A 144,179-nucleotide genomic window follows, 5' to 3' on the forward strand; every position below is an offset into this window, starting at 1 on the left:
ATCCATTTCTGCCCGATTTTCTTCCTTTAGAGAGTATAGCTTTTGAAAGTAGTCTGTTAGAATTGTTTGGATATCTTGGGTACGTGTGGTGATGTTTCCCGTGGCATCCCTAATCCTATTAATATGGGTTTCCTCTCTTCTTTTTTTAATTAATCTAGACAATGGGCAATCAATTTAGTAAATTTTTTAAAGAATCACCTTTTTGTGTGGTTTATTTTGGTTATGGTTTTCTGATTTTCTAATTGGTTAATCTCTGCTTTTAATTTGGTTATCTGGCTTCGTCTAGTAGCTTTAGGTCCCATTTTTTCTTGTTTTTCTAGCTGTTTTAATTGCAACATGAGATTATTTACTTGGTCTGTCTCCATTCTCTTGATGTGGGCACTGAGGGCAATAAATTTGCCCCTCAGGACTGCTTTTGCTGTGTCCCTCAAGTTTCTTTGTGAGGTGTTTTCATTTTCATTGAGTTGTAGGAAATACTTTATTTCTTCTCTGATCTCTTCTGTTATCCAGGCATTGTTAAGGAGTGTGCTGTTCAATTTCCATGTATTAGAGAAATTTCTGTGGTATGCTTTGTTATTGAGACCTAGCTTGATTCCATTGTGGTCAAATAGGATACAGGGGATTATGTCGATCCCTTTGTATTTACTTAAGTTCCTTGCATGAACTATGATATGGTCTATTTTGGAGAAAGTTCCGTGAGCTGCTGAGAAGAATGTGTACTGTGTTGTTTTAGGGTGAAATACTCGGTAGATGTCAGTTAATTCCGCTTGAAGTATGGCCTCTCTTAATTCGGTAGGTTCTTTGCCAATCCTCTGGTTGGTAGACCTGTCCTTTGGTGAGAGTGGTGTGTTAAAGTCTCCTAGTATTATCGTATTGGGATCTATTTTATTCTGTAAGTTTGAGAGCATTTGTTTAACATCTCTGGGTGCACCAATATTTGTGGCATATAAGTTGATGATGGTTATATCCTCCTCTTGGATTGTTCCCTTTATTAATATGTAGTGTCCGTCCTTGTCTTTCTGTACTGATTTTAATGAAAAGTTTATTTTGTCAGATATCAGGATAGCTACACCTGCTTTCTTACTGGGGGCGTTTGATTGGTAGATCCTTTTCCACCCCTTCACTCTGTGTTTGTTTGTATGTTTGGCTGAGAGGTGGGTCTCCTGAAGGCAACAGATGGATGGTTCTTGTTTTCTGATCCAGTCCTCAGTTCGTTTTCTTTTAATTGGCGAATTCAGCCCATTTATATTAAGAGAAAGTATAGAGAGATGCATTGTTGTCCCTGCCATTCCGTTTTCCTAAGTTTTTCTTCTTTCCTTTCCTCCTGTGCTTGCTCAGTTAGACTTTGAGTAACGCCTGTTTGGGGCAGGCCCCAGTTCCTGGCTGCTTTCTTCAGGTTGTGTCCCCCCTCTTAGAATTCTTTGTAATGCTGGCTTAATGTTTATGTATTCATTTAGTTTTTCTTTGCTATTAAAAGTTTTCAGTTCTCCATCGAATGTGAATGCTAGCTTTGCCGGGTATATTAGTCTGGGTTGGCAGTTATTGGCTCTCAGGGCTCGTATGGTGCTTTCCCAGGTTTTTCTTGCATTCATTGTTTGTGTGGAGAGATCTGCAGTGATTCTACTTTTTTTTCCCATTGTAGTACAGGTCCTTCTTCATTTCTGCTGCATGAAGGATTGTTTCCTTATTATTCAGATCTATCATTTTTACTAGAATGTGTCTAGAAGTGTTTCTCCTGGTGTCTTGCTTGTTGGGTGTTCGATAAGCTTTTTTGATGTAGTTAAGATGGTCGTTTTTGAGGTGGGGAAAATTTTCATTGATTATATTGTTAAATAGGTGTTGCATTCCCTTGTTCTGGAATTCCTCACCTTCGTCCACTCCGATTATGCGAAGGTTAAATTTTTTAGCATTATCTGCTGGCTCTTGAATTTCCCTTTGGTTTAATTTGAGTGATTTTTCCATATCTGTCACTTTTTGGTCCAGTTGGTGTATTCTGTCTTCTGTATCTGACACTCTACCTTCCCTTTCATTCACTCTGTTGATCGTGGCTTATATTGTGGTTTGCATGGAGGAAATGGATCCCTTTATGGATTCAATGTTGGTTCTCAGAGTACTGATCTCCCCTCTCAATGAGGTATGCATTACCTCTAATTTGGGGTTTATCTCACTTCTTACTGAGGTTTGTGCAGCTTCTTTTTTTGCATGCATCTCTTGTTTGATACCCTGTATCTCTTTTGATAGATCATCCTTGTGCTCTTTCAATTTCTGATCAATTTCTCGCTTTATTTTTTAAGTCATTGCCTCCAGCAACCCTTGGATGTAGCTTTTGTCTTCCATTCCTGCTTTGCTCCCACTGGGGCTCTCCCCTCCGTGGCTGCTGGCTTTTGAGGTGAGCTTGCTGTCCTACATGGTGGTAAACCTTGTGATTTTTCTCTGTGATTTTCGCATGGGGGTTCAGGAGACTGCTCTTCAATTTTGTTTTGGTGTGTCTGTCTTTGCTTGGTTGCTGATTCTATATTGGTAGAGAGAGTCTGTGCCTGATCTGGGTTCTGTTGGGAGCCTATTTCCAGCTGCTATTCTGACCTACTTAGGATTCTCAGCTCTCTGCTGTAGATTGCTGGCAGTTCCCGCCTTTGGAAGGGTTGAGCAGTCTAGACCGCTTGTGTTTGCTCCTACGGGTGCTCTTTTGAAGAACAGATGCTCTGGATGCACTCTCCCAAATACTGGAGTCTGCTATGGACTCCTGATGCGTTTTTGTTTGTTTGTTTTGGGCTGGTTGTGGGCTTGAACTCTAGGTTTGGGTGCTGTCCCTCAGCTCTTCAGCTCAAGGCTGGCACCCTACCATTTGAGCCACAGCACCACTTCTGACCCTTTTTGCTTTTGTGATGCTGAGGAATCAGATCCAGAGCCTCATACTCCAAGACTATCACTCTATTTCTGAGCCACCTTAACAGTCTGAGCTCCTGCTTACTATCAGGTGCTGGCAGCCTGTGTTGCCCAATTCCCAGTCTAGTGTATATGGGTGGAGTTTTGGTGGTGTTTGTGCTTCTCTTGTCCTGGGCCTCCAGGTCTTTTGTTGTCACAGGCGTGCTTCCCGGGGAGTGTTGTTTCCTGGTTTTCTCCCCTCTGTTGAGGCGTATGCTCAGCTTTTTACTTCAGTTGGGAGGAGTTGGTCGTGTTGTTCAGGCGCTGGATCCCCGGGCCTGGTTCCGGCCCCAGCCTGGAGCGCGGCCAGTAAAGGTTGGGGGAGGGGTCTTCGCTTTTTTCTGTTCTGAAATTCTTCTTTTCCTCTCTTTCTTTTTTGTTATTTTCCACCTCTGGTTTTTCTCTGAGTGTTCATCTTTTTGTTGTTTTCTGTCTCTTGGGGAGATTAAGCGTTGGAACTCGAACTCTCTTTTTGGTTGGAGAGAGCTGTGGCGTTTCCCTACTGCCCGTCGCCATCTTGGTCCCCCCTTATACATAAGCTTTAAAATGTTGCTTCCCCCCTGTTTTTCCTTTTTTGTTTTTCTTTTTCATGGTCATGGGCCTGGGCACTGTCCCTAAGCTCTTAAGATCAAGGCTAGCACTTTACCACTTGAGCCACAGGGCCACTTCAGTTTTTCTGGCTGTTAATTGGAGGTAAGAGTGTCACAGATTTCCTGCTAAGGCTAGCTTTGAACTACCATACTCAGATCTTAGCTCCTGAGTAGCTAGGATTACAGACATCAGCTACTGGCTCCCAGCTAAAATGTTACTTATTTTAAGTTCTGTGATTTAGTTGAGGGAGTAGCATGAGTGTGTAGAAAGGTAACTTACAAATAATCTCCAAATAATTTCAGAGTTTCATTTTCATAATACTTATTGCAATGATTAATAACAGAAGCTCACAAAGTAACAGAATGATCCTTCATTTTCCCCTTCCTATAGGTATTATTGGAAGAAAATGAGTGAGATCCAAGTCTAAGACAATATGTACTTGAAATTATAAAAAATTATTTTGATGACACATAAACAACCAGATTACACAACATCATTTTCATTTTTTAAAGAAAGGAATGTCATACAGGTATATTTATTGGCAGGTTTTTTCATCTGAAAAACAAAGAAAAAAGTATCATAAAAAAGCTGATGGGAATCAGCAGCTATGTAAGTGTAATTGGAGAGTTTAAGACATGAATTTATTCAGGTAAAATAATTATTTGGGAAAGGTATCTGTTCACTGAGTTTATTCATCATTAATTTTATTCATGTATCACTTAATATATAAACACATACATGTGTGTGTGTGTGTGTGTGTGTGTGTGTGTGTGTGTGTGTGTGTGTGTATCAGCAGTATCCGTCCAGTGAACTGTTTGGTTAGGTAATTTCATGTTAAGTTCATCAAAAAGATGGACTTCCATAAACTTTAACAACCCTGCAACACCACTGCACTTGCAAACTTAAGGGTTCACCATTGTAAGCCAGACCTGTGTTTTACCAAAGCATATACAAAGCGTATATAGTGTGTTATTTTTTCATTTAGGCTTGACACAAAATGTGTTTGTCCCTAGAAATAAATGATGGTATTATAACTACAATAATTTATTGTAAATCTTTACATTGAACACATGTTCAACATGAGTTGTTCGTTCTTTCTTTTTCATATTTTAATTTTAGGAAGTTGTTTTGAGTTTTGATGTTGTGTTTGCCAGACAGGTACTCCACCACTGGAGTCACTACACCAATCCTTTTTGTTTAAGTTACTTTACTCATAGATTAGCAATTTTTGCACCTAGCCTAAAAAGCAGGGATCATAATTGCATTCCAATATCCCTACCTAGTAGGTGGATATGGGTGATACTTTCCTTCCTAGAATGTCTCAGAAGTGTGATCTTCTCAAATTCTACCACTTTAGTTAATAGTGTGTGATCCAGTTCTGCCTATCTGTAGAAGACAGAAATAAATGATTACCGGTAATTTGAGTTAATCATTGGCTAATATAGGTGATTTGATATTAAAATGTAGGGTAAGTTTAAAAGTATAATCACAGTAGTCATATTTTGCTAAGTAAATTTTGTTTCACATTAAAAACACATCTTAACCAGAATTAATGACTTATTTTGCTGTCTGTCAACTGGTATGTCATTTGGGAAACCTCATGTCTTCCATGCATGATAAAGGACTTTGAATGATCTGATGTACTGGCTCACATCTATAATCATGGTTAGCAATCAGAAATAAATAGATCACAATTTGAACATAGCCTAACCAAAAATTTAGGAAGTCCCAGCCTCAACAAACTAGTGAATCATGTTGAATCATGCCATTAATCTCAGTATCACAAGAGGCTAGGTTTCTGCCCAGTACCTGAGTCACTTAGGTAACTGGTTCACTTCGAGGCAGTCACCTCTTCTGATGCAGAAACTGGGCTAAGATTTAGCCAAAAGGAGGGAGGAGTCTGCCCCACCTTCCCAGAGTGGACCTCACAGAATGCAGTGAAAACATGCTTGCTTTCCTCCTCCAAATAGCTTGAGATGGCATGCTGCTGAGTGTACATTATTTGATTCCAGTGATCTGTGGTAGAGATGTAAGGAAACATTAAACTAAATTTCATATTTGCCCATTGAGCTACTCTTCCCAGCTTGTGAGTTCAATTCAGCAAGTGTTCATTATTTGAGAGTTGAGAATACTGGGGTAGGGGAGAGAGGGAGGTTTAGTGAAGGAGAGGAGAGATTGGTAGAGAGAGGGAGAGAGGAGAGATGGGGAGAGAAAAGAAAGGAAGGAAGGAATGAACAAACGAACAAAGGAACAAAGAAGGAAGGAAAGAAAGAAAGAAGGAAGGAAGGAAGGAAGGAAGGAAGGAAGAAAGGAAGGAAGGAAGGAAGAAATGATTGAGAATGAATGGTTTGGAGTCAGGAATTACATGGCAGAGGTACTACTTGTATTTGGTATTAGGTCTGCCCCAGGCCATGCAGACCCTATGCAGACACCTCCCCACTTCTTTGCTAAGTTTCCACCCTTTATGTGTTACCTAGTTATCTGGGACTCCTGAAGGCAGCCACCTCACCCCTCCCCCCCATTAAGTCACAACCTGGTCAGCTACTGGTCACACTTTCCATCTGACCAGAGGAGAGTCCCAGGCCCCGAGGTCACATCCAGATCCAATGTGGTCAGACTTTTCCCCAACCTGGGCATACCTCATCTGGTCTTTGGCTTAGATACGACTTGGCCCTAGGTTGGGTCACCAACACCCCCCCCCCCTTTTCTACATGCCTCTCCACCATGTATGGCATGGGCAGCAGTTCAGTAAATAAACTACTTTAGGGGCTGGGAAAGTGGCTCAGTGGTAGAGCACTTGCCTTGCATGCATGGGGCCCTGGGTTCGATTCCTCAGCACCAAATAAGCAAAAAGAAAAAAGCTGGAAGTGGCACTGTGGCTCAAGTGGTAGAGCTAACCTTGAGCTGAAGAGCTGAGGGACAGCGCCCAGGCCCAGAGTTCAGGCCCCACAACTGGACCAAAAATAAATCAATACATAAAAATAAACTAATTTACCTGACTGAATACCATGTGTTGTTTTCTTCATTGGCTACCTAATGAAACTTACCTAATTAATATACCTTACACTTCACAGTTTCTAGTTATGAATCCAAGGATATTTTTCTGACACATTTGAGTTCAGTATCTACAAAACATATGTACTAACTCATCATTTACCAGTATAAATCTGCCTGAAATCTTTTTTTTTTCAATTTTTTAAATTGTGAAAATAACGTACAGAGAAGTTACAATTACATGAGCAAGATAATGAGTACATTTCTTATGAAACATTGTTGCCTCCTCCTTTGTTTCCCCTTCCCATCCCTTCCCATCTCCCACCTCCCACGCCAAAATTGTAAAGTTCGTTTTTTGACATAATGTGTTGTACATCTCATTGTTGCAATGAGTCCACCTGTATCCTTATATGAAGAATTTGTATTTTCCCTTTCCCTCTACAAAGTGTACCAACATCTGAATCTTTAATAGCAGCATAATTAACCTTAAAGTTTATTTTGTTTGGTTTGCTTTCTTTTCTTTTTTTGCTTAAAGTAATCAAAGATTTGCTGGGCCAATCTGAAAAGATCTCTGCCTTCATACTTTCTAATCACCCTGGGCTATGTGATACCTGCTCAGATGATGGGATTTGAAATTCTGGAAAGCAGATGCACATCATAAGGCCCTATGGCTTTGGAATTTCCCACATTCTTTTTTAAATGTAATTGTTACTCAGGTGTGTACAGTGAGTTTACCATTTCACAAAACATGTAATGTGTACATTTTTCTTGTAGGCAATGCTATCCTTTCCTTAGCTTTCTCCCAGTTTCTGTTTTTTTGTTGTTGTTGTTTTTGATTGTTTTTGTTTTTGTGCCTGACTTGCAGCTTGAACTCAGAATTGGGTGCTGCCCTTGAGGTTTTGTAATCAAGGCTACTCTACCTCTGGAGCCCCGGTTCCCTTTATGGATTTTTGATTGTTAATTGGAGAGAAGGGTCTTACAGATTTTCTCACTGGAGCTGGCTTTGAACTGTGATCATCAGCCTCCTGAGTAGCTCGGATTATAGGCCTGAATTCCCAGTGTCCAGCTACTGAAGTGTTGGTTGCATGCTTCCCTGGTTGTGTTACAATTTTCCTCGACTCTTGCACTAATACTGAATATTGCCTGGCTCAAATCTGAACTGGTGGAAATGCTTGTATTTTGAGGAAGGCAGGAATAGGAAACTATAGGCTATAGGGACATATACGCTAATCAAATAATTTGGAACATGGCATAAAGACAAGTAAGTTTACTGCCAGTTGACTTTGTCCTGTCTTTACTGTTAATTCTGCATGGCCTGTGAATGAAGTCAGACATACCCAAATGGCCACTGGCAGAAAGAAGTTCACTCGTCCTGTTCTAAAAACAAAACAAAAAACAACCAAAAAGTACTACGTATGAGTGTAGCAATGTCCTCCAATTAGAGACCAGTCTGCCCTAGTTTATGAAAAAAATGTCTTTTGTTCAAGTGCTGCTACTTTTTCTAACTACAAATATAATTAAATCTGCAGTAGTCTGTAGAATTGTATACCACAGCTTTCATTTTAGTTCACAAGAAATTCAGACATTAGATGCTGGCAAAATTGATTAACTACTTGTAGAAAACTAAAGCTAGATCCTTATATATCACCCTGCACCAGAATCAATTCCAAATGGATCAAAGACGTCAGAGTCAAAGCAAACACTCTGAAAACATTACAGGATGGAATAGGAGAAACTCTAGGTCTCCTTGGCACAGGCCAAAATTTTCTTAATAGAGACCTGGAAACACAACAAATCAAAGAAAGGTTGGACAATTGGGATTGCATGAAATTGGAGAGCTTCTGCATGGCAAAGGATTTAGCTAGTAAGATCAATAGAAAGCCCACGGGTTGGGAGATCTTCACTAGCCATACAACAAACAAGGGTCTCATATCTAAAATATACCTGGAACTCAAAAAATTAAATCCCCCAACAACAGATCCTCAAAGAAACAACTGCCTCATAAATAAGTGGGCTAAAGACTTAAAGAGAAACTTCTCTGAAGAGGAAAGAAGCATGGCCAATAGACACATGAAGAAATGCTCAACCTCCCTAGCCAAAAAAGAAATGCAAATTCAAACAACATTGAGACACCACCTCACCCCAGTTAGAATGGCAAAAATCAAGAACTCTAAATAACAACAGATGCTGGAGGGAATGTGGAGAGAAGGGAACCTTACTGCATTGTTGGTGGGAGTGTAAACTTGTTCAACCACTTTGGAAAGTAGTATGGAGGTTCCTCAAAAGACTCCACATAGAGCTCCCCTATGACCCAGCAATCCCACTTTTGGGCATTTACCCAAATGTTTACAAACAAGATCACACTAAAGCTACCAGTACGACAATTTATTGCAGCATTATTTACCATGGTTAAGATATGGAACCAACCCAGATGCCCCTCAATAGATGAATGGATCAAGAAAGTGTGGTATATATACACAATGGAATTCTTTGCCTCCATCAGAAAGAATGACATTGCCCCATTTGTTAGGAAATGGAAAGACTTAGAAAAAAATTATATTAAGTGAAGTAAGCCAGGCCCAAAGAAATATAGGTCCCATGTTTTCCCTTTTTTGCAGTAACTAGTATATGTTTGAGTCAAGCAGAAAAGGTCAGATAATTTGATGTTAGGGAAATGAACCCTAAGATATGTATTCAAATGTTTTTTTTCTTTCATGCGATTTTTTCTAACACATTTATTTATAAGATTATTTCTTTGTTGCTTTGCATGTCCCTCCCCCACGGCTTTACCCCTGCTTTCACTGTATTTGATGTTGGTAAAATTTGTATAGGGGAAGGGCAAAAACAAATCGTTTAAATAGGGATACAGGTGGACCCATTGCAACAATGATATATACAAGTTGTTATGTCGAAAATGAACTTTATAACTTTGGTTGGGGGGAGGATTAGGTGGGAGGATTGAGGGAGGATGGGAAGGGATGGTAAGGGGAAACAGAGGAGGCTACAATGCTTGATACGAAATGTTCTCATTATCTTGCCCATGTAGTTGTAACCCCTCTGTACTGTATTTTCACAATAAAAAAATTCAGACATTAAAATGCTTTTTTTTGTCAGTTGTGGGGCTTGAACTCAGGACCTGGACACTGTCTCTGAGATTCTGAGCTCAAGTTAGTTAGCACTCTATCAATTGAGCCACAAAGCCACATTTGCTTTTTCAGTAATTAATTGGAGATTAGAGTCTTATGGGGACTTTTCTTCCTGGGCTGTCTTTAAACTGTGATCCTCATATCTCAGAATCATGAGTAGCTGGGATTACAGGCATGAGACACTGGCTCCTGGCTTCAAATAGTCATTTTTAAAATGATGAACTGCTTGGTGCCTCTGGCTCACATATATAATCCTAGCTATAGGTAGGATTACAGGTATAAGAAACAAGAACTACGTGTGTTGTTTATGATGGTTTGTATTAGCATGTTTTAATACTGTTTGTTTCTTATACTACATTGCTCTTATTTTTATTTTCACCTAGGTGGGGGTTATAGGTGCTGCCAGTGTTGAACCTTCTTTGGTTGAGATGGAGCCATATGGAAGTTCTTGCCTAGTATGGCATGAAATTGAAGTCCTCCTGCTCTCAGCTCCCCATGGACATGAGATGATAGATGTATTCCATTACGCATAGCTAGGTTTTGGGAGCATTGAAGGTAAAACTACACTGGTCTGAAACTGATGTCCCAAATAGCTAGCTTTACAGGCAAAACCTTGTATTCCGTTTCACTTTGAAGAATTGTAGGTACATACTTAGAGAGTACAATGATAGCACACTACATGTTTAATATATTAAATAGTCAATATAATTAGCAGGTTTATCTCCTAAAACATTGAAGCTAATGAATTTGGTAACCTGACTCTGCTAGTTATTTTGGAATATACCATAAACATGAATAAACTGATAATGTGCAGTAGAAGATTGGAAGTTGATAGAGATCGAGACAAATTAGACTATATTTAGTAAATATATATTTATCTATTGCTGCTCTGAAGAACATTATCATATATTCACGATGACAATACCACCACATATCCATCATGACAATAATTTTCCTGCAGTGTAGAATGTTCCATTTCATAATCTGCCATCGTTTATCTTTTTTACATTCTCCTAATAAGTATGAATGTTTTCCAGTTTATTATAATGTTTTGAAATTATTATATGATGGATTAAAAAATTTGGAGAGTCTACTGAAATTATCTCATTTTGTCTGGTTTTGTGATGCTAAATCATTAAGAACACAGATTCCTGAAAGTTATGCTAGCAGACTATATCACTAAATTGTATTCTAAGTATATCTTATTATTGTATTTTGATATAGGTTTTTACTGTTGCTGTTTTATGATATAGAATGTTATGAAGCTGGACTGAAACTTGCAACCCCACTGCCGCCAGTAACAGTTTTATCACCAGGTTCTGGAGGCTCATAATTAGAACTCTAGCTAATCAGGAGGTTGAGACCTGAGATTTAGTTCAGACAGCCTGAGCAGGAAATTTTATGAGTCTCTCCTCTCCAGTTCACTACAGAAAACTTGCAGTGGAACTGTGGCACAATTGTTAGAGCACTACACTCAAGGGAATGATGCTCAGGAATGTCATATAGCCCTTGAGTTCAAGTCCTAAAACACACATATGCACAAACACACATTCACATACATTCACACACCCTCCAACACACATGTACACACACAGATTCGCAGGCAATGTTATATCTTAAATTCTTATCCGGAGATTAGACAACAGCCCACTTATTTGTGAAAGTTTTTCCTGATTATTTTGAATGAGGAGGATAGTTCGTGGGACACAGATGACAAGACTTTAGTGAGGAATACTTTATAAACGACTAGCTTATAAAAAGGACAGGAAAATAGCTTTTATCTTTAAATCTTACATTCCTTCAACTATTGTATTTTGAATTATGAGAAGACAATGCAGCACCTCTTCCCTTCTCCCCCTCACCTCTGTCATAAGATATGAGAAAATTATCAAGAATAGTCTTTTATCTTACAAGAATGAACACCCATAAAAATGTCTGACTATAGGTGTAAGGTTTGTTTTTCAATACTTGTACGATTTTCCACATGACAGCACACACGGGCTTCAAGAGCAAACAGAAGATTAGGAAATAAAAACCTAACAATGTCCTAAGAAGTAGATGTCAAAAATACATCCAAGAATCAAATGGCAGGCTGAGAAGGCCCTGAGAGGCAAAATGATTTGTGAAGGATGAAAGGAATAGTGACAAATAAGGCATGGGTCTGACCTAGGAAGGGTTCCTTGTGGCTGAGATCATGCTGGCTTGTAGGCCTAGCTGAGGATGTTTGGATTTGATCATGTCCACATGTGTACAGAGTGATGTTGGAGGGGAGATTTCAGCCTCCAGGTTGTCTTTGGAATGTTCTTATGTGAGCAAGCAACTCTGATCATTGGGCTCTGAGAGATGACACTGCCTCCCTTACAATGGAATAGAATATGGAACTCTGAGAGACAGGCAACTGTAACCGACAGTCAGCTCAAGCCAGCTCACGTGGCCTGTAGCTCGGGAACAAGAAAGATGTTCCTGTGTTGTTTTCAAAGTTCAAGAGACTCAGGTCTCAGGCATGAGTGGTATGAGTGCTGCACTCGATGATACAGACATTGGATCAGTGCCAAACCATGAATCCAATGTCTCAGGCCTTTTTATAAAATAAACCAAGGGAATCACAAGGCAACTCAGGCCAGGTGTAAGTATGACAGGAAACCTATTTAATCTCATCCTAGCCTACAGTACAACCTTCTTCTTGTGTGCTTTTATATGTGTATACTGAGAAAAATTTACTATGCACTTTTCAATCCACTCTGTTACTCACTTTGAAGTGTACTCCATTTTCCATGTTTCAAAGATCCACTCTTTTTACCACCTCAGTGTGACAATGAGTCAGCCCAAAACCTGAATGTGCCTTATAATATATGCAGCTTGGATTCAGGCTTGTTGTAAATGTTGGCAATGGACCTGTTCCCTGCCTACCAGAAAGGTGATTTCTTCTGTGTTGGAAACTTCCTCCACCACTATAGAGAATTGGGAACAATGGAGCAGTTGCTGGATATTCTGTTTAAAAAATGAGTGTTCTTCTTTCAAACCCAGGGCTGATGATACCCCCCCCCCCCGGCAGATTATTGGAATACTTGATACTTCTCTGAAACTGTTTCACTGAGGTCTTATCACAGGAAATTGGCTTGAGACAAAGAAGTGCACTCCAAGTTAATTCTTTAGGACTGGGCTGCCAGAATATTTCATTTGCCTCAGGAGCTAGTGGAGCCTTAGCAGTTTGCTTGCTGAGAGACTAGGATTAAAGAAATGAGTCAGCCCCACCCAAAGTCCACCCTCACCTAGGAAATCACTATCTTGTAGGCCTTTGAGGGAATATAGAAAGAAGCAAGGATGCAACTTGAATTTGGGGCCTGAGTGCTGTCCCATTCCTAGCACTCTACCATTTGAGCCCCAGTTCCAGGTCTGGCCTTGGACTGGTTACTTGAAGATAAGTGTCTTTAGAATTTTACAAACTAGACTGGGTTCAAACTGTGATCCTCAGATCTCACCCTCCTGATTAGTAGGATTAGAGGCATGAGCCATTGTGCACTTATTTGGACAGATGCATATAAACATCCTCACAGAATTTCCTTGAAATTGTATAGACATACCTCCACTTTTTGTCTGTCATGTTTACATTGCCATTTGGGACTTAGCCAGTCCCATGTGTGTCCTGTTAGTTCAGAAAAGGAGAAGCATAGAGTTAGCATCCTCCTCCCCTTCCATTGGTATAGATCCTTCTACTGTAACTGGGAGGAAGATGAAAAAGATGAAGAAGTAAGTGGATGTTGGCACAAAGATAAGTTCAGTCCTTGAAAATTGGGTATCTTTGAGGTTTCTGAATCAAAGTCAACTTTCTTCTTTGCACACCAGTTGTGATTTTTTTTTCTTTTTTTTAGTTTTTTTTTTTTTTTTAATTTTTTTTATTGTAGAGATACTATACAGAGGGTTACAGTTACATGAGTGAGGTAATGAGTACACTTCCACTTCCTCTTGAACATTGTTACCCCCCTCCATTGTTTTCCCCCTACCATCCCCTCCCTCCCTCCCTTCCCCAAGGTTCTTTTTTTTTTTTTTTTTGATCGTGATTAAGTGATTACTTAATTTCCGGAAATTCACAGTATTGTGGAATAATGATGCTCATTTAAAGTCACAAGTTCATTCTAACTTTCCTGGAGCAAATTGTCTATCACAGTCTGTAATATATAACGGTGCTCATATGTTATATACCATATATGTGATCAGCAGCATGGGGATATTTAGTAGTGGTTCAACCAGATGAGTGGGAGTTCTTTGTTTCTTAAGTCCTGTTAGTTTTGTCATATCACCTAACATTTTGGATTCATCATCCACTTATCAGGGAGACCATGTACTGTTTGTCTCTTCGTTCTTGGCTTACCTCGCTCAACATGATTCCTTCTAGCTCCATCCATTTCCCTGCAAATGCCATTATTTTGTCATTTCTAATGGCTGCATAATATTCCATTGTGTATAGATACCACAATTTTTGGATCCATTCATCTGTGGTGGGGCATCTAGGTTGTTTCCATATCCTAGCTATTGCGAACAGTGCTGCAATAAACATGGAGGTGCACGTGTCCTTGTATATTGGTTCCTGTTGTTCAGGGTAGATGCCTAGAAGTGGTATGACTGGGTCGTAAGGGAGGTCAATCTTTAGCTTTCTAAGGACCCTCCAGACTGCTTTCCAAAGTGGTTGTATGAGTGTACATTCCCACCAGCAGTGTAATAGCGTTCCTCGTTCTCCACATCCCCTCCAGCATTTGTCGTTGGCTGATTTGTGGATGTGGGACATTCTGACTGGGGTAAGGTGGTATCTCAGGGTTGTCTTTATTTGCATTTCCTTCACCACCAGGGATGATGAACATTTCCTCATGTGTTTCTTTGCCATTTTTATTTCTTCATTTGAGAAGTCCCTCTTTAGTTCCCTTGCCCATTTAGTAATTGGTGTGTTGGGTTTGGGAGGGATTAGTTTCTTGAGTTCCCTGTATATACAGGATGTTAACCCCTTGTCTGATATATTGCTGGTAAATATTTTTTCCCAATTAGTTGGTTGTCTTTCTAGCTTGGTTGCGATAGCTTTATCTGTGCAGAAGCTTTTTATTTTAAGGTAGTCCCATTTGTCGAGTCTCTCGCCAATTTGTTGTGACCCTGGGACTCTGTTCAGGAAGTTCCTTCCTGTGCCTATTAGTTCAAGTGTCTCTCCTACTCTGTCCTGCAGTAGTTTCAGAGATTCAGGTTTAATGTTAAGGTATTTAATCCATTTTGAGTTGATGTTGGTGCATGGTGATAGGCTGGGGTCCACTTTTAGTTTTCTGCATGTGGCTGCCCAGTTTTCCCAGCACCAGCGGTTGAAGAGGCTGTGTTTCTTCCATTGTATGTCTTTGGCTCCTTTGTCGAATATCAGCTGGCTGTAGGCCTGTGGATTTATTTCTGGATCTTCTATTCTGTTCCATTGGTCTTCGGGTCTGTTTTTGTGCCAGTACCATGCTGTCTTTGTTATTATAGCTCTGTAGTAGAGTTTGAAGTTCGGCATGGATAGCCCTCCCATATTGTCTTTATCCCCTAGAATTGTTTTGGCTATTCTAGGTCTTTTGTTGTTCCATATGAATTTTTGGACTGTTTTCTGTATTTCAGTGATGTACGTCATTGGGATTTTAATAGGAATTGCGTTGAATTTGTATATTAGTTTTGGAAGTATTACCATCTTTACTATATTAAGTCGGCCTATCCAGGAGCATGGGAGGTCTTTCCATTTCCTAGTGTCTTCTGCAATTTCTTTCTTTAACTTTTTATAGTTCTCATTAAATAGTTCTTTTACATCTTTGGTTAGGTTAATTCCTAAATATTTTATTTTTCGGGAGGTTATTGTGAATGGGGTTGCTCCCTTTATTTCCCTCTCTTCCTGTACATTATCAGTGTATAGGAAGGCAACTGATTTTTGTGGGTTTATTTTGTATCCTGCTATTTTGCCAAAGTGATTTATGATTTCTAAGAGTTTGGGGATGGAGTTTTTGGGATCGTGGAGGTATAGTATCATGTCGTCTGCAAAAAGGGATAGTTTAACTTCTTCTTTTCCTATGAGGATCCCTTTAATATCTTTTTCTTGCCTTATTGCCCTGGCTAAGGGTTCTAGGACTATATTGAAGAGGAGTGGAGACAGTGGGCATCCTTGCCTTGTTCCTGATTTTAGGAGAATTGGTTGTAGCTTTTCCCCATTAAGTATAATATTGGCTATTGGTCTGTCATAAATGGCTTTTATTGTTTTTAGAAATGTTCCTTCTATTCCTATTTTCTCCAGAGCTTTTAGCATGAATGAATGTTGAATTTTGTCAAAGGCCTTTTCTGCATCTGTAGCGATAATCATGTGATTCTTGACCTTGGCTCTGTTGATATGTTGGATTACATTTATTGACTTACGTATGTTAAACCATCCCTGTGTCTCTGGGATGAAGCCTACCTGGTCATAGTGAATTATTTTTTTTATGTGTTTCTGGATTCTGTTAGCTAGAATCTTGTTAAGGATCTTTGCATCTGTGTTCATCAAGGAGATTGGCCTGTAATTCTCCTTTTTGGTTGGGTCTTTGCCTGGTTTGGGGATGAGTGTGATATTGGCTTCGTAGAATGAGTTTGGGATAGCTCCTTCCTTCTCTGTTTCTCTGAAGAGCTTGAGGAGTATGGGTATTAGTTCTTGTTTAAAGGTCTTATAGAATTCTGCTGTGAATCCATCTGGTCCTGGGCTTTTTTTTGTTGGAAGACTTTTGATAGCTTCCTGTATCTCATTATAGGATATTGGCTTATTTAATTGGTTAACTTCTTCTTTGCTCAGTTTGGGCAACTTGTATTTCTCTAAAAATGCATCCATTTCTGCCCGATTTTCTTCCTTTAGAGAGTATAGCTTTTGAAAGTAGTCTGTTAGAATTGTTTGGATATCTTGGGTACGTGTGGTGATGTTTCCTGTGGCATCCCTAATCCTATTAATATGGGTTTCCTCTCTTCTTTTTTTAATTAATCTAGCCAATGGGCCATCAATTTTGTTTATTTTTTCAAAGAACCAGCTTTTTGTTTGGTTTATTTTGGTTATGGTTTTCTGATTTTCTAATTGGTTAATCTCTGCTTTTAATTTGGTTATCTGGCTTCTTCTAGTAGCTTTAGGTTCCATTTTTTCCTGTTTTTCTAGCTGTTTTAATTGCAACATGAGGTTATTTACTTGGTCTGTCTCCATTCTCTTGATGTGGGCACTGAGGGCAATAAATTTGCCCCTCAGGACTGCTTTTGCTGTGTCCCACAAGTTTCTTTGTGAGGTGTTTTCATTTTCATTGAGTTGTAGGAAGTGCTTTATTTCTTCTCTGATCTCTTCTGTTATCCAGGCATTGTTAAGGAGTGTGCTGTTCAATTTCCATGTATTGGAGAAATTTCTGCGGTATGCTTTGTTATTGAGAGCTAGCTTGATTCCACTGTGGTCAGATAGGATACAGGGGATTATGTCGATCCCTTTGTATTTGCTTAAGTTCCTTGCATGAACTATGATATGGTCTATTTTGGAGAAAGTTCCGTGAGCTGCTGAGAAGAATGTGTACTGTGTTGTTTTAGGGTGAAATACTCGGTAGATGTCAGTTAATTCCGCTTGAAGTATGGCCTCTCTTAATTCGGTAGCTTCTTTGCCAATCCTCTGGTTGGTAGACTTGTCCTTTGGTGAGAGTGGTGTGTTAAAGTCTCCTAGTATTATCGTATTGGGATCTATTTTATTCTGTAAGTTTGAGAGCATTTGTTTGACATATCTGGGTGCACCAATATTTGGGGCATATAAGTTGATGATGGTTATATCCTCCTCTTGGATTGTTCCCTTTATTAATATGTAGTGTCCGTCCTTGTCTTTCTGTATTGATTTTAATGAAAAGTTTATTTTGTCAGATATCAGGATAGCTACACCTGCTTTCTTACTGGGGGCGTTTGATTGGTAGATCCTTTTCCACCCCTTCACTCTGAGTTTGTTTGTATGTTTGGCTGAGAGGTGGGTCTCCTGAAGGCAACAGATGGATGGGTCTTGTTTTCTTATCCAGTCCTCAGTTCGTTTTCTTTGAATTGGCGAATTCAGCCCATTTATATTAAGAGAAAGTATAGAGAGATGCATTGTTGTCCCTGCCATTCCGTTTTCCTAAGTTTTTCTTTTTTCCTTTCCTCCTGTGCTTGCTCAGTTAGACTTTGAGTAATGCCTGTTTGGGGCAGGCCCCAGTTCCTGGCTGCTTTCTTCAGGTTGTGTCCCCCCTCTTAGAATTCTTTGTAATGCTGGCTTAATGTTTATGTATTCATTTAGTTTTTCTTTGCTATTAAAAGTTTTCAGTTCTCCATCAAATGTGAATGCTAGCTTTGCCGGGTAGATCAGTCTGGGTTGGCAGTTATTGGCTCTCAGGGCTCGTATGGTGCTTTCCCAGGCTTTTCTTGCATTCATTGTTTGTGTGGAGAGATCTGCAGTAATTCTTATTTTTTTCCCATTGTAGTATAGCTCCTTCTTCATTTTTGCTGCATGCAGGATTGTTTCCTTATTATTCAGATCTATCATTTTTACTAGAATGTGTCTAGAAGTGTTTCTCCTGGGGTCTTGCTTGTTGGGTGTTCGATAAGCTTTTGTGATGTAGTTAAGATGGTCGTTTTTGAGGTGGGGAAAATTTTCATTGATTATCTTGTTAAATAGGTGTTGCATTCCCTTGCTCTGGAATTCCTCACCTTCGTCCACTCCAATTATGCGAAGGTTAAATTTTTTAGCATTATCTGCTTGCTCTTGAATATCCCTTTGGTTTAATTTGAGTAATTTTTCCATATCTGTCACTTTTTGGTCCAGTTGGTGTATTCTGTCTTCTGTATCTGACACTCGACCTTCCATTTCATTCACTCTGTTGACAGTGGCTTCTATTGTGGTTTGCATGGAGGAAATGGATCCCTTTATGGATTCAATGTTGGTTCTCAGAGTACTGATCTCACCTCTCAATGAGGTATGCATTACCTCTAATTTGGCGTTTATCTCACTTCTTATTGAGGTTTGTGCAGCTTCTATTTTTGCATGCATCTCTTGTTTGATACCCTGTATCTCTTTGGATAGTTCATCCTTGTGCTCTTTCAATTTCTGATAAATTTCTCGCTTTATTTCTTGAGTCATTGCCTCCAGCAACCCTTGGAAGTAGCCTTTGTCTTCCATTCCTGCTTTGCTCCCACTGGGGCTCTCCCCTGTGTGGCTGCTGGCTTTTGGGGTGAGCTTGCTGTCCTGGGTGGTAGTAAACCTTGTGATTTTTCTCTGTGATTTTCGCATGGAGGTTCAGGAGACTGCTCTTCAATTTTGTTTTGGTGTGTCTGTCTTTGCTTGGTTGCTGATTCTGTATTGGTAGAGAGAGTCTGTGCTTGATCTGGGTTCTGTTGGGAGCCTATTTCCAGCTGCTATTCTGACTTACTTAGGATTCTCAGCTCTCTGCTGTAGATTGCTGACAGTTCCCGCCTTTGGAAGGGTTGAGCAGCCTAGACTGCTTGTGTTTGCTCCTACGGGTGCTCTTGTGAAGAACAGATGCTCTGGATGCACTCTCCCAAATGCTGGAGTCTGCTATGGGCTCCTGATGTGTTTTTGTTTATTTGTTTTGGGCTGGTTGTGGGCTTGAACTCTAGGTTTGGGTGCTGTCCCTCAGCTTTTCAGCTCAAGGCTGGCACCCTACCGTTTGAGCCACAGCACCACTTCTGACCCTTTTTGCTTTTGTGATGCTGAGGAATCAGATGCAGGGCCTCATACATCCAAGACTATCACTCTATTGCTGAGCCGCCTTAACAGTCTGAGCTCCTGCTTACTATCAGGTGCTGGCAGCCTGTGTTGCCCAATTCCCAGTCTAGGGTATATGGGTGGAGTTTTGGTGGGGTTTGGGCTTCTCTTGTCCTGGGCCTCCAGGTCTTTTGTTGTCACAGGCGTGCTTCCCGGGGGAGTGTTGTTTCCTGGTTTTCTCCCCTCTGTTGAGGCGTATGCTCAGCTTTTTACTTCAATTGGGAGGAGTTGGTTGTGTTGTTCAGGTGCCGGATCCCCGGGCCTGGAGCGCGCTTGTTAGGCCTGTGCTGATGTGTATACCCCCTAGGTTATACAGCCTGGGGGACACAGTTCAAATTTCTTCTACTGTTGGTAGTCTTGACCCAGGGGCGCTGTTCCTGGCTTGGGCATTTAAGCTCCCTTCCAGGGGTGCTCTTGCTCTAGCCTGGCCAGCTGAGTGTGCTCCACGGGCTGGTGGAGCTCTCAAACAGTTCCCAGTTTTAGTGGGTCCTGTGGTCCGGGTGCTGGGGTAGGGAGTCTAGGTCAGGGTCTGGGGATTCCCTCCAGCTCTGGTCTCCCTTGAGGGATACACTTCCCCTGTGGGGTACTCACCCTGGAGCTGGTTGTTTCTGTGTGGTGTAGGTCGTCAGTTGTTGTTGCAATCCGGGCTGGGTTGGGCGGTGGTGGCTCTGTGTGATTCTTTTCTGTCTCTGCCTCTGTCGAAGCTGTTGGGTCAAGAGTGTCCACGCTCAGGCAGCTTCTTCTCGGTACCTCTGGGGCCCAAGTGACCCCGCCGGGTTGTTGCGATCGTGATCGGGCGGGCGGGTGGTCTGCAGACAGGACCCTTTGTCGCGCCGAGCCGCTTTGGCGGGATGGAACCTCTCTGCTCGGGTGGAGAGTGCTGGATCGTTGCGATCGCGATCCGGCGGGCCGGGTGGTCTGCCGCAGGTCCTTCCAGTTGTGATTTTTACCAGGGGGTTGAGGCTTGCCACTTCAGTGGATAGCAGATTACACAGTTGTGGATGTGTTTGTGGCTTTGGACTCTCATGGATGACAAGGAGGACTGTGTATAACAAGTCAGATTCAGTGGGGAAACAACTTTCTCTTCCTAGCACATGCAGAATTATAGAGGATTGTATTTGAGAAATTCCTAGAAGTGGGTTGTGAGGAACATCCTGCTTGCAGGAGTCTCTTCCCACTTCCCAAAATGCACGTCCTGCCAGAAAAATGCTTTAGTACAAGGCTCAGGATGGGGAGGGCGGGCTCTCATTTTCCTTATCACCAATATGCCCACAGCATGATTTGTTCCATCTTCCCTATGAGGATGCTCTTCTGCCCTGATGATTTCTATGACCACAAGAACCAAGAAACCCTGAAAGAACTTACACAGTATGTCAAGCTAAACATGCCCTCTTCAGACTTGCTCTTCTGCTTATATATTCTTCTGGAGCTTACAAATTCAGATGGAGGAATGCATGACCCATGAGACCAAGAAAAAGAGGGAGAAGTCCTTGTTTACATGCCTTAGAGCTGGTGAGTAGGAATGGAACCTGTGTCTCTAGAGATGTGCATGATTGGTCAAGAGCCTTTAGTACACCCTAGCTTGGCAAAATATCCTTTTATGGATATTCTTTAGATAATATCTGTTCTCCTTTTGAAAGAACTTGGAAGCAGCCACTCATTAGAAACACCCTAACTTGGGGGGGGGTGTTCCAGGAAGATGGCGGAGGAGAAGCTGGAATCTAAGCAAGCTCTCCCATAGAAAGCAGTTTTAGAGTTCCAGTGAACAGTCTTAAGCCAGAGAATTACACCAAGTGTGCCATCACAGGACAGAGAGTTAGGCCAGAGAGGGGAAACCCAGGCAAGGAGACACTTCTGAGCTCTTGCCAGCAGCTGCCGCGGCAGCGGCAGCTGTGGAGGTGGCGGCGGGTGAGCACAGGAGCCATACCTGAGCCACAGAGAGTCTGGGATGAAGAAGCCAGAAGCAGCAGGCGAGCGGATTCTACTCAACACCAGCAAGAACTGACAAGGAGTGGACATCTTCATCCTGCAGTTTGCAGACCAGAGACAACCCAGGAACCAAGACTCGGCATGAGTAGAAGCCTGACATCTTCACTCCTTCTCAGGGAGCAGAGGAGGGAAGGCCACCCCTACCCCCAGCACCAGAGATCTCCATCTTGGATACCGACAAAGCTCAGTGGAGCTGCTAGCTCCAACTCAGGCATTGGAAGAAATCTAGAGTCATTTAGCAGGTCACAAGAACCTAACTTGAACTGCCAGACTCAGCTCCACCCAGGGAAAAGTCACACAGCTCGGGCACCAGCCCTAGGAGTGACTTTCTTCACTGGGTAATCAGAGCCAGAGGCTGCCCCTTCCTCTAGCAGCCTCAACAATCAATTGAAATTCAGTAAACAGAAACCCTGAGAATGGCTCCAGGCTGGGCTCTGTGAGTTTTTCAAAAACTAGCCCCCGGGAAAAGCTACTGTCTGTTGAAAGGCCTCAACTCTACCCAGAACCTAGCCTCATCACTGCATCCCCCTCTTTTGTGATACTCGAAGTAGATCTGCCTCCAAATGAACTAACCTGGGAGGAGGATCGCCAAATCCTGGGTAAAGCAGAGCATTTGTCTGCCTGTTCGAACAAACTGACTTAAGAAAGCAACCAAGCCACAGGACCACAAGCAGACCAGAGACTCCAACAAAAGGCTGGCTACAGACACAAGGGAGATACAGGATTTTCCCCACCCCTCCCAAAAAAAATCAAAGAACTTTTCTTCTTCTTCTTCTTCTTCTTCTTCTTCTTCTTCTTCTTCTTCTTCTTCTTCTTCTTCTTCTTCTTCTTCTTCTTCTTCTTCTTCTTCTTCTTCTTCTTCTTCTTCTTTTTCTTCTTCTTCTTTAAAAAAATTTTTTTTGGTACCTTATATAAAATTTTTTTTTCTTTTCCAAAACTTTTTTTAATCCTTAATTTTTGCCTTTTTTGAAAAAAAATTGTTTTCCAGAAATTTTTTTTCCTCTTATAATTTTTATTTTAGGGATACGTGAGTGTGCGTTTTTCTTTCTTTTTTTGTTTTCTTTCTCTCTTTTTTCTATTTTAATTATCTCTTTCTTTTTTGTTTACCTCCACTGAACTTCTCATCTTTTTTCTTCTTTTCTTATCCTTTTCACGTTCTCTTCTCTTTCGTTCTTCTTTATGTGACTTAATTCTTGTCCTGCACATCCTCAGATAAACCCTTAGTTGACTATTAGACCCTATCCCCCATTGTGTACACACTTAATCCAGAAATTTATCACTCAATTCAAAACCTCTAAGACTTAAATTCCTTAATAGCAGTACTACCTCTTTATACCTATATAATATTTTAAGCATTTTTATTTTTAGGTTTTTCACATCTCCTTTATGTCCCTCCCCTTCTCTCAATATATTCACCTTCTTCTCTAAATAGATAGTTATCGGGTCTACATAATTTTATTAATTTTTACTTTTCTATTTCTTCTGGTCTCTTTTCTTTTCTCTTTCCCTTTCTTCTTTTTTTCTCCCTCTCTATTTTCATCCTACCCTACCTATTTCCTGCTTTGAGATTAGGACTTAGTAAACTCTCTCTGAGCCTCCCCACATCAATCTATTCCTAATTTTTATCCATATCTCTCCCTAACCCTAATAATTTCTGGTCTTCCAAATTCTTCTTTGCAGTTCGTAGCCCATTAATGTATAGTTGTTTGATGTTGAATAGATGTATCTGTTGAACTAGATTGTATCTGTAGACTATTGAGTGTACAAATTCAGACTTTGGTTGATGCTTGCCTTAAGATAGTGTTCTAGCACAAAACTGGTGCTATTTTCATCTCAAATGGGCAGAGTAAGCCGGAAAAACACAAAAAAATGGCAAATCCGGGTATCTCAATTCCCAATCTTGATAATCAGGGGACAGAACAGATAATGAATAATCCAGAGGACAATTTCTAAATAGCTCTACAAACACTGCTGGCAAACATGATAAAGGAAAAGATTGAAAACATAATAAAGGAAAAGATTGAAAACATAAAAAGGACTCTGTATGAGCGTGATAGGGAGACAGAGGAGGCAATCCAAAAGTTTATACAGGAATATCACAAGCATGAGGAAGCTACTCAAAAATTGATAAAGGATTTGCGTGAGCAGCTTGAGAATACTCAAAGAGAAAGGCAGGAATGGTGTGAGCAGGCTGAGAACACTCAAAGAGAACTACAGGACTCCCACGAACGGGAGGAAGCTAATCAAAGTGTAATGCAGGAATTGAGAGAGCAGGAAGAGAATACACAAAGATCACTAAAGGCATTCATGGAATCCATTAACAAAGAGCTGAAGGAAGTCAGGGAGACCACAAAGGGAATGCTGAATGGAGCCCAACAGAAGGAATGGGAGTACAAGGAAATCATAAGCAATCAACTAAGTGATTTGAGAATAAACACTGAACACCAAATTAAGGAAGTAAAGAACTTCATACAAGATCTAAAACAAAGCTTCAACAAAGAATTTGAAGCCATCAAAGCTGACCAATTAGAAGGAAAAGAGATAAAAAACAAAGTAGAAAGCTTTGACAGCAGGTTAGACCATGCAGAAGATCGAATCTCGGGGATTGAAAACAGCCTAGATATTATAGAGAAAGAACATACAACCATCCAAGACAAGTCCAATAAATATGACAGATCTATCCAACACTTGGAAGACACCATCAGAAGGCCTAATCTAAGGATAATGGGTGTAGAGGAGCACCTAGAAACAGAAGTTAATGGTCTAGGAAATTTGTTTAACAGGATCCTAGCAGAGAACTTCCCAAACATGCAAAAAGATAGGCCTATTCAGATACAAGAAGCTTTTTGAACTCCAAATAGAATAGGACATCCCACCGTCACATTATAATCCACACAGGAACAACTCAGACCATGGAAAAGATCCTTAAAGCTGTCAAGGAGAAAACATTAATCACCTATAAAGGGAAACCAATTAGAATCACCTCAGATTTCTCAGCAGAGACAATCAAAGCAAGAAGAGCCTGGAATGATGTATGCCATGCCCTAAAAACAAACAACTATCAACCAAGAATACTGTACCCAGCTAAACTCTCCTTCATAACTGAAGGCCAAATAAAAACCTTCCATAGCAAAGAAAAATGGAAACAATACATCTCCACCAAACCAGCCCTACAAAAGATTCTTAAAGATGTCCTATACATAGAAAACCAACAAGACCACAATAAAGGCCAAGAAACTGCACCCAAACTGAGAATCCAAGAACGATAGGAAGAACCTAGTTTTTGCAGGCGCCAAGAAGGTGGATAACATGGCAGGAACCCCCAAATACCTCTCAGTCCTTTCTATCATCATTAACGGACTGAACTCTCCAATTAAACGACATAGACCAACTAATTGGATTAAAAAACAAGACCCTTCTATCTGCTACCTTCCGGAGTCACATCTTGCCCATAAAAACAAACACATTTTCAATGTTAAAGGCTGGAATAAAATCTACCAAGCAAATGGACCCCATAAACAGGCCGGAGTTGCAATCCTAATATCAGATAAAATAGACTTCAAATTAAAATTCGTGAGAAGAGATAAAGAAGGTCGCTACATACAAATTAAAGGATCTCTCCTTCAGGAGGATATTACAATTCTAATATCTATTCGACAAACAATGGAGCACCCAAATTTACCAAAGAAACACTACTTTCCCTCAAATGCCATATAGATCCAAAGACATTAATTGTTGGGGATTTTAACACACCACTCTCCCCACTAGACAGATCAACTGGGCAAAAACTCAACAGAGAAACCGCAGATCTAAACAGCTGCATAGATCAACTAGACTTAACAGACATTTACCGAACATTTCACCCAGCAGCATCAGAATACACGTTTTTCTCAGCAGCACATGGAATATTTTCCAAAATAGACCACATTTTAGGCCACAAAGCAAACCTGTCTAAATTCAGAAACATTGAAGTTATACCTTGCATTCTCTCTGACCACAAGGGAATAAAATTAGAACTCAACACCAAAAGCCACCAAAGAAAGTCCGGTATCACATGGAGGCTGAACAACACAATGCTGAACCACGAGTGGGTCATGGAAGAGATTAGAAAGGAAATTCAAATGTTCATGCTATTCAACAAAAATGAACAAACAAACTACCAGCTCCTCTGGTTCACAGCAAAGGCAGTACTCATAGGCAAGTTTATAGCTCTGAGCTCCTACATCAAAAATTGGAGAGATCTGAAACCAACAATTTAATGACACATCTAAACCTCCTTGAAAAAGAGCAGCAAGGTAAACTCAAATCCAGTAGACAGAAAGAAATAATTAAAATTAAATCAGAATTAAATGAATTAGAATCCACAAAAACTATAGAAAGTATCAACAAAACAAAGAGTTGGTTCTTCGAAAAACTTAACAAAATTGACAGACCCTTAGCAAATCTTATAAGAAAAAGACGAGCACACACCCAAATAAATAAACTCAGAGATGAGTATGGAAACATCACCATGAGAACAACCAAGATTCAGAACATTATAAGGGAATACTTCTCAAAACTTTATGCTAATAAATTTGAGAACTTGACAGAAATGGACCTTTTCTCTAGCAAATATTGACATGCCAAAACTAAACCAACATGAGTTAAACCAGCTTAACAGGCCCATATGAAGCATTGAAATAGAAACAGCAATAAGAGACCTTCCAGCTAAGAAAAGTCCAGGACCAGATGGTTTTACAACGGAATTCAACAAGGCTTTCAAAGCAGAGCTCACACGAATACTCCTTCAACTCGTCAATGAAATTGAAAAAGATTTCAAAAGATCCCCAAACCAGGCAGGGACTCATCAAAGAAAGAGAACTATAGACCCATTTCTTTGATGAACATTGATGCAAAATTTCTCAACAAATTTTGTCCAATCAACTTCAATAATTCATCCAAAAAATCATACACCACGAGCAAACAGGATTCATTTCAGGGATGGAAAGCTGGTTCAATATACGCAAATCAATTAATAATATTCATCACATCAACAGCAGCAAGAACAAAAAAAAAGCATGCGACAAGATTCAACATCCTTTTGTGATGAAGATTTTGGAAAAATTAGGAATCCAGGGAACATTCCTCAATACAATAAAGGCTGTATATGACAAACCTACAGCCAGCATTATACTCAATTGTGAAAAACTAAAGCCATTTCCTCTTAACTCAGGAACAAGACAAGGATGCCCACTCTCTCCACTTCTCTTCAATCTAGTATTAGAATGCCTAGCTACAGCAATAAGACAAGATGCAGACATGAAGGGGATTCAAATAGGGAAAGAAGAAATAAAACTCTCCCTCTTTGCAGATGACATGATCTGGTATTTAAAGAATCCCATAGACTCCACTCCCTAATTATTCAAGCTGATTCAAAACTTTGGCAAAATAGCAGGGTATAAAATTAACCCCCCAAAATCAATGGCTTTTCTGTATGCCAACAATCAGAACAGGGTGGCTGAAATTAGGAAAACAACTCCATTTGTAATAGCCCCTCAAAAAATAAAATACCTAGGAATTAACTGAACCCAAGAAGTGAAGGACCTTTATGATGAAAACTTAAAAATCTTGAAAAAGGAAATCAAAACAGAAAATAGCAAATGTCAAAACCTTCCATGCTCCTGGATTGGAATGATCAACTTTGTGAAAATGGCAATACTTCCCATGGCTATCTACAAATTCAACGTGATACCTATCAAAATTCCAATCCAAAAATTCATATGGAACAATAAAAGACCCCGAATAGCAAAAACGCTCCTCAACGGAAAGAACACTGCTGGAGGAATATCAATACCAAATTTCAAACTCTAGTATAAAGCCATAGGAATAAAAACAGCTTGGTACTGACATAAGAACAGACTTCAGGACCAATGGAATAGAATTGAAAACCCAGAAATGAACCTACAGACCTATAGCCAACTAATCTTTGATAAGGGAGTTAAAATAATAGAATGGAATAAAGACAGCCTCTTCAGTAAACGTTGCTGGCAAAATTGATTAACTACTTGTAGAAAACCAAATCTAGATCTTTATATATCACCCTGCACCAGAATGAACCCCAAATGGATCAAAGACGTCAGAGTCAAAACAGACACTCTGAAAACATTACAGGATGGAATTGGAGAAACCCTAGGTTTCTTGCCTCAAGCCAATATTTTCTTAATAGAGACTCGGAAATACAAGAAATTAAGAAAGGTTGGACAAATGGGATGGCATGAAGTTGCAGAGCTTCTGCATGGCAAAGGACATAGCTTGCAAGATGAATAGAAAACCCACGGATTGGGAGAAGATCTTCACTAGCCATACAACGCACAAGGGTCTCATATCTAAAATATACTTGGAACTCAAAAAATTAAATCCCCCAACAACAAATCCTCAAAGAAATAACTGCCCAATAAATAAGTGGGCTAAAGACTTAAAGAGAAACTTCTCTGAAGAGGAAAGAAGGATGGCCAATAGACACATGAAGAAATGTTCAACCTCCCTAGCCATAAAATAAATGCAAATCAAAACAACATTAAGGTACCACCCCACTCCAGTTAGAATGGCAAAAATCAAGAACTCTAACAACAACAGATGCTGGAGGGAACGTGGACAGAAGGGAACCTTGCTTCATTGTTGGTAGGAGTGTTGAACTTGTTCAACCACTTTGGAAAGCAGTATGGAGGTTCCTCAAAAGACTTCACACAGATCTTCCGTATGACCCAGCAATCCCACTTTTGGGCATTTACCCAAATGTTTACAAACAAGACCACACTAAAGCTACCAGCACTACTATGTTTATTGCAGCACTATTTACCATAGCTAAGATATGGAAACGACCCAGATGCCCCTCAGTAGATGAATGGATCAAGGAAATGTGGTATATATACACAATGGAATTCTATGCCTCCATCAGAAAGGGTGAGTTTGCCCAATTTGTTAGGAAATGGAAAGGCTTGGACAAAATTATATTAAGTGAAGTAAGCCAGGCCCAAAGAAACATTGGTCCCATGGTTTTCCTTATTTGCAATATCTAGTATATGTATAAGTCAAGCGGAAAAGGTCAGATAACATGATGTTAGGAAAATGAGCCCTTCATTATGTATTTTTTTTGTTTATTTTATTTTATTTTATTTGAGAACATACTGTACAGAGGGGTTACAATTACATGGGCAGGATAATGCATATATTTCTTACCAAGCATTGCAGCCTCCTCCTTTGTTTACCTTTCACCTCCCTTCCCAGCCTCCCTCCTCCCCCCCCCACCCAATCATACCCCTCTCCTCCCCCACACCGACATTGTAAAGCTGGTTTTGACATGACATTTTTTTTAATTTAATTTAATTTTATTTGGGAACATACTGTACAGAGGGGCTACAATTACATGGGCAGGATAATGCATACATTTCTTACCAAGCATTGCAGCCTCCTCCTTTGTTTATCCTTCACCTCCCTTCCCAGCCTCCCCCCTCCCCCCACCCAATTATACCCCCCACCCCCCCACACCGACATTGTAAAGCTGGTTTTGACATGACATTTTGTACTTGTCATTGTTGCAACAGGTCCACCTGAATCCTTAAATGACTTGTGTTTTTAAATGTGTTTTTTCTTTCATGCATTTGTTTCTAACGCATTTATAAGATTATTTTTTTGTTGCTTTATTTGTCCCTCTCCCACAGTATAACCCCTGCTTTCACTATATTTGATGTCGGTATAATTTGTGGAGGAGATGGGGAAAAACAAGTCGTTTAAGGATACAGGTGGACCCGTTGCAACAATGAGAAGTACATGTTGTCATGTCGAAAACGAACTTTACAACTTTGGTGCGAGGGGGAGGGGAGGATTGAGTTGGGGAGCCGGGGGAGGCTTGGACGAGATGTGAAGGGTAAACAAAGGAGGAGGCTGCAATTCTTGATAAGTAATGTACTCATTATCTTGCCCATATAATTGTAACCCCTCTGTATGTTCACAAAAAATAAAAATTAAAATTAAAATTAAAAGAAAGAATTAAATTTTTAGGGGCTGGAAAGGTGAGTCAGTGTTAGTTCGCTTGCCTTGCATGCATGAGGCCCTGGGTTGGGTTCCTCAGCACCACATAAGAAGAAATAAAAGACGGAAGTTGCACTGTGGCTCAAGTCGTAGGGTACTAGCCTTGAGCTGAATAGCTGAGCGACAGCACCCAGGCCCACAGTTCAGGCCCCATGACCAACCAAAAAAAAAAAAAGAATGAAATGTTTAATTCCTTATTATATTAAGTCAGAACTATTGCTTACACATGAAACACATATTCCTGGATCAGAAAGGAATAAAGAAAGATCCCTACTCAATCATGCTTTGCTCACAATACCTAGAAACTTCCACTCTTTGCTCATTGTATAAAAAAGAAAAAGAAAAAAAAGAAATGTACTCATTACCTTGCTCATGTAATTGTAACCCCTCTGTATGTTATTTTCACAATAACAAAAAGAAAAAGAAAAATATATGCATGAAAAAAGAAGGATACAAACAGGAAATATGAAGACTTACCAATAGTTCATCTTTAATATTATAACTATTATTTAAATAACATTAAATGACCATACTCTTTGTCTCATGAGTTATTCTTCATAACTAAACTGAGGCAGTTTGCACAGCTTTCCATGTGCACTAGTGTTGTTTTTTTTTAATTTAATTTAATTTAATTTGTGAACATACTGTACAGAGGAGTTACAATTACCTGAGGAGGATAATGCGTACATTTCTTACCAAGCATTGCAGCCTCCTCCTTTGTTTACCCTTCACATCCCTTCCCAGTCTCCCCCCTCCCCCCAATCCTAATCCTTCTCCTTCCCTCCCTTCCCTCCCCCCCCCCCCCGCACCGCCGTTGTAAAGCTCGTTTTGGACATGACAACTTGTACTTCTCATTGTTGCAACAGGTCCACCTGTATCCTTAAACAACTGGTTTTTCCCCATCTCCTCCACAAGTTATACTGACATCAAATATAGTGAAAGCAGGGGTTATACTGTGGGGGAGGGACATACAAAGCAACAAAGAGATAATCTTATAAATGCGTTAGAAACACATGCATGAAAGAAAAAAAAATTACACATCTAAGGGTTCATTTTCCTGACATGACATTATCTTACCTTTTCTGCTTGACTCATACATATACTAGATATTACAAATAAGGGAAACCATGGGACCTATGTTTCTTTGGGCCTGGCTTACTTCACTTCATATAATTTTTTCCAAGTCTTTCCATTTCCTAACAAATGGGGCAATGTCATTCTTTCTGATGGAGGCCTAGAATTCCATTGTGTATATATACCACATTTTCTTGATCCATTCATCTACTGAGGGACATTTGCATTGGTTCCATATCTTAGCTATGGTAGGGACTTACTGTGTAGCTTAGGCTGCTCTAAAGCTTACAATCCTCCTTGGTGCTGGGATTACAGGCATGTCTACCATTATTGGCTTTACTCAGTAACTCTATTTATAACATTTTCTGCAAGAAATTCATTCATGCTCATGAAGATATGTGGCTTAAAGCTGTTCACATTAGTATTCTACTGTACAAAATATAAATAATATAGCTGGACATGGTACTATGCTACCACATGGTAATGCCAGCCAATACTCAGGAACCTGACACAGGAGAATTACGAGTTGAAGAAAGCCTGGTCTACACTGCAGAACCTTGTTTCCAAAGTTAAGAAATTCTATAAATATAAATCTACTATGAAACATACAATATGTTAAATTTATATAATGGAACAAATAGATCTTTGTTAATGGAAATAAAATCTTGGCAGAAATTTTAAATACATACATATGTATATATATTTTAATTTGGAGAAATAAAATTTCAAGTGGTATTATCTGCATCTTTCAGTCTGTCACCTATCTATTTACTGACACATTGATTTCTGTTTAGTCTTCACAAAACACTGTTTTCTCACATAAGTACCAAAAAATGAAAAAGAAAAAGTACAAAAAATGCATTGTCATAAATACAAATGTAGTTTAATCCCTACCATAATAATTTGGAAAACGTGCATTAAGTTATTGACATTGAATACTGCTCAAGAAAGGGAGTCTAGGGGAATGTACATTGTGTGTATGTGTGTGTGTGTGTGTGTGTGTGTGTGTGTGTGTGTGTGTGTGTGTGTGTGTTTTCCATGAGTGAGTCCAAAGTAGACTAATTATACTTGGTTAGTCTTTTTGCTCAAAGCTGACACTCTACCACTTGAGCCACATCTCCACTTCTGGATTTTGGGCTGCTTTAACCCAAGATGCTCAGTTTTTGACCTCTAAAGTAGCTAGGTTTTCAAACATGAGCCACTGGCGGACAGTAACTACGTTAACATTTTTTGCATGTTTGGATAAATTTTAAAGTAAGACATATATGTTACATTTGAGAATGCTGGGAAATAGTAATGAATGTTTAACAGAATTTAAAGCATACAAAGCTGAGAATGGCAAGTAGCTGAGAATAGGCTGGAATAAATCAAACTTACCTATGACAGTTTTCAGTCTGTGCCCAGAAATGATTGCATTGTTGAAGTTCAAGGCCATCAGATAGCTGAGCTCCAGCTGGCTGCTATGCTCATGAGGCCAGCTAGTGCTATCCACAAGAATGTGGTGGTGTTGGATGGCAGGAGCAGCTTCAAGTTCAGAACCTGAAATATTTCAATTAATCTAGAAGGGGAAACATAACAGGACAAGGAATGTGATTAACAGTGCAGAATGCAAAAAACATCCAGTCCAAGGAAGACAGAATAACTCTTTCTATATCTGAAAAGAGTATTCTCTCACAAAGAATCTTGTGCCGACTATGGTGGTCAATGTTTGTAATCTCTGAACTTGGGAGGCTGATTTAGAAGTTAGCTTGAGACCAGCCCAAGTTTTAGGCCAACAGAAGGACACATAGTAAAATGCTATTTTAAAACAACAACAACAACAACAAAAGACCCAATGACTGGGAATGTGATTAGTGGTAGAGTGCTGGCCTCGCATGCATGACGCACTTGATTTGATTCCTCAGTATGACATAAGCAGAAAAATTGGAAGTGGTGCTGTGGCTCAATTGGTAATGTGCTAACCTTGAGCAAAAGAAACTCAGGGAGAGTGCCCAGGCCTTGATTTCAAACCCCAGGGCTGACAAAATTAAAAAAAAAACCAAGTGCAAAATGCTGTTTGTTGAAATAAATATGTTGAAGAATTCTTTTTACTCACTAGAAAATTGTGGTGCTGAGAATTCATCATGAACTTGGTTAGGAAAAAGTAAATTAATGATATATTGTCTGGCATTGGACAGGACATAGTGAGATCTAAAAATGATTGCTGCCTATGGTTACTTGATACAACTAATGTTACAGATACACTTGCCAGATTGTAAATTTTTAAAGATAGAATAATGGGTTTTTCTTTTTCAAAATAATTTTACTGCTGGCTGCCAGTGGCTCACACCTGTAATTCTTGCTACTAAGGAGGCTGAAAACTGAGGGTCTCTGTTCAAAGCCAGCACAAGCAGGAAAGTCTGTGAGACCCTTATCTCCAACTAAAGGTTCAGAAAATGTGAAGTGGCACTGTTGCTCAAGTGGTAGATTGCTAGCCTTGAGCTGAAGAGCTGAAGGACAATGCCTAGACCCAGAATTCAAGCCCCACAACAGACAAAAAATAATAATAGTAATAATATTAATTTTATTATTACAATTAAGGTGTTATATATAAAGGCTACCATTACAAAAGTTTGTGTATCTGCTCAAAGAAACATATATCCATATTCATTGCTAACAGCCAGGATTTGGCCATCTGCTTTCCAGCTGATCTCTGGGTGTAGAGGCAATGTGTAATACAAAGTAATACAAACCAGTTCTGACTTTAAATTATTTTTCTCTGCACATCTTAAAAATCAATGCTGACACATGAAATAAAAAATCCTTAAGTTTAAAACATTCTTCTAGACAAGTTAAAGAAATCGTGAGAACAAGTATTTTAATAATTATTTCAGAGAACTTGAACTCTGGACTTGGGTTCTGTATCTGAAATTTATTACTCGAGGCTAGTGCTGCCACTTTGAGCCACAGTGCCACTTCCAGTTTTTTTTGTGGTTAATTGAACAGAAAAGTCTCACCAACTTTCCTCTCCAACCTGGCTTTGAACTAGGCTCTAGACATCTCAGCCCTCAGAGTAGCTAGGATTATAGGCATGAATCCCTAGCACCTGGCTAGAATAATTGCTCACCTTTGACAGACGCCAGTTAGTATTCAATGCCAGTCATGTTTAACTTTGTAAAATAAAGTTAACTGAAATGCCTTACAGTAGAAATAAGGAATAAATTGTGTCTGTGGGTTACAAAGAACTTACAAAAAGCTACATATTTTCCTTGTTTTTTTATCTTCCAAAATTGTGTGGTTTCCAGAATCATACCTTATCTTTCCTTGCTGATTTCTTTATTTTATTTCATACAGGGCCACAGGTTCTTCAACTATCATTTATTTATATGAAGAGCTTGCACATATCTATTTCAGTCCAAATTCCTTGTAAGCATCTCTCATCCATATGTTCAACTGCCATAAAAAATTGTGAAGCACTAATTGTCTCTTTCCATTACTGGATATTAATGTGTAAATAAAATTTAGGAAAATAAAGAATAGCATCAATAAATATAACATGATTTTCATAGTAATGCTAAACATAAATTCAATGTTTATTATTTTCTGAGCAATTTAATAAAAACTTCAAGGAAAAGAAATCAACTTTTTTGAGTGCTAATATTTTGGTTTAAACTCAGGACCTTACCTTCTCACTTAAGCTTTTTCCCTAAAGGATGGTGTTCTATACTTGAACCACAGCTCCCCTTCCAACTTTATTTGGGGGATTATATAGAGATAAGAATCTCATGGAATAAAAACTCATTTGTGTCCATATCTTAGGGTTCATTTTACTTAACATCATCTTATATGGTCATATGATACCATGTACTAGTTACTGCAAGTAAGGGAAACTACAGACGGGACCTATGGTTTTGATCCTAACTTCAATGAGAAGGCAGGGATCTGGACATCTCACTTCAGTGTCAGCTCAGATAGGAAAGTCTGTGAGATTCTCATCTCCAATTTACTGCCAAAGAAAGCTGGAAGTGTATTCGTGGCTCGTAGCCTACAGCAAAAAGCTCAGGAACAGAACCCAAGCCTTGAGTTCAAGCCTTAGAATAGTGCATATACATACACAAGGGAAGTAAGTCACTCAAGTTCTCAACCTTCAATTTCCCTAATCCTAACTGTAATCCTGGTCAGAACCCTAAGAGTAATCTTCATGATAATAGTAACCCAATCCTAAAATTAATGGAAAATACTCGAGTTTAGATACATCCTTACAGATACGCACTGTCTTTGAAATGATTTGCAGTTTGCTCCAAAGACTACAGATTCCTAGACTTGGACTCTGATATCTATCTTGTTCCCTATTACGAATCATTAACCTCAAATCCTCATATCATGAAAAATACCATAGTTTCCACTAATCTTAACTTGTACAGAACTCCTATATCTCCAAAAAGAAGTCGCAGGTTTGCATAAAATCTACTCTAGTTCCTAACCCTTACTATATATCTAAACCTTACTAGAAACCTAACTCTAAATTTAACCCCATTGAACCCTGCATAGGAAACTTAGAGAAACTCTGTAGTTTTTGTTAAATTTCAAACATATTTTACTTGAAAATGTTAACAAAAAATTCAATTTTATTTAAAGCTTACCCTTCCCTAACCCTAAGCCTAACCTGAATTAGAAAAGTAACCCTAACACTGGAACTAATGTGCTTTGGATTTTAAAAGCCACACAAATACATTAGTTTTTATTCATCCTAACTTTGATTCAACTTATCTTTCTTAAAATAGTTTGTAGTTTTGCTCATTATCTTTCCATTATTGTAACCCTAACTCTAACTGGAATATTCAGGTTAACCCTCACACTAATCATACCCTAATCTTAATATTATTAGCCGTTTCCTATTTCACATTCATCCTAATTATAACTCGACTTATTCGAAGATTTACTTACAGTTGTACCCTAACTTTCCATTTCCCTAATGCTTACACTAAGCCAGCTGGAACTGAAACCTAACTTTCACCCTAATGATAGTCGAATTCTAATGTTTAAGAAAAAGACTAGTTTTTAATCATACTAATGAATACTCCAGTTTGCACTCTGGAAATTAGTTTCAGTATGCCCTAATTCCTACAAATTTTCTGACTCTACCTCTGAAGTTATCTTGTTCTCTATCATGAACGATTATATTACTTGTCCTCAAATTCTCTTATCAGGAAAAATTTTTTTATGTTAGAATATTTAATATTTATTGCCCTGTTCATAAAGTTTTGCTTCAGAAACAAAAACTATATAAATATCTTTAAAGAAAACATAAGATCTTATTTTTCACATTACTATAAAGTATGATATCAAAATTATAAACATTTTGGTAAAAATCAGCGTTTTGTGTCTTCTTCATAGATGATGGTAATTCAGAGATTATTGAGTCAAAATCCAAATGTGAAGTTTAGGGTTAAACCTATTCTTAAACTTTTTTATTTCATTGCAAAACCAGTTGAAAATTTTCCTGTCAGATTTGAGCCACTGTACCTAGTTTAAATCTTGATACTCTTAACTTAGATTGTTCCACAATAACTATTTCACGTTGGACAGTTAAGTCCCAGGCTTTTTTTTAAAATTTTATTTTATTTTATTTGAGAACATACTGTACAGAGGGGCTACAATTACATGGGCAGGATAATGCATACATTTCTTACCAAGCATTGCAGCCTCCTCCTTTGTTTACCCTTCACCTCCCTTCCCAGCCTCCCCCCTCCCCCCACCCAATTATACCCCCCACCCCCCCCCACACCGACATTGTAAAGCTGGTTTTGACATGACATTTTGTACTTCTCATTGTTGCAACAGGTCTTATCAGGAAAAATTTTGTAGTTTCCATTCATCCTACCTTTTCCACAAACCCTGTACCCTAAAACAGTTTCAGATTTACTTACCCTCTAGTCCATTACTTAATGCTAACTCTCAACCTAAACCTGGCTGGAAAACTCTCATTAATCATTACAAGAATGATCACTGAGAAATAAATATAATGATAATGCTCTAGTTACTATTCAGTCTCATATTTTTGCTTCTACTTGTTAGTGAGGACTGAATTTTATACTAAAAACTTTCTTATTCATAACAGTCATCATAATCAGACCAAAATACTGACCTTAATCTTAATCCTAATTGTATGACAATACTAACACTAACACAAGTACACTAGTTTTCACTCATCCTAACTTGATTCAAATAAGCCTTCCAAAAATGGATTTCATTTTTTCGAATATCTTAGTCATTTTCTAACCCTAACTTAATCTTAACTGGAACATTGACAATAACCATAAGCCTAATTGTAAGTAGATTCTAATATTAATAGCAATACTCTAGTTCACATTCATTCTAATTACCAGGCTTATTCTAAAATTTACCTTCAGTTTGAGCCTCATTTTCTTCTCCTTCACTCTAACGCTAACCATGGCTCGAATCCTAACCATAACCTTGATACTAATAGTATCCCAATTCTAAAATTTATGAAAAATGCTCGTTTTCTGCAATCCTAACTGAAATTCCACTTATAATTCTTGAAATAAATTTCAGGTTTTCTGTAAACCCTACAGATTTTCTCACTCTTAATTCGGAATATATCTTGTTCCATAACAGGAATCATTATACCCATTGATCTCAATTCCTGATATTATGAAATAAATTGTACTTCCATTATCCCAGTATTTCCTGAATTCCTAGAACCTAAAATAAGTTCAGCTTTACTCATCATTTAACACATTTCTTTTTTTTTTTTTTTGTCGGTCGTAGGGCTTGAACTCTGGGCCGGGGCACAATCCCTGAGTTGTTTAGCTCAAGGTGTGTGCTTTACCACTTGAGCCACAGCACCACTTTTGGGTTTTCTGGTGGTTAATTGGAGATAAGTACACGTACTTTCCTGCCCGGGCTAGCTTTGAACTGTGATCCTCAGAAATCAGCTTCCTGAGTAGCTAGGATAATAGGTGCAAGCCACTAATTTACCCCATTTCTTTACTCTATCCTCAACCCCGGTTAACCAGAAACCTAATCTTAATCACCGTCTGATTTAACACCAAATGGTTAATGTAAGGAAAATTGTCTAGATTCTATTTAATCACACATTTTTTGCTTCTACTTCTTAGTGTAAAAGTAAAATTGACAGTAAAGCTTATCCTTCCCTATCCCTAGCTAGAACAAACAAAGTATCTCACACTTTAAACCAAATTATATCTGAATGTTTAAAGTAACACTGGTTTTCATTCATTCTAACTTTGATGCCCTTCATTCTTCTTAAAATATGTGGCAGTTTTACACAATATCTTATATCTTTTTTCTCATCCTAACCCAACTCTAACTGGAACACCTTGCCTAATTCTAAGCCTACATATATCTGAATCATCATGTTAAGAAGAAGCCTTTTCACATTTATTCTAACTCTTGCTCAGCATGTAGGTCTAAATTTTAATTGCATTTTGAACCTAAAATTTTTAAGTGTTTTCCTATGTACTGGCAGGTTTTATTTTTCATTATTCTTTTAAAAAATTTATTTTGTTGTAAAGATGCTTTAAAGAGGGATTAAGTACACTTGTAACATAAGGAGTACATTTCTTGTTGAGCATTGTTACCCCCTTCTGTCTTGTTCTCCCACTATCCCATCCCTCCCCACTTCCCTTACTCCTCCCTCCCCAGGGTGTAAAGTTCATTTTCAACATAGTGTCTTGTGCATATCATTGTTGCAATGGGTCATCCTGTGTTGAACCTAAATTTTCTATTTCTCTAATTCTAATTCTAATTCTGTCTGGGATCCTAACCCTAACCATAATAATATTGATAACTCAAGTCAGAAGTTAACAAAAAATATTGAAGTTTTTATTCATCCTATTAATCCACTGTAGATCTTGAATTAAGTTGCAGTTTAGCTTAAATATTCCAAATTAGTTTATATGCACGTATATGAAGATGTAATTTTATGTGAAAAGCAGAAGATCTTTGGAGAAAGGAGCAATGAAAAGGAAACAGAAGGAGTATAATCAAATGCTTTAAATATATTATAGAATTGCCACTTCTGACAATTAATAACTATTAAGAAAATAACTAAAAATTAATAAAGAGCACACTGCTTTCTCGTGTTCCTTAAGAGAGCCATGATATGTCTTGTGAAAGAAATACTTGTGTTAGATAAACTTTGTTCATGCATAATTTATATTGTTATTGGCCAATTATTTAACTTAATGAATAAAAATATATCAAATAATATCCCATGACAAAAAATATAAAACAATTACTTAGCAATTGTTTGAGAAAAAGTTATAGTCATGAGTTTTAGGAAATTGAATTTCTATTTCCCAGAAAGTAATGAATTAGGTTTACTAATCTAGTATTTATAGTAAATTTAGAGAACATAATTGGCATGAAAAACAACTAACTGTACATCTTCTTTCTTGAATGAGTGATATTTTAAACATTGTCTTTTATTCAAATGAATACTTAGGTTTACATTTCAAAATAAATGCAATTTTATCTCTTTTCAGAACAAGTACTTACCCTGCAATTAAATGTACTAGCATATTCAAGTATTTAAAAGCTAAATTTTCTATGTTTGATATGTAACTCTACATATTCAGAACTACATGACTTTTTATTCATAAATGGCTAAACTCAGATTTTTGCTTCATCAATATAAATTGTTTCATGAGGTTGTAGTGAAGGCTCCAGTAACCAGAGTGGTCAAAACCATTTCCTGAATTCTAAATTTTAAATCTAATCATTTTAAGCCTTTGATTATATCATTTATTGTCTCTTCAGAGCAATTAAGCTAAAATAAATACTACTTTTCAAACATTTCACTCACATTGTAAATAATATTAACATAGGTAAAAATACACTAATTATTTCAGACTCATCATATTTGGTGATCTTAGTGTGAAAAATGAAGAGAGTAGAAGGACTTTATACTCAATAAATATTTTTGGTTAAATTAAATCATATATCTGGATTTCTAATTTGAAGTTTAAACACATGGAAACAGGAAAACAGTAAAAAAATAATTACTTTGGGATCATTTTTCTTCTTAAAATTATGAAGCAAAAATATCTCTAAGAAATATATTTTTCAATAAAATGTTTCAACCCTTAGTAAAGTGCATTATACTTTAATATGAAGTTTTTCTCAAAATAGAAATTTTGCACTAATCTAATGTATGTATTTATGCACAAAATGCTGTGACTTCTAGTCTTGTTATGTGATTTTATGTATATTTTTAGTTGTGACATGATTCCTACTTACATTTATTACAAACATCTGTAATTATACAAATCATGCCTATACACACTATTTTACATAAGATAATATTCAAACAAAATTATCTTTTTGCCTGTTTCCAACAGGGAAGGATGATGTGCTGAAGTATATTAAATGAAAGCACTCTAATGAAGAGTCTTTATGGAACGGAAATTTGCAACATGAGAATGGAATCATGAGCATTTTCTACTTGGCTGAAAAGGAATTCTTGCTTCTACTTTCTTACCTTTTAATCACATAAGGAAAGCCACAAAATTTGAAGTTCATATGAAGGAATTGCATTCCTAAATGATGTGGCAACCCTGCTCAAAAGTTTGATCTTTTCACTAGTTCTTTGTGCTTGCTGGCTGATCTATTTCTGTATCATATCTTTCATATTATTAAGCATATTAGTAATTCAGCTGTGAGTACATTGAAAGAGAGTCCTGAAAATCACAACTATTGCTGTGTAATAATCAGAAGAGAGGAAAAAGATTATAATAATCTCCAATACCTCCCTTTGGCCTTCAATATACCAATTAATTACCAAAACAATCCTGTAAGATGTTAGTTTATTTTTTTCTTTTTAATTAGAGATTAAGCAAGTGCTTTTAGCAGTTAAAAGTGATGACAGTGGTATCAGAGCCTGATATGAGCACCTTCTCCATAGCAAGTAATGCTCTATGGACTGTAAATATGGAAGATACACTAAAATTCTCTCTCTCTCTACACACACACACACACACAAACACACACACACACACAGAGCTGCCACCAGACACATCAGAGATCAGTTCCATTCATTTGTAATAATAGTTGATTGATGTTTGCTCCATTGCTTTATCTTGGCTTCAAAATCTTGCCTGGACCTTTATCTTTCTCTGAGATCAAGTACCTAGATCTTAGTATACTCTGTCTGTATATTCATAATATGTTCCTGGCTGCTTCAGGCCAAATCACAATACCCTGAATACAGGATCCTCAAACTTGACATCAAAGCAAACTCCATGAATTTATACTACTATTCCAAAATACTAAAATTTATTGGATCTAGAAATGAAAAAAAGACATAACTTGTTACTTTAGTAGCAATTGACATCATGCAAGTAGAAGAATATTGATCAGGACCTGAGGTAAGAGAAATTGGACTATGTCTAAAATGTAGAATACAGGATCTGTATTACAGATACAAAATCTTGTTCAATAGGCTCATGAATTGAAAACTTGTAATCTTATATTGGAAGCAAAATTTACATATACAATTTTCCAGTTATTTTGCTTACATATCACTTCTGATCACATATCCTCTTATGAATGTTTATCATATCTTTGAATAAATCACACAATTTGCGTGTACTTATCATCTTAAGGAAAGACAGTCTGATTTTATATCTTTCCTTATTTTTTGCTTCCCTGTTTGCTGAAAAAAATGTATCCCTGGAAACAGGATACTGACAGCAAATCTGGGTGTAATTTTCATTTTTTAAATTTCAAATATAATATAAACTTTGTTATGACTAGCCATTTTCTAACAATGAGTGATATTCATGAGCACTAATATTTTGGTGCCTTTAAATAAATTGAGACGATGTTCTGGTACCTCTTGGTTCTAATTGACTTAATCATTGGATCATTCATGTGCAAACATTTGCATTGTACTTTTTAATTTTTATATATATAATAGTCCCCAAAGTTTTACTTTAAAGTGATAATGGGAGGGTGTCTTCATGTTCAAAACTTTATATTTATTTCAATTAAAGTACTGAAAACACATGATGTTCACTGGAGCAATATGATGAGAAACATGAGAAAGATGAGAGACATATTTCTAGAAAAATATGAGAACATATTTCTAAAGAGAAGGGATATATTGATTAAAACATAGAAAAGAGTAAAATAGGCGGAGTTCCGGGAAGATGGCGGAGGAGAAGCTGGAATCTGAACAAGCTCTCGCATAGAAAGCAGTTTTAGACTTCCAGTGAACAGTCCTAAGCCAGAGAATCACACCAAGTGTGCCATCACAGGACAGAGAGTTAGACAAGAGAGGGGAAGCCAAGGAAACGCACCAGCTGCCGCTGCGGCGGCAGGGTCGCGGTGGCGACCACCGCCGCGGGGTCATACCTGAGACACAGAGAGTCGGGGACGAAGGAGCCAGACGCAGCGGACGAGCAGATTCTACTCAACACCAACAAGAACCGACAAGGAGCAGACATCTTCATCCTGCAGTTTGCAGACCAGACGACCCAGGATCCAAGACTCGGCGTGAGTACAAGCCCGATGTCCTCACTCCTCAGGGAGCAGAGGAGGGAAGGCCACCCCTCCCCCCCAGCACAGGTGATCTCCATCTTGGATACCGACAAAGCTCGGAGGAGCTGCGAGCTCCAGCTCAGGCCTTGGAATAATACGAGTCATTTAGCAGGTCACAAGAACTTAACAGCGAAGTGACCTGCCAGAATCAGCTCCATCCAGGGAAAAGTCACCCAGCTCAGGCGCCAGCCATTGGAGTGCCTTGCCTCACTGGGTAACCAGAGCCAGAGGCTGCCCCTCCCTCTAGCAGCCACCACAATCAATTGAAAAACAGAAACCCTGAGAATGGCTCCAGGCTGGGCTCTGTGAGCTTTATCACAAAACAGACCCAGGGAAAAGCTACTGTTTGTTGAAAGGCCTCAACTCTACCCAGAACCTAGCCTCACCACCACATCCCCCTCTTTTGTGATTCTCAAAGCAGATCACCCTCCCAGAAAACTAACCTGGGAGGGGGATCTCAAAATCTTGGGTAAAGCAGAGCATTTTTCTGCCTCTTCCAACCAACCCACTTAAGAAACCAATCAAGCCACAGGACCACAAGCTGACCAGAGACTCCAACAAGAGACTGGTTACAGACAAAAGGGAGATACAGGATTCTTCCCACTCCTCCCCCCCCCAAAAAAAATCAAAAGACTTTTTTTTCTTTTTTCTTTCTTCTTCTTTTCTTTTTTTTGCTTGTTTTTTGTTTTTTGTTACCATATATATATATATATATATATATATATATGTAAATTTTTCCCTTCTAAAACTTTTATTAATCTTTAATTTTTTCCTCTTCTGAAAAAATAATCGTTTTCCAGTAACTTTTTTTTTTCCTCATCTTATAATTTTTATTTTAGGAATAAGTGAAGGAGCGTTTTCCTTTCTTTTCTTGTCTTCTTTCTCTTTTTCTTTCTTTCTTAATTATCTTTTTGTTTTTTATCTAGCTCTACTGAACTTCTGATTTTTTCTTCTCCCTTTCCCATCCTTAAAGTTTTTCACATCTCCTCTATGTCCCTCCCCTTCTCTGAACATATTCACATTCTTCTCTAAATAGACGGTCTTTTAACCTCTATAATAACATTAATTTTTACGTTTCTATTTTTTTCTGGTCTCTCTTTTTTTTTTTTTTTTTAATTTTTTTATTGTAAAGATTCTATACAGAGGGTTACAGTTACATGAGTGGGGTAATGAGTACACTTCCTCTTGAACATTGTTACCCCCTCCATTGTTTTCTCCCTACCATCCCCTCCCTCCCTCCCTTCCCCAAGGTTCTTTTTTTTTTTTTTTTTTTTTGATTGTGATTAAGTGATTACTTAATTTCCGGAAATTCACAGTATTGTGGAATAATGATGCTCATTTAAAGTCACACGTTCATTCTAACTTTCCTGGAGCAAATTGTCTATCACAGTCTGTAATATATAACGGTGTTCATATGTTATATACCATACACGTGATCAGCAGCATGGGGATATTTAGTAGTGGTTCAACCAGATGAGTGGGAGTTCTTTGTTTCTTAAGTCCTGTTAGTTTTGTCATATCACCTAACATTTTGGATTTATCATCCGCTTATCAGGGAGACCATGTACTGTTTGTCTCTTCGTTCTTGGCTTACCTCGCTCAACATGATTCCTTCTAGCTCCATCCATTTCCCTGCAAATGCCATTATTTTGTCATTTCTAATGGCTGCATAATATTCCATTGTGTATAGATACCACAATTTTTGGATCCATTCATCTGTGGTGGGGCATCTAGGTTGTTTCCATATCCTAGCTATTGTGAACAGTGCTGCAATAAACATGGAGGTGCACGTGTCCTTGTATATTGGTTCCTGTTGTTCAGGGTAGATGCCTAGAAGTGGTATGACTGGGTCGTAAGGGAGGTCAATCTTTAGCTTTCTAAGGACCCTCCAGACTGCTTTCCAAAGTGGTTGTATGAGTGTACATTCCCACCAGCAGTGTAATAGCGTTCCTCGTTCTCCACATCCCCTCCAGCATTTGTCGTTGGCTGATTTGTGGATGTGGGACATTCTGACTGGGGTAAGGTGGTATCTCAGGGTTGTCTTTATTTGCATTTCCTTCACCACCAGGGATGATGAACATTTCCTCATGTGTTTCTTTGCCATTTTTATTTCTTCATTTGAGAAGTCCCTTTTTAGTTCCCTTGCCCATTTAGTAATTGGTTTGTTAGGTTTGGGAGGGATTAGTTTCTTGAGTTCCCTGTATATACAGGATGTTAACCCCTTGTCTGATATATTGCTGGTAAATATTTTTTCCCAATTAGTTGGTTGTCTTTCTAGCTTGGTTGCGATAGCTTTATCTGTGCAGAAGCTTTTTATTTTAAGGTAGTCCCATTTGTCGAGTCTCTCTCCAATTTGTTGTGACCCTGGGACTCTGTTCAGGAAGTTCCTTCCTGTGCCTATTAGTTCAAGTGTCTCTCCTACTCTGTCCTGCAGTAGTTTCAGAGATTCAGGTTTAATGTTAAGGTCTTTAATCCATTTTGAGTTGATGTTGGTGCATGGTGATAGGCTGGGGTCCACTTTTAGTTTTCTGCATGTGGCTGCCCAGTTTTCCCAGCACCAGCGGTTGAAGAGGCTGTGTTTCTTCCATTGTATGTCTTTGGCTCCTTTGTCGAATATCAGCTGGCTGTAGGCCTGTGGATTTATTTCTGGATCTTCTATTCTGTTCCATTGGTCTTCGGGTCTGTTTTTGTGCCAGTACCATGCTGTCTTTGTTATTATAGCTCTGTAGTAGAGTTTGAAGTTCGGCATGGATAGCCCTCCCATATTGTCTTTATCCCCTAGAATTGTTTTGGCTATTCTAGGTCTTTTGTTGTTCCATATGAATTTTTGGACTGTTTTCTGTATTTCAGTGATGTACGTCATTGGGATTTTAATAGGAATTGCGTTGAATTTGTATATTAGTTTTGGAAGTATTACCATCTTTACTATATTAAGTCGGCCTATCCAGGAGCATGGGAGGTCTTTCCATTTCCTAGTGTCTTCTGCAATTTCTTTCTTTAACTTTTTATAGTTCTCATTAAATAGTTCTTTTACATCTTTGGTTAGGTTAATTCCTAAATATTTTATTTTTCGGGAGGTTATTGTGAATGGGGTTGCTCCCTTTATTTCCCTCTCTTCCTGTACATTATCAGTGTATAGGAAGGCAACTGATTTTTGTGGGTTTATTTTGTATCCTGCTATTTTGCCAAAGTGATTTATGATTTCTAAGAGTTTGGGGATGGAGTTTTTGGGATCGTGGAGGTATAGTATCATGTCGTCTGCAAAAAGGGATAGTTTAACTTCTTCTTTTCCTATGAGGATCCCTTTAATATCTTTTTCTTGCCTTATTGCCCTGGCTAAGGGTTCTAGGACTATATTGAAGAGGAGTGGAGACAGTGGGCATCCTTGCCTTGTTCCTGATTTTAGGAGAATTGGTTGTAGCTTTTCCCCATTAAGTATAATATTGGCTATTGGTCTGTCATAAATGGCTTTTATTGTTTTTAGAAATGTTCCTTCTATTCCTATTTTCTCCAGAGCTTTTAGCATGAATGAATGTTGAATTTTGTCAAAGGCCTTTTCTGCATCTGTAGCGATAATCATGTGATTCTTGACCTTGGCTCTGTTGATATGTTGGATTACATTTATTGACTTACGTATGTTAAACCATCCCTGTGTCTCTGGGATGAAGCCTACCTGGTCATAGTGAATTATTTTTTTTATGTGTTTCTGGATTCTGTTAGCTAGAATCTTGTTAAGGATCTTTGCATCTGTGTTCATCAAGGAGATTGGCCTGTAATTCTCCTTTTTGGTTGGGTCTTTGCCTGGTTTGGGGATGAGTGTGATATTGGCTTCGTAGAATGAGTTTGGGATAGCTCCTTCCTTCTCTGTTTCTCTGAAGAGCTTGAGGAGTATGGGTATTAGTTCTTGTTTAAAGGTCTTATAGAATTCTGCTGTGAATCCATCTGGTCCTGGGCTTTTTTTTGTTGGAAGACTTTTGATAGCTTCCTGTATCTCATTATAGGATATTGGCTTATTTAATTGGTTAACTTCTTCTTTGCTCAGTTTGGGCAACTTGTATTTCTCTAAAAATGCATCCATTTCTGCCCGATTTTCTTCCTTTAGAGAGTATAGCTTTTGAAAGTAGTCTGTTAGAATTGTTTGGATATCTTGGGTACGTGTGGTGATGTTTCCCGTGGCATCCCTAATCCTATTAATATGGGTTTCCTCTCTTCTTTTTTTAATTAATCTAGCCAATGGGCCATCAATTTTGTTTATTTTTTCAAAGAACCAGCTTTTTGTTTGGTTTATTTTGGTTATGGTTTTCTGATTTTCTAATTGGTTAATCTCTGCTTTTAATTTGGTTATCTGGCTTCTTCTAGTAGCTTTAGGTCCCATTTTTTCCTGTTTTTCTAGCTGTTTTAATTGCAACATGAGGTTATTTACTTGGTCTGTCTCCATTCTCTTGATGTGGGCACTGAGGGCAATAAATTTGCCCCTCAGGACTGCTTTTGCTGTGTCCCACAAGTTTCTTTGTGAGGTGTTTTCATTTTCATTGAGTTGTAGGAAGTGCTTTATTTCTTCTCTGATCTCTTCTGTTATCCAGGCATTGTTAAGGAGTGTGCTGTTCAATTTCCATGTATTGGAGAAATTTCTGCGGTATGCTTTGTTATTGAGAGCTAGCTTGATTCCACTGTGGTCAGATAGGATACAGGGGATTATGTCGATCCCTTTGTATTTGCTTAAGTTCCTTGCATGAACTATGATATGGTCTATTTTGGAGAAAGTTCCGTGAGCTGCTGAGAAGAATGTGTACTGTGTTGTTTTAGGGTGAAATACTCGGTAGATGTCAGTTAATTCCGCTTGAAGTATGGCCTCTCTTAATTCGGTAGCTTCTTTGCCAATCCTCTGGTTGGTAGACCTGTCCTTTGGTGAGAGTGGTGTGTTAAAGTCTCCTAGTATTATCGTATTGGGATCTATTTTATTCTGTAAGTTTGAGAGCATTTGTTTGACATATCTGGGTGCACCAATATTTGGGGCATATAAGTTGATGATGGTTATATCCTCCTCTTGGATTGTTCCCTTTATTAATATGTAGTGTCCGTCCTTGTCTTTCTGTACTGATTTTAATGAAAAGTTTATTTTGTCAGATATCAGGATAGCTACACCTGCTTTCTTACTGGGGGCGTTTGATTGGTAGATCCTTTTCCACCCCTTCACTCTGAGTTTGTTTGTATGTTTGGCTGAGAGGTGGGTCTCCTGAAGGCAACAGATGGATGGGTCTTGTTTTCTTATCCAGTCCTCAGTTCGTTTTCTTTTAATTGGCGAATTCAGCCCATTTATATTAAGAGAAAGTATAGAGAGATGCATTGTTGTCCCTGCCATTCCGTTTTCCTAAGTTTTTCTTTTTTCCTTTCCTCCTGTGCTTGCTCAGTTAGACTTTGAGTAATGCCTGTTTGGGGCAGGCCCCAGTTCCTGGCTGCTTTCTTCAGGTTGTGTCCCCCCTCTTAGAATTCTTTGTAATGCTGGCTTAATGTTTATGTATTCATTTAGTTTTTCTTTGCTATTAAAAGTTTTCAGTTCTCCATCAAATGTGAATGCTAGCTTTGCCGGGTAGATCAGTCTGGGTTGGCAGTTATTGGCTCTCAGGGTTCGTATGGTGCTTTCCCAGGCTTTTCTTGCATTCATTGTTTGTGTGGAGAGATCTGCAGTAATTCTTATTTTTTTCCCATTGTAGTATAGCTCCTTCTTCATTTTTGCTGCATGCAGGATTGTTTCCTTATTATTCAGATCTATCATTTTTACTATAATGTGTCTAGAAGTGTTTCTCCTGGGGTCTTGCTTGTTGGGTGTTCGATAAGCTTTTGTGATGTAGTTAAGATGGTCGTTTTTGAGGTGGGGAAAATTTTCATTGATTATCTTGTTAAATAGGTGTTGCATTCCCTTGCTCTGGAATTCCTCACCTTCGTCCACTCCAATTATGCGAAGGTTAAATTTTTTAGCATTATCTGCTTGCTCTTGAATATCCCTTTGGTTTAATTTGAGTAATTTTTCCATATCTGTCACTTTTTGGTCCAGTTGGTGTATTCTGTCTTCTGTATCTGACACTCGACCTTCCATTTCATTCACTCTGTTGACAGTGGCTTCTATTGTGGTTTGCATGGAGGAAATGGATCCCTTTATGGATTCAATGTTGGTTCTCAGAGTACTGATCTCACCTCTCAATGAGGTATGCATTACCTCTAATTTGGCGTTTATCTCACTTCTTATTGAGGTTTGTGCAGCTTCTATTTTTGCATGCATCTCTTGTTTGATACCCTGTATCTCTTTGGATAGTTCATCCTTGTGCTCTTTCAATTTCTGATAAATTTCTCGCTTTATTTCTTGAGTCATTGCCTCCAGCAACCCTTGGAAGTAGCCTTTGTCTTCCATTCCTGCTTTGCTCCCACTGGGGCTCTCCCCTGTGTGGCTGCTGGCTTTTGAGGTGAGCTTGCTGTCCTGGGTGGTAGTAAACCTTGTGATTTTTCTCTGTGATTTTCGCATGGAGGTTCAGGAGACTGCTCTTCAATTTTGTTTTGGTGTGTCTGTCTTTGCTTGGTTGCTGATTCTGTATTGGTAGAGAGAGTCTGTGCCTGATCTGGGTTCTGTTGGGAGCCTATTTCCAGCTGCTATTCTGACTTACTTAGGATTCTCAGCTCTCTGCTGTAGATTGCTGACAGTTCCCGCCTTTGGAAGGGTTGAGCAGCCTAGACTGCTTGTGTTTGCTCCTACGGGTGCTCTTGTGAAGAACAGATGCTCTGGATGCACTCTCCCAAATGCTGGAGTCTGCTATGGGCTCCTGATGTGTTTTTGTTTATTTGTTTTGGGCTGGTTGTGGGCTTGAACTCTAGGTTTGGGTGCTGTCCCTCAGCTTTTCAGCTCAAGGCTGGCACCCTACCGTTTGAGCCACAGCACCACTTCTGACCCTTTTTGCTTTTGTGATGCTGAGGAATCAGATCCAGGGCCTCATACATCCAAGACTATCACTCTATTGCTGAGCCGCCTTAACAGTCTGAGCTCCTGCTTACTATCAGGTGCTGGCAGCCTGTGTTGCCCAATTCCCAGTCTAGGGTATATGGGTGGAGTTTTGGTGGGGTTTGGGCTTCTCTTGTCCTGGGCCTCCAGGTCTTTTGTTGTCACAGGCGTGCTTCCCGGGGGAGTGTTGTTTCCTGGTTTTCTCCCCTCTGTTGAGGCGTATGCTCAGCTTTTTACTTCAATTGGGAGGAGTTGGTTGTGTTGTTCAGGTGCCGGATCCCCGGGCCTGGAGCGCGCTTGTTAGGCCTGTGCTGATGTGTATACCCCCTAGGTTATACAGCCTGGGGGACACAGTTCAAATTTCTTCTACTGTTGGTAGTCTTGACCCAGGGGCGCTGTTCCTGGCTTGGGCATTTAAGCTCCCTTCCAGGGGTGCTCTTGCTCTAGCCTGGCCAGCTGAGTGTGCTCCACGGGCTGGTGGAGCTCTCAAACAGTTCCCAGTTTTAGTGGGTCCTGTGGTCCGGGTGTTGGGGTATGGAGTCTAGGTCAGGGTCTGGGGATTCCCTCCAGCTCTGGTCTCCCTTGAGGGATACACTTCCCCTGTGGGGTACTCACCCTGGAGCTGGTTGTTTCTGTGTGGTGTAGGTCGTCAGTTGTTGTTGCAATCCGCGCTGGGTTGGGCGGTGGTGGCTCTGTGTGATTCTTTTCTGTTTCTGCCTCTGTCGAAGCTGTCGGGTCAAGAGTGTCCCCGCTCAGACAGCTTCTTCGCGGTACCTCTGGGGCCCGAGTGGCCCCGCCGGGTCGTTGCGATCGTGATCGGGCGGGCGGGTGGGTGGTCTGCAGACAGTTCCCTCTGCGCGCTGCTGGCGGTTTTGGCGGGATGGAACCTCTCTGCTCGGGTGGAGAGTGCCGGGTCGTTGCGATCGCGATCGGGCGGGCGCGCTGCTGGTGCCGAGCGGCTTTTGGCGGGATGGAGCCTCTCTGCTCAGGTGGAGAGTGAGGGGTGGGGGTGGGATCCTCGTGGAGACTCCCGGCTGGTAGGCTTCTCTGATCCTGGCGATCCGCTGTTCTGTAAACCAGTACCTGGTGATCTGAAAGCGGCCCCCTGTGTCTCTGCTGTGTCTCTTGGGGCTCCCGCAGCCCCCGCCGGGCCGGCTGGCCGGCGGCTTGGCGCACTGCCGCGCGGCCAGTAAAGGTTGGGGGAGGGGTCTTCGCTTTTCTTCTGAAATTCTTCTTTTCCTCTGTTTCTTTTTTGTTATTCTCCGCCTCTGGTTTTTCTCTGAGTGTTCGTCTTTTTGTTGTTGTCGGTCTCTTGGGGAGATTAAGCGTTGGAGCTCGAACTCTCTTTTTGGTTGGAGAGAGCTGTGGCGTTTCCCTACTGCCCCGTCGCCATCTTGGTCCCCCCTCCTGGTCTCTCTTTATTCCCCTTTCCGTCTCTTTTTTTTCTCTCTCTCTCTACTTGCATCCTACCCAACCCATTTCCTGCATTGTGATTAGGACATAGTTAACTCTCCCTGTGCCTCCCCACACCAATCTATTCCTATTTTTTACCCACATCTCTCCCTAATCCTAATAATTTCTGGTTTTCCAAATTTTTTTCTGCGGTTCGAAATACTTTAACATATAGTTGTTTGATGTTGAATAGATGTATCTGTTGAACTAGATTGTATCTGTAGACTATTGACTGTACAAATGCAAACTTTGGTTGATGGTTGCTTTAAGATAGTGTTCTAGCACAAAACTGGTGCAATCTTCATCTCAAATGGGCCGAGTAAGCCGGAAAAACACAAGAAAGATGGCAAATTCGGGTATCTCAATTCCCAATCTTGATAATCAGGGATTAGAACAGATAAAGAATAATCCAGAGGAGAGTTCCCAAATAGCTCTACAAACACTAATAGCAAACATGATAAATGAGAAGTTTGACGATGTACAAAGGACTCTGTATGAGCTTGATAGGGAGAGAGAGGAGGCATCCCAGAAGTTTATACAGGAATATCATAAGCGTGAGGAAGCTACTCAAAAACTGATACAGGATTTGCGTGAACAACTTGAGAATATTCAAAGAGAAAGGGAGGAATGGCGTGAGCAGGCAGAGAACACTCAAAGAGAACTGCAGGAATCCCACGAACGGGAAGAAAGAGAACTGCAGGAATCCCACAGACGGGAGGAAGCTAATCAAAGAGTAATTCAGGAATTGAGAGACCAGGTAGAGAATACACAAAGATCACTAAAGGCATTCATGGAATCCATTAACAAAGAGCTGAAGGAAGTCAGGGAGACCACAAAGGGAATGCTGAATGGAACCCAACAGAAGGAATGGGAGTCCAAAGAAACCATAACCAATCAACTAAGTGATTTGAGAACAAACACTGAACACCAAATTAAGGAAGTAAAGAAATTCATACAAGACCTAAAACAGAGCTTCAACAAAGAACTTGAAGCCATCAAAGCTGACCAATTAAAAAAAAAGAGATTAAAAACAAAGTAGAGAGTCTTGACAGCAGGTTAGACCATGCAGAAGATCGAATCTCAGGGATTGAAGACAGCCTAGATATCATAGAGAAAGAACATACAACCATCCAAGACAAATCCAAGAAATATGATAGGTCTATCCAACACCTGGAAGACACCATCAGAAGGCCCAATCTAAGGATAATGGGTGTAGAGGAGCACCTAGAAACAGAAGTTAATGGTCTAGGAAATTTGTTTAACAGGATCCTAGCAAAGAACTTCCCAAACATACAAAAAGATAGGCCTATTCAGATACAAGAAGCTTTTAGAACCCCAAATAGACCAGACCAGAATAGGACATCCCACCGTCACATTATAATCCACACAGGATCAACCCAGACCAAGGAAAAGATCCTTAAAGCTGTCAAGGAGAAAAGGTTAATCACCTATAAAGGGAAACCAATTAGAATCACCTCAGATTTCTCAGCAGAGATAATCAAAGCAAGAAGAGCCTGGAATGATGTATGCCATGCCCTAAAAACAAACAACTATCAACCAAGAATACTGTACCCAGCTAAACTCTCCTTCATAACTGAAGGCCAAATAAAAACCTTCCATAGCAAAGAAAAATGGAAACAATACATCTCCACCAAACCAGCCCTACAAAAGGTTCTTAAAGATGTCCTACACATAGAAAACCAACAAGACCGCAACAAAGGCCAAGAAACTGCACCCAAACTGAGAATCCAAGAACCATAGGAAGAACCCAGTTTTCGCAGCCCCCAAGAAGGTGGATAACATGGCAGGAACTCCCAAATACCTCTCAGTCCTATCTCTTAACGTTAACGAACTGAACTCTCCAATTAAGCGACATAGACTCTCTAGTTGGATTAAAAAACAAGACCCTTCTATCTGCTGCCTGCAGGAGTCACATCTTGCCCTTAAAAAGAAACACATTTTCAAGGTTAAAGGCTGGAACAAAATCTACCAAGCAAACGGCCCTCATAAACAGGCGGGAGTTGCAATCCTAATAGCAGATAAAATAGACTTCAAATTAAAATTCGTGAGAAGAGATAAAGATGGTCGCTACATACCAATTAAAGGATCTCTCCTTCAGGAGGATATTACAATTCTAAATATCTATTCGCCAAACAATGGAGCACCCAAATTTATCAAAGAAACACTACTTTCCCTCAAATCCCATATAGATCCAAAGACATTAATTGTTGGGGATTTTAACACACCACTCTCCCCACTAGATAGATCAACTGGGCAAAAACTCAACAGAAAAACCGCAGATCTAAACAGCTGCATAGATCAACTAGACTTAAAAGACATTTACCGAACATTTCACCCAGCAGCATCAGAATACACATTATTCTCAGCAGCACATGGAACATTTTCTAAAATAGACCACATTTTAGGCCACAAAGCAAACTTGTCTAAATTCAGAAACATTGAAGTTATACCTTGCATTCTCTCTGACCACAAGGGAATAAAATTAGAACTCAACACCAAAAGCCACCAAAGAAAGTCTGGTATCACAAGGAGGCTGAACAACACACTGCTGAATCATGAGTGGGTCATGGAAGAGATTAGAAAGGAAACTCAAATGTTCATGCTATTCAACAAAAATGAACACACAAATTACCAGCTCCTCTGGGACACAGCAAAGGCAGTACTCAGAGGCAAGTTTATGGCTCTGAGCTCCTACATCAACAAATCGGAGAGATCTGAAACTAACAATTTAATGACACATCTAAACCTCCTTGAAAAAGAGCAGCAAGATAAACCCCAATCCAGTAGACGGAAAGAAATAATCAAAATTAAATCAGAATTAAATGAATTAGAATCCAAAAAAACTATAGAAAGAATCAACAAAACAAAGAGTTGGTTCTTCGAAAAACTTAACAAAATTTACAGACTCTTAGCAAACCTTATCAGAAAAAGGAGAGAACACACCCAAATTAATAAACTCAGAGATGAGAATGGAAACATCACCACAGAAACAACCAAGATTCAGAACATTATAAGGGAATACTTGTCAAAACTTTATGCTAATAAGTTTGAGAACTTGACAGAAATGGACCTTTTCCTAGCAAATATTGACATGCCAAAACTAAACCAACATGAGTTAAACCAGCTTAATAGGCCTATATCAAGCATTGAAATAGAAACAGCAATAAGAGACCTCCCAGCTAAGAAAAGTCCAGGACCAGATGGTTTTACAGCGGAATTTTACAAGGCCTTCAAAGCAGAGCTCACACCAATACTCCTCCAACTCTTCAATGAAATTGAAAGAGAAAGCTCACTACCGAATACATTCTATGAAGCCATCATAACCCTCATCCCAAAACCAGGCAGGGACTCATCAAAGAAAGAGAACTATAGACCCATTTCTTTGATGAACATTGATGCAAAACTTCTCAACAAAATTTTGGCCAATCGACTTCAACAATTCATCCAAAAAATCATACACCATGATCCAACAGGATTCATTTCAGGGATGCAAAGCTGGTTCAATATACGCAAATCAATTAATATTATTCATCACATCAACAGGAGCAAGAATAAGAACCACATGGTTATCTCAATAGATGCAGAAAAAGCATTTGACAATATCCAACACCCCTTTATGATGAAGGTTCTGGAAAAATTAGGAATCCATGGAACATTCCTCAATACAATAAAGGCTGTATATGACAAACCTACAGCCAGCATTATACTCAATGGTGAAAAACTAAAGCCATTTCCTCTTAACTCAGGAACAAGACAAGGATGCCCACTCTCTCCACTTCTCTTCAATCTAGTATTAGAATGCCTAGCTACAGCAATAAGACAAGATGCAGACATAAAGGGGATCCAAATAGGGAAAGAAGAAATAAAACTCTCCCTCTTTGCAGATGACATGATCTTGTATTTAAAGAATCCCATAGACTCCACTCCCAAATTACTCAAGCTGATTCAAAACTTTGGCAAAGTAGCAGGTTATAAAATTAACCCCCAAAAATCAATGGCTTTTCTATATGCCAACAATGAGAAAAGTGTGGCTGAAATTAGGAAAGCAACTCCATTTGTAATAGCCCCACAAAAAATAAAATACCTAGGAATTAACTTAACCAAAGAAGTGAAGGACCTCTATGATGAAAACTTTAAAATCTTGAAAAAGGAAATCAACACAGAACTTAAAAAATGTCAAAACCTCCCATGCTCCTGGATTGGCAAGATTAACATCGTGAAAATGGCAATACTTCCCAAGGCTATCTACAAATTCAACGCGATACCTATCAAAATTCCACCCTCATTCTTCAAGGAAATAGAAGAGGCAATCCAAAAATTCATATGGAACAATAAAAGACCCCGAATAGCAAAAACGCTCCTCAACGGAAAGAACACTGCTGGAGGAATATCAATACCAAATTTCAAACTCTACTATAAAGCCATAGTAATCAAAACAGCTTGGTATTGGCATAAGAACAGACCTCAGGACCAATGGAATAAAACTGAAAACCCAGAAATGAACCTACAGACCTATAGCCATCTAATCTTCGATAAGGAAGCCAAAACAATAAAATGGAAGAAAGACAGCCTCTTCAGTAAATGGTGCTGGCAAAATTGGTTAACTACATGTAGAAAACTAAAGCTAGATCCTTATATATCACCCTGCACCAGAATCAACTCCAAATGGATCAAAGACCTTGAACTCAAAGCAGACACTCTGAAAACATTACAGGATGGAATAGGAGAAACCCTAGGTGTCCTTGGCTCAGGCCGAAATTTTCTGAATAGAGACCCGGAAGCACAACAAATCAAAGAAAGGTTGGACAAATGGGATTGCATAAGATTGCAGAGCTTCTGCAGGGCAAAGGACATAGCTGTCAAGATCAATAGAAAGCCCACAGACTGGGAGAAGATCTTTACTAGCCATACAACGGACAAGGGTCTCATATCTAAAATATACTTGGAAAAAAAATAAAATATACTTGGAACTCAAAAAATTAAACCCCCCAACAACAAATCCTCAAAGAAACAACTGCCCAATAAATAAGTGGGCGAAAGACTTAAAGAGAAGCTTCTCTGAAGAAGAAAGAAGGATGGCCAATAGACACATGAAGAAATGTTCAACATCCCTAGCCATAAAAGAAATGCAAATCAAAACAAAATTGAGATATCACCTCACTCCAGTTAGAACAGCAAAAATCAAGAACTCTAACAACAACAGATGCTGGAGGGGATGTGGACAGAAAGGAACCTTACTTCATTGTTGGTGGGAATGTAAACTTGTTCAACCACTTTGGAAAGCAGTATGGAGGTTCCTCAAAAGACTTCACATAGATCTCCCCTATGATCCAGCAATCCCACTTTTGGGCATTTACCCAAATGTTTACAAACAAGACCACACTAAAGCTACCAGCACAACTATGTTTATTGCAGCATTATTTACCATAGCTAAGATATGGAACCAACCCAGATGCCCCTCAGTAGATGAATGGATCAAGAAAATGTGGTATATATACACAATGGAATTCTATGCCTCCACCAGAAAGAATGACATTGCCCCATTTGTTAGGAAATGGAAAGGTTTGGCAAAAATTATATTAAGTGAAGTAAGCCAGGCCCAAAGAAGCATAGGTCCCATGGTTTCCCTTATTTGCAATATCTAGTATAGGTATGAGTCAAGCGGAAAAGGTCAGATAATGTGATATTAGGAAAATGAACCCTTAAATATGTATTTTAATGTTTTCGTTTCTTTCATGCATGTGTTTCTAACGCATTTATAAGATTATTTCTTTGTTGCTTTGCATGTCCCTCCCCCACAGTGTAACCCCCGCTTTCACTATATTTGATGTCATTATAACATGTGGAGGAGATGGGGACAAACAAGTCGTTTAAGGATTCAGGTGGACCTGTTGCAACAATGAGAAGTACAAAATGTCATGTCAAAACCAGCTTTACAATGTCGGTGTGGGGGGGGAGGGAGGTATAATTGGGTGGGGGGAGGGGGGAGGCGGGGAATTGAGGTGAAGGGTAAACAAAGGAGGAGGCTGCAATGCTTGGTAAGAAATGTATACATTATCCTGCCCGTGTAATTGTAGCCCCTCTGTACAGTATGTTCTCAAATAAAATAAAATTAAATGAAAAAAATAAAATAAAATTAAATGAAAAAAAAAAAGAAAAGAGTAAAATATGTTTCATGCTTGAGACTGCGTAAATTACATATGAATGTTGCTCAAGATGCGACGGAGAGATGAATTCATATGTATATTACTGAGATTTACATCACAATATAAGAAATATATGTATTTTAAGGAATTGGTCATTGAAAGCCCTAGATACCTAATCGATTAAGAATGGAATTGAAAATTGCAGATGAAAACAAACCAATATGCAGGTATTATGATTTTATAATACTAATATGAAATAACTGAAGCTTTTGTCTTCTGAAAAAGAATGGTTAGCCTATAATTTCAATGTAAGGAATCAGTTGTAATGAGTCTAAAATCTTTTCCTCCAAGATATCCAAGAGTACTATACTCATCCTCTAAAGAGTAAATAAGTAATTATTTTCCTTAGTTTTGCTTAATATTAATTTACTTGTAGCAAAAGGTTAAAATGTCTGCTCTCTTTCTTTCAATGTAATAACATACATTTCATAATATTACTGTCTCTTCATAGAAGCCTGAAATCACTATTTCAAAGTAATACAAACAGAAACACAAAAATAACCGGATACAACCATCACAAATCCTAAATTATGTGAAAAAAGCCACAATATCAAAAATAAACCTGAGGAAGTGGAAAAACAATGGCAGAATAACAACAGAAAATTACCCTAGCTCTAGCTAATGAAACAGAGATTTAGAGTCCTAGCAGGTACTCCACTTCTAGCAGGTCAAACCAAGTCAGGTATAATTATATATAGATATATAATTCAAAAGAAGATTTTTATACTGTTTTCACAAGGAAACAGAAATCTATGATAAGTTACCTAGCCAGGCAGGTGACTGCTGTGAAAAAAAAGCACAGCTGCACTGTGGAAATAAAAGGGCCACATGGGAAAAAAGCAGGAACAGAGACAGCCACATCCAAACACAGACACAATTCACCTTACCACTGGACAGTTCGAACTGTCTTTGGAACCACAAGTATTAACATGACAACATTTCACCACAAATGATCTCTAATCCTATACTTAACGGTCTAGACAAAAACCTAAGTCTAGAAAAACAAATCCCAACAGAAGACCAAACCAACACCTGGCAAATCAACCAAGAACATAGAGAGTCACCTGTTAAGATCATAGATCCCCCAAATGAAAGCCAATAAATCCTCCAAATGGACAAAATAAATCAGAAAAATACAAGAAAACTGATGCCAAGGTAGTATACTTCACACAGGAAATGACCAGACATTAGAACAGACAGTTAAGGACCTAGAAGATAGTATTCAAAATACATTAAAAGTAATGCTGAAAAATGTGATTAACGAAAAGATACAAAACCTCCACAAGGAAATTTGTGAACAAGATGAGACCAACCAAAGATTAGCAAAATAATTCATGTAGACTACAAACAGAAAGATAAATAAATTCTGAGAAGGCAAAGGAGTCCAAGGAAAAAAATACATACCTAGTTAAAAGGTATGAGAGAAGATACAGTGCCCCTACCCAAAGAAAAGATGTAAACAAAGTCCACACAAGACCTAAAACAAAGCTTTAATAAAGATAGAAGCCCTAAAAATGACCAATTAGGAGACAGAGAAATCCAAAACAAAATAGAAAGTCTCTACAGCGAAAAGATGACATAGAAGATAATGTTGGTCGTCAAAGACAGACTAGGTCTAATAGAAAAGAGGAGATAATCATTTAGAACAAATCCAAGAAACAAGAAACGGTCTTGCTGGAAGTTCCAGATTCAGTTAGAAGATCAAACTTGGGGGAGATAGGTATCAAGAAGGAGAAGAGCAGGAAACAAAATGGATGGGAAACATATTACAGAATTCAAGCAGAGAACATGCCAAACATCCAAAGAGATAGGCTCATTCAGAGAAGAGAAGCCTTTAGAAAACCAGAGAATACCAGAACAGAACAACCCACCACCACATCATAATCCATTAGAGGATCATAAGAGATCAAGGAAAGGATTCTTAAAGCTGCCAGGAGAAAAGACTGATTATTTATAAAGGATATACATTCAGAATAAATAATGATTTCTTAGCCGATATGATAAAAAGGAGAGCCTGGCATGATATATGGCAAACGTTAAAGGCAAACAACTACCAACCGTGAATATTGTCCCAAGCAAATCTCTCCTTTACATTTAAAGGATATATAAAAAATATTTCATGACAAAGAGAACTTGAAACAATTTATCTCCACCAAATCGGCAAGATTGAAATTAATCAAATATATCCTACATAGAGAAGGTCAAGAAGAACAGCAACTGGTTATATAAAATGCTCCCTACCAGAGAAAAAAGTAAATATAATAAGAATAGATGAGGCACAGCTCCTAACAGCAGGTGTATGAAATAGCAGGAATTATTAGATATTTCCCAGCCTCAACTCTCAATATCAATGGACATAAATTTCCAATTAGAAAACACAGATTAGGGGCTGGGAAGGTGGCTCAATGGTAGAGTGCTTGCCTTGCATGCCTGAGGCCCTGGGTTCGATTCCCCAACACCACATAAGCAGAAGAAAAAAAGTCAGAAGTGGTGCTGTGGCTCAAGTGGTAGAGCACTAGCCTTGAACTGAAGAGCTGAGGGACAGCGCCCAGGCCCAGAGTTCAGGCCCCACAACTGGACTCCCCCCCCCCCAAAAAAAAGAAAACACAGATTAGATAGTAGTTTCAAAAAACAAGACACATCCATCCAGTTTCCACTAGAGATACATTTCATTGACAAAAACAAACACATACTCAAACTGAAAGGCTGGAAGGAAAATTTTCAAGCAAATGGACAGCATAAACAGGCCACAGTAGAATTACTAACATAAAATAATATAGAATTCAAATTAAAATTAGCAGGAAGAGACATTACATATTGATAAAGGCAGCTCTCCATTAGGAGGATATATCAAGTTTAATATCATTGCCCTGAATCCTGGAGCAGCCCACATCATCAACCAAATACTACATAACCTTTAAACACATCTCAACCCATCATTGTCATGCATGGATTGGTTATTCAAGAGAAACTCAACCAAGAAACTGAAGACCTAAATAATTGCATTGACCACCTAGCCCTAAGAGACATCTACAGAATATACACTCAGTGTCAGTATATACATTCTTTGCAGCAGGTCATGGAAGATTCTCCAAAATACAACCTATCCTATGTCACACAGAAATTCTGTCCAAATTGAAAGAAAAATTAATTGAATTCCCATACCTTGTCAGACCACAGCAGAATAAACTTACAATTAAACAGCTAAAGTAAAAATAATTGTCAAACCCATGAAGACTGAACAACATATTGCTGAATGACCAGTAGGACACTGAAGAGATTAGCATAGAAATCTGAAAGTTTCTGGAATTTAACAAAAATGAACACACAAAATACCAGCTCCTCTGGGACATATTAAATGCAGTACTTACAGAAAAATTTATAGCTTTGAATGCCTACATCAAGCAATTGGGGAAATCTCAAATCAGTATTTTTGTTATGTACCTAAAGCTCTTTGAAGAGAGGAACATGTCCAAACTTAATTGGCCGAAACAAATGAAAAAATTAAGTCAGAAATAACTAAATAAAGACAAAATAAAACATAGAAAGATCAACAAAACAGAGCTGGTCCTTTCAATAAATTAACAGACTTGACAGACCCTTACCAAATCTGACTTAAAAGAGACCTTATATAGATAGAAAGATAAGTAAAAACACACAGATTGGGAGAAGGTCTTTAGTTGCTCTGCAACATACAATGACCTCAATCTCAAATATTCTTAGAGCTCCAAAAGTTAACCCCCCAAAAAAACAAATCCTCATAGAAACAACAACCCTCATAATATAAGTGGGCTTAAGATTTAAGGAGAGACCTCTCTGAAGAAGAAATATGAATGGCCAATAGATACATGAAAAATATGCAACATTTCTGGCCATAAAAGAAATGCAAATCAAAGCAAAATTGAGATTCCACCTCACCCCAGTTTGATTGACCATTACGAAGAAAACTAATAATATCAGATGCTGGGCTGGTGGGGATATGGCCAAAAAGGAACATTACTATACTCACTATTGGTGGAAATGTAAACTTGTTCAAATACTCTGTAAAAAAAAGTATAAAGGTTCCTCACTAGAGCTCCCCGATGACCCAGCAATGATGGATCAAGAAAATGTCATATATATTCACAAGAAAATTCTATGCTTTCATCAGAATGAATGAAATTGCCCCATTTGTAAGGAAATGAAATCATTTGGAAACATAATAATTCAAACAAGCCAGACCCAAAGAATCATAGGCTACATATTTTGACTCATTTGGAAAAACTAGTATATGTCTAGGATATTCCCAATAGCTCAATAGCAATATGCATATCACCATAAAATGATGCTTATCGAAATGAGCTCCAAGAAATGGATACAAGATGATTGTATAGTGAACTGTTTTTAGTTATTTCTATTTAGTTTTTACCCTTTGGTTTATTCCCTGTAGTTACTGTTTTTGATTTCTGTACCCTTTGTCTTATACATAAGTTAATCTGATTTGGGGAAGGGAAGGGAAATCACAGAAATGGTCGACAAAGATTAACCAAAGCAACAGTGATATGCACTAGACGCTATGTTAGAAATAAGCTTTACAATTTTGTGGGAGTGGGATGTCAGGGTTGGGGGAAGCACGAAAAAATAAGGAAGGGGTAACACTGTTAAAAATGTACTCATTACTTATGTAACTGTAACCCATCTCTCTGTATATCACCTTCATAATAAAAAAACAAAACAAAAAGAGAACTCATCCAAATACAGAAAATCAGAGACAAAAATGAGACAACACAACAGATATAAGCAAAATTGAGAAGTTATAAGAGAGTACTTTGAAAATCTTACGTCAATCACCTGGAGAATCTTGGAGAAATTGATGCTTTCCTATACTGGATCTGAAGCAAGAAGTAACACATAAGAAGAAATGAAAATGAAATGTCAGTAAACCACTTCCCATTCCAGAAAAATCTAGGCCTCAATGAATTTACCATGAAATTAAGGCCTGCAAAGAACTTACAATACACAGATGTAACTCTTCAATGGATAGAAAGGGAAATGGAATTATCAAACACATTCTATGAAGCTAGAATTAGACTCTTCCTCAAATCACATAGGGACTCACCAAAGAAAGAGAACTATGAACCCAACTCTTTGATAAGCAATTATGCAGAACTTCTTAATAAAATTCTCACCAACTAATTTCAGCAACTAACAAAAAATAATATTGTATGATCAAATAGGATTCACCCTAGGATACAATTGGATTGAATATTCTTGTCAATAATCATAATACAAACCATCAGCAGAAGCAGGGACAAGAAACACATGATCGTCTATAGGGATGTAGTAATAGCTTTTAACAAGCTCCAATACCCCTTTATGATTAAAAGGTCTGAGAAGCTAGGAATGCATGGAACATTCCTCAATATAATACACACACACACTCACACACACACACACATATGACACACACACACACATATATATATGAAACACATATCACACACACACACACACACACACACACACACACACACACACACACACACATATGACAGAGATAATTAGCATTTACCTAACCGTGGAAGCACGGAGACATTAACATCAGGAATGAGACAAGGATGTCCACTCTCTGCACTACTCTTCAATATGGTAGTGGACTTTCTAGCAAGAGCAATAGGCAAGAGAAAAACATAAAGGGGATCCAAATAGGGCAGAAGTAAAACTATCCCTTTTTTACAGATGAAATATTCCTGTATTTAAAGGACTCTATAGCTTCTTCCTCCAAGTTACTAAAGGTGACACTAGCCTTCAGCAAAGCATCAGGGTATAAAACCACAAGAGTCAGTAGTTTTTCTGTGTTACCAACAATGGGAAGATCCAGGCTGAAATCCAAAAAACAACCTCATATGTATTAGTTTCAAAATCAAATCAAATCTAAACTAAACAAAACAACAACAGGAATTAATTAATTTAATTAAAAATGTGAAGGACCTCTACTGTGAAAACTTTAAAAATCTAAAAAGGGAAATTGAAGGAGACTCAAGGAAATGGAAAATCTTTTAATGCTCCTGGTTGGAAGAATTTACATGAAGAAACTGCAATACTACCCCCAAACAATTGACAATGCAATACTCATCAAAATCCCAACTATATACTTCAATACAATAAAGAAAGCAATCCAAATTTAATACGGAATTACAAAATTACAGATGAAACAGAAGGCTTAGAAATGAACTCATGGGCCTATAGTGGTCTTACACACACACACACACACAGAGAGAGAGAGAGAGAGAGAGAGAGAGAGAGAGAGAGAGAGAGAGAGAGAGAGAGAGAGAGAGAGGCATTCTATTCACCCATCAGAAAGGATGACTTTTCACCAGTCTTAAGGAAAATGAAAGGCTTGGTAAAATTATACTAAGAGCAAAAAGAACGGAATGCAGACTCAGAGCAATATAAGTTTCATGGATTCATTCATTTATGGTAGCTAGAAGGTGCCTACAAATCTACAAATAAACAAGACTGATTCTATCTCGTCCCAGTTAGAATGGCCATTATCAAGAAAGCTAACAATAGCAAATGTTGACATGGATGTAGCCAATTGGGAACTCTATTACACTGTTGGTGGGAAATTACACTTGTTCATCCACTGTGGAATGCAATACAGAGTTTCCTGAAAAGACTAAATATAGATCTCCCTTAAGACCCAGTAATTCCCCTCATTGGCAGTAATTCAATAAATAACAAACAATCTCACATGAAAGCTACCTGCATAACACAGGCCCAGAGTTCAAGGACTTGCAAAACGTTACCACTGCTGTTATTTGTTTCTTCAAATATGAACTTTTGACATGAGAAAACAAGTCATTCTATTTGCAGTAGCTAGGATAGGACTTAAATGTTGTGGGTGATAAAAAGGCTTCTTTGTTGAATGTTAGGAAAAGAGGTAGGCAGTCCAAGAAAAGGGAGATTTTTTTTGTTGTTAGTCTGAAGGGCTTGAAGTCTGGGCTTGGGCACTGTCCCTGAGCTCTTCAACTCAAGGTGAGTTCTCTACCTCTTGAGCCACAGTGCAACTTCTGGTTTTCCTGTGGTTAAATGGAGATATGAGTCTCAGGGACTTTCCTGCCCAGGGGGCTTTGAACCACAGTCCTCAGCTTCCTGAGTAGCTAGGATTACAGTTGTGAGCCACTGGCACCAGGATAAAAATGGGGGAATTTTAGAAAAGAAAATCCACCTCTTCACCTGTGTCTAAACCTCAGATATCACTATTAGAACACTCCATCCTCAACTCATTTCATCAGATATTTGTAAAGTTTCTCTTTCCCTTTATGTAGGAATACTGCAGTCAATATCAACTCAGCTGTGGGACTGGATCAATTGTATGTTAATTTCTAGCACCTAAATCAAGAACTGTTACATCAAAACAAATGAACCCCTCAGTTGGAATAATTGTTTTCTCTTTTTATTACAAATCTGTGCTTTATTAATTCCTAATGTGATACTCGACCTCCTAACAGACTGATGATATTTTCTTTCTCTTCAGCAATTGTCCTTCTCCCACATGTGGTCAAATATTTAAGATTTCAAAGATTTCCATTGATAATTCATTAAGTTGACCTCTAAGATAATGTGCATTTCTGGAATTTGGTCTGCTGTCTTGTTCTTACATGCACAGGCTTTCTATGATTTATTTGTTCTACAAGCAATTCTACTTTCCAATCTTCGTGTGATCAATTTTAGTCCCTCTCCTCAGTCTTTCTGACCCTCTCTCTGGAGTCTCATTTGAGTCTGTCTCATAAAAAATATATTATCAACTAAATGACTCTCAACTTCTGTTTCTGGCCTGACTGCATGTAGTCTGTGATAGCAGCCCTGACTGGCTGTGCTTACTGGAGTGTTTTTTGTTTGTTTTGTTTTGTTTTGTTTTGTTTTTAGAAGTCTAGGATCACTATTGAAGGTAGTAGCTTTTCTGAGCCTTTGTGATCCCCTGGCTTAGAGTCAATGGGTTTTTCTCCTAAAGATACAAAGAACAGGTGACTAAATTCCTGTTTAAATTGTCTCAAAATGAGGCAATCTGGCATCCTTGCAAAGCCATAAAAAATCCTCTATAACCAATTACAGAAATGTTATATCAAGATGGCTTGTTAAGATGACTGTTCATTGGAAATGTTCATCTCCAAGTCACCACCATACAACTGATCACATTCCTGGGAGCAGACTTTTGGAAGAAAGGTTCCCCTTCCTTCCTTATCTTATTATAGATCAAACCATAATATTCTGCAGTTGTGGTCAGCCTGGAGCACTTTTTCCCAAGAATATTCTGTAGTGTAAAAGAGGACCAACTATCAAAATAAAGGTGAAAATACTTGTCTACTACAGAATGATTTATTGTGCTTATATCTATTGTTATTTTAACAAAAAATCTATTGTTATTTTCATTACTTTAAACACATGGATAATTTATATTGGGATTAGACAAGTGGCAAAGGATTAATAGAATAAAGATTCCATTTACTTTCATATATACAATATAATACACTTAACCCCTTATGAAAAATTAAATCCAACTGTAGAAACAATGTCAAAAATATAAAATAAGCCTTAATATGAATAAGGACTTTTTAGAAATTCAGCTGCTAGATTTCTCATGGAGAGCTTTCATAACACTTTGTGAAGCACAAGTCAGAACCTCACTGAAGTGTAGATGGTTTTCCCTCTCCTTTCTGTCATGCTCTGTCATTATCAATCAACATATAGCTAATCTTGAATAATCCTCTAATAACAAAATGTTGATGGAGTGTTTATATGTAGAAAATCTGGGAAGGCTAACTTTTTCCAATTAGGACAGTCTGTATTCTATGACCCAGCAGAGAGAAAACTAGGTAAGCATCCATTTGCAACCTTCTGAATAATTCTGATTCTGCCCACATCAGTTATCTATCCATACCTGTGCACAAGTAAGAAGATTTTAAAAGCATTTAGTATTTAAAATTTAAACTTAAATATAGAATGAAATTAGTTCCAATGCATAACATTAAGATATTTAGAAACAACTGAGAAACCTAAAGGTCTATAAGATTTATTTTTATTGGAAGTGAAGGAATATTGGAATTTGATTCTCTACTGTTTAAGCAATTTGCAGCAGACTTGATACTTATTAAATTTTGTATATTGAAAGGAATACAAGCCTCAACAATATGTCAATACTATCCTCTTATTTATCTCTAAAGGTTTATGCTTCTGGTCTCTTAATATTAAAACTTCAAAAAATTTTATCTGTAGCAAGTTGTGCAAAGGGGTTTCACTTCCTCATGTCAGTGTTGAATAGAGTGTATGTGCATTTCAATGTTCAGTGCATCTGGATCATTGTCAAATTTTCCATTTTTCTTCCTTCCCTTACCCCAAACCCACCTATCCCTTCAAATTTCCTACTTATAGTCTCACATATGTACATTGAGTGTTATGACTGTATTAGTCCACCATTTCATTCTCCAGCCTTCTTCTCTACTCCCTTTAAGCCAAGATCCCCTTTTAAGACTTGTTTCAACTTCATGGTATTTTGTTAAATATCTCTACCATTGGCATTTGGCTATGGGCTTGCCACATCCTCTCTTCCATGTTTGACCACATAAATGAGTATATTTCTCCACATTTCTAATCTCTGAATGGCTGAGATAGGTCTCTTTTACTATTCACCTTCTGTCCTAAATTTAGAATTGCACCTTCAGGGCCATCCTATAGAGTTTTTTCTTCTCTACACACTGAAGATGGAAAGGTAATAATTTCCATGCTCTTAGCATTATGCTATCCATCATGAATTTCCATGCTTATCACTTCAGCAGTCTATGTTTAAGGAAGATCTTCAATTTCTGATGATAGGAGCATGAGTCAGTTTTAATTATGCAGATTCCACTATGTAGTGAGCCCTAAATTTTCAATAAATTTCGAGTAACTTTTTATTAATAATTTAAAAAGTTTTATTTCAGTATTTGAAATGCTGCCCCAATTATTTTAAAAGTTTCACAATATGTTAGACTGAACTTTCCCCCCCATTTTCCCCACTAGTTCAGGTTAAGTCTCCTTTGGCTTTATTGTTTGAGAGGCCAAGGGATGAGGGTAAACAGAGAGATGATCATTATTCAGATATCTCCTTCCTCTTCTGTTTCTGCTATTCTTGTTGAGAGGAAGACTGGAGCAGGGAACAAGAGTGATGCTTGACTTCACCATACAAGGGAGCATTCCTGGCATGTCAATTATTGTTTCTCAGTATAACTTAAACTGCTTACTCTTGCCTTCTCTGTAACAGTAACCGAACTGTGGCTTCCTTGGTGCAGGAGGAAGCACACTAACAGGTTACTACCTGTAAATTGGTATCTTATATCTCAGCTTACTACCAAAAATATAAAGCTTTGGCTACATAAATGCAAAGGTGCTGATTGTCCAACAATACCTTAGTGAGCAGTAGACAATTCTACTCAGCTGCCCTCTTCTCTCATATCCTCCTCTTAATTCCCCTCCACTCATTTACCCTTCCATCCCTTCTTTCTTTGTCTCTCTTTCCTCCATATTAATCTCTATCTTCTCTCTTTTTCTTTTCCAGTAGCAAGTGATTTGGTTTATCAGACAACACATAAATAATTGAACAAAGATTTATTTCTCCTCTTTTTGTGATTATTTATTCTTAAGAAGTGAGTTCTAGCACAGCACCAGTGGCTTACACCTAGATACACAGTAGGTTCAAATTTGACAATTGCAATTCCAAGCTATTTTAAGTAGATAAACCTAAGACATTCTTTTCTGCACTTGTGGTAAAAGGAAGAAGTGAAGGTGTGGCTCAGGTGGTATAGAGCAAACATTGAGAATTAAAGCCCAGATAGAGCTCAAGGCCATGAGTTCAAATCCCAGTACCAGCACAATATAAAAAAAACTGAGTCCTTTGTCTTTGAAAAGGGATATTTCTCCAAAAATTCATACCCAGGGAAATGTTCAAGGTCCAAGACTCTTTGTAAGTCTCTTTCACATCTTAAACTGATTCCTCTGCTTGATTCACATTATGGAAAATAGTAGTCACACTTCACATTAAAAAGTATGTGCATTGTTGACAGTTCTTACCATTTTTAATGTAAAGGAAGCATGAGAGAGGAATTCACCTCACTTGTGTGAGTTAGGTTTGACTCACTGACAGACTTTTGTAAGTAAATGAGGGTCTGTTTACACATAAAGAAGTCTATACAGATGGTTTTCTAGGAGAGAGAACAAGGTAGCTGTGGTCCAAGTTTGAATCAGAGTAAGTTTATTCCGATGATATGGCAAAGAGAAGCTCATCTCATAGAACTCTATGCAGACAGTAATTTCAAAAGGATTAAAAACCCATGTCTATGTTGTGAACATCCAAGTTTTCACAAACAAAAAGCAGTTTCCTTAGCCATGAAAATATAAGTTAGAGCAAAAGGAAATATGTTAAATATAGTTAATGGCTGAGTGACATGTGTAAAAGAGTTCTGTAATTACAACTAAACTATAAATTTTTCATCATGTCCCTAACAAGAATCTCAAAGATAGGCCTGGCTAAATCTGTCGTAGAGGACTGGGTTCATGCAATTGTCAGTTTTGTTTAGAGTCCAATATCTTCTACAGTCGCTTGGGCTGCAAACCGCTCACACCACATGCAGTGTCTGGAAAAACATGCTGTCTTGCTAGGCAGCTAAGGGATTTTTGTGCCACTGTGAATATTTATCGTTTTTCTTATAATTATACCTGTCAGTATGAAGTCATTTCACAATAAGAACAATAGTTACTGTACCCTTTGTCCCACTAACAAATCTCAGATGTAAATATAGCCTATAGCCCGTGGCTCATGCCTATAATCCTAGCTACTCAGGAGGCTGAGATCTGAGGGTCACAGTTCAATGCCAGCCCAGGCAGGAAATTCCATAAGATTCTTATCTCCAATAAACCACCAGAAAACTGGAAGTGGAGCTATGTCTCAAGTGGTAGAGCTCTTGCCTTGAGCTGAAGAGCACAGAGACAGCACCCAAGCCCAGAGTTCAAGTCCCAAGACTGACCAAAAAAAAAGTATGTATATATATATGTATGTATATATATGTATAAATGATGAGATTAATTACATTTAAATATAAATCAATATTTATGATATACATTTAATATATATATATGATATATTTATAATATATACATATATTTATATATAAGATCATATTATATCTATATGTTTATAAATATATTTGTAATTAATGTCCAAAGAGTACATCTGAAGATTTTGGGGAAAATGTAGTGTGTCTAAAGGCTTATTACTGATCCATCATACTTTCAATCATTTTTTCCACTTATTACAATGTCTGGAGTACCAAGACAATGATTATTTTATTCCTTACAATTTTGGATTAGAAACACCTACTTACTTGGTATGAAACCTACCAAAATATGATCTTGAAATCACACACCACAAACTGGACATCTACATCAATTTAGCAACTTACAGGTCTCAAACATTTATTTGAATCCTGTATCTCGTATACATTGTTTCCTTGGGGTCAGCTACATATACAAACATGCCTAGATTTTCATCCTCACATGACATAGTAAACATAACACTGTAATAAAAAATAATATGATACTGAAAAAACACCTTCGCAAAAGTAATTAAATTTTATTTTTTAAATTTAATACACTATTGAAATACTGATGAAAGAGCAGCTGAGAGAATGTTTCAAATATTAGAGTGCCTGCCTAAAGAGCATGTTTCTCATTCCAAGCATCATTATTTACATCCTTCCTCCTCCCACATAAAAAATAAATAACTACAGAATTAACCTACATGTTCCTTAATCACTCATTGAAGAAAGAAATTGTAATATATATATATATATATGTATATACACACAATGATGTACTATTTAGCCACACATAATTATGAAATCATATTATCTTCAAGAAAATAGAACTGGAAACATTCATATTAAAGCAATAAGCCATTCTGTGAAAAACAAATACTAGATTTCTCATATGCAGACTCTAGACCCAGAAAATAAAATGAATGACCCAGGTGTAATAGATAGAACTGATTAAATTTGGAAAAAAGTAAGAGAGGAGATAAAGAGAAATGCTGTGGAGTAAATATGTTCAAATATTTCATAAGTTAGTATGATGACATAATAAAACATAACTATAAAAATAGGCTAATGAAATTAATAAAAGGAATAAAATTTAGCAAGCTACATTATATGAACATATGTGTATAACACAATAAAATACCTTGTGAAATTAATATTTGCTAATAAAAAGGCAAAAATTAATTCCAGTTTTTATAGATTCATATGTTAATTTCCATTTTTTGCCCAGATATTTCCCTGATAAAGTAAAAGGAGAAATAGGTTTTGTTCATTTAAATTATTCCAGTTAACTACTGTCAATGTGAAATTGTTCAACTTAATTATTATATTAGAATATTTCCAATGTACTCTTCAAAATATTACCCTATAGGTATATACTTTTTGCTATTTATTGAATATGGTTCCTTTACTTAATTAGTATAGACCATTTTCTGAATGTAGTTTGGTTTATGCAACTAAGATATATAATACCTGACCAGGAAATCAATTATTCAAACAGTTTTTTATCAAAAATGCCTATAACAAAATAAAGAGGTAAATCCAAAGTATGTATATTTGAAGACAATACCTGTTTAGTCCTCTTCTCACATTCCCCATTCCCTTCTTGAGAATAATACACATTGTAAGGAAATGCTTTAAATGTTTTACAGAAATAGGTTGACATTAGACCAATGAGTTACTCTATGCTGTATTTTTATTTACATTATATACAAAAAAGCTAAATTCTTACCTTATCATTTTCCTTAGACTTTATACTCATGTTTAAGCTCTGATGGGTGACAGATAAAGATATAAACATTTTTGAACAGTGGCTAAATTTAGGCTGAGGAATTTATGTACAACTATACTCTTGCAGATAAGCCTCATCAGTGCTGAGACCACGATAGCAAAATGTTAACCCAAGGTCTTAACAGTCTCTGAGCACCCTGAACATCCCACCCCCAAGATGTCACTACCATCCTGAGACCAAGTGTAGACAAATCTCAGGACATCTCACACATCTGGAATGGCTCATAACACATCTTGGCATTTCCTAACTGTACAAACCACTATGCAGAAAACTCAGCTACCTTATTATTGGTTGTAGGTCATGGGGTTTGAACTCTAGGCCTGCACGCAGTCCCTCAGCTCTTCAGCTGAAGGTGGGCGCTCTACCACTGGAGGTACAGCACCACTTCTGGCTTTCGGGTGGTTCACTGGAGATAAAGTCTCACAGATTTTCTTGTGCAAGCTGGCTTTGAACCGCAATCCTCAGATCTCAGCCTCCTGAGTAGCAAGGATGACAGTTATAAGCCACCGGCAGGGACCGGCTTCAGCCTCCTTCTTTTTTTTTTTTTTTAATTTTTTTATTGTAAAGATTCTATACAGAGGGTTACAGTTACATGAGTGGGGTAAAGAATACACTTCCTCTTGAACATTGTTACCCCCTCCATTGTTTTCTCCCTACCATCCCCTCCCTTCCTCCCTTCCCCAAGGTTCTTTTTTTTTTTTTTTTTTTGATTGTGATTAAGTGATTACTTAATTTCCGGAAATTCACAGTATTGTGGAATAATGATGCTCATTTAAAGTCACACGTTCATTCTAACTTTCCTGGAGCAAATTGTCTATCACAGTCTGTAATATATAACGGTGTTCATATGTTATATACCATACATGTGATCAGCAGCATGGGGATATTTAGTAGTGGTTCAACCAGATGAGTGGGAGTTCTTTGTTTCTTAAGTCCTGTTAGTTTTGTCATATCACCTAACATTTTGGATTTATCATCCGCTTATCAGGGAGACCATGTACTGTTTGTCTCTTCGTTCTTGGCTTACCTCGCTCAACATGATTCCTTCTAGCTCCATCCATTTCCCTGCAAATGCCATTATTTTGTCATTTCTAATGGCTGCATAATATTCCATTGTGTATAGATACCACAATTGTTGGATCCATTCATCTGTGGTGGGGCATCTAGGTTGTTTCCATATCCTAGCTATTGCGAACAGTGCTGCAATAAACATGGAGGTGCACGTGTCCTTGTATATTGGTTCCTGTTGTTCAGGGTAGATGCCTAGAAGTGGTATGACTGGGTCGTAAGGGAGGTCAATCTTTAGCTTTCTAAGGACCCTCCAGACTGCTTTCCAAAGTGGTTGTATGAGTGTACATTCCCACCAGCAGTGTAATAGCGTTCCTCGTTCTCCACATCCCCTCCAGCATTTGTCGTTGGCTGATTTGTGGATGTGGGACATTCTGACTGGGGTAAGGTGGTATCTCAGGGTTGTCTTTATTTGCATTTCCTTCACCACCAGGGATGATGAACATTTCCTCATGTGTTTCTTTGCCATTTTTATTTCTTCATTTGAGAAGTCCCTCTTTAGTTCCCTTGCCCATTTAGTAATTGGTTTGTTAGGTTTGGGAGGGATTAGTTTCTTGAGTTCCCTGTATATACAGGATGTTAACCCCTTGTCTGATATATTGCTGGTAAATATTTTTTCCCAATTAGTTGGTTGTCTTTCTAGCTTGGTTGCGATAGCTTTATCTGTGCAGAAGCTTTTTATTTTAAGGTAGTCCCATTTGTCGAGTCTCTCTCCAACTTGTTGTGACCCTGGGACTCTGTTCAGGAAGTTCCTTCCTGTGCCTATTAGTTCAAGTGTCTCTCCTACTCTGTCCTGCAGTAGTTTCAGAGATTCAGGTTTAATGTTAAGGTCTTTAATCCATTTTGAGTTGATGTTGGTGCATGGTGATAGGCTGGGGTCCACTTTTAGTTTTCTGCATGTGGCTGCCCAGTTTTCCCAGCACCAGCGGTTGAAGAGGCTGTGTTTCTTCCATTGTATGTCTTTGGCTCCTTTGTCGAATATCAGCTGGCTGTAGGCCTGTGGATTTATTTCTGGATCTTCTATTCTGTTCCATTGGTCTTCGGGTCTGTTTTTGTGCCAGTACCATGCTGTCTTTGTTATTATAGCTCTGTAGTAGAGTTTGAAGTTCGGCATGGATAGCCCTCCCATATTGTCTTTATCCCCTAGAATTGTTTTGGCTATTCTAGGTCTTTTGTTGTTCCATATGAATTTTTGGACTGTTTTCTGTATTTCAGAGATGTACGTCATTGGGATTTTAATAGGAATTGCGTTGAATTTGTATATTAGTTTTGGAAGTATTACCATCTTTACTATATTAAGTCGGCCTATCCAGGAGCATGGGAGGTCTTTCCATTTCCTAGTGTCTTCTGCAATTAATTTCTTTAACTTTTTATAGTTCTCATTAAATAGTTCTTTTACATCTTTGGTTAGGTTAATTCCTAAATATTTTATTTTTCGGGAGGTTATTGTGAATGGGGTTGCTCCCTTTATTTCCCTCTCTTCCTGTACATTATCAGTGTATAGGAAGGCAACTGATTTTTGTGGGTTTATTTTGTATCCTGCTATTTTGCCAAAGTGATTTATGATTTCTAAGAGTTTGGGGATGGAGTTTTTGGGATCGTGGAGGTATAGTATCATGTCGTCTGCAAAAAGGGATAGTTTAACTTCTTCTTTTCCTATGCGAATCCCTTTAATGTCTTTTTCTTGCCTTATTGCCCTGGCTAAGGGTTCTAGGACTATATTGAAGAGGAGTGGAGACAGTGGGCATCCTTGCCTTGTTCCTGATTTTAGGAGAATTGGTTGTAGCTTTTCCCCATTAAGTATAATATTGGCTATTGGTCTGTCATAAATGGCTTTTATTGTTTTTAGAAATGTTCCTTCTATTCCTATTTTCTCCAGAGCTTTTAGCATGAATGAATGTTGAATTTTGTCAAAGGCCTTTTCTGCATCTGTAGCGATAATCATGTGATTCTTGACCTTGGCTCTGTTGATATGTTGGATTACATTTATTGACTTACGTATGTTAAACCATCCCTGTGTCTCTGGGATGAAGCCTACCTGGTCATAATGAATTATGTTTTTTATGTGTTTCTGGATTCTATTACCTAGAATCTTGTTAAGGATCTTTGCATCTGTGTTCATTAAGGAGATTGGCCTGTAATTCTCCTTTTTGGTTGGGTCTTTGCCTGGTTTGGGGATGAGTGTGATATTGGCTTCGTAGAATGAGTTTGGGATAGCTCCTTCCTTCTCTGTTTCTCTGAAGAGCTTGAGGAGTATGGGTATTAGTTCTTGTTTAAAGGTCTTATAGAATTCTGCTGTGAATCCATCTGGTCCTGGGCTTTTTTTTGTTGGAAGACTTTTGATAGCTTCCTGTATCTCATTATAGGATATTGGCTTATTTAATTGGTTAACTTCTTCTTTGCTCAGTTTGGGCAACTTGTATTTCTCTAAAAATGCATCCATTTCTGCCCGATTTTCTTCCTTTAGAGAGTATAGCTTTTGAAAGTAGTCTGTTAGAATTGTTTGGATATCTTGGGTACGTGTGGTGATATTTCCCGTGGCATCCCTAATCCTATTAATATGGGTTTCCTCTCTTCTTTTTTTAATTAGTCTAGCCAATGGGCCATCAATTTTGTTTATTTTCTCAAAGAACCAGCTTTTTGTTTGGTTTATTTTGGTTATGGTTTTCTGATTTTCTAATTGGTTAATCTCTGCTTTTAATTTGGTTATCTGGCTTCTTCTAGTAGCTTTAGGTCCCATTTTTTCCTGTTTTTCTAGCTGTTTTAATTGCAACATGAGATTATTTACTTGGTCTGTCTCCATTCTCTTGATGTGGGCACTGAGGGCAATAAATTTGCCCCTCAGGACTGCTTTTGCTGTGTCCCACAAGTCTCTTTGTGAGGTGTTTTCATTTTCATTGAGTTGTAGGAAATGCTTTATTTCTTCTCTGATCTCTTCTGTTATCCAGGCATTGTTAAGGAGTGTGCTGTTCAATTTCCATGTATTGGAGAAATTTCTGCGGTATGCTTTGTTATTGAGAGCTAGCTTAATTCCACTGTGGTCAGATAGGATACAGGGGATTATGTCGATCCCTTTGTATTTGCTTAAGTTCCTTGCATGAACTATGATATGGTCTATTTTGGAGAAAGTTCCGTGAGCTGCTGAGAAGAATGTGTACTGTGTTGTTTTAGGGTGGAATACTCGGTAGATGTCAGTTAATTCCGCTTGCAGTATGGCCTCTCTTAATTCGGTAGCTTCTTTGCCAATCCTCTGGTTGGTAGACCTGTCCTTTGGTGAGAGTGGTGTGTTAAAGTCTCCTAGTATTATCGTATTGGGATCTATTTTATTCTGTAAGTTTGAGAGCATTTGTTTGACATATCTGGGTGCACCAATATTTGGGGCATATAAGTTGATGATGGTTATATCCTCCTCTTGGATTGTTCCCTTTATTAATATGTAGTGTCCGTCCTTGTCTTTCTGTACTGATTTTAATGAAAAGTTTATTTTGTCAGATATCAGGATAGCTACACCTGCTTTCTTACTGGGGGCGTTTGATTGGTAGATCCTTTTCCACCCCTTCACTCTGAGTTTGTTTGTATGTTTGGCTGAGAGGTGGGTCTCCTGAAGGCAACAGATGGATGGGTCTTGTTTTCTTATCCAGTCCTCAGTTCGTTTTCTTTTAATTGGCGAATTCAGCCCATTTATATTAAGAGAAAGTATAGAGAGATGCATTGTTGTCCCTGCCATTCCGTTTTCCTAAGTTTTTCTTTTTTCCTTTCCTCCTGTGCTTGCTCAGTTAGACTTTGAGTAACGCCTGTTTGGGGCAGGCCCCAGTTCCTGGCTGCTTTCTTCAGGTTGTGTCCCCCCTCTTAGAATTCTTTGTAATGCTGGCTTAATGTTTATGTATTCATTTAGTTTTTCTTTGCTATTAAAAGTTTTCAGTTCTCCATCAAATGTGAATGCTAGCTTTGCCGGGTAGATCAGTCTGGGTTGGCAGTTATTGGCTCTCAGGGCTCGTATGGTGCTTTCCCAGGCTTTTCTTGCATTCATTGTTTGTGTGGAGAGATCTGCAGTAATTCTTATTTTTTTCCCATTGTAGTATAGCTCCTTCTTCATTTTTGCTGCATGCAGGATTGTTTCCTTATTATTCAGATCTATCATTTTTACTATAATGTGTCTAGAAGTGTTTCTCCTGGGGTCTTGCTTGTTGGGTGTTCGATAAGCTTTTGTGATGTAGTTAAGATGGTCGTTTTTGAGGTGGGGAAAATTTTCATTGATTATCTTGTTAAATAGGTGTTGCATTCCCTTGCTCTGGAATTCCTCACCTTCGTCCACTCCAGTTATGCGAAGGTTAAATTTTTTAGCATTTTCTGCTTGCTCTTGAATATCCCTTTGGTTTAATTTGAGTAATTTTTCCATATCTGTCACTTTTTGGTCCAGTTGGTGTATTCTGTCTTCTGTATCTGACACTCGACCTTCCATTTCATTCACTCTGTTGACAGTGGCTTCTATTGTGGTTTGCATGGAGGAAATGGATCCCTTTATGGATTCAATGTTGGTTCTCAGAGTACTGATCTCACCTCTCAATGAGGTATGCATTACCTCTAATTTGGCGTTTATCTCACTTCTTACTGAGGTTTGTGCAGCTTCTATTTTTGCATGCATCTCTTGTTTGATACCCTGTATCTCTTTGGATAGTTCATCCTTGTGCTCTTTCAGTTTCTGATCAATTTCTCGCTTTATTTCTTGAGTCATTGCCTCCAGCAACCCTTGGAAGTAGCCTTTGTCTTCCATTCCTGCTTTGCTCCCACTGGGGCTCTCCCCTGTGTGGCTGCTGGCTTTTGAGGTGGGCTTGCTGTCCTGGGTGGTAGTAAACCTTGTGATTTTTCTCTGTGATTTTCGCATGGAGGTTCAGGAGACTGCTCTTCAATTTTGTTTTGGTGTGTCTGTCTTTGCTTGGTTGCTGATTCTATATTGGTAGAGAGAGTCTGTGCCTGATCTGGGTTCTGTTGGGAGCCTATTTCCAGCTGCTATTCTGACTTAGGATTCTCAGCTCTCTGCTGTAGATTGCTGGCAGTTCCCACCTTTGGAAGGGTTGAGCAGCCTAGACTGCTTGTGTTTGCTCCTGCGGGTGCTCTTGTGAAGAACAGATGCTCTGCATGCACTCTCCCAAATGCTGGAGTCTGCTATGGGCTCCTGATATGTTTTTGTTTATTTGTTTTGGGCTGGTTGTGGGCTTGAACTCTAGGTTTGGGTGCTGTCCCTCAGCTTTTCAGCTCAAGGCTGGCACCCTACCGTTTGAGCCACAGCACCACTTCTGACCCTTTTTGCTTTTGTGATGCTGAGGAATCAGATGCAGGGCCTCATACATCCAAGACTATCACTCTATTGCTGAGCTGCCTTAACAGTCTGAGCTCCTGCTTACTATCAGGTGCTGGCAGCCTGTGTTGCCCAATTCCCAGTCTAGGGTATATGGGTGGAGTTTTGGTGGGGTTTGGGCTTCTCTTGTCCTGGGCCTCCAGGTCTTTTGTTGTCACAGGCGTGCTTCCCGGGGATTGTTGTTTCCTGGTTTTCTCCCCTCTGTTGAGGCGTATGCTCAGCTTTTTACTTCAATTGGGAGGAGTTGGTTGTGTTGTTCAGGCGCCGGATCCCCGGGCCTGGTTCCGGCCCCAGCCTGGAGCGCGCTTGTTAGGCCTGTGCTGATGTGTATACCACCTAGGTTTATGCAGCCTGGAGCGCACTCGTTAGGCCTGTGCTGATGTGTATACCACTTAGGTTATACAGCCTGGGGGACACAGTTCAAATTTCTTCTACTGTTGGTAGTCTTGACCCAGGGGCGCTGTTCCTGGCTTGGGCATTTAAGCTCCCTTCCAGGGGTGCTCTTGCTCTAGCCTGGCCAGCTGAGTGTGCTCCATGGGCTGGTGGAGCTCTCAAACAGTTCCCAGTTTTAGTAGGTCCTGTGGTTGGGGTGCTGGGGTAGGGACTCTAGGTCAGGGTCTGGGGATTCCCTCCAGCTCTGGTCTCCCTTGAGGGATACACTTCCCCTGTGGGGTACTCACCCTGGAGCTGGTTGTTTCTGTGTGGTGTAGGTCGTCAGTTGTTGTTGCAATCCGCGCTGGGTTGGGCGGTGGTGGCTCTGTGTGATTCTTTTCTTTCTCTGACTCTGTCGAAGCTGTTGGGTCAAGAGTGTCCACGCTCAGGCAGCTTCTTCTCGGTACCTCTGGGGCCCAAGTGACCCCGCCGGGTTGTTGCGATCGTGATTGGGCGGGCGGGTGGTCTGCAGACAGGACCCTTTGTCGCGCCGAGCAGCTTTGGTGGGATGGAACCTCTCTGCTCGGGTGGAGAGTGCTGGATCGTTGCGATCGCGATCAGGCTGGCTGGGTGGTCTGCCGCAGGTCCTTTTGTCACTCTGCTGATGCCGAGCGCCTTTGGCGGGATGGAGCCTCTCTGCTCGGGTGGAGAGTGAGGGGTGGAGGTGGGATCCTCGTGGAGACTCCCGGCTGGTAGGTTTCTCTGTTCCTGGCGATCTGCTGTTCTGCAAACCAGTACCTGATGTTCTGAAAGTGGCCCCCTGTGTCTCTGCTGTTTCTCTGGGGCTCCCACAGCCCCCGCCGGGCTGGCTGGCCGGCGGCTTGGCGCACTGCCGCGCGGCCAGTAAAGGTTGGGGGAGGGGTCTTCGCTTTTCTCTGTTTTGAAATTCTTTTCCTCTCTTTCTTTTTTTGTTATTCTCCGCCTCTGGTTTTTCTCTGAGTGTTCGTCTTTTTGTTGTTGTCGGTCTCTTGGGGAGATTAAGCGTTGGAACTCCAACTCTCTTTTTGGTTGGAGAGAGCTGTGGCGTTTCCCTACTGCCCCGTCGCCATCTTGGTCCCCCCTCATGAATAGACCTATCTTTTTGCATGTTTGGGAAGTTCTCTGCTAGGATCCTGTTAAACAAATTTCCTAGTCCATTAACTTCTGTTTCTAGGAGCTCCTCTACACCTATTATCCTTAGATTAGGCCTTCTGATCATGCCTTCCAGGTTTTGGATATATCTCTCATATTTCTTGGACTTGTCTTGGATCGTTGTATGTTCTTTCTCTATAATATGTAAGGCTGTCTTCAATTCCTGAGATTCGATCTTTGCATGGTCTAACCTGCTGTCGAGACTTTCTACTTTGTTTTTTATTTCTTTTCCTTCTAGTTGGTCAGCGTTGGTGGCTTCAAATTCTTTGTTGAAGCTTTGTTTTAGATCTTGTATGAACTTCTTTACTTCCTTAATTTGGTGTTCATTGTTTATTCTCAAATCACTTAGTTGATTGGTTATGGTTTCCTTGGACTCCCATTCCTTCTGTTGGGTTCCATTCAGCATTCCCTTTGTGGTCTCCCTGACTTCCTTCAGCTCTTTGTTAATGGATTCCATGAATACCCTTAGTGATCTTTGTGTATTCTCTTTTTGCTCTCTTAATTCCTGTATTACTCTTTGCTTAGCTTCCTCCCGCTCATGCCATTCCTGTAGAGTGTTCTCAGCCTGCTCACGCCATTCCTGCCTTTCTCTTTGAGTATTCTGAAGCTGCTTACGCAAATCCTGTATCAGTTTTTGAGTAGGTTCCTCACGCTCATGATATTCCTGTATAAACCTTTGGATTGCCTCCTCTCTCTCCCTATCATGCTCATACAGAGGCCTTTGTATGTTTTCAATCTTTTCATTTATCATGTTTGCCAGCAGTGTTTGTAGAGCTATTTGGGAACTCTTCTCTGGATTATTCATTATCTGTTCTCTTCCCTAATTATCATGAGTGGGAGTTGATATACCCGGATTTGCCATTTTTTTGTGTTTTTCCGGCTTACTCTGCCCATTTGGGATGAAATTATCACCAGTTTTGTGCTAGAACACTATCTTAAGGCAAGCATCAACCAAAGTCTGTATTTGCACAGTCAATAGTCTGCAGATACAATCTACTTCAACAGATACCTCTATTCAACATCAAACAACTATATATTAATGGGCTATGAACCGCAAAGAAGAATTTGGTAAACCAGAAATTATTCGGTTTAGGAAGAGACATGGGTAAAAAATAGAAATAGAGTGATGTGGGAAGGTACAGGGAGTGTTAACTAAATCTTAATCTCAAAGCAGGAAACAGGTTGGATAGGATGAAAGTAGAGAGAGAGAAAAAAAGCAGAAAGAGAAAGGGAAAAAAAGAGACCAGAAAAAATGGAAACGTAAAAATTTAAAATATTATAGAGATTCTAAAATAAACTATTCAGAGAAGAACATGAATATAATGAGACAAGGGGAGGGATATAAAGGAGATGTGAAAAACTTAAAAATAAAAATACTTAAATTATTATTTAGATATAAAGGGGTAGTACTGCTATTAAGGAATTTAAGTCTAAGAGGTTTTGAATTGAGTAATAAATTTGTGGATTAAGTGTGTACACAATGGGGTATAAGGTCTAATAATCGACTAAGGGTTTATCTGAGGATGTGCAGAATAGCAATTAAGTCACATAAAGAAGAATGAAAGAGAAGAAAAGGTGAAAAGGATAAGAAAGAAAGAAAAAAGATCAGAAGTTCAGTAGAGCTAAACAAAAACAAAATTAAAAAAAACAAGGAAAAAAAAGAAAAACGCACACACACTTATACCCCTGAAATAAAATTCTAAGAGGAAAAAAAATTACTAGAAAATATTTTTTTCAAAAAAGGTAAAAATTAAAGATTAAAAAATTTTTAGAAAAAAAATTTTTATAAAAGGTACAACAACACAAAGTTGTTTGATTTTTTTGGGAGGGGTGGGAAAAATCCTGTATGTCCCTTGTGTCCATAACCAGCCTCTTGTTGGAGTCTCTGGTCTGCTCGTGTTCCTGTGGCTTGGTTGTTTACTTAAGTCAGTTTCTTTGAACAGGCAGAAAAATGCTCTGCTTTCTCCAGTGTATTGCGATCCTCCTCCCAGGTTAGTTCAGTGGGAGGGAGATCTACTTTGAGTACCCACAAAAGAGGGAGATGGCTTTTTCCTCGTGTTTGGAGATGCTGTGATGAGGCTAGGTTCTGGGTAGAGTTGAGGCCTTTCAGCAAACAGTAGCTTTTCTCGGGGGCTGGTTTGTGAGAAACTCACAGAGCCCAGCCTGGAGCCACTCTCATGATTTATGTTTACTGAATTTCAATTGATTGTCGAGGATGCTAAAGGGAGGGACAGCCTCTGGCTCTTATTACTGGGTGAAGAAAGCCACTCCTGGGGCTGGCGCCTTGACCTGGGTGACTTTTCCCTGGGTGTAGCTGAGTCTGGCAGGTCAGGTTAGGCTCTTGTGACCTGCTAGATGACTCTAGATTTCTTCCAAGGCCTGAGTTGGAACTAGCAGCTTCTCCGAGCTTTGTCAGTATCCAAGATGGAGATCTCTGGTACTGGGGGGGGGGTGAGGGGTGGCCTTACCCCCTTTGGTTCCTGAGAAGGAGTGAGGACATCATGCTTCTACTCCCACCAAGTCTTGGTTCCTGGGTCGTCTCTGGTCTGTGAAGTGTATGATGAAGATGTCTGCTTCTTGTCGGTTCTTGCTGGTGTTGAGCAGAATCTGCTTGCCCGCCGCGTCTGGCTCCTTCGTCCCAGACTCTCTGTGAATCAGGTATGGTGGCTGCAGTGGCCACCCCCACCTCTGCCACCGCCTTCTCCGGCTGCTGGCAATTGCTCAGGGCTGTCTCCTTGCCTGTATTTTCTCTCTCTGGCCTATCTCTCTGTCCTGTGAAGGCACACTTGGTGTGATTCTCTGGCTTAGGACTGTTCACTGGAACTCTAATACTGCTTTCTATGTGAGAGCTTGTTTAGCCTCCAGCTTATCCTCCGCCATCTTCCCGGAACTGCCTGGAATTTATTTTCATGGCTTCATTCAGTCTGTTCTGCATTGTAATGAGCTAATTCAGCTCTGTAAAATCACTTTAGGTAGCAAAAATATTAACACAATGTATATCAAAAGTTTTGGCCTCACTCAACTGCTGAAAGCAGTATGCTCACCTACGGCTTCTAAGAACACTGTTTTCTTACCTTTTCCATTTACTCAATTCTTTTCTTTGTTGTTGTTGTGTTGCATTTTTAGGGGCGGGGGTCCAGTCGTGGGGCCTGATCTCTGGACCTGTGTGCTGTCCCTCAGCTCTTCAGCTCAAGACTAGTGCTCTAACACTTGAACCACAGCGCAACTTCTGGCTTATTTTTCTTTTTGCATATGCGGTGCTGGGGAATCGAACCCAGAGCCTCATGCATGCAAGGCAAGGGCTGTACCACTGAGCCACCTTCCCAGCCCTGTTCAATTCTTTTCTGAACCCAAAACTTTTTGCTTATGTAATAAGAGAAATCTTCACTATCTCATGTTAATAAGGATATTATTTTTTGTGAGCTACTTAGAAATGTGAAATAATTGATTTGAAGTATCCAATCAGATTTTTTTTCTGTGTTTCACTGCTTCACGTGCAAAGACATTGTAGAAAGTGTTACAAACAGAAAAGTGTAAACCCAATACCTTCTTTCATTGTGGAGGACAATTTCTTCCTAAATATTTTGGCCCAAATTATGTTTTTCAGAGAATTACTGTGTGGTAATTAAAGGTTAATTCACATATTTTATTTCTTTTTTTTTAAAGAACTTTGAATTCAAATTCCACTACAACCTTGTCTCACACAGTGGGAGTATATTTCCTGTGTTAGTTCAATTCTCAAGGGAACCTTCAGGATTTACAGCAGGGTTTCAGAGGTTTGTTTGTTTAGTGTGAAAAAGAGCCATCTTCACCCACATTGCACCCTCTTTACTAAGTCTCCATGGATTTCTTTGCATGAAAGCCGATTCTCCCAGGCAATTTTAAATTTTCTTAATTGGCTGGGTTGTTAAAAATTATGAAAGATTAAAATTTACCTGTCATAACTTTAAAACTCCTTTGAAATTCCTTTATCAGAACTGCAAATTCACCTATCCTCATTCTACCTTAACCATCAAAAAGTTAACATGTTGTTGTCATGATATAGTATTCATGCAACTATTATTTTCTAGTCACTTTGTTATGCGTATATGACCATATAAGCATATGCTGAGCAAAATGAACTCCAAAATATGGAAACAGATTTTTTCATTTGTGGTTGTTGTTTTTGATGTACTATGTGATTTCTGTTTTCATTGAGTTTTCCCATATGGTTTATCCCTGCTATATTTGATTTTGTATTGTGTATACATTTACCTTAATTAGGGAAGGGAAGAGGAACAACAAAATGGTGATACAAAGGACAAGGGGAAAACCAATGTAATAGCAATACTCACAAGACAATATGTTGGAAATGTACATTACAACTTGTGAGAGGTGAAGGGGTAAAGGAAAACTGTGAGAAAAATGAGGGAGGAGTAACAAGTTTGAAAAGTTATGTATTCACTACCTTACAATTACTGTAACCCCACTGTACATCACTTTGATAATAAAAATTTAAAAATAAGCTGCATAAATTATAATTTCACTGTCTTGGTATAATAAATATTATTCTTTATGTAGTAACTTCTTAAAAACCAATACTATTTGGCATCTAATTTGAATTAATTACCCCTTCTTTATCAGAGGGTCATCAACTTGAATGTAACCCAACTAAACAAAATTTTCACAATATACTTCCCAATATTTTGAAAAAAGAATAAATTTAGTACTTTCTCATACTAAAACTGAAAACAGTTTAATTCTATCGAAACCCATAACTTTAAAAAGTAAATAAGTTGTTAAGAAGACAGAATATATGTGTTCTTCAAAATTCCTACGACTAATAACTTCTCATTTTTGAATTCTCAACTTCCATACCTGAGAGATTCAAAACAGTACGTTTGCATGTATGAAATTCTGCAACAGATGCAGTTTCCAATGGGGTGTTACAGATTGAGAAATCAACAGAAAAATAGTCACATTCTGGTAGAGGATACAACTATGAAGCATCTGTAATAATTAATTCTTCAAGAGTAAGCAATTGTTTATCAGAGTAAGCTATTATTTCTATGACCATCAATCCCAAGATTTATACCGTAATGTCATCCTACCCCAACAGTTTCCAACTTGTAAGCTGCACCTTAAAATTCCTTCTTTCACATCATGAATAGCTTATTTCTATTGTGAAAAAATACTACACCTCTGCTAATGTGATGCTCTCTTTGTTATGGAAAGAACAACTCAATAAACTGAGCTGCATCATTTTTACCCAGTGGTATTCTTGAGATCAGAACACTTGCAAATATTATTTATATTTATACTTTTTAAACTATCATAGATATTCAGGATGCTAAGATAAGAAATTTATGGTTAAAGCCCACCCAGGCAGGAACGTTTCTTGGAATCTTATCTCCAATAAACTTCTCAGAAAAAGCCAGACACAAGTGCCACTGAGGTTGATGTGGTAGGGCACGAGCCTTGAGCATAACCAGGCTCAGATAGTGTCCAAGCCCAGAGTTCAAGCTCTAGGACAAACCAATGAAACAAAAACAAAAATGAAAACAAACCCCAAACCTAGCATTTTTCTCAATGTATACAGAGGCACGTAACTAAGGAAATCGCTTCCTGTGTTACATATAGGTAGAAGAAAGAAGATGTCACACAATTACTCTCTTCATACCATATTATTCCAAACCCTCAAAAATTGCAGTTTTTCTAAATTTATAAATTAATATCATCCATTTGCTGGCAACTCTGTCTAAATTATTCACATTATCATATTATACATGAATGTTCGAATTATCTATTAACTAAGTTCTAATTATAACTCTCTTGAAAGTATATTCTAGGAAAATAGAATGTCAGAATCATTTGTGAATGTCAATTAAACCTTCTCCTTAAAAAGAATTTTGTAGTATCCTATAGAATATCAAATTACAAACAAAATCAAAATATGTATTTTAAATCTAAATTATAATTTAGCAAGGTCTACAAAGTCCTACATTAGATGAACTTTGCTATTTCTCCAGGTTTAAGCTTTTGTAATCCTTCATCATTTTTTTTGGAATCCAACATAATGATGCTTACTTACTTTTGCAAATTTTTGGATGGGAATCATGAACCAATTTGCATCTAGGAATGTTCTGTAATGAAGAGAGCATTTAAAACACAACTGAGGACTATATATGAGTTGCATTTCAATAGGAAACTTGACCTTTTGAAACATAATGACGAAATTAGCCCAAAATTGAACTGTGTATTCCTTTCTTGTTGTTTGGCTTGTTTTATTGAGACAAAATTATACTACCTGGTCCATGGAAGGTATGGCTATGTAATTCCACTCTCTAATCTCCTGTCTTAGTCTAAGTGCTAGAATTCCAGACTTGTATCACATTGTCCTGTCATAGTTTGTTGGTTTATTTAATCTAGAAACAGACTAGCAAATCTGAACTTCTCTTATAATCTTATCCACTAGACTGACTGCTCAGACTGTTTATATACTATTTTCAAAGATGTTCTAATATTTGACACAGGATATGAAAATTTTCAGATGCACCTGCAGGGGTCTCTGATTCCTTCCTCCATGGATCTCATCCCGTTAATAATGAATACTTGACTCTCTTACTATCTCTGGTCCCTCCATTTGTAATAGTCTCAACTTTCTTGAACAAAGTTCACTGGAGGGTTTTCTAATATTAAAAATTATCACTTGATTCTAGTCTTACTCAGGATATATTTTCCATTGTTTTCTAACTTTTCTACATATTCTGAGAGTTGTCTCATTTGTGTATTCATGTGTGCACATATAAGTGCCTCTGTGTGTATGTGCATGTTTGTATCTATGTACACAAAAGCCTCAAGCTCTTAATCAGTAATCTTGCTCATGATTGGTATTCCACCTTTTGGCTGGTTAATTATAGGTAGTGTCTCAAAGCCTGGTCTGCCCAGGCTGGATGCAAACTGAACTTCCCAGACTGCTTTACATTCTTAGGTATTATCTTTCCAGGAGTATCAACTTTTAAACTAGAAACATTTTTGCGATTATAAAGACTAAGCTGTAGCTCATATTTTTAACTCAAGAATTCATATAAAGATAGATGATGGGGCTGGGAAGGTGGCTCAGTGGTAGAGCGCTTGCCTTGCATGCATGAGGCCCTGGGTTCAATTCCTCAGCACCACATAAGCAAAAAGAAAAAAGCCAGAAGTGGCGCTGTGGCTCAAGTGGTAGAGTGCTAGCCTTGAGCTGAAGAGCTGAGGGACAGCGCCCAGGCCCTGAGTTCAGGCCCCACGACTGGACCCAAAAAAAATTAAAAAAAAAAGATAGATGAATGTACACATTATATATCCTGAGTGTACACTGTTAGAAATGTGATCACAAACTGATTGATAATAAGATCTGAGGATTGGGGATTAAAGCCAACCTGGGTAGGAAAGTCCTGGAAACTCTTTTCTCAAATAACTACTAGAAAACTGGAAGTGCCACTGTAGCTCAAGTGGTAGAGCATTAGCCTTGAATTGAGTATCAGAGGGACAGCGCCCAGTCCCAGAGTTCAAGCACCACGAAAAACAACACAAAAAAAGAATATAAGAAAAGGAAAGAAAAGAAATGTGATCTTAGGTTCATTGCTAGTATTATCCCAGTTCTCTCAAGATGGACTCTTTTTCCAGTTAAGTCCATACTCTTATATCTGACTTACATTGGCAACAGAATCATTCTTCCATTCTACTTTTTTACCAATTTACGTGATTAGCAAGCATGATTTAGAAAGGGAGTGGCCTCATGCTTCATATTCCACTTAGGAGTAATGCTTTCTCTATATCACTCCCATAAATCTACATACTGTACGTGGCTTTATTGTTTCAATGTTGCCTTATTTGTAGAGTCTTCTATATTGTATTGAACGCTTATACTTAAACACAGAATTTCTCTATTATTGCTATTGTTTCTTACTGTTAAATCATATGTTAAATCATACTGTTAAATCATAAATTAATGCACAGCACATACATTCAGAAAAAATGATCTGAGAACCCCCTTCCCATTTAAAATTCACCTTAATTTACAGAAGACTAAAGAAGTTTGAACTCAATGTACTCATGGATAATGTATTCATAAGCAACATAAATTTAATATTTTCTCTTTATTAAGTTGTCTCTGAAACACGTGTTACCTCATGTTCAAAGGTGTCCTTGTGCTATTTCAATGAAGCCATAGAGCAGCACCATAGATTGTTACTGGAAGTAAGTGGAAGTTACTGATACTGGATGTGGAAACTGATCCCAGGAGAGGAATTGAACATTAAGGAATGACAAAGTTCAAGTTAACTTGTGCTTTCCTTTATACTGTACAAGAAAAGAATACAAGGCTTGAAGGAAACTCTGTCCCTGACTTTTTTGAGTGTTCTTTACTCATATAAAACTTGTCTGTAAACTTATAGTTGAGAGTATTTAAAAAGGAAACAATGTGTCATTTGAAGGCCAGCATAGAACTAAAGGAAATAACTTTGTTTTAAAAGTGTTCTACTGCAAAGAAACTAAGATATGGAGGTCTTAAAGCGTCTTATGCATGTTTCACTCCTGAAATGATTCTCTTGTTGCAGGAGTCAGTTATCAATTCCTTTAGTCTGGTCCTGAGTTTTCCATAGCAATAAGGATTCCAAAACAGGAGGATCCATTGAGTATGATCAGCAAAAGCAGCCTCTTCTCAGACCAGTATTCCTGTAAGGAGGGTCCCAAAGAAATACTTGGATTTTATTTTGTTTACTTGTTTGTTTAGTTGGTGCTGGTTCTGGGGCTTGAACTCAGGGGCTGGACCCTGCCCCTGTATAATTGTCTTTCCTGCCACCTGCCCACAAAGCTAGTACTCTACTGCTTTAGCGAAAACTCCACTTATTTGGTGTTTAATTACAGATAAAAGTTTGAAAGAGTCTCCTTCTTCCTGGGTTGGCTTCGAACTAAGACAGTAAGAAAGTCAAGTGACATCTAATCTATGGACTTCTCTTTTGAACCAAGAAATATTAGATGAAGTTTATTATAAAGATAATATTTGACAATTTTAAAAGAAGAGATTATGTCCAGCAAGTAAGCCATAACTTAAATAACTCAGCAAAAGTAGGTGCACTGAATCATTTTGTAATACTTTTCTCTATTTGGAGGATTACTATTGACTTCATCAATACTTTGGGGGAAAGTTAAAGTCATATTTGCACTTTTTTGTTGGTTGTGGGACTTGAACTTGGATCCTGGACGCTGTCCTTCAGCTCTTCAGCTCAAGTTGAGCACTCTGCCACTTTAGCTACAGCACCACTTCTGGGTTTCTGGTGGTTAATTGAATATAAGGGTCTCATGTACTTTCCTTAACAGGTTGGCTTGAACCACAATCTTCTGGTCTCAACCTCCTAAGTAGCAAGCATGAGCCACCAGCACCCGGCTCATATTTGCATTTAGTGCAGTAAATGACACTAAGTAGACAAACAATGGAAATCTGAATCAAATGATGTGACATTGCAGCTTTTCAGAATAATTGAGGGAGCAATAAATATGTCCTCCAGAGTTCCGGGAAGATGGCGGAGGAGAAGCTGTAATCTGAACAAGCTCTCGCATAGAAAGCAGTTTTAGAGTTCCAGTGAACAGTCCTAAGCCAGAGAATCACACCAAGTGTGCCATCACAGGACAGAGACTTAGACAAGAGAGGGAAGACAAGGCAAAAAGAAACACCTGAGTGCTCGCCAGCAGCCGCGGCGGCGGCGGCGGCAGGGTCGAAAGCGCGGAGACCCCAGCCGGGGGCCATACCTGAGCGCTCACACAGAGAGTCCGGGACGAAGGAGCCAGACGCAGCAGGCGAGCGGATTCTACTCAACACCAGCAAGAACCAACAAAGAGCGGACATCTTCATCCTGCAGCTTGCAGACCAGAGACGACCCAGGATCCAAGACTCGGTGTGAGTAGAAGCCCGACGTCCTCACTCCTTCTCAGGGAGCAGAGGAGGGAAGGCCACCCCTCCCCCCCCAGCACCGGTGATCTCCATCTTGGATACCAACAAAGCTCGGAGGAGCTGCCAGCTCCAACCCAGGCCTTGGAATAAAACGAGTCATTTAGCAGGTCACAAGAACTTAACGGCAAAGTGACCTGCCAGATTCGGCTCCATCCAGGGAAAAGTCACCTAGCTCAGGCGCCAGCCATTGGAGTGGCTTCCCTCACTGGGTAACCAGAGCCAGAGGCTGCCCCTCCCTCTAGCAGCCTCAACAATCAATTGAAAAACAGAATCCCTGAGAACGGCTCCAGGCTGGGCTCTGGGAGATTTTTTTTTTGCACAAAACAGCCCCAGGAAAAAGCTACTGATTGTTGAAAGGCCTCAACACTACCCAGAACCTAGCCTCATCACTGCATCCCCCTCTTTTGTGATTCTCAAAGCAGATCACCCTCCTAGAAAACTAACCTGGGAGGGGGATCTCAAAATCTTGGGTAAAGCAGAGCATTTTTCTGCCTCTTCCAACAAACCGACTTAAGAAACCAATCAAGCCACAGGACATCAAGCTGACCAGAGACTCCAACAAAAGGCTGGTTACAGACAAAAGGGAGATACAGGATTCTTCCCACCCCTCCCCCCCCAAAAAAATCAAAGGACTTTTTTTTTCTTTTTTTTTCCTTTTTTTTCTTTTTTTGTTTGTTTTTTGTTTTTTGTTACCTGATATATATATAAATTTTTTTCTCTTTTAAAACTTTTATTAATCTTTAATTTTTGCCTCTTCTGAAAAAATAATTGATTTCCAGTAACTTTTTTTTCTCCTCTTATAATTTTTATTTTAGGAATATGTAAATGAGCGTTTTCCTTTCTTTTCTTATCTTCTTTCTCTTTTTCTTTCTTTCATAATTATCTTTTTGTTTTTTGTCTAGCTCTACTGAACTTCTGATATTTTCTTCTCCCTTTCCCATCCTTAAAGTTTTTCACATCTCCTCTATGTCCCTCCCTTTCTCTAAACATATTCACATTCCTCTATAAATAGATGGTCTTTTAATCTCTACAATAACATTAATTTTTACGTTTCTATTTTTTTTCTGGTCTCTTTTCATTCCCCTATCCCTCTCTTCTTTTTCTCTCTCTCTCTACTTGCATCCTACCCAACCCATTTCCTGCATTGTGATTAGGACATAGTTAACTCTCCCTGTGCCTCCCCACACCAATCTATTCCTATTTTTCACCCACATCTCTCCCTAATCCTAATAATTTCTGGTTTTCCAAATTCTTTTCTGCGGTTCGAAGTCCTTCAAAATATAGTTGTTTGATGTTGAATAGATGTATCTGTTGAACTAGATTGTATCTGTAGATTATTGACTGTACAAATGCAAACTTTGGTTGATGGTTGCCTTAAGATAGTGTTGTAGCAAAAAACTGGTGCTATCTTCATCTCAAATGGGCAGAGTAAGCCGGAAAAACAAAAGAAAAATGGCAAATTCGGGTATCTCAATTTCCAATCTTGATAATCAGGGGTCAGATCAGATAATGAACAATCCAGAGGAGAGTTGCCAAATAGCTCTACAAACACTGGTGGCAAACATGATAAATGAGAAGTTTGACAACTTACAAAGGACTCTGTATGAGCGTGATAGGGAGAGAGAGGAGGCATCCCAGAAGTTTATACAGGAATATCATAAGCGTGAGGAAGCTACTCAAAAACTGATACAGGATTTGCGTGAACAACTTGAGAATACGCAAATAGAAAGGGAGGGATGGCGTGAGCAGGCTGAGAACACTCAAAGAGAACTGCAGGAATCCCACAAACGAGAGGAAGCTAAACAAAGAGTAATACAGGAATTGAGAGACCAGGTAGAGAACACACAAAGATCACTAAAGGCATCCATAGAATCCATTAACAAAGAGCTGAAGGAAGTCAGGGAGACCACAAAGGGAATGCTGAATGGAACCCAACAGAAGGAATGGGAGTCCAAAGAAACCATATCCAATCAACTAAGTGATTTGAGGACAAACACTGAACACCAAATTAAGGAAGTAAAAAGATTCATACAAGACCTAAAACAGAGCTTCAACAAAGAACTTGAAGCCATCAAAGCTGAACAATTAGAAGGAAAAGAGATTAAAAACAAAGTAAAGAGTCTTGACAGCAGGTTAGACCATGCAGAAGATCGAATCTCAGGGATTGAAGACAGCCTAGATATTATAGAGAAAGAACATACAACCATCCAAGACAAGTCCAAGAAATATGATAGATCTATCCAACACCTGGAAGACACCATCAGAAGGCCTAATCTAAGGATAATGGGTGTAGAGGAGCACCTAGAAACAGAAGTTAATGGTCTAGGAAATTTGTTTAACAGGATCCTAGCAGAGAACTTCCCAAACATGCAAAAATATAGGCCTATTCAGATACAAGAAGCCTTTAGAACCCCAAATAGACCAGAACAGAATAGGACATCCCACCGTCACATTATAATCCACACAGGATCAACTCAGAACAAGGAAAAGATCTTTAAAGCTGTCAGGGAGAAAAGGGTAATCACCTATAAAGGGAAACCAATTAGAATCACCTCAGATTTCTCAGCAGAGACAATCAAATCAAGAAGAGCCTGGAATGACGTATGCCATGCCTAAAAAAAAACAACTATCAACCAAGAATACTGTACCCAGCTAAACTCTCCTTCATAACTGAAGGAAATTGAAACAATACATCTCCACCAAACCAGCCCTACAAAAGATTCTTAAAGATGTCCTACACATAGAAAACCAACAAGACCACAATAAAAGCCAACAAACTGCACCCAAACTGAGAATCCAAGAACCATAGGAAGAACCCAGTTTTTGCAGCCCCCAAGAAGGTAGATAACATGGCAGGAACTCCCAAATACCTCTCAGTCCTATCTCTTAACGTTAACGGACTGAACTCTCCAATTAAACGACATAGACTGTCTAGTTGGATTAAAAAACAAGACCCTTCTATCTGCTGCCTGCAGGAGTCACATCTTGCCCGTAAAAACAAACATATTTTCAATGTTAAAGGCTGGAACAAAACCTACCAAGCAAACGGCCCTCATAAACAGGCGGGAGTTGCAATCCTAATATCAGATAAAATAGGCTTCAAATTAAAAATCGTGAGAAGAGATAAAGAAGGTCGCTACATACTAATTAAAGGATCTCTCCTTCAGGAGGATATTACAATTCTAAATATCTATTCGCCAAACAATGGAGCACCCAAATTTATCAAAGAAACACTACTTTCCCTCAAATCCCATATAGATCCAAAGACATTAATTGTTGGGGATTTTAACACACCACTCTCCCCACTAGACAGATCAACTGGGCAAAAACTCAACAGAGAAACCGCAGATCTAAACAGCTGCATAGATCAACTAGACTTAACAGACATTTACCGAACATTTCACCCAGCAGCATCAGAATACACGTTCTTCTCAGCAGCACATGGAACATTTTCTAAAATAGACCACATTCTAGGCCACAAAGCAAACTTGTCTAAATTCAGAAACCTTGAAGTTATACCCTGCATTCTCTCTGACCACAAGGGAATAAAATTAGAACTCAACACCAAAAACCACCAAAGAAAGTCCGGTATCACATGGAGGCTGAACAACACACTGCTGAATCATGAGTGGGTCATGGAAGAGATTAGAAAGGAAATTCAAATGTTCATGCTATTCAACAAAAATGAACACACAAATTACCATATCCTCTGGGACACAGCAAAGGCAGTACTCAGAGGCAAGTTTATAGCTCTGAGCTCCTACATCAACAAATTGGAGAGATCTGAAACTAGCAATTTAATGACAAATCTAAACCTCCTTGAAAAAGAGCAGCAAGATAAACCCCAATCCAGTAGAGGGAAAGAAATAATCAAAATTAAATCAGAATTAAATGAACTAGAATTTAAAAAAACTATAGAAAGAATCAACAAAACAAAGAGTTGGTTCTTTGAAAAACTTAACAAAATTGACAGACCCTTAGCAAATCTTATCAGAAAAAGAAGAGAACACACCCAAATTAATAAACTCAGAGATGAGAATGGAAACATCACCACGGAAACAATCAAGATTCAGAACATTATAAGGGAATACTTCTCAAAACTTTATGCTAATAAGTTCGACAACTTGACAGAAATGGACCTTTTCCTAGCAAATATTGACATGCCAAAACTAAACCAAGATGAGTTAAACCAGCTTAATAGGCCTATATCAAGCATTGAAATAGAAACAGCAATAAGAGACCTCCCAGCTAAGAAAAGTCCAGGACCAGATGGTTTTACAGTGGAATTTTACAAGGCCTTCAAAGCAGAGCTCACACCAATACTCCTCCAACTCTTCAATGAAATTGAAAGAGAAAGCTCACTACCGAATACATTCTATGAAGCCATCATAACCCTCATCCCAAAACCAGGCAGGGACTCATCAAAGAAAGAGAACTATAGACCCATTTCTTTGATGAACATTGATGCAAAACTTCTCAACAAAATTTTGGCCAATCGACTTCAACAATTCATCCAAAAAATCATACACCACGATCAAACAGGATTCATTTCAGGGATGCAAAGCTGGTTCAATATACGCAAATCAATTAATATTATTCATCACATCAACAGGAGCAAGAACAAGAACCACATGGTTATCTCAATAGACGCAGAAAAAGCATTCGACAATATCCGACACCCCTTTATGATGAAGGTTCTGGAAAAATTAGGAATCCATGGAACATTCCTCAATACAATAAAGGCTGTATATGACAAACCTACAGCCAGCATTATACTCAATGGTGAAAAACTAAAGCCATTTCCTCTTAACTCAGGAACAAGACAAGGATGCCCACTCTCTCCACTTCTCTTCAATCTAGTATTAGAATGCCTGGCTACAGCAATAAGACAAGATGCAGACATAAAGGGGATCCAAATAGGGAAAGAAGAAATAAAACTCTCCCTCTTTGCAGATGACATGATCTTGTATTTAAAGAATCCCATAGACTCCACTCCCAAATTACTCAAGCTGATTCAAAACTTTGGCAAAGTAGCAGGTTATAAAATTAACCCCCAAAAATCAATGGCTTTTCTGTATGCCAACAATGAGAAAAGTGTGGCTGAAATTAGGAAAGCAACTCCATTTGTAATAGCCCCACAAAAAATAAAATACCTAGGAATTAACTTAACTAAAGTAGTGAAGGACCTCTACGATGAAAACTTTAAAATCTTGAAAAAGGAAATCAACACAGAACTTAAAAAATGGCAAAACCTCCCATGCTCCTGGATTGGCAAGATTAACATCGTGAAAATGGCAATACTTCCCAAGGCTATCTACAAATTCAATGCGATACCTATCAAAATTCCACCCTCATTCTTCAAGGAAATAGAAGAGGCAATCCAAAAATTCATATGGAACAAAAAAAGACCCCGAATAGCAAAAACACTTCTCAACGGAAAGAACACTGCTGGAGGAATATCAATACCAAATTTCAAACTCTACTATAAAGCCATAGTAATCAAAACAGCTTGGTATTGGCATAAGAACAGACCTCAGGACCAATGGAATAGAATTGAAAACCCAGAAATGAACCTACAGACCTATAGCCACCTAATCTTCGATAAGGGAGCTAAAACCATAGAATGGAAGAAAGACAGCCTCTTCAGTAAATGGTGCTGGCAAAATTGGTTAACTACATGTAGAAAACTAAAGCTAGATCCTTATATATCACCCTGCACCAGAATCAACTCCAAATGGATCAAAGACCTTGAACTCAAAGCAGACACTCTGAAAACATTACAGGATGGAATAGGAGAAACCCTAGGTCTCCTTGGCTCAGCCCGAAATTTTCTGAATAGAGACCCGGAAACACAACAAATCAAAGAAAGGTTGAACAAATGGGATTGCATAAGGTTGCAGAGCTTCTGCAGGGCAAATGACATAGCTAGCAAGATCAATAGAAAGCCCACCGATTGGGAGAAGATCTTTACTAGCCATACAACGGACAAGGGTCTCATATCTAAAATATACTTGGAACTCAAAAAATTAAACCCCCCAACAACAAATCCTCAAAGAATCAACTGCCCAATAAATAAGTGGGCGAAAGACTCAAAGAGAAGCTTCTCTGAAGAAGAAAGAAGGATGGCCAATAGACACATGAAGAAATGTTCAACATCCCTAGCCATAAAAGAAATGCAAATCAAAACAACATTGAGATATCACCTCACTCTTGTTAGAACGGCAAAAATCAAGAACTCTAACAACAACAGATGCTGGAGGGGCTGTGGACAGAAAAGAACCTTACTTCATTGTTGGTGGGAATGTAAACTTTTTCAACCACTTTGGAAAGCAGTATGGAGGTTCCTCAAAAGACTTCACATAGATCTCCCCTATGATCCAACAATCGTACTTTTGGGCATTTACCCAAATGTATACAAACAAGACCACACTAAAGCTACCAGCACAACTATGTTTATTGCAGCATTATTTACCATAGCTAAGATATGGTACCAACCCAGAAGCCCCTCAGTAGATGAATGGATCAAGAAAATGTGGTATATATACACAATGGAATTCTATGCCTCCATCAGAAAGAATGGCATTTCCCCATTTGTTAGGAAATGGAAAGGCTTGGAAAAAATTATATTAAGTGAAGTAAGCCAGGCCCGAAGAAACATAGGTCCCATGGTTTCCCTTATTTGCAATATCTAGTATAGGTATGAGTCAAGCGGAAAAGGTCAGATAATGTGATGTTAGGAAAACGAACCCTTAAATATGTATTTTAATGTTTCCGTTTCTTTCATGCATGTGTTTCTATCGCATTTATAAGATTATTTCTTTGTTGCTTTGTATGTCCCTCCCCCACAGTGTAACCCCCGCTTTCACTTTATTTGATGTCAGTATAACATGTGGAGGAGATGGGGACAAACAAGTCGTTTAAGGATTCAGGTGGACCTGTTGCAACAAGGAGAATTACAAAATGTCATGTCAAAGCAAGCTTTACAATGTCGGTGTTGGGGGGGAGGGGTGTATGATTGGGTGGGGGGGAGGGGGGAGGCTGAGAAGGGAGGTGAAGGGTAAACAAAGGAGGAGGCTGCAATGCTTGGTAAGAAATGTATGCATTATCCTGCCAATGTAATTGTAACCCCTCTGTACAGTATGTTCTCAAATAAAATAAAATAAAATTAAAAAAAATAAATATGTCCTCATTTTCCATTTTGTTACATTAATGACTCATGAGCTATGGGATCCTTACATTAGCATCCTCTTCCATCTGTGTAGGTGTATTTAGTATCAGGAAGTGTTCATAGGGAAATAGAGAAAGACAGATTTTTAGAGAGCAAGGGAAATCAGGTATGAAAGAACAGCATAGAAGGAGATACATTTATCACACAGAGATTAAGAACTAGCCTAAGAGATTGAGATTGCTAAAGACAATGAAGAATAAGCCTAGTTGATAACTAGTTCTTCAATAACCAAAAATGGTTTCCTGGAATGGTTTCTGCTATACCTTAGTTACTATCATTTATTCCTTCCATCTGGAGTTCCTCTTTCTCTTCTGTCACAACTCTTAATTAGCCTTTGCTTTTTGGTGCCATGACCGGCCAAAAAGTTTTCCAAATCTCACTTAGACTACCCTTCTCATTGTGATTAGCAGTGACCACTCAAAAGTCTGGAATCCTTGAATTTCCAGAATTAATCTTCACCTGACATCTAAGCACATTCCTGGTATTAATTTCCATTACCTAATGAACAAAACTTCTTTTTTTATAACACAGTATCCTAATATAGGTAAAATACATGAATTAGGGACTATTGTCAGGAATCAGTATGGAAAGAGCAATTATATATTCCAAGTATGGGCTCTTTATTTTGCATTTATTAACTAAATGTTGTTGTTGTTGTTATTGTTGTTTTGCTAGGACTGGGGCTTAAACTCAGGGATAGGGAATTATTCCTCAGGTTTTTTTTCTCTCAAGGCTAACACTGTACCACTTGAGGCACGGCATCACTTACAGTGTTTCTTTTTCTGTTTATGTGGTACTGAGGAATTGAACCCAGGGTTTCATGCATGCTAGGCAATCAGTGTACCATGAAGCCACATTCCCAGAGCCCTAAATTACTTTCTTAAGATGGTATTACATTTTCATTCCATAAATTTGTATCATAATTTTGGCCAGAAATTTTTGCCAGAAAAGGACGTAGAACACAATACTAATTCCAATAAGGCTAGATGGAAAATAAATAACCTTATGGTCTAGCCAGTGCACAGAGGGGCTTACCTCATGAAGCTGATATAACAGACTGAGCGAGAGAGCTCCTAACCCACAGCCCACCTCCAGAATGAGAAGGCCACCTTGGTTCCAGCAACATGGGGACGCTGGACCACCTCCTCCAGCACCCATTCAATAAGTTCCTCTGTGTGTGTGTGTGTGTGTGTGTGTGTGTGTGTGTGTGTGTGTGAGAGAGAGAGAGAGAGAGAGAGAGAGAGAGAGAGACAGAGACAGAGACAGAGAGAGAGACAGAGAGAGAGACAGAGAGAGAGACAGAGAAATACAGAAACAAAGACACACAGAGAGAGAAAGAGAGAGAGAGAGAGAGAGAGAGAGAGAGAGAGAGAGAGAGAGAGAGAGAGAGAGAGAGAGAGAGAGAGAGGGTCAGAATTACACTTAAGCCAGGTGCCGATGGCTCAGGACTATAACCCTAACTACACAGGAGGCTGAGATATGAGGATCATGGTTCATAGCCAGCCCGGACAGGAACATCTGTGAAACTCTTATCTCCAAAGAACCACCAGAAAACCAAAAGTGGTGTTGTGACTCAAGTGGTAGAATGCTAGCCTTGAGCTGAGGAGCTCTGGGACAGCGCCCAGGCCCAGAGTTCAAGCCCCACGACTGACAAGAAGTGGACTTCGCACCACAAGACGTGGACTGAATAGCACCCACTGTCCTAGGGAGCATGGCAGAGAAGTTAGGCTGAGCTTCCTGTTAGCAGGATGTCATGAGTAGGTCACCCGTATTCTCCATGCCTCGTTTTCCCCAGGGGCAAAATTGAATACAGTAAAGGATCCCCTTCCTCAGGTGGGTAGGGTAATGAAGAAAGACAGCCATGTTTTGTTTCATAATCCCACACCTGTTGCACGATAAATAACAGACCCCATCATAGCCCTTTCCAGGTAACTTTCTGTCATATGCTCACAGAATTCCTGAGAACCGTATCTGACAGCAGCTCCCTCTGTGCCTGGCCCTGCTCCAGAGAGCCCTCTGTATTAATCCCTTGTTTCCTGACAACTGTCCCATGAGGAGATTGAGGGCCTATGTTCGAGGCCCAACCCAGAGCTTCACCTGTGGTCATGAATTGGCTGCCATGGACTGAGTTAGGGACAATCCATATAAACCAATGACTGAGCATGGCTCCACATGTCTACCATCCCAACTACAGGGGACCAGGCCTGGTGGCGCATGCCTGCCACAGATAGGAGGACCTCCATCCAGCCCAGCCTGAGCACATATTAAGTCTCCATCTCGGAAATGCCCAAGACAGAAAAGCTTGGCTCTCATGGTAGAAGACATGACTGGCAAGCCTAAGGCCTTGAGGTCAAACTCTAATATACCAGAAAGAACCAGAGGCCCAGTGCCAGAGCTCATGCCTATAATCCTACTAATCAGGAGGCTTAGATCTGAAGATCACAGCTGAAGACTTAAAATAGGGTTGGCCTCTCCCATCAGACATCCTGATGAGAAGACCTAGAGTCTGACCTACTCTGTTGCTCTACATACTAGCAGGGCTCATATCCTTACTAAGTACTGGCCATGATCTTTGTCCCCCTGGCAAGCCACCAACCAGGCCCAAGGGAGTACACAGCTCCAGGCCACAGAGATCCCTTGTTCTTGTAATTAAACAGTGCTGAGTCCCCTTCAAGCGTCTCACCCTTCCAGGCACCCAGAACTCACCTGCAAAGCCCATGCACTCCCCAAAAATAGCAGGTAGAAGTTAACAAAGCATCCAGCCTCCTTGTTACACCCCACTTCTACACACATACACACACACACACACACACACACACACACACACACACACACATCCATCCAGACCGATGACAGAAGACTCGTCCATGCAGCACCTGCAATTTACCAACTGATCACTCACCTGAGCACAGTCAGTCTATACAAGGAGAAAGATGATCTCTCTCTGTCTTTCTCTGTGTCTTTCTCTCTGTGTCTCTCTGTCTCTCTGTCTCTCCTTCTCTCTCTGTCTCTGTCTCTGTGTCTCTGTTTTTTCTTTCTTTCTGTCACACACACACAAACACACACACACACACACACACACACACACACACACACACACACACACACACACACACACACACACACACACACACACACAGACTCAGAGCAGTGCCTCTCCTGAGTTTGTTGGAGACCAGATGGACCAGGAGTACCAGCAGAAGATGGCAGAGCTGGGAAATGTGATCACTCCATAAGAACTGTTGCCAGCTGGAGGAGGGGAAGACAGGCTGGGTGTATGTGTGGGGGGAGGGTACTGCTCCCAGATATTCACCTTTTGCTATGACCCCCCAGCAACCTCACCTCCCTACCGGGCTTTTCTGAGACCCTCTTCAGGTGAAAGGGTGACTGAGCACAGAAGACAAGGGCTCACACAGCAAGCGGGGCCTATCTTCTGCATTCAACACCCCCACCCCCAGAAAATAGGAAAAGACTCCAGAAGGCAGGTGTGGACATGCTTCTCCCCAACTCAGACTAAAGCCACCAGGTTCCCACCGGGGAGAGAAAGGGTGCAGATGTGCTGCTGTGTGGCTCCCACAGCTCCAGGCCAGGAGCTCTGTAGTGCCCACTCCTCATTCAACCCTGTATCTCCCTGTTTCCTGGGACACTGGCCACTAGCGATGGGGGTGGGATCGTCGGGCCAACACACACCTTCACCCCTGGGGTGCATTTGTGGCAGAGTCCTGGCTGGACTGTTGGACATGGGGGAGGCGCAGGTATAGGTCTGTGGGGGGGGAATGGGGTCGCAGGGTGAGGTCCTGTGAGGCAGCCACTCACATGTGCTGCTAGGAGAAGCTGTTGGTGGCTGCCCCAGGTGGGGCGAGCAATGATGGCAGAGCCTTGGTGGACACTCAGGCCTGGAGCAGAGAAGAGGGGGGTCAGGACCAGGTCAGGGCTGCAAACCGGGTGGTGATGCACCATTACCTGAGGACTCCAAGAGGCACCTCATGTCCGAGCCAGCAGCACCAGGTTTGAAACGCTGCTCCAGAGGGAAAGAGGGGAGGGGGCTGGGGCCCGGCCAAGCATGTGGTGGGGCTGAGCAAGGCCTCTCCTCCTAGGCCTCGAGTCTCTTGATCACCACTCAGCCACCTCTACCTTCTTCAACTGTTGCTAGTGGTGTCAACCAGCAGAGAGTATCCAGGTGCTACCAGGCAACATGGAATGTGGGCGTGCCCACCATTCTTGTATCCCGTTGGTCAAAAAGAACCATTCCGGAATAGGGATGTGGCCGGAATCCTGTGATGCAGGCAAATGGATGGAGTCAAGATAACAGCAGCTCCTTTCCCAGGAAACTCTGTCCAATCCAGTTGGGGAAAAGAGGATGATCTGCTTTAGCCAGATGGCTGCACAGATTGTTGTGTATGTCTGTATGTTGCCAGTCCCGGTCCTTGAACTCAGGATCTGGACACAGTCCATGAGCTGCTTTTGCTCAAGGCTAGCCCTCTACCACTGGAGCCATACGGCTCTACTTCTGGCTTTGTTGGCACTTGTAATTGGACAGGGGTCTCAACGACTTTCCTGCCTAGGATGACTTTGACCATGATCCTCCTATCACAGCCTTGTAAGTATCAAGGAGGACTGCTGAGAGCCACTGGAGCCTGACTAATCATTGGTCTTTCTGATGTTCTTGGACAGACCGTTGAGTTCCCTACCGTCGGGTTGAAGAGGTGGGAGCTGTAGCCCACAGTTTGAATCCAACTTCCAAATGGCAGGAGATCCTAAGAAACTCATTCCTATTCATATGATTACCAATGGAATGTGATGTATGTCATGATTAAATGGGCAGTTCTTGAATGATTCTAGGGTAAAATTACACACAATTATATTATAGAACACTGATCAATTTTAATTAATACTTTATGATGCATTTAAACTATTACATTCATTAAATGGAGGCATAATGGAATACCTAAGAACTGGGCGTCACATAGCATAAAGGTGCCATTTTTTCTGCCAGGCCTGGGATTTGAACTCATGGTCTGGGTAACACTGTTGCACAGTGTGGAAAGGGGAAACTTGCCTCCTTGAAGTCAAGAAATTCAAGTCTGTTCCTTAGGCCTGAAATTTGTGTATATGTTAAATATATGATTTATCTTTATATACATATGTTGACTACATATTGCGTTCAGTGTAGTTATTCACCTTACTTTTTGTTTTATTCATGTCTTGACTGTTTATTTTATTGCCTATTATGAGACATAGAAGAGTGATTACATTGATTACATAGGATATAGGTCTGCATATGTTTTTCACTTCATACCTGACATCCAGGACTTTCACAGAAAAGGAAAACCTGTGTCACCATCAGCTTCTTACTCCACAATTCATTTTTGGGAGTGCTGGCATCTGAATTCACAGCCTGCAAGGCCAAGTTCAGGGATGGGTGAGTGTCTGCATGCCATTCTGGGGCAAAATGAGCTGACACACAGTTCCCAGCACCTGAGATCGAGCCCCAGGTGTTGACAAAACAAGAACAGATTGACACGCAGATGGTAGTATGCTAATAAATATATATCTTTATAGAGTGCTAGAGATGTCTATCTATTATACTGTTATATAGACTACATTCCTACCAATTCTTAGGTATTTATTATGCCTCCATGTAATTAATGTGATTGTTTTCATCCTTAACAAACTAATAAGTAAATCAATCAGTGTCCTGAAATTATCGCATTCCTGTAAGTAATACTATTCTTTTAAGGCTTCATAAATACTAAATAAAATCAGTCTCCTGAAATCATGCTCAGTCTCCTGCGCATCATTCACGATCAACTCATTCAACGGTGACATTGATAGCATTCCATTGTTATTCCTATGGATGGGAACGAGTCTCAGTATCTCCTGCCACTGGTTGGTTTCAGGACGGGGTTTCGAAATCAGGGCCTACATTGCTGCGTGGGCCTATGGCTTCCCCAATAGTCCACCAATCTTCAGCAATGCAAGGTGAAGTACCCTTTGCAGCAGTGTCATTCAGACCCAGGAGGGTCACCGTGCAAAGGAAGAAAATGTAAAAAGACCATCTTGCCGCATTTTTTCTGTGAATTTTTTTTCACACAAGGCCTGGGGGTCTAGGATCCCAGGATCAACTGTGGGTCCAGTGGCTGCACTCCAGCATAGGATGATCAAAGCTGAGGCAGAGTTGTCACAACCTGAGTTCAAGCCCCCTGCAGAGCAAATTCACCTCATTTATTCGGTCAGGCTTTGGATTTGAACTCAGGTTCTGGGTAAATTTACAGCATTGTGGAAGAAGGGGAAGCTCCCAGTACTTGAAGATAAGAAAGTCAGGCCTGAACTCTAGACTTGAATTCAAGCCCCAGCCCTGGAAAACATACTATTTATATACATTGTAAAGACTGTATTTGTACTTACCTATGGATGTTCAGTCCATACACGTTTGGTGTGGTTGTTCCTTGTATTTGTTTTATTCATTTATTTACCATTGATTTTTACTATTATGACACCCATTCCATTTATTACATTGATGACATCTTATCACATGGCATCTAGATTTGTAGACATGTTCTCTGTCATGCCTGACACCCAGGACTCCCAGAGAAAAGGGAACAAAGTTTCACATTCGGCTTCTTACTGCATGATCCAATTGTTGGTAGTGCTGGGATCTGAACTCAGGGCATAGCAGGAGCAATTGGCAAACAGTTCAAGGTGAACACACCAGCCTGTGAGCAACTAAGCAGTTAGGCCATTCCCAGGATCTGACATTGGTCCCCAGGGTGGGCCATGATAGTCATAAATTCATTATTTAAACATAGGATTTATATTTACACACATGTGTGCACAGCATCTTGCATTCGGTGCACTTCTCCTTATTTTGTGTTTAATTCATGGAGGTATTTTGTGTTTTACAGAGTATGGTGACAGGTACAACTGCTGACATGGATGAAAATCTGTTCCCATGGTTATAGGGTTGCCTATGCATTCTCCATCCTAGTTGAGACCCGGGACCTTCACAGGACAGGAAAACATGTGCAACGACTGGCTTCTGACAACAGAATGAAACTTTTGTCAGTGCTGGGATTTGAACTGAGGTCTGGGTAGCTCTGTAGTACTGTGAGGGAAGAGGAAGCTCACCATCTTTGAAGACTACAATGTCAGGCCTGGTCCAGGGCCTAATTTGAATCCTTAGCACTGGACAAAATAACAAGCCCACCTTTTTTAAACATAGGATCGCTCTTTACCTACAGATATGGTATGCATCTTGCATTCAGTGTAGTTATTCTTTTTATTTGGTGTCTTATTCATGGATATATTGTGTATTTTATTGAGCATGGTGACCAATATAACTGTACTGGCATGAATGACAACCTATTTCCATGGCTATAGAGTTGCCTATATAGCATTCTCCATCTTTGCTGAGACCAGGACTTTCACAGGACAGTAAAACAGGTGGGTCGATTGGCTTTTCACATCAAGGTGATTCTTTTGGCAGTGCTGGGATTTGAACTCAAGGCCTAGCAGGCCCAATTGTTGAATGGGTCATGGTGAACGCACCAGCCTGTGAGCCACTAAGGAGCTAGGCTGTTCCCAGGACCTGAGATCAAGCCCTGGTGGCGGCCAATATAGTCATAAATTCAAATTTTAAACAGAGGATCTATATTTCCATATATGGGTGGGCAGCAACTTGAGTAAAGTATAGTCATTCTCTTTATTTTGTGTCTTATTCATTAATGTATTGTGTATTTTGTTGAGTATAGGATGACAGATATAACTGTGGTGACCTAGATGATAGCCTATTCCCCTGAGTTTAGAGTTGCCTATGCATTCGTCATCCTAGCTGAGACCTAGGCTTGCACAGCACAGTAAAACAGGTGCAACTACTGGCTTCTCACATCAGGGTGAATTGTTGGCAGTGCTGGAATAAGAACTCAGGACTTAGGAGCCCCAACTGCCCAATGGGTCCACGTGAGTACATCAGCCTGTGAGCCACTAAGGAGCTGGGCCATTCCGAGGAACAGAGATTGATCCCCAGGGTGGCCACAATAGTCCTCAATGCATCATTGAAACATGGGATGCCTTTTCACATCCGTGTGTGGACTGCATTGTAGAGAGCTGCTAGAGGCCGCACCTGGAAGATGGCGCCGGCTTCCGCCCTCCGCCTTCCCGATGGCGAGTGCTCTCTTGGTAAACAACTCCTTATATGGCTAAGGCAAAGAATCTGGCTTGCTTCCGCGCACCTGAACCTATTGGTGGTTCCCACGTGGCGTATCAGGGTTGGCTACCCAGCGGGTACTTAAGGCTGTGGGGAATTCTCCCAGGGGTTGGGGTCAGAAGATTACTCAAAGGTTCTGAATAAACTGCAGAGAGAAGAGTCCGGTGTCGCGTCTTCCTTGCTGGTCGAGGCGGTAGCGACACGTGGTGGCCCGTACAGGGACTCAGCCATAACCCCAACGAGGACTCAGAACTCTCTGCCGTCAGGGTGGTGCATTGGTAAGTTCCCAGGTAAAAGGGGAATCCGCGACAGGAGCGGGGGGGATTTTTGCTCTTCTCTGTAAGATAGGGAAAGAGCGAGAACCCGGGGCTAGTCAATAGAGTAGCCAAAAGTGAAAGTAAAAGTTTGTTTACCAGCTTTAAATGTTTAAAACATGGGCGCTTCTTCTTCGCACCCAATTCTTTTGGCTCTCAATGAGCTACTGCACTCAAAAAAGTTAAAAATAAAAAAGAATACTTTAGAGAGATTTTTGAATGAATGTGACATCGTTGCCCCGTGGTTCGCTGTCTCCGGAAGCCTCACGGTGGCCTCTTGGGAGAAACTAGGGAGGGACCTAGATTTTGCCTCTGAAGAAGGAATGCTTAAGAGCGGAGTGAGACCAATATGGAAACTGATAAGAGGCTGTCTCGAGGACTAGCGTTGCAGTGAGGCGGTAGAGAATGGTCAGGCCGCCCTAGAAATGCTGCAGGAAGAAAGATCGGAAAGGGCAGACAGCGAAAAGGAGGAGATGGGGGGGGTTATACCCCGATTTTGCCGAACTAGAGACCTCTGAGTCTACAGACTCAGAGGAACTACAATCACTCATAGAACAAATAGAAAAAACAAAGATAAGAAAGAGGAGGAAAGGGAAGGAGAGAGAGGACCCAGATAAAGACGAATGCACGCCCTCCGTGCACCGCCCCACACCTTTGGCCCCTCCGCTCTATGCGGAGGACCCCGGAAGTGGCAGCCCCGGCTGTTCTTTCAGCCCAGGCGTGTGGAAAGCGGTCAGAACCGAGTTACATCTAGCCTGCCCAATATTTCAGGATCCACAGGGACAGCGGTATCATGAACCCTTAGATTTTAAGGTTATAAATCTTTAGCTGAGTCTGTGCGGACATACGGAATCACAGCCTCCTTTACTGTAGCCCAGGTGGAGGCCCTAAACAGACATTGCATGACACCCGGTGATTGGAGTGGGCTCGCACGAGCTTGTTTGAGCCCAGGTCAGTATTTAGATTGGAAGGCCTTTTTGATTGAATTTGCTAGTGAAGGGGTTGCGGCCAATCAGGCTGGGGGAAACCCAGCTTGGGACAGAGATATGCTGCTTGGACAGGGGAGATTCGCCAATCAGCAGATAGGCTACCCGGTTCAAGTTTATGAACAAATCAATAAAATTGGCATAAAGGCATGGAAGGCCTTACCAAATAAAGGCGAGGTGAGTGGCAATCTCACCAAAATCCTGCAGGGCTCTATGGAGCCGTTTTCGGACTTTGTTGCCCATATGGTCGAGGCCGCTGGCAGAATTTTTGGTGACCCAGACGCAGCCATGCCATTAATTAAACAGCTTGTTTACAAGCAGTGCACTAAGGAATGCAGAGCCGCCATAACCCCATATAAGAATAGGGGACTAGAAGCATGGATGAAAGTTTGCAGAGAGCTGGGCAGACCACTAACTAATGCTGGATTAGCTGCTGCTGTGGTGCAATTAACCCAGAAGAAAGGGGGAGGCTCAGGTGCGTGCTTTAGATGTGGCAAGATGGGACACATAAAGCGTAATTGCCCTGAAAGAGGAAGTGTGATAGAAACAGGAAAGGGACAACAGCTTAAGCAGCCTGGGCTGTGCCCTAGATGTAAAAGGGGGAAGCACTGGGCAGTTGAATGCCGATCTGTGAAAGACATCAACGGTCGAACCTTAACGCAGGCCCATTCAAAAAACGGGCAGCAGGGCCCCCGCCCTCAGGGCCCGCAAATATATGGGGCAGTCAAGAACCAGGACAGGAGCTACTACCCAGAACAGTGGCCGACCCTCTGCCACCCCAAGGACCGCGGAGAGCCACTGCGGGCTCAGCAGGACTGGACCTCCGTGCCACCACCAGACTCGTATTAACTCCCCGAATGGGGGTCCAGTTAGTTGACACAGACTTCCAAGGACCCCTTGAGCCTGGCACGGTGGGATTGTTGATAGGGAGGTCATCCACAATTCTGCGGGGCCTTAAGGTGCATCCTGGTGTGATTGACCCAGACTATACTGGAATTGTAAAGATTATGGTTGAATCTCCTAAAGGAATTTTAGCCATCTCCCCAGGAGATAGAATTGCTCAGCTTTTGATTTTACCCAGTTTACATGACCATTTTGCGGCTCAGCCCAAGCTAAGAGGAAAAGGGGGTTTTGGATCCACGGGAACAGACTTAACATTCCTGTCTCTTGATTTGGACCAAAGACCAGTTCTTGAACTCAATGTTGATAATAAGAAAGTTTTGGGCCTTTTGGATACTGGGGCATACAGGAGCATTATTGCCAGAAAAGATTGGCCATCAGGATGGCCTGTACAAGCGTCCTCCCAAACCTTACAAGGTCTGGGATATGCTAAGGCCCCTGACATGAGTGCGAGACAGCTGCACTGGAGTGATGAAGAAGGACATTCCGGTATAATACAGCCTTATGTGTTAGAGCTCCCGGTTTCCTTATGGGGCAGAGACCTTATGAAAGAAATGGGATTTAAATTAAGTAATGACTATTCCCCTGCATCACAGGACATGATGGTGCGTATGGGTTATCACCCCAGTTTTGGACTAGGTAAATTTCTACGAGGGAACAAGGAGCCTATTAAAGTGTACCAGAGAAACCACAGGCAGGGCTTGGGTTTTTCCTAGGGGCCACTGGGGGAGGGATCCCCATATCCTGGAAAATGGAGGAGCCGGTGTGGGTGCCTCAGTGGCCACTTTCCTCTGAAAAATTAACTGCTGCCAGGACATTAGTACAGGAACAGTTAACCCAAGGACACATTAAACCATCAGTATCCCCGTGGAATACACCCATTTTTGTTATTAAAAAGAAGTCTGGAAAATGGCGTTTGTTACACGATTTATGAGCCATCAATAACCAGATGCAAATTATGGGCCCCGTACAACGAGGCCTACCTTTGCTTTCTTCCCTGCCGGCCTTTTGGCCCATTATTGTGATTGATATAAAGGATTGTTTTTTTTTCCATTCCCCTACATGATCAAGACAGTGTGAGGTTTGTTTTTACTATTCCCTCCTGCAATCATGAGGAGCCAGATAAAAGATATGAGTGGGTAGTTTTGCCTCAGGGGATGGCCAATAGTCCTACTATGTGCCAACTTTATGTGGATGAAACTCTTGCCCCTCTTAGACAAAAATATCCCAAATTAAGATGCATTCATTATATGGATGATATTTTACTAACAGCAAAGAGTAAACATATGCTGGAAAAGGCGTATGTGGATTTGATTGAGATGCTAAAGTACAGAGGACTGTTTATAGCTCCTGAAAAGGTACAGCAGGACCAGGTTATAGATTACTTAGGAGCGAAAATATGTAAAAATTGCGTTACTCCACAAAAGGTAGAGTTGAGAAAAGATAATCTAAAAACCTTAAATGATTTTCAAAAATTGTTAGGAGATATTAATTGGGTTAGAAGCTATTTAAAGCTACCAAATTATGAGTTGAGACCCCTTTATGCTATATTACAAGGAGACTCTGCTTTGGATTCTCCTAGACAGTTAACCAAAGAGGCAAGAGAGACTTTACATAAGATAGAAGAGAGATTACAAAATGCCTGCTTACAGAGAATACAGGAAGACAAGAGTATTACCCTGTGCATACTCCCTACCTTGTCTCAACCTACTGGGTTGTTGTGGCAAGAAGGCCCGTTGTTTTGGATTCACCCGAAAATATCACCGGCCAAGTCCATTGAATATTACCCTACTGCTGTGGCTGGTGTTGCACTCTCTGGAATTCAACAATGCTTACAGTATTTTGGAATTGCCCCGTCTACCATTATAGTTCCTTACACCAGCCATCAAGTTCAAACTTTGTGTGCTACTATAGATGATTGGGCTATTTTACAATGTAGCTTTACTGGACAAATAGACAACCACTTTCCAAAACATCCCCTTTTGGGGTTTTTCAAGGAACACCCAATTATCTTTCCTAAGGTAACGACTTCTCAACCTATTGTAAGTGCCCCTAATGTATTTACTGATGGCTCAAGAACGGGATGTGGTGTATACATGGTTGAGGCACAACGACCGGTACAACACCAGTTTCAGCCCGGTGCTCCTCAGATGGTAGAGTTGAAAATTGTTATAAAAGTTTTTGAAGCCGGGCGCTGGTGGCTCACGCCTGTAATCCTAGCTACTCAGGAGGCTGAGATCTGAGGATCGCGGTTCAAAGCCAGCCCGGGCAGGAAAGACCGTGAGACTCCTATCTCCAATAAACCACCAGAAAACCGGAAGTGGCGCTGTAGCTCAAGTGGTAGAGCGCTCGCCTTGAGCTGGAGAGCTGAGGGACAGCGCCCAGGCCCAGAGTTCAAGCCCCATGACCGACAAAAAAAAAAAAAAAACAAAAAGTTTTTGAAGCATGCCCGTTTTCTTTTAATTTAATATCTGATTCTGCTTATGTTATTAATGCTCTCAAGGTTTTAGAGGTTGCCGGACCTATTAAGAGTTCCAGTCCGGTTGGTCCATTGTTTCAACAATTACAACAGTTGATTTGGCAGAGAAAATCATGCTTTTATCCCTTGCATATTCGGGCTCATACGGGCCTGCCAGGACCCCTGGGCAAAGGAAATGATGTAGTGGATCAATGGACCAGACAAGAATGGGTATTTATTAGCTCTGTCTTAGACAGAGCCAAAACCTTTCATAAAACATTTCATGTTAATGCAAAAGCACTACAACAAAAATTTCAAATTTCTAGAGCCGATGTGAGACAGGTGATATTAGACTGTCCTTGATGTGTAATTTATCAGCATCCGCCTAGTGTTGGGGTTAATCCCCGGGGTTTGCTCCCGCTAAAAGTTTGGCAGATGGATGTAACTCACATCTCTGAGTTTGGACACCAAAAATATGTACATGTGTCTGTGGACACCTGTTCAGGTGTTATACATGCCACGCCCTCGGCTGGAGAAAAGGCACGCAATGTTATTGCCCATTGTTTGGAGGCCTGGGCAGCCTGGGGAAAACCTTATCAACTTAAGACTGACAATGGACCTGTGTACACAGGACAACAGTTTGCCTCCTTTTGTCATCAAATGGAGGTGCAACTTATACATGGTTTGCCCTACAATCCCCAAGGCCAAGGCATTGTGGAACGTGCTCACCGCACGATAAAAGAGTGCCTACAAAAACAAAAGGGGGGAATTGGCCATGGCCGTACCCCAAAGGAAAGACTTTCTCTTGCTTTATTTACTATTAATTTTTTAAATTTGGATGCTCAGAGTCAATCCGCAGCAGATAGACATAATGAACCTTATGGCCCAGCAAAAGGTATGGTAAAATGGAAGGATGTCTTGACAGGGCTCTGGCGTGGGCCCGATCCCGTACTGACATGGGCACGAGGCTCTGTTTGTGTTTTTCCTCAGGACCAACAAGATCCGGTGTGGGTGCCTGAACGCCTCACTAGAAAAGCCCAGTGTGAAGAGGCACGAGATGCGGGGGGTGATGGTCCTCCTGCTCATCCTTGCGATGGTGCAACCGGGAAGACCAGTACCGAGATGGGGAACCCTGTCTGTGTTCCCGAGACCGATGCCCATACGACATGATACATAACTGTTTCCTTGATTACAGCCTCTTCGGGTTCTGGTACCGTGACTGGTGTTGTGGCAACTGCTACGGGTTGCGGCGGCCAAAGTGTTAAACCTAAATCTTCTATTACTCACAGGCCTACCTCTGTGTGCGTGTATCCCCCATTTTTGTTCATTGTGAGTATGGAAGAACTTACCTCGTGCAGTAAACCAATGCTGGAATGCCTCAAAGTTTAAATATGCTTTAGTTACCCGCATGCCTCGTTGGGTGCCTGTGCCTGAGGATGCTCCTAATGCTATGACCCAATCATCTTAAGGAGAGGGGCTGGGAAGGTGGCTCAGTGGTAGAGCACTTCCTCTGCATTCATGAGGCCCTGGGTTCGATTCCCCAGTACCATATAAGCAAAAAGAAGAGAAAAAAGCCAGAAGTGGCGCTGTAGCTTAAGTGGTAGAGCGCTGGCCTTGAGCTGAAGAGCTGAGGGACAACGCCCAGGCCCAGAGTTCAGGCCCAGGAAAAAACCTATTTAAAAAACGCTGCAAATTTGTCTAAACAGTTGTCTAGTTATCTTTTAGGTAATTGAACTGGGGAGTTCGACAGCCTGATGGAACAGCTCAGGGTTGCCATCGTCATGGTGAACTCGACCTGAGTGGATGCCGGAATGGCGGAAGGGTTATCTTCATGGATCTCCACTGCTATGAATCATCTTAAGGAATGGGAGGGTTTAGGAGCCCTGACAGGCCTTCTGGTGTTAGCCTCCTTGGTATGACTGTGGTGCATTTGCCAAATTAGAGGTTCTCAGCATCGCAGTGCAGCCATGATTACCCAAGCCTTTACAGTCAGTGGAGCAGGTCAGTCCCCCCAAGTGTGGCTTGCCACCCTAAAACAATGAACACAGATTGCAAAGCCAAAGTACTGCAGTCGAGAGGCATGAGTTTTGCCCTTGAGGAGAGCATGTTTGATTGCACACGGGTTCGATTCGCCTTTTCCCGTCCTTGTGAAAAACGAATCAATGGACAGGCTGAGTCATCCCTAGAGAAGGTACCCTCTGGGAGAAGGCTTGTATGCAGTCCTTGCATTGTACAACCGGGATCAGACCTCTGTTCTCATCTGTGTTCTTTAAACAAAAAAGGGGGAACTGTAGAGAGCTGCCAGAGGCTGCACCTGGAAGATGGCGCCGGCTTCCGCCCTCCGCCTTCCCGATGGCGAGTGCTCTCGTGGTAAACAACACCTTATATGGCTAAGGCAAAGAATCTGGCTTGTTTCTGCGCACCTGAACCTATTGGTGGTTCCCACGTGGCGTATCAGGGTTGGCTACCCAGTGGGTACTTAAGGCTATGGGGAATTCTCCCCCGGGTTGGGGTCAGAAGATTACTCAAAGGTTCTGAATAAACTGCAGAGAGAAGAGTCTGGTGTCGCGTCTTCCTTGCTGGTCGAGGTGGTAGCGACACTGCATTGTGCATTTCATGTAGTTATTCTATTTTGAAGGCTATTCATTGATGTATTGCATATTTTCTTGAGTATATGATGACAGATATAACTGGGCTGACATGGATGACAATCTATTCTCATGGCCACAGGGTGTCCCATGCATTCTCCATCCCAGCTGAGAACCAGGACTTGCACAGGAAAGGAAAACAGGTGCAACAATTGGCTTCTGACATCAGGATGAATCTTTTGGCAGTGCTGGGATCTGAACTTGGGGCTTAGCAGGCCCAATTGGCAAATGGGTCCATGTGAGCACACCAGCCTGTGAATCACTAAGGAGCAAAGCCATTCCCAGGACCTGAGATGGAGCCCCCAGGTGTGGGGGTGAGGGGTCAGCACACAGCCGTCATCCATTCATAAGCTGAAGGTAGTATGCAAATAAGTACATAGTTGTATCGAGCAGGGGAGACGGTGACCTCTGATGGAAAATCTACCATGTGTCTACTGATTCTTGTATCTTTCCAGATGCTTCCATTTCGTGAATGTGATGATTATTGTCATGCTTAATCGACACTTCTTTACAAATAATCAATACCACATGAGTTCTGCCTATCATTTTCTACTCACATCCTGCATGAAATACTCATTCAAGGATGAGCTCGATCGTATTCCATGACTCTTTCTGGTCCAGAAACAATTTCTCAGGATTTCCCGCCATTGCCTACTCATAGAGGGGCTGAATTCAAGCCTCAGGCGTGGAAAACCTACTTCTTATATACATTTTAAAGGTAGGATTTATACTTCTATACTGATATTCAGTACATATCATGTTTGGTGTGGTACGATTTATACTTCCATACAGATGTTCAGTCCATATCGTGTTTGGTGTGGTTATTCATTTTATTTCTTGTTTTATTCATTTATAAATTGTTTATTTTATTGACTTGATGGCACCTATACCATTTATTACTTTGTTTACATCCTGTCACATAGCAACTAGATTTGTAGATGTGTTCTCCATCATGCCTGACACCCAGGACTCTCCCACAAAAGGAAATCATGTGTCACACTCGGTCTCTTAATCCAAGATTAAATTTTTGGCAGTGCTGGGATCTGAACTCAGGGCCTAGAAGGCCCAATTCATGAATGGGTGAGTGTGAGCACAGCAGCCTCTAGCCAATGAAGCTGTCAGTTGGTTCCTATGTGCTGAGATAGGCAGACGGTGGTATACAAATAAATATATGTTGGTAAAAAGTGCCAGAAATGTCTATGATTGAATGACATCTACTACCTTCCTACCAACTCTTCGGTATTGATTATATCGCCATTGAAATATTATTCTTTTCATGCTTAATAAACTATTAATTAAGGTCAATCAGCATCCTAGGATTATTGCATCTACTTTTAGACTAGACAAATGCACGAACTACTCTTTCAATCAGTATTCTTATGCATAGGTATGAGTCTCTTGTGATCTCCTGCCATTGGTAGTTGTCAGGACCAGAATTTGAACCCAGGGCCTATGTTGACATTGTTGGCTTATGGCTTCCCTGATAGTCTGCCAGCCATCAGCAATGGGAGGTCAGGTCCACTTTGCAACCGTGTCATACAGACCCAGGATGGTCACCGTGCAAAGAAAAAAATCGTAAAACTCCCCAGCCCTCTAAAGCTCACCATTTTTTGTGCTGTCCCGCTTTTTTTTCTTCCTCCAAGCCCTCTGGGCTTAGGATCCCAGGATCTGCTATGGGTCCAGAGGCTGCACCCCAGTCTACGGAGATCGCAGCTGAGGCAGAGTTGCTACGACCTGAGCTCAGGCCCTATGGTTGGCAAATTTAATTAATTAATTTACTAAATTAAAAAAAATAAAGATCCTGGGTTTGGAGTTTCTGCCAGTTTTTCTTCCGAGCCTGGGATTTTTTTTGGGGGGGTCCGGTCGTGGGGCCTGAACTCTAGCGCTCTACCACTTGAGCCACAGCACCACTTCCGGCTTTTTTCTTTTTGCTTATGTGGTGCTGGGGAATCGAACCCAGGGCCTCATGCATGCAAGGCAAGCGCTCTACCACTGACCCACCTCCCCAGCCCCGCCGAGCCTGGGATTTGAACTCAGGGTCTTGATAAATCCGAAACAATGTGAGGGAAGGTGCAGAGTTGCCACTACTTGAGTTCAAACCCCATGACAAGCGAAAAATTAATTAAGTCAATGAGCTCAGCAGGGAGAGGTAGATGTGGAGATGGAAAGGGAGGGATGGTAGGGGGAGAGCAAAGGGGAAGGCAACAATGCTCAATAGGAAATGTACTCATTACTTTGCTCATGTAAATGTAACCCCTCTGTACAACATTTCTACAAAAAAAACTTACAAAAGTAATGTAGTGCTCAAAGAAGCGCTTTTGGGGTAAGGGACGGATGTCTGAATAGTTGTACAAAATTCTATACTGACATTTTTTAATATTCAGCGTGGAACTGAATAAACATAACTGCTTCCATTACAAAATTTAAGTCACTGTCTTGGAACTGAGGCCTGTATTTCTGCCATTGATGGGATTTGAGCTCACCGTCCGGGTGTCTCTTTTACACCATTTGTGAAGGGGAAGCTCACCGTACCTGAGGAAAAGAAATTCAAGCTAGAGTTACCAGGGCCTGTATTAAGGCCCTGCAATGGAAAAAATATTTATATACATGTGTAATATATGATATATATGTACATATGCATGTTTTTTATACATTATGATTATTACTAATTTTGTATTTATTTTATTTTTATTTTATTCATTTTATTGTATATTGTATTTAGTATTATTATACACATAATATTTATTATGCATTGTACATATATTTTAAAATCATAAGCAATAATTTAGGACATTGATTCATTTTTCATTAATATTTTATTAACTGTTGAAACATGATACATAATTAAATGGAGGCATTTGTCACAGTCTTCACATGTTTAGTCTCTCCCAAGTATGAGCTTTGTCTTATTTATCTTTGGACAACTTTCTATAGGGATTTCTTTAGATGATTTATACTCAGAAGCCTTTTCTTGAGGATAGGCAAGTTGAGGGATAAAATTGTAAGGGTGGGGCTGAGAATGTGGCTTAGTGGTAGAAAGCTTCCTCAGCATGCATGAATGCCAGGGTTTGAATCCTCAGTGCCACATACTCAGTAAAAGACAGGAACTGTGGAGTGGCTCAAGTGGTAGAGCATTAAGGCTTGAGAAAAAGAAGCTCAGAGACAGTACCAAGGCCCTAATTCAAGCCCCAGGACTGGCAAAAAACAATAGGCCAGATGCCATTGGCTGACACCTAGAACCCGAGCTTCTCAGGAGGCTGAGATCTGAAGACCACAGTTCAAAGACAGCCTAGGGAAGGAAAGCCTGTCAAACTCTTACCTCCACTGAATGACCAAAAGACTCCATGTGGTCCTGTGGCTCAAGTGGTAGAGTGTTTACCTTCAGCTGAAGGGCTCAGGGACAGTGCCCAGGCTTCAGTTTGAGACACTCAACTGGAAAAAGAGTGAGGGTTAATCAAAGTATTTTTCCTATTTGCTAATTATAAGAACATTTTCTGGAAAATGAATGCTAATGTACACCAGAATTGGAGTCAGAGCTCAAGGTTCAAGTGTAGCAGATCCATATGCCCAGCCTCTCAGACTCTACCATTATAACCTTGTGTCCTACAGGGTTCTGAAAGGTCCAATGTTGAAAGGCTTAAATGCTCCCTAAGCCCTTTGTGATAAGGAGTTGACTTGTATTGTCAGTATCATTACAATTGTGAACCTAGCAGAGCACCAGTAGCTCACGCCCGCCACCCTAGCTCAGGAGGCTGAGGTCTGAGGCTCACAGGGTGAATCCAGCCAGAGCTGGAAAGTCTATGACACTCTGATTTCCACTTCTGAAAGGTCAGATGTTCAAGAGCTTCCTGTGTTTCCCATTTTAACACTGTATTTGAAGGACAGCAAATAGTTGCAAAAGCCAGGCTAGGTGAAGAGACCAAGGCCTGCAGAATTAGGAGGCAAAATGTACACACTCAACAGGGAAGTGAGCTGCAAATCCACTTCATTCATTCTAGGCAAAGCCAGCAATGGGGGGAAACCTCAAACATTTGTTAGGGTCAGGCTTTTCTCAGCTTCTACAAACAATGACTAATTAACCTTCCTCCCTCAGGTGAAGGGAGTCTCAGGCTATCTTTAGGTTAACAATAGAGAGCCAGTTCAGTGAGGGAGCAGGGAGAAAAAGAGTAGAAAAACCCTGCTCTCTGTTCTTAGGGGGTGGGTTTTTGACTCTCCATCTGAAGGCCCTTCTACCTCTGCCAGTCCATTCTCCTTCCTTCATTTTCCACATCATTAATGCAAATCTCCAGTCCAAGAAGAGGCAGGGCCCTTTCTCTACTGTCTCCAATCACCTGAGTTAGAACCTGTCTTGGCCCTCTTGGCTCTAGGGCCTTCAGCTGCTTGAGAAGTGGGACAGAGACAGTCTTCCTGCTCTGTGGTTGTGTGAAGGTGATGCTGGTGGCCTGGCACACTGCAGAAGGACTCATGACTTATTTCCTCCTGACATACAAGACCAGATTCATCTATCTATCTATCTATCTATCTATCTATCTATCTATCTATCTATCTATCTATCTATCTATCTATCTATCTATCTATCTATCTATCTATCTATCTATCTATCTATCTATCTATCTATCTATCTATCTATCTATCTATCTATCTATCTATCTATCTATCTATCTATCTATCTACCTACCTACCTACCTACCAATGTAGCAAGCTAGCTATCTCTTTGCCAGTTCTGGGGTTGAACTCAAGGCCTGGGCACTGTCTCGAGCACTCTTCTACTTGAGAAAGTGCATCAATTCTGGCTTTTTCTGTGTATGTGCTACTGAGGAATCGAACCCAGGGCTTCTTGCATGATAGGCAAACACTCACTAATCCACATTCCCAGCCTCCTTATCTTTTTCTTAATGATAGTTTTTATTTAAGTATGCTACCATCTTATGTCCCGAAGTTTAATTTTCTGAATACTTGTTATTTCTATGAACCCTGACTTTCTCTTTCCTTCCCTGAAATGAGACTGTTCCTGCGTTGGCCTCATAATAAAATGTAAATAAGGATGCTGAGAGCTTAAGTGTGTCCCCCATTCTACTACTGTTAATAGAATGTACCAGTATGTAACCAATGTATGTTTGTAAAATAAAAAAGGAACATTGGTCTTCTGCTGTTAACTAAATTGCAACTTTTACTTCATTTTGCCAATTTTTGTACTACTTTTCTTTCCTTTTCTAGTATCCACTACTTTTGCTTTTGCCTCTGCCTTTCTCCTTACTTCGTGTTACCTAATCAGCTCTTCCATCAATGAGTAAAATTAAAAGTAGGTTAAAAATAATCACCTTTTGCCCCCAGTAACTCATGCTTGTAATCCTAGGTATTCAGGAAGCTGAGATCTGAGGATCACAGTACAAAGCCAGAATGAGCAAGACAGTAGGAAACTCATGATAAAATTGGCATTTAAAAGATAACCCAAGGGATTGGAATGTGGCTTAGAGGTAGTGTGCTTGCCTAACATTTATGAAGGCCTGAGTTTGATTCCTCAGTGCCACTTAAACAGAAAACTGGAAGTAATGCTGTGGCTTAAGTGGTAGAGTGCTGGTTAGCCTTGAGCAAAAGACCCCCAGGTACAGTGTCCAAGCCCTGAGTTTAAGCCCCAGGACTGGAAAAGCAAACATAAAAGTAGCTCCTCCAATTGCTTTTTATGTAGTGTTCCAACTCCAGGGTTCTCATTGTCTTTACAGCAAAACCAATACAACAAACTGCAAGTTACAGTGCTTAGGAACTCCATGTGGTCAGTAACCATCATATTGTACACCAGACGTACAGAGGTAAGGAAGAAATGTGAAAAAAGAAGGCCACTTGGATAACCTATCTTGAGACTATACAATAATCTATTTTCTATACTGTCATTTGACTAGATATGTGGCTTAAAGAATCAGGGAAATGTTAGGTTTTGAACTTGCTCCCTGTAAAATGAGGGCAACCATACCTGTCCATCACTAGGATTGAAATCTAAAAAGGAGTGTTCCAAGAGTATAAGCCTTGCTATCCTAGGCTCCTGCTGAACAGGAATATAGAGTTCCCTATCAATAATGCCTGGACTCAAAGAGAGAATTAACAAATGGGATTGTGCCAAACTAAGAAGTTTCTGCATGGCAAAGGACACCATTAGCAAGCTAATAAAAGCCCAAGGAAGGAGAGATCTTTACCAGCTATACATCAGGATATACAAAGAGCTCAATAAATTATACTAGCAAAGAATTAACAACCCAATTAACAAATGGGCAAACAAGATAAGTAGAGACTTCTCAGAAAACATAAAATTGGCCAGTAATCATATAAAGAAATCTTTAAACTCTCTGGCCATAAAGGAAATGCAAATCAAAACACTTGAGATTCCATCTCAATTTAGAATGATCATTACCAACAATACACACAAGAAAAATACAATAGATGCTGTCACAGATGTGCAGGCAAAGGAACATCAAACAGGGCTGGTGGGAATGTGAACTTGTTGAACCACACTAAAAAAACAAACAAACTAGGACTACCTTGTGGTCTAAAACTACCAGTGTTGGGCATTTACCCAAAAGACTACAAATCAGGGTAAAGGAAGGCCACCCATATAACAGTTCATTGTCAAGGTATAGATATAGCACAAATGCCTTCAACAAATGAATAGATTAAGAAAATTTGGTATATATACACAGAGGACTTTTGCTCTTCAATTAGATTTTTACATCATTTGTAAAGTAGTGAATAGACCTGGAAAAATTTTTGTGAAATCAGGATGCATGTTTTCTCTCACATGTGGAAGATAGGTCTACTTTTTAAATATACAAGTAAACACATACAAGGTTTTGTGCATATATACATAAACATATTGCACAAAGTACAGCATATGTAAGAAAGACTTTAAATTGTGTAATTCTTTGGAAAAAACAGTACAAGAAAATTAATATGAAGAAACTGAAAATTCAAAAGTAGGAGTAGGTGAAAGAAGTCATATTTGTCAATGCACATCCAATGAAACCAGGAAAATTGAGGGGAAGAAATTGAGTTTCAGGGATGGGGGAGATAATGAGAAAAGTGTCATTGATCAGGATTCAATGTACTTACAAATAAATATGTAATTAAAATAATAATGCCTTAGCTTACCACTTATGATTTCCATATTCACGCTTCTGGGAAGCCATCCTCCTTCCAAACCACCAGGAACCACCTCAACTTACTAAGAAAGGGTACCACTTTGCAGTCTCTTTGAACCAAGGAAGAGTAGGCAGATCAAATTAATGCTGTCCACATATCCCAAGCCATCAATATAAGGCCAGACACCATGAAATGATTACAAGAAGTGGCAGGCGAAACACCATGGCTCCTAGAACACAGGTCCAAACTTTCTAAGTAAAGATCCAGAATTACGACAAATCAAAGAAAGACTAGATAAATAGGATTGCATGAAACTTAAACTTGTCTACCTGGTAAAGGACATAACAAGCTAAATAGAAAACCCATAGAATGGGAGAAGAATTTTATGAGCTTGCATCAGACAAGGGCCTAATAGAAAAAATATACATAGAGCACAAAAAATTGGCTCCAAAGAAACCCTCAAATAACACCCCAATTACTAAATGGAGTAATGACCTAAAATAAAACTTCTCAGAAGAAGTAAGAAAGGCCAAAAATACATGAAGAAATGTTCAAAAAATCTGAACATAAAGGTAAAGCAAACCAAAACAATACTGTAATTCCACCTCACCCCAGTAAGGAAGGCTAATAAATTTTTTTAAATGATTAGCAACAAATGATGTCATGGATGTGGCCAAAAGGGAATTCTATCACTGTTAGTAAGAATATAAATTGTTCAACCAGTCTGGAGGCTGACATGTGAGTATTGTGGTTTGAAGTCAACTTGGACAGAAAAGTCCATGTGTTTCTTATCTCCAATTGGCCACCAAAAAGCCAAAGTAGAGCTGTGGTACAAATGTGTAAAGTGATAGCTTTCATTACAAAATCTCAGGGACATCACACATGTCCTGTGTTCAAGCTCCAGGATTGGCAGTGTGTGTGTGTGTGTGTGTGTGTGTGTGTGTGTGTGTGTGTGTGTGTGTGTGCTCGCGCGCGCACGCGCAAATGCACGCTCACATATGTGCACCCACCCTAGGGATTACCTAACTGCATCACATATTTTTGTCTGTTTAAATTATTAACAGAACAAGGCTTATATGTCCTGTGGTTTTTTTGTGTGTCTCTGTGTATGTGTGTGTCTATGTGTTGTAGGTTTTGGTGTCGGTGTATGCATTTGTATGTGCATTTACTTTTTATCTTGCTTATTCTCCAGCTGTGTTAACAATATTGGCAGACTTGAAAGGTGGACACTACTGTTTAATGTTAAGACAATTTTCCAAGATTCTTTTTCAACAAATTACATTTGAATTGTTCACTGAAGGACAAAGAGTGTGGGGAAAAAGAGGGGAATAGAAAGGGGACTTGTAAATCTAAGACTGCAGCAGCCATCCATATTCCAGAACAAGTCTGCAGAACTAGGTGTAAACTAGATCCAGTGTTGTGTCTTCTGTCAGCTAGCTGTAAGAAAGCCCCCATTAGGCCACAGGTGTGGATTGTAGGAAAAAAGACAATTCAGTAAAAAAAAATTCAAATGGTCTGAGACATTTACACAAGTTCTGGGCATCACTTCCACTTGAGCTGCTGCTGTTGTGCAGGCCCAATATTTGATCTGAAGCAAAACTTGGCATTACAAAAGTAAAACCCTAATGTCTAGTAATCTCTGAAAGGCTTGTGTAACTGCTTAGTTCTTATATCTAATACTGTGACCTATTGGGAAAGGCAGAGGGCAGACTTCCAGCTATTGAAGACTTCTTCCTTGGTGAATTATAAGCTATCACTTTCAGTCATGTGGTTCCAGCACAGACTTAGCTCAGAGCTGTGAACCTGAGTGTAGAAGTTTGAATCTCTATAGTGTGAAAGGAAATTTGGCCTTGTTCTAAGCTTGCAGTTTGGTGGACCTTTGGTAGCTGTGGACAATGTCTCCTTTTGTGAACATTTAGTTTAGATGCAGGAATTCATAACTAACTAGTAGCAGTGGTCACACCAGGTTGGAGCAAGAGAGCCACAGTAGAGGGTCAGGGGCCAAGCTCAGACCATCTGCCATTTTGTGCTTCTTGAATTGACAGATTCTGCATGCGTTTTAGTAATTCAAGAATAAAAAATAATATTACATATAGATTTTTAAAATTGTTTCTGTGTTTTTGAATCTACTAGATTATTTTTCTAAGTGAGCATTGTGAGAATCCTAGATCAGAGGCTCCACTGCCTCGGGGATAGATCAGGTAGTCAATAAACCCCACTATTAACCGAATGTGAGACCTACAGTAAGTCTTTGCCCTTTTGACCCCAGTTAATGTATCTTCTAAATATCTTCCTGGTGTCCTCTGGAAATTCTATGGAGCAACCTTATGTGTCAGATGAATGTGTGGCCAAAAGGACAAAACTGTTCTTCCTGTGCCAAAGATTAGGTGGGGTTGGGGTGGGGCCAGGCCAGGCCAGGCCAGGCCATGGGGGACAGTGCTAGGGTAGCAAATCCCTGGTCCCTCCAGATCAGGCAGGTAGCCAACAATGGCACAGGATCTACATCATCGTGTCTCCAACTTGTTAGCCAAGCTCCTGTGAGTCCCTCCTCCAAGGTGCTGGCTCCAAGGTGCTCCAAGGATCTTGTTCATGAGAAGCATTCATTGAACTTCTCTACAGTTCATGGTACACTTTACATAATGAAGACTGCTGCCAAATATGGGGGTGTGTATACAGCATGTTATACTTAACACTATGTCACGATATTCTGATGAGAATTTTTGCTTAACCCATGTGAAAAAAAACTAGTGCCAAAATGCACAAAAAGTGCCAGCTGATATTCCCAGTCATGGGTTAGTATTAGCACTAGCATTAGTATAAATCAGACCACATAGAAGGACCCATCTGTTCTACCAGTGGAGAATTCAGGGATCATTTCCTCCTCTGCTGCATATCAGTCAGTGACAGACAAATCTTTTCAACAGACTTGGAGAAGGAGTTAACTCTACCTGTGAGACCCAAAAAGAAGCCCCATGCTGGCATATGAGTACTATCATACACACACACACCACACACACACACACACACACACACACACACACACACACACACACACACACACGTAGGTCCAGCGGTATTCTCAAGCATTCCCCCTGATCTATGAATTCTATACAGCAAAGTCTAGAATTTGATGGAAACAGGAGCAGAGCATCTTGTCCCACTTCACCAGCTGTTTGACTGGTCTTCCACTGCCCAGTAGTAGATAGATATTGTCTTAGATCCTCTGCTCTGAGCTGGAGGGCCAGTGTCTTCGCTTGGGAGGACAGTGAAGGAATTAGAGAAACTACACAGGTAGTATGAGCAGTCCTGCATCATAAAAATACTTCCTTAATGCTAGTTTATTAGAAAGCTTTGAGCACACTTGTCCAGTACTGACATATATTCATGTTTTCTCCCTATTTTATTTAAATAAAAATCAGTATTTATGAACTCTCATTTCTCCTTGCCCCTTCCGGTATAGTCGTGTAGTGTCTAATGCCTCACTTTAAAGCTTCATTTCCCCCTCTATCTGATAAATTTTGGTGAGAGTTATCAAGTAATTTTCTTATTTAATGCAACCAAGACAAAGCTGATGAAGAAAACAGTGTTAACTTCAGGCTAGTATAGATATCTACTCTGATAAAGAACATGATGTTCTTACAACCATCATGCCAAAGGTCCTGCCTCTGGAGATAGGGGATTGCATTTCCTCTGCCTTCCTAGCTTCTAGAGTAATTGCTGCCCTCCCAGTAAAGGAGTTCCTTTCTAAAAAAGAAAGCATGCCACCAAATTGCAGAAGGCCAGCAATCCACATTATTTCTGCTTAAGAACCCTTCTCCTACCATATACTGATGATTCACACCCATAACCCTAGTCATTTAGGAATTAGAGAGCAGAGAATCTCGGTTCAAACCTTTCTGGGGCAAGAAGAGTCCACAAAACTTTTATCTCATTCACCACAAAAAGCCAGTAGGAGAGTGGTGAGCCAAGCGGTACAATACTATCCTTGAACAAAAGAGCTCAAGGACAGTGCCCAATCTTGGAGTTCAAGTCTAATACTGGCACACACACACACACACACACACACACACACACACACACACACACACACACAAACACACACACAAAGCTAGAAGTGGAGCTGTGGCTCAATAGTATAAGTTAAGTTTTTTTTTAATATTATTTTATTTTATTTGAGAACATACTGTACAGAGGGGCTACAATTACATGGGCAGGATAATGCATACATTTCTTACCAAGCATTGCAGCCTCCTCCTTTGTTTACCCTTCACCTCCCTTCCCAGCCTCCCCCCTCCCCCCACCCAATTATACCCCCCTCCCCCCCATCGACATTGTAAAGCTGGTTTTGACATGACATTTTGTACTTCTCATTGTTGCAACAGGTCCACCTGAATCCTTAAACTACTTGTTTGTCCCCATCTCCTCCACATGTTATACTGACATCAAATATAGTGAAAGCGGGAGTTACACTGTGGGGGAGGGACATACAAAGCAACAAAGAAATAATCTTATAAATGCGTTAGAAACATATAGTTAGAACAGCAAAAATCAAGAACTCTAACAACAACAGATGCTGGAGGGGATGTGGACAGAAAGGAACCTTACTTCATTGTTGGTGGGAATGTAAACTTGTTCAACCACTTTGGAAAGCAGTATGGAGGTTCCTCAAAAGACTTCACATAGATCTCCGCTATGATCCAGCAATCCCACTTTTGGGCATTTACCCAAATGTCTACAAACAAGACCACACTAAAGCTACCAGCACAACTATGTTTATTGCAGCATTATTTACCATAGCTAAGATATGGAACCAACCCAGATGCCCCTCAGTAGATGAATGGATCAAGAAAATGTGGTATATATACACAATGGAATTCTATGCCTCCATCAGAAAGTTAAGTTTTTTTAAATATGCTTTTTACTGTAAAAATGCTTGACATAGGAGTTACAGTTATATGAGCAAGGTACTGAGTGCATTTCCTATAGATCATTGTTGCTTCCTCCTTTGTTTTCCCCCTACCATTACTTTGCTCTCACATCCACAACTACCCTCCCCAACCTCCACCCCCACCAAAGTTGTAAAGTTCATTTTCAACTTAGTGTTTTGTACAACTTATTGTTACACTGTTTCGACCTGTATCACAAAAAAACGAAGTTTAGTCTTATGTGAAAATTTTGCAAAGGGAAAATGTCAATGCCCAGAGTTCAAGCCTGAATATCAAAACACATTTTTTAAAAAAGACTGCTTTTAATAAGCTTTTCAGAAATAACTGGTTCTCTTCTTTTTTATGGTACTGAGGTTTGAACTCAGGGCCTCATGTTTTCTAGATACACACTCTAATATTGAGCCACAGCTCTATATTTTTTGCTCTGTTTTTGAGACAGGGTCTCATTTCCTGCTCAGGTGTGCAACTGGATTTCAGTCCTCCTACTTTCCTCTCCCATCACTGCTGGGATGAGAGGTGAACACTACTATGCACAGCTTCTTCTGTTCAGATGAGGTCTCACAGAATTCTGCCTGGGTTGACATGAAAACACAATTTTTGCAGTCTCATCCTCCCCCAAAAACAAAGTTTATAGGTTCACATCACAGTGCTCAGCTAATTGAAGCCTTAGATTCAATCACCAATACAAAAATTGAAAATGAAAATAAATTTAAATGGAAAAGCTGTGAGGTAAGAGTAGGGAAAAGGGATGGAGCACTGATCCTGGGCAGCACCTGAAGTCCAATCTGATGGTTTTATTTACAACACTGGAGAATAAAATGAAAGTATGCAACAAGACAGCCTTGTCTGCTTTTGCTTAGCAACAAGACAGTCCTGCCTGTCTTTTCTCATTTATGCCAGAGCCAAAGGCTCAGTAGACCATGACGAAGAGAGGAAGGTAGAGCTGTATAAGATGAAAAAGGACAAGCCCTGGACATACCTGGAAATCAAGAAAGCCTCTGAAGCCTTCGAACTCTTAGGCCTTTCAGAAACTAGTATTCCAAAGAAACCAAATGTTCAGAGAGAAAGCCAAGATGTGCTCTGAGGTGTATAGATTTCCTTACTCAAAGAACACATAGACCTCCACATGACACAATCCTCCCTGCCAACAGTAGTCCTTCACAGTGAGTCTCAGAGGGTAAAAACACTGCCCTTTACTACCTGTTAGACACCAACCCACTTCCTGAGAGCACCAGGACAGTAGGGAGGGAGGGCTCAGCCCCATAACAACCCAAGGTTGAAGCTCAGAGTACCACATCTACTCACATAATGTACCCAGACCTCATAAATTTCCAACAGCTGCCAGAAGGTGTCCTCAGTCCTTCAAAAAGATCAAGCTGTGATGGCCAGCTTTACAGCCCAAACTCCCCACCCAGTATTAGTCCTGCTGAGTGACATGCAAGCCAAGTAGGGATCTCTGATAAATTTCCTAAAATTATTGGGCTGCATGCAAGCATCCAGTCACTTGTCCTCTGGTGACAAAACCTCAGGGTCATTCAAGACAGAAGCAGTCAAGACCTCAACCCCAGCTGCTACGGGCAGTTCAGCAATGCTTACCCTTTTGCTCCCTCAGGGGTTTGATTAATTTGGGTATAATCTCATGAACAATGTCTCCTAATATCACTATCCCAAGTGATGACCCCCTACCCAAGCAAACAGTCAAACAAGCTGGAAGTGTTCTCTTTGGGGAAGACAGACCAGCCTTCCCATGTGCCCATTTCCAGGGGCTCCCCTTCACCCAGAAGCCTTGAAAGGGGTATCTGCTCCCTCCAGCAGCAGGCCTGCCACTCCTTCCAGACCCAAACTGACCACAGCATCCTCTGGTAAGCTGAACACTCATGTCCAAGTTGGGAAAGCTGCTGTTTGAGTAGATGCTAAGATGCTTCTTGTGCCTTCAGGTGTCCCACGTTGAAGACTGCAAAGCCATCCAACAAGGTTTCACCTTCCAGCCTGTCTAGTGGCCAATCCTGGTGTCTGCTTGGGCTCTGGCTTCCCTGGACCTGCAGTATTAGGGAACCTGCAGCTCCCCCTGCCAGTGCCAGCATTGAATTGCCCACGAAGAGCACCAAGTGCTCCTGGTATATCTACTTTGGTCTTTGGGATTTTACCAGTCACCATCATGGGACTCTCTGGGGGATATTTCTGGGTAGCAAGCAAGACTAACTTTTCATTTGGAAGCTGGCAGATTACTAATATAGGCTCATCACCTGTCCCCTGCCAACCTGGACAGCCCTGCTTCTTCCAGCTCCATTGCCCACCCTGTGTTTAGGGGCCCCCTGAGCTCAGCTTCTGCTTTCTGAACTTGCCTACATATTCTGAAAAGAACCGAGAGAAGACTTTGGCATCTATTGGGCCCCAGAAGTCAGGCCACAGTGAGGCTTCTGCAGCCCTCTGCCTTGCTCCTAGCACAGTCACCAACAAGGCAGTGCCCCCAGGATCCAACGCAGACCTCTGCCTTGGGTAAAAAAAGAGGCTGTGCTTGAGTCGCCCACAGTCAGCATATGGGCACCTACTAAGGCCACCCCAGTATCTATGGGGGCTCAAGAAAGAGATAGACACATCCTGCAGACTTATTTGGAGCAGCTCCTCTTCCAGGTGCAGGCATGGTGGCCTTTAAAGCAGAACATGACAGTGCACAAACTAGAAGAGCCCAGGACACACTAGAAAAACTTGGTAAACAATGGCCCTGTGCACAGAGACCTGACGGAGGCAGCAAATCAGAGAGAGAGAGACAGAGAGACAGAGAGAGAGACAGTGAGAGAGACAGAGAGACACAGAGACAGAGAGACAGAGAGAGAACTCTAGGCTAGCTCTGATTTGTACTGGTTTCAATATCCTTGCCAAGAAATGCATATTTTCACCAAGAAATAAAAAGGAAAACTTCTAACTCTAACTCTGATGGAGTAGCTGGAATCAATCTAGATTTCCTACCATAAACAATCACAAAAGTGTTATATGAAAAAAATATATGTATATAAATGTATTGGTAATATAAATATATAGGTATATATATGGATATTCAAATATACAATGTGAATATGTAATGTATGTATAATGTATAATGCACAATGTATACATATATACAACGTATATATATACAGGGAGAAAAAAAGAAATACATAATATTTGAAGGAATAATGACCAAAACCTTCCCAAATTTGATTGAAAGCATGAACCCTTCTATGCAGGATTCTAGCAGCTTAAAGAAGTCAATTAACATAATTACACAGGTCCACACTAACACACATTCTAATTAAACAGTCAAAGACAGAAAACCACCCAAAGCACAGAAACAGAACTCATCACACACAAGTGATCTTCAGTGATATTATGACAAATTTCTTATCAGACACTAGATTAACTATTGGATAGCAAAGGCAACAAATTTAGGTTGCTAAAAGGACATATCTAATGCCAACCTTTCTAACAAATATATATATACTTCCTTCAACTTTGAGAGATGAGCTAAGTATCTAACGATGCATCAGGTATATAATCCTAACTACTCAGGAAGGTGAATTGTGAAGATTGTGGCTCAAAGCCAGCCTGAAACTTGTCCCCTCAGGAGCAAGTTGTATGACAGCTGTCCTTGAGAAGAACGGAGGCCTTTTTGCCATGTCATTGCTGGAACAAGATATTGGATAATGTGTCCATCAAGAATGAAGGCTTTTGGATAGTGTCTCCATAGAAGCAATTTATGAGACTCAGAGGTCCTCTAGAAGTCAGAGGACTTTTACCACTCTCCTAGTAGTTTCAGGAAAGGCATAATAATGAACAGAGCAACCTAGAGCCCACATGGAGTCCTTAGCAGCAGTCTTTGAAACCTATGGGATAAAGTATCAATGCTGGCAAGCTATGATTGGTCCACTTTTTCTCTGACCTCACTGGCCCAGACTCTGATTGGTCCATTTCCTCTATGATGTCACAATGCCGGGCTGTGATAGCTCCATTTGAGAGGTCATGCAGAATTTATAGGAAGCCAATGTGCTCCAACCTATGTTAACATCTCTAGGAACTCTTGATTGGTGACCCACTGGATTGACTCAAAGCTAAATTCATGATTTTTTTTGGCTGGGGGGGGGGCGGGTTGTCATTTGGATTTTGGTATTTCGTTTTACTTTTTCTGGGGTTTTAATTATTTTATTTAGTTAATTTTAGGTAGACTTGCTACCTGCCATCATTTCAGAAGGATGGAAGAATACAGCGAATACAAAGAATAATCCTCCAGATCCTGGAAGGAGGAGATAATCAAACAATACCAGATGAAAGAGCTCATCGACCATGGTACCAATGGCAAGTGAAGCTGGCCCATCCTTGCCTCACACACATGGAAGTGGCAGTTAAAATACTCCTGAAGGGAGAGTTCTCCAGTCATCAGATAAAGAATGAGATGGACATTTTTAATACGGTTTGGCACAGCACATCATCAGTTTGTACCAGGGGATGGAGAAGGAAGAGTATGTGTATCTCATCATGGAACTTGCTGGTAGGGGATACCTCCTGGGGTGGATCTGAATATCCTGCTGCCTATATGAGGATGAAACCAAGAAGCTTTTCACACAAATTGTAAGTGCTGTTCACTACCCACACCAGAACAGAATCACACACTGAGACCTTAAGTCCAACAACATCCTGTTGGATACCGAAGGCAATATGAAGGTCAGTGGTTTGTTCTGAGCATCTAGTTCACCCTGGGGCATTTGCTATTGAATGTATGTGCTGCTGTGCTTTTCCACCCCCCTAAATTTTCCTGGAAGAAAGAAATGATGGCTGGGTGTAAGTGGCTCACATCTTTAATCCTAGCTATTCAGGTGGCTGAGATATGAGGATCATGGTTCAAATCCAGCCCAGGCTGGTTCTACCCTCGAGCAGGCTCATACTAAAGACTAATTTGAGGAGCAGATGGCAGTTGATAGAGGTGACTAGCAAAATAGTTACCACTCTTCTCAGAACAAGCTGCTCAATGTCACCCAGGACCAGAGCAGTTCCAGACAAAGGGGAGGAGAGCCCTAATTGATATCAAAGATAACTTCACTTGAAAGCCAGAAGGCCCTCTTACTGAGATGGGAGATATTTCTAGGTAGTCTACTAAAAAAAAGTTGTAAGTGGGATCCTAGAATTAAGATCAAAACACTGTTTGCCCAGCAACACCCTTAGTCCAGCCAAGAAGACAGGTGAATCAACTGCCGTAGGTTTCCTCAGGAGAGATTCCAGCCAAGGGGCATCTTGCAGTGAAAACTGAACGTTGTAGTTATCAAAGCATGTAATTCTTGGGCATTGTATCAGTTCTTTGCACGTACAAAACTACTTGACTTACACTTGAGCTACACCCTAGTTATTACAAATATAGTTTTTTTTATTCTATGTTATTCTTTAAGATGCAGTCTCATGTAGCCAAGTCTGATCTTAACTTCATAATTCTATTGCCTAGTCTCCCAAATGTTGGGATTACAGGTGTGTACCTCTATGTTATCCATCATACTATTATCTGCATGTTTCCTTAAGTTTTAATACTTTATTTTATCCCTTGGCAGTACTGTGGTTTTGATTAAGAGGCTGGTGCTGGGCAAGCAAGTACTCTACCCCTTGACTCCTGTCCCCAGCCATTGCTCTTCATTTTACTTTAGATGAGCTCTTAAAGTATTATTTTTTGTATTGTGTTTATTTTCTTGGGTCAGAATTAGACTGTGATTGTAATGTGTTTTCCTGATCAGAAGCCTTTTTTGTCTTTGTATATGACTTGTAAATATAATTTTTCTTATTAAAAAGAAGGTGGCCAGGAACAGGTGGCTCATGCCTGTAATCTTAGCTACTCAGGAGGCTGTGCTCTGAGGATCACGGTTCATAGCCAGCCCAGCAGGAAAGTCCGTGAGACTCCTATCTCCAATAAACCACTCAGAAAACCGGAAGTGGCTGTGGCTCAAGCAGGAGAGCGCTCGCCTTGAGATGAAGAGTGCAGGGACAGCACCCAAGTCCAGAATTCAAGACCCACGACCGACCAAAATAAATAAATAAATAAATAGAAAATGCACAGAGGTGTTACACTATATGTCATTTTAAAATTCAAAACCTTATTTTAAAAGAATAAAAATGCATATAATCATTAAAATTTATCTGTAGAATAAAAATGACTACCAGATTACATGTTTTTGGAGGGTGTGTCAGTGGCACACTGTGTCAGCTCTAGACAATGCTACATAGTTCCTGGCCTGAATGGCCTAAATAAAAACAAGTAAAAAGTAAAATAAATGATACTTTAGGGCACAGCTGTGGAAGATTTGAAATATTCTTGTATATTTTATTGACCTTTTGTACATTTTTGTGCTGATGAAAAGTGATATATCAATTATGGTAGAATTTGACACAGTCTTCTAACATAACAGAGCATTACCTCATTACCGAGCAATTCCCTTGCTCATTGCATAACCAAAACAACTGAAGAGAAAAAACTAATAGCTCATATGCCAATGATAACAGCAAATTTCACAATAGAAGTTGGAAATACCTGGAGTGTCTATCAGATGAACAGGTTTATAAAATATGAGGTATGCATAAATGGATTATGACTTATCCACAAAAAGGCTGCAATTAATATATGTCTGTCACGGATGGACACAAAAAAGAATCAACTATTTATGTGAAACATATTGGCTAAACCATTTCATAAGAGAAAATGGAAGATTAAAATTTCTGGGACAGGTCATTGGGGTGATTGTTACTCAATGATTGTGTGGATTGCATCAGCATTGAAAACATAGTTCACAAAAGAGGTAATGGTTACAAAGCAGTGTGGATATAATTAATGTCACTGAATTTTATACTTGCCTAGCAAGCATGAGGCCAAGCGTTCAACCCCCAGCACATCCAAAATGCTAAATCTTCCTTCTGTTTCCTACCTTGAGTGGTAGATGCTTTTCTACTTTTGATTGTATTCCTCAGAGGATCTCTGGTGGCTCTCTGATGTTTAGTCATGCTTTACAGATAATCCATTATTTGAACATTATTTCTGAGTTTTAAAGGAAACCTCCTATATTAAAATGATCGCAATGCCTGCAGTTCTAATTCAAGAGGCTAAAACAAGAAGACCCTTACACAGTCTAGTCTGCATAGAGAGGTCATGTCTAAATCCCCACTGTAGCTGCTGAAACTGGAGGGACAATTATTTGTAAGCAATTACAAGTGAGAGATAAGTTTCTGATCACATTATATTTTGGTCATGTCAGCTTGTATTTAATATTTACATGAATTTAAAAAAAATTTCCATTTTACCTTACTCTTAGTATGTCATTTTGAAGCTTTGTACTATGTTCTTGTTTGCTACATTTAAAAAGAAACATAGTTTTCCTTTGTATCATATTAAACATTGTTTTTGATTTTTTCTATATTGCAACTATTTATTTTTCACAGTTTTTATGTTTTTTTCTGCATGTAGGGACTGCCAATTGAGCCACAGCTCAACTTCCAGCTTCATTCTTTTGAAAATTATCAGGTAAAGCCCAGCACAACTAAGGAGGCTGAAACCTGAGGATCTTGGTTTGAAGCCAGTCAGTCTGAACTTTAGCCTTGAGTAAAACAGGGAAAGTTCAAGCCATAGTACTGGTAATTACACAAACAAGTCTCATGGACTTTCTTGCTTGGGCTGGCTTTGAACTGCAGCCCTTAGATTTCAGCCTCCTGGGTAGTTGGGACTCACAGGCATGAGCAAACAACTGCTGACTTATTTTAATTTTTTGTTGTTGTTTTTCATGGGGCTTAAACTCTGGGCTTAGGTGCTGTCCTCGTGCTCTTCCCCTCAAGGCAAGAACTCTACAGCTTGAGCCATAGAACCACTTTCAGTTTTCTGGTGGTTTATTAGAGATAAGAGTCTCACAGACTTTCCTGCCCAGGCTGGCTTGGAACTGTGATGCTCAGACCTCAGCCTCCTGAGTAGCTAGGATTACAGGCATGAGCCACTGGTGCCTGGCTTATTTTAATATTTTTAACCAGCTATTTCTTGCTTTCAAATTCAATAATTTTATTTTGTCCAGTAGACCTGATCTTTGGGACACATTGCTGTTTCTTAGTAGTTTTGAAGGGGGGTAGGGGTTGAACTCTCGGCATGGGTGCTGTCTTTGTACACTTCAGCTTAAGGCAAATGCTATACCAGTTCACCCACAGAGCAACTTCAGGTTTTATGGCTGGTGGTTAATTGGAGCTAAGAGTCTCATGAACTTTCCTGACCAGGCTGGCTTTGAACCATGATCTTCATATCTCAGCCTCCTGAGTAGCTAAGATTACAGGATAGAGCCAGCAATGCCCTTCTGTTTCCTAGCTTTTTGACTCAAGTATCATGTTTTACAACTTCAACCACAGCTCCACTTGTAGCTTTTTTTGTTTATTGGACATAAGTTTCTAATGTACTTTTCTGGGCAGTCTGGCTTCAAACCATTATCCTCAGATTTCAGCTTCCTGAGGTGCTCCAATTATACACATGAACCACAAACCCATTGGTCATTTAAAAATATTAATATGTTTTTTCCACTTTTTAAAAATTTCCTTGCTTTTTATTTTTGAGTATGTTCTAGTCCTGGGGCTACAAATCAGGGCCTGGATACAATGCCAGAGCTTTTTCTTCGACTAGTGGCTTATCACATGAGCCAAAGTATAGCCTGTGGTTATAATGGTTTTGTCTTGGTGCTTGAACTAGAAAGTGGGTGCTGTACTAGAAAGTGATTGCCCAGTTTGCATCTTGGGTCACAGCTCAACTCTAGTTTTTGGTTTTTGTTTTAATTGTTGGTAGTTAATAGGAGATGAAACTTATGCAAAGCCCATCATGTATCAATTGGCTGAAATCTGAGGATCATGATTCAAAGCCAACCAGGGCAGGAAAGCCCATGAGAATCTTAGCTCCAATTAATCACTGGAACCTGGGAGGTGTAGAGTTCTATTCTTGAACAAAACAGCATAAGTTCAAGACACAAGATAGCACACAGATGCACACACAGAGAAAGTGTCATGGAATTTCTTGCGTGGGCTAGCTTTGAACCATGATTCTCAGATTTCAGCCTCTTACCATCCTCTCTCCTTTGAAAATTTTATTGGTCCTGTGGGTTGACCTCTGACTCTGGGGCCTATATCGTAGCTTTTACACTCAAGGATTTTTACAGCTCAAGGATTTGTGCTGTTTAGCTAGGGATAAGAATCTCAAGCACGTTCCTTCCTAGGTTGACTTGTCTCTGCAATCCTCAGTTGTCAGCCTCTTGTGTAGTAAGGATTACACATATGACCAGCAACATTTGGGTCATTTTAAAACTTTAATATGTGCTTGCTACTACCTTTTTTTCTTTTTTTTTTCATTTTTGCTTGTCCTGGGAGTAGAAATTGAAGGTCAGATGTTGTCTCACAGCATATATGGGACCAAACATAATATTTGGCTTTTAGGGGGAGGTTAATTGTAGAATTAAATGTAAGAATCATGTAAATGTAAGAATCATGTAGAGTTAGGCCAGAATCAGGAGGCTGAAAATTGAGGAAAGTCCATGACACTCTTTTCTCCAATTAACCACTAAAATCTGAGAGTAGTCAATCATTGAGCAAAATAGTGCGAGTTCAAGCACCAGGACTGGCACACACACACACACACACACACACACACACACACACACACACACACACACACACACACAAAAACACACACACACACACACACATCTTATGAACACCTGAGCTGAGCTTTAAACAGTATCCTCAAATTTCAGCCTTAGTATCTAGAATTACAAATATGAGCCACCAATGATTGGCTCAGCGAAACCTCTGTTACTTCATCGCTTCTACCCTTCTTTTCATTTATTTCGTTGTTTTTGTGTGTGTTGTTCCTGGAGCTTGAACTCATGCAAGGCCTGGCCTTATTCAGGAGGCTGAAATCTGTCCATCATGGTTTGAAAGCAGCCTCAGCAAGAAAATCCATGAAATTCTTATCTCTAATCAATCAACAAAAACCTATCCCTACTGTGGCCACCACACACAAAACAGTCTCCTGGAATTTTTTCATTGGGTTTGCCTTTACACAGGATCTTATATTTCAGCCTCCTGCATTTCTAGAATTACAGACCTGAGCCAACAGTCTTGGGTTCTTTACTTCCAACCATTTAATTTTATTATTGTGATCCTGAGGCTGGATCTCTGAGCCAGGGCATTGTTTCAATAGGTTTTTTGTTTAAGGCTGGTGCTTTACAACTACAACCACAGCTTGATTTCTGGCGTTTTTTGCTGGTTAGTTGCAGACTTATGTACTTCGCTGTCCACGCTGGCTATGAACAACTTTCAGATTTCAGCGTTCTGAGTCATAGGATTACACATATTGACCAAAAATTCACTCATGGCTCATTTTGAAATTGTAATTGGATTTTCTCAATTTTTCTTCTTTTTACTAATCCTGGGGCTTGAACTCAGGCATTGGACACTGCCCCTGAACTTCTGATACTCAAGGTGAGAACTCTACTACTTGACCACAATGCCACTTCCAGCCTTTTTTATTTATGAGGTACTGAGGAAACAAACCCAGGGATTCAAACATGATAGGCAAGCACTCTGTCACTAAGCCACATTTCCAGCCATTCTTTCACTTTTTTATTTGTAATTTTTATTTCCTTGTGTATGCTGGTCCTAGGTCTAAAAATCAGCCCATGTACAGTTCCAGAAGATTTTATTCAAGATTAGCACACCAAGGCATGAGCCACCGCACAACTTGTGGCTATTAGTTTTTGTTTTGTTTTAAGTAGCTACTTAGAGTTGAGTCAATGAATTCTCCTACCTGGGCTGGTTTTCTACTGTGATCCTCACATTTTAGCCTCCTGAGTGGCTACCATCATAGGTGTGTGCCACCTATGCTTGGATCATTTTAAACTCTGAAATTGGCTCTTCTAACTTCTCTACATTTATTTATTTTATTCCTTTTTGTGTGTTGGTCCTGAAGTTAATATCAAGGTCTGAATGCTGTCCCAGAAATTATTTTCTCATTTCTGCCATTGGAGCCACAGCTCAATCACCAGGTTTTATTTTTCATCCTTTTGGTGATTAATTGGAAATAAGAATCTCATGTAAAGCCCAGCAAGACACAGGAGGCTGAAATCTGAGGATTGAAGTTGAAGCCATCCTGGACAGGAAAGTGCATGAGACTCTTCTCATCAACTAACTACAAAGCCTCTAGGAGTGATAGAGCTGCTACACAAATTAAAGCCACAGTTTGGCATTCACAGTATAAAAGCTCCATGGACTTTCCTGTTTGGACTGGACTTAAAATGTATCTTCAGACTTCAGCTTTCTGAATAGTTAAAATAATAAGCAGGAACCACTAGCCCCAGGCTTATTTTTAAATCTCAAATGGTCATTTCTTCTCTCAGTTTTGTCTTTGGTCGACTTTGGGCTGAATTATGGACCAGGGAACTGTTTCCCAGGTTTTTCACCAAATTTCAGTAGTTTATAACTACTCTCACACCTTCATTTCCACCTTTTGCTGGGTAGTGGGGGAAAAGAATTTCAATGACTTTTCTGTCCAGGTTGGCTTTGAGCTGTGATCCACATATTTCATCTTTCTGAGTAGCTATGAATATACACATAAACCAACAACCCATGGCTCACTTTGAAACCAATACTTTCACTTTCTCCCATCTTTTATAATTTGTGCACTTTTTTCTTTATTTTTGTAAGTGTCTGTGCTAGGCCATAAGCACCAGGGCATGTGTGCTGTCCCAGAGCTTTCTGTTTAAGGCTAGAACTCTACCATATGTGCCAGAGCACAGCTAGTGGCATATTTTTGGAGACAAATGAGACATGAGAGTCTCATAGATTCTCCTACCTGGGCTTGCCTTCAACTGTGATCCTAAGATTTCATCCATCTGAGTAGCTGATAGATCATCAGTGAGCAACCAATGCTTGATTTATTTAAACCTCTGTCATTGGATCTTCCTTCTGCACTTCTCCCCTCTTTTCTTTAATTCTTCTGTGATTGTCCTGGGGATTGAACTCAGGGCCTGGTTGCTGTCCCAGAAACTGATTGCCCAGTTCTGCCACTTGTGCCATAACTCCATTCCCAGTTTCTTTTCTTTTTTTTTGACAATTAATTGGAGATAAGAGTCTGAGAAAAAGCCTAGCATAAATCAAGCCAGCCTGGGAAGGAAAGTCCATGAGACAATGACCTCCAATTAACCACTGATTAGCTGGGAATGGTAGAGCTCTATCCTTGAACAAAGCAGCACAAGTTCAAGGATGGCACACACAAGCCGCAAGATGGCACACAGATGCAAACACACAGAGAAAATCTCATGGATTTTCTTGCTTGTGTTAACTTTAAACTGTGATCCTCATATTTCAGTTTCTCTTCTTCCACTGTCCTTTTTATTTATTGTTTTTTTGTAATTTTTAGGGGTCATGCAGCTTGACCTCTGGCTCTGGGAATTATTTCTTAGCTTTTTAACTAAAAGCTGCTGCTTTACCACCTCAGTTGCAGTTCAGGGCTTTGTGCTAGTTAGCTGGGATAAGCATCTCAAGCACATTCCTGCCCATGCTGACTTGATACCACAATCCTCAGATGTCAGTTTCTTATGTAGTTAGGATTATACACAGGACCAACAACCCTTGTGTCATTTTAAAACTTTAATATATGCTTACCTCTACCTACTGTTGTTTACTTTTCATTTTTTACATGTGTGTGCTGTTCCTGGGCCTACAAATTGGGGCTCATATTCTGTCTCAGAAGTTTTTATTCAAGGTTATCCTCTATTACATGAGACATACCATAACTTTTGGGCCCTTTTTGGTGGGGGGAAGATTAATTACAGACAAGATTTTCGTGGACTCTTCTGCCAGAGCTGACCATGAACCATCATCCTCAGCTATAAGCCACTTGAATAACTAGTAAAACATGTATCAGCCACAAATGCTTGATTTATTTAAGACTTTGTCACTCACTCTTCCTTGGTTACTTCTACTCTTCTTTCTTTCTTCTGTGCATGTCCTGAGGCTTGAACTAAGGGTTTAGGTGCAATCCCAGAAAATATTTGCCCAGTTCTGCCACTTAAGCCAAAGCTCAACTTACAGCTGAATCAGGTGGCTGAAATCTGAGGACCATGTTTCAAAGCAGCCTGCACAGGAAATCCATGACACTCTTATCTCCAATGCACCACCCAAAATCTGGGAATGCTAGGACACAAACACACACACATCACACATACAAACACACACACACACAAACATACAACACACATGCACATACACATACACCCAAAGTCTCCTGGACTTTGCTTCTTGGGCTGGCCTTGAAACTTGATCCTCATATTTCTGCCTCATGAGAAGACCTAGAGCCATGATCAACAAGCACCAGGTTTATGTTTAAATTTACAATTGGCCTTTCTTCTCTTCTCCTACAATTTTTTAGCACCAGGAATTAATCTTTGGGTCAGCAAACAGGTTTTTTTTTTTTTTAAGCTTTTCCGCCAAATACAGTGCTTTACAACTACAATCATATCTACACTGGGTAGATGGGGGTGAGAGTTGCATTTACATTCTTGCCCAGTCTAGCTTTGAACCTTGATCAACTAGGAATACACATATGAACAAAAACCCATGCTCATTTTGAAACTTTACTTTTCTCTTTTCCCATCATTTTTAGTTTGTGCTTTTTTGTTTTTTGAAATGTGTGTAGAGGACTTCAACTTAGGGCTTAGGTGCTGTTCCAAGATTTCTGTTTGAGACTACCACTCAATAGCATGAGCCAAAGTACATATTGTAGCTTATTTTTGGTGGCAAATTATATATATATGACTCTCCTGCCTGGGATGGTCATGAACCGTGATCCTTAGATATCATCCTCCTGAGTACCTCGTATAGCATGTGTTATACCAAAAGTACTTCTCAAAAATAAAAGAAAGGAAAAGGAAAAAGATGAAAGGGAGAATAAACCATTCCAACCAAATATTTCATGGGCAATTTTGTCAAAGAAAATACCTTCTTTTTTTTTTCCTTATTGGCAGGTGTCAAACCCGGAATATTGCCCATTGTAAACAAGTCCTTTACTACTTGAGTATGTCCCAAGCCTTTTTATTCACATGGTGTTTTTTAGTTTGTTTGGTTGGTAGTTTTTATTTTGTTTTTTTTCTTTTTCTTTTTATTTTTTGCAAGGATAGACCATGTTTAGCTAAGGTTAGTCTTCTACTTGTGATCCTCCTGTTTTCATCTCCTGAGTAGCTGAAATAATTGGTATATACCACCTCACCCAATGTAGCTCTTATTTGACTAATAGAGAAATTTTAAAAAAGAAGAAGCACCTCCTAATTATCTTCATAATCCCCATGACAAAAATGAGAATGTATTTATAGTAATTTTATTCATGAAGAGAAAGTCAAAAAATCCTAAACAAAAGAGATTATGTATCAGAAATGTAGGACCATTTATATTTATCCTTTTTCCCTCTTTCCTATGTGTGTGTTTTCCTGAAGATATAACACCGGCTTCACCAATGATAATCAAGTTATTCTAACACCAAGCTGCAACCCCACTTACATAGATAAAATTTAGAAAACCTAATGTAATTTATCACACTGAGAAACGAAGAAATCCCATATATTCATCTGAACAGATGATGATACAAAAGTATTTAATATTTTTAATATTACTGAAAACTCTAAAACTGAAGGAAAATAGCTTTAGCGTATGTAGAATATCTATCAAACTCATACACTGTTTTCTTTATTTAGCTGACGTATTTTTGATGTAATCAAGAGATAAATTTGTTTTCAGTGATGAATAGGATGACACATTTGATGTTTTAACGAAGAAGAAGAAGAAGAAGAAGAAGAAGAAGAAGAAGAAGAAGAAGAAGAAGAAGAAGAAGAAGAAGAAGAAGAAGAAGAAGAAGAAGGAAAGAAAGAAAGAAAGAAAGAAAGAAAGAAAGAAAGAAAGAAAGAAAGAAAGAAAGAAAGAAAGAAAGAAAGAAAGAAGGAGGAGGAGGAGGAGGAGGAAGGAGGAGGAGGAGGAAGGGGGAGGAGGAGGAGGAGGAGAAGGAGGAGGAGGAGAAAGGAGGAGAAGGAGGAGGAGCTGGAGGAGGAGCTGGAGGAGGAGACTGAGGAGGAGGAGGAGGAGGAGAAGAAGAAGAAGAAGAAGAAGAAGAAGAAGAAGAAGAAGAAGAAGAAGAAGAAGAAGAAGAAGAAGAAGAAGAAGAAGAAGAAGAAGAAGAAGATCACAATGGAAGGAAAACACTAATTTGTAAGCAAGATGACATGGTAGTCTTCATAAAAATTCAAACATGTTTACAGGTATACACTAATAACTTTTCAGTAAGTTGGTTTAACATGAAGTCAACCAATGAAGAAATTAAAAAAACTCTGCAAGGAATTTGTAGCTCAGTGGTAGAATATTTGCCTATTATATGTGAAGGGACCTTGATAAATCTCATGCAAAATTCAAAACAGAACAAAAATTAAAAAAAATAATGAAGGAAGGACAATAACGCACAGGGTTTGGGGCAAGTAAGTGGTTTACTTCCAAAATAGAAGTAGCAGCAGATGATTTTGGTGGCACATACTTGGAATCCAAACTTCTATTTCTTTGGTGGTTCAAATGTTCAAGGCCAATCAGCTAAAAAGCACAACAAATAAACAGGAGGACGAGGAGGACCATGAGAGAAGAAAAAAATAGAGATCTGAAACAAATTAAACTTCATCTGGATGGTGAAAAGAAGTCTGTCAACTATATTGTTTTCTTTAAAATAAGTTTCTACCTTTTACACCATATGAGGACACAGCAACAATTGAGCACATTAAAACTGGTGAAGCCGACCTTTCTGTACCTTGAATTTTCTAGGTTCTAGGTCTTGTCCTTCAGAGTATCTGTTGACTACAAATAACTTGCTCTAAGCTATTGGACCTGGTCTTAAGGAGTTTTGTTATAGCATCACAATGGAATTGAAACACCCAGATACACCTTTTTCCCTAAAGGAAATACTCTTCCTGTAGCTGTAGGAAAGACGGATGTATTTGATAGTCAGAGAGTTCAAGCTGAGGGCCTCCAATTTGCTAGGCAGTGGTTCAACCATATAAGTCCCCTACTCCAGCCCTTTTCCTTCACTTTGAACATATCAACAAACTGCCTTATGTATTTCAAGCTTTCTGCTGTTGACTATCTGATAAGAAACTATCATGGGTATGATGATGCTCTATTTTCTCTCACTCCTATAGATGTTAGTAACCCAATCCATGGTGCTGTATGGCATAGGGCATTTTGACATTATCAGAAGATTCTGAAGCGATACCATTATTCTTTTGACACCAGTCACTCCAGGTTTAAACAAAAAAGTTATTGAATATCTTGAGTAAATTGAAGAGGTCTTTAAAAGCCAAAAGTTAGAGCAGCTTTTCAGATTATTAATGATATGTAGCATCCTACTGGATTTAATTTCTAAGTGAGAAAACAGCAGCTTGCATGACCTAACCTAAGCCAAAAACATTCTTGGTCTTAGTTTCTTTGCATTTTAATGTAAATAACAAAAGTGCCAGTTTACTGATGTATAAGAGGACTCTTCATATTTAAATATTGTCAAAATTCACTGAGTTGAATAGAAAACATGCTTAATTTATATTAAAGTAGTAATGTGTTATCATTAATACATGGATGTATTGTATTAGTAAATACTGAAAAGGAAAAACTTATTTCTACAAAGGATTCATCTTGGCAATAGTCATTTTATAGGAGGCTAATACTACCTACCTTCTTTCAACCACATGCTATTGTTGAGTGTGATATTGTTTTAGCTCTACTCAAGAGCTATGGGGCTCATGTTGTATTTCATTAAGAAAACACCAAAAAAGCCGGAAGTGCAGATGTGACTCCAGTGCTTGAGCACTAGCCTTGAGCTGAAGAGCTGAGGGACAGCGCCCAGGCCCAGAATTCAGCCCCCACGACTGACCAAAAAGAAAAAGAAAACACCAAAGTGCATAACGATCTTATAACTTTTTAAAGACCAGAAATGACCTTTGTGTGGTCCTAACAATAACTCAAGTCCATAAGAAATAAGGACTTTAATATTATTTTAAGCTGGTGTGCAAGGGGGTTATAACTAAACAAATATGGACATCTCATATGCCTTAATTACTTCTTTGAATTATTGTCAAGTTAAAAAATATCTGGATCCACTTTACTGAACTTTTCCAATTGGACACTCTGTCATGTGCCCCTTTCTTCTAGAAATACGTAGGAATCTATTTTGTTTTTTGATTGTTGGAGCAAGCTCCAAAACCTACACATGTGGTGAATGGAAGCCACTGGTGGGTATATGTTTGGTTCCTGAACATGGCCAGGGATCTAGCAGGAGCAGGCCTAAGGACATGGATTGTACTCAAGGACAATGTCTAATGGCTGATGTCCCCCTGGGAGCAAACACTAGGACCTGGCAGCCACCAAGGACACAAGGCATTGGCTGATTCCCTTGCACTTCTTGCAACACTGCCATGGCAGCAGCAGTGACATCCTATTCTACCCTCGCATTCCTGTGGAAAGCTTGGCAATAGTCCTCCAGGCTCAACACTAAAAGAGCCAGTGGGCTCATGCCAAGCTGTGATTGGTCTATTTCAGCAAGTGTAAACAGTCTCGGCAGTGTATTACAGTGCTGGAAGTTCCTGGTTACCTGCTTGACTCAGTGCTACGTTGACAATTGTGTGTGTGTGTGTGTGTGTGTGTGTGTGTGTGTGTGTGTGTGTGTGTGTAGTTTTGGGGGGGGCAGTGGGAACTTTGTGTTGTTTGGGTTTGGGTATTTCCTTTTGGTTATTGTTCTGGGGTTTTTATTTTCTTAGTTAAGTTTAGGTAGATTTACTACTTACCATCCTAGCAGAAAGATGGGAGAACACAGTTAATTATTCTTAAACTCTTTAGAGGAGGAGACCTTAATTGAACAATACATTATGAAGAAGATCACTGGCTATGGCAGGAAGAGATTTTCATTGAATAATACAGTGTGAATGCGCTCGTTGGCTATGGAAGGAGGAGGTTTTCACTGAACAATACAGTATGAAGGAGATCATTTGCTATGGTAGCTATCCATATGTAAATTTGACCTAGCACTACCTCATAAACCTCAAAGTGGTAGTGATGGGAGAGTTCAACAATTGTCAGATCAAAATTGAGATGGATATTATTAAGACTTCCTATCACGCACACATGATTAGGTCATACCAAGTGAGGGAGAAGGATGAGCACCGATACTTGGTAATGGAACTGGCCACCCAGAGACCTCCTGAGATAAATGTGAAAATCATAAGTTGTTAAAGCAGACTGTGTGTATTGTGCATTACTTTAATGAAGATAGAAATGAACACGGAGACCTTAAACAAAATAACCTCCTGTTGGATGACAAATGCAATGTGAAGTCAATGACTTTGGCATGAGCACAAGGATTACCCAAGGGCAGTTGCTGAAGGACATATTTGGTACCTTGATTTTGTCCCTATAAAATATTCCTGCAGGGCTGGGAAGGTGGCTCAGTGGCAGAGCGCTTGACTTGCATGCATGAGGCCCTGGGTTCGATTTCTTAGCACCACATAAGCAGAAAAAAAGCCAGAAGTGGTGCTGTAACTCAAGTAGTAGAGTGCTAGCCTTGAGCTGAAGAGCTGAGGGACAGCTCTCAGGCCCAGAGGTCAGGCCCCACGACTGGAACCCCCCCAAAAAATATTCCTGTATGAAAACTACAATGTCTGCAAAGTAGACATCTGGTGCTTGGGAGTCATCTTTTGTATTTTATGGAGATGGTGAGTTTCCCATTTGAATACATGAATTTTAGCCAGATACAGGTAATTGTCTTGGAGGTCATGTACATTGCTCCATTTACCTGTATCCAAAAGGACAAAATAACATCTTGACACTGTAAACTGCAGACCCAAAGCAGAGGCACAGTATAGAACAAATAATGGAGACTAGCTCAACCAAGTTGAGGAATATTTCCTATGTCTTGATGAGCCACTATGTAATGAGCTGAACCCTATTATTCTTGCACTCATGTGTGACATGGGTTACAGCCTGTTTGATACCCACAAATCAATATTGGACAGGACGTTCAATGAAATCATGGCCATCTATTTTTTTATTAAAAATGACTTAAAGTAGCATGCCAGCAGCAAAATTAAGTCAATGCCTTCAATTGTTCCAGTATGCCCGTCTCCTGTTCCTCTACAATGGAGAACCTGTTTTCCTGCCTGTCATCTGAATTTCAATTGTCCTATGATGACAAACCAACAATACTGAAGAGAATTGCCACTCTTCCATCCATTCTCCTCTGCTTCCTGCAGAAGAACTCCCGTTCCAGCATGATCACACACAATGAATCTATGGTTGCCTTTAGTTCCTCTTTCTTCCTGAGGAACAATGAGAGATGCTGGTAAGAGGAAAAAGCCCTTCCCTTTAGGTAGCTGGACAATAAGATCACAAATTCTATCTCAAATGAGAGACAGGATTGGAGGAGGGTTGCTATCAGGATAGGTACCACTATTTGCAGAACATAATGCCATGTGCAGGCCTAAAAATAACATTCACAGATTACAAAGAAGTTTTTATTTTCCAGAAAAAGTGTTCAGAGCCCTTTCATAACAAAACAACAGTACCAGTTCTTCAATTCAATTTCACGCTGGGGAATTCCACTTTGAATCCTTATCTACAAACTTGGACACTTCATCTAACAATCATTCATCATTTTGGATGACATTGACAATACCCATTGTTCATATAGGCATTTTAGTACTTTAAATTTTGGAGAAAAAAGGTCTAGGATGGGTCAAAAATTAAGGTTTTCCTTTTTGGTCAAAGATTTACCTTTTTAGACTACAACCCACATAGTATTTAAAGAAAGGATGGATATGGGAGGAAATCATGCAGTTCTTAGTTGTTTTCAAGTATACTTATTGAATCTTTCAGCTACTGAACCTGCTTAATTTGTGAGGTATACACACACACAAAAACACACACACATACACACATATATATGCATAGTATGCATGTATTTCACAAATATATTACATATTAAATATATCATATAATATTTTATATGTAAAATATACACAATTTTGGAGATGGTATTTCATGGAATTCTCCGCCTTTGCTTTAAGACAATATTCTCCTCATCTCAGCTTCCTAAGAAGCTAGGATTATAGACCGGGGCTAGGTAAAAAGATTTCCTTTAAAATACTGCAGAGAACCTGTCTTTAACTACCAAGAAACAGCAAGATACCAAGATAATAGAATGACAAAGTGAAATAGAACACTTCATTCACTGGAAAACTTTCAAAATTTATTTTAGACAAAAATTAGAGTCAGTGTTAAGATCTATCCTTGAAAAACATTAATAAAAAATTAAAGACATATATAGATCCCAGTTGGAAGTGTGGAAGTAAGAGGAAGGCCCATCAGTTCAAGGCCTAGTACTGGTCCATAACCATACATTAAATGAAAATTAAATTTGTAAGCTAGAACTTGTTTTTTATCTTTTGTGTTCAGAGGAATGTCAGCATTATGTGTAAACAGACTGCTATACAAGGAATCCTTCTGGGTCATACAGTAGTTATTACATAGCTCTGTGTAGACATTCAGCTTTCTAATGATTTTCTTACATAAATCAACCAATATTAAT

The 144,179-nt window shown here is 39.9% G+C and overlaps 1 long non-coding RNA gene across 1 annotated transcript; it reads right to left on the reverse strand.

The window, feature by feature from the left end:
• Positions 1-4,049: 4,049 nt before the first annotated feature.
• LOC138815544 (uncharacterized) lies at positions 4,050-100,045 on the reverse strand. Its single transcript, XR_011368358.1, has 6 exons — positions 99,871-100,045; positions 33,875-34,014; positions 31,960-32,140; positions 5,326-5,532; positions 4,796-4,902; positions 4,050-4,071 (listed from the first exon to the last, which is right to left on the reverse strand). It is a non-coding gene; the product is annotated as an uncharacterized lncRNA (long non-coding RNA).
• Positions 100,046-144,179: the final 44,134 nt, after the last annotated feature.

Source organism: Dipodomys merriami, unplaced genomic scaffold, assembly GCF_024711535.1.
Source record: "Dipodomys merriami isolate MVZ:Mamm:240054 unplaced genomic scaffold, mDipMer1.0.p SCAF_65, whole genome shotgun sequence".
Classification (NCBI taxonomy): Eukaryota; Metazoa; Chordata; class Mammalia; order Rodentia; family Heteromyidae; genus Dipodomys; species Dipodomys merriami.